The sequence below is a fragment of the Colossoma macropomum genome, unplaced genomic scaffold (genome assembly GCF_904425465.1).
Source record: "Colossoma macropomum unplaced genomic scaffold, Colossoma_macropomum, whole genome shotgun sequence".
NCBI lineage: Eukaryota > Metazoa > Chordata > Actinopteri > Characiformes > Serrasalmidae > Colossoma > Colossoma macropomum.
The window spans coordinates 33777304-33910956 of record NW_023494801.1 but is presented as its reverse complement, the minus strand read 5'-3'; the positions used below and the strand labels follow the sequence as shown (position 1 = coordinate 33910956).

General features: G+C 40.0%; 3 protein-coding genes and 1 long non-coding RNA gene across 7 annotated transcripts in view; all 4 read right to left on the bottom strand.

The window, feature by feature from the left end:
- Window positions 1–6230: 6230 nt before the first annotated feature.
- LOC118821016 lies at window positions 6231–9369 on the bottom strand. Its single transcript, XR_005008303.1, has 3 exons — window positions 9061–9369; window positions 8702–8987; window positions 6231–6956 (listed from the first exon to the last, which is right to left on the bottom strand). It is a non-coding gene; the product is annotated as an uncharacterized LOC118821016 (long non-coding RNA).
- A 7990-nt stretch (window positions 9370–17359) lies between these two features.
- On the bottom strand, window positions 17360–27012 carry LOC118821050 (scavenger receptor cysteine-rich type 1 protein M130-like). The gene is made up of 3 exons (XM_036589457.1): window positions 26906–27012; window positions 18067–18099; window positions 17360–17697 (listed from the first exon to the last, which is right to left on the bottom strand). The coding sequence occupies exons 1-3, from the start codon at window positions 26952–26954 to the stop codon at window positions 17360–17362; spliced, it is 420 nt and encodes a 139-aa protein (XP_036445350.1). The 5' UTR covers window positions 26955–27012.
- A 15829-nt stretch (window positions 27013–42841) lies between these two features.
- On the bottom strand, window positions 42842–86411 carry LOC118821010. The gene is made up of 10 exons (XM_036589419.1): window positions 86310–86411; window positions 73295–73327; window positions 72623–72937; window positions 63337–63663; window positions 62979–63263; window positions 60043–60330; window positions 44807–45130; window positions 44596–44733; window positions 44239–44409; window positions 42842–44120 (listed from the first exon to the last, which is right to left on the bottom strand). Exons 1-10 carry the CDS (start codon window positions 86356–86358, stop codon window positions 43900–43902), a joined length of 2151 nt encoding a protein of 716 aa, XP_036445312.1. The 5' UTR covers window positions 86359–86411; the 3' UTR covers window positions 42842–43899.
- Window positions 86412–104651: 18240 nt separating this feature from the next.
- The window catches only part of rarab (retinoic acid receptor, alpha b), a 196974-nt gene continuing 167972 nt past the window's right edge, over window positions 104652–133653 (bottom strand). For all 4 annotated transcript variants that reach the window (XM_036589170.1, XM_036589172.1, XM_036589171.1 and 1 more), the window contains 7 exons: window positions 129924–130072; window positions 119357–119498; window positions 112090–112250; window positions 110879–111055; window positions 109318–109522; window positions 108501–108659; window positions 104652–108174 (listed from right to left, as the gene is read on the bottom strand). In XM_036589170.1, the coding sequence (XP_036445063.1) occupies window positions 107972–108174; window positions 108501–108659; window positions 109318–109522; window positions 110879–111055; window positions 112090–112250; window positions 119357–119498; window positions 129924–130072 (1196 nt within the window). In that variant the 3' untranslated portion in view covers window positions 104652–107971. The remainder of the gene's footprint in view (window positions 108175–108500; window positions 108660–109317; window positions 109523–110878; window positions 111056–112089; window positions 112251–119356; window positions 119499–129923; window positions 130073–133653) is intronic.

Genomic DNA, 133653 nt, shown 5'->3' with positions numbered 1-133653 from the left:
ATTGTTTTTTGAAAAATATGTGCCCATTTTGAATTTGATGCCAACAAACACGTTCCAAAAAAGTTGGGACGGGGGCCTGTTTACCACTGTGTTTCATCATCTCTTCTTTTAACAAACTCTGTACGAGTTTGGGAACTGAGGAGACACTGCTGTAGTTTTGAAAGTGAAATGTTTTCTCATTCTTGTTTGATATAGAATTTCAGCTGCAAAACAATTCAGGGTCTCATTTGCAGTATTTGTCATTTCATAATGCACCAAATGTTATCAGTGGGTGACAGATCTGCCTGCAGGCAGGTCAGTTTAGTGCCTGGACTCTTTCTTCTTTGCCATTTTAAGTTGAGAAACGTTATTCTTGAATTGTTGCACTATTTGATCAAACTGTCTTTCACAGAGTGGTGAACCCCTCCCCATCATTACTTCTGAAAGACTCAGCCTCTCTGAGATACCTTTTTATACCCAATCATGTTACTGACCTGTTGCCAATTAACCACCAGTTTTTTTTTTTTTAGCATTACACATCTTTACCAGCCATTTGCTGCCCTCGTCCCAACCAAGTATTGTTGGCATCAAATTCAAAACGGTCAAATATTTTTCAAAAAACAATAAAATCTCTCAGTTTGAACATTTGATCTGTTGTCTTTGTACTTTTTTTCAATGAAATATAGGGTTTAAATGATTTGCATATCATTGCACTTTGTTTTTATTTATATTTTGCACAGCATCCCAACTTTTTTGGAAATGAGGTTGTACATACAAAAGGTCTCCTTTTTTTTTTTAAGTAAAAATACTACAAAAATCATTGGCATGTTGTACAAAGACACAGAGACTGCTTCGTTTGAGCAGCTGCAGTAAACAGGGCTACACCACACATACAGCGTTTTATTTTAGATTGAAGTTAAATCAATACTTCCATCCACTTCTTATTCTTGCTATTTGTCATAATGCACAAAAACTAAACTATAGCTGTTGTAACTAGGTGTTTGAGTGCCTTAGTACACTGCAATAACATTTTGATATCACTTCTGCAGTAGTCATATGTTGAGTAGTTAAATGTTGACCCTACTAACAGGATAGAAAGCACAGCACAGCACAGCAAAGTGTTGTCCTGCTCCTAATTCCAGGCTATCAGTTTTAGGATTAAAGATGTCAGTGCAGCAGCAGTGTTAGCATTCTGTGTTGGGACATAAAATGAGTTTACCTGAGCAAGTAACACCAGCATCTTCATTATGACCACAGTTGTGTTTGCCAAATCCATTATGACTGCATGATGTGATGGAGCTTTCACTTCCAGAACATCCAACCTCATCCAGAAGTATTGGGTCACTTCCCTGACCAAAGTGGGCACTGCTGTGGGTGCTCACCACTGTGCCACATCTCATCTGTCTGCACACCACCGCTGCATCATTTGTGTCCCAGTTATCATCACACATTGTTCCCCACTGACCGTCGTGATAGACCTCCACTCTGCCAGAGCAGACACCATCACCATTGACGAGTCTTAAAGCCCTTTGTCACAAAGGGAGATGATTAAAGCACAGCAGTCATTTATTTGGACCTAATTGGACAACACCTTTCTGAAAAAGTGCTCAGTCCTCCACTGTATGCATATTAATTTTGAATCAACTGTTTTTCACTGAAAATGAAACTTACCAGCCAAGGAGTCACCAAGAACAATGAGTGCTGAAGAAAAGAAGAGATTTTTCCTTAAACCAATGATATAATAAATCACAGCTGTTCAGTGAGGCAATAATGACATTTAGTTGCCATAATTGTAGATGTAGAATTATTTGAACTAAGGTTGAATATTTTTTGTTATTTTACAGTTACAATAAATTTCAAACCAATATGAGGAAGACCTATCAGGAAGATCTGTCGGAAGATTCAGAAACTGACCCTGTAAGACTGGGACAAAAAAAATCAAATTAATTATGTAAAGAAATTAAGTTAGAAAAGCAATGATTTGCTAAACCCATGTTAACCACTCATAACTCTTACAGTGGGAGGAAACAAGTACACTTTTGTTTTTGTTATTTAACTTACAGTGTATGTACACTTCAAATGTACACACATATTGGCCCTTACTCAAGTTGCCAATAATGAATCAGCTTCAGTGTGTAAAATAAAGTGCCAGAATAACAGCACCTCACATATCGTTTACATGAAGCACGCTCTAATTCATGCAGATGTTTCAGTAGGGAGCCAAAAAAACAGCAGCATTCAGCATCAGGTGATTTATTGGCTGTGCTCAGTGGCGGAGTTTGTGGTTGAGCAGTAAATGCATTGCTCCCTCTACTGACTTATCTTTATAGAGTTCAAATTATGAAGACTGGAAAGAATAAAAACTGAAATAAACAAAATGCCTTTTTCAAGACTGTAGATTGAGGTAATTGTGTATTGTAAGTATTTTCCGTAAATAACATACTTTACTGTATCATTGCAGTGTGTGGATGCCTCGGCACTAGCTTTGTTTTTATTTTGTAGGTGGAGTCAGTACTATACAACAAAAGCACAGCACAATGTCTTTAAACGGAACATGGAGTAGTTGCAGCATTTGTTTATACCAGTGTACATATAAAATAAGTACTAGATTTAAAAAACAACTGATAGAGAAAAAGCATTAACAACAGTACTTCATTGCTACTGGCAACTTTTGTTAATTTGTTGTTATTGGCAGTTGTAGCTTGAGATGTCTACGTCAAGTTATTTTGGCTGCATGTTTGGGGTTCTTCTTTTGTTGAAATGTCCAGTTTCAGTTTCTTGGCTGATGAGATTAAATTCTCCTCTAATATATTCCAGTACATAATTTATGTTTGCCTACATGACCTGTGATGGCCCAGTACCATTTGCAGAGAAGTAGCTCCTTATAATGATGTTCCCCCCTTCATACTTAACTGTGGATATTCTTGGCATCGAATGTAAAGTTGCAATCCTTAGATGAGAGCCATGATGATGTTTTATCGTATCAGCGCCTGGAGACACCAAAACCAAATTGTAGCTTTCTGGTACTTCTATAGAAGTCAAATGGAAATAGCCATGCATCTTTTTCAACACTTGAGGCTTGTGGTGATTGTCATGGTTTTTACTAATGAGTGTGCACTTCTGTGCAGCATATGGTTCCCACGGGAGGGAATCTGTAGTAATGTGGGTGGACAAAATAATGGAAACCCCAGAACAAATGGTGGTGATGGTGGATGTACGCCGCTTTTAAGCACCATGTTCACGAAAATTCAAGCAAGTGCTATTCGAGTTAATGAAGTTCAAATGACATGCTGTTTTGTCTTTACTGCTTATGTACTTATTTATTGGTTATAATATGATGATGATGATGATTATGATTGTTGTTGTAATACTTCATTAAGCATATTGTCACTGTAGAGACACAAAATGTCATTTTTACTTTGTTGCATAATTTGCAAACTCCATCTGCTTATGAGAAATTAAATCTGATTCTCTCACTATTCTAACTGAACACTGACCCAATTTTATCTCTCCACCAAGTAGCGTAGCACTTCTGTAAATACATAAACAGCACAGTGGAGCCTTTCACAGTTTCACAGTAACGAGCGTGGTTTGGTGTCCTGCAGCTTTGGGTGATGTGATGTTCTGAACCGTTTGCTAAACTGAAAAGAGTGGTTTAGTTTACATGATTCAGATGTGTACATCACCTCCTCACAAATGAAATATGTTACATCAACTTAAGCTAAATGAGTTAATTAAGTACATATATACACAGTAATTATGTGGATGTAACATTTCATTCATGTGGAGCCAAGGTGCACATTTGAACCAAGTTTAGTGACTTTTTAATACAGGTTAATCTAAACCATCACTTCATGGGTTTAACACAAAGTTGTGCCTTTAAATTAAGCATGATTCCTTTGTCAAAATAAGCACAAGTCTAACTGATTCATCGCTAAACTGCCAGTAAACCAGACCAAACTATGCCATTATCAGCCCATTATCAGAAAACCAAACACTGTATAATATATATTTTGCTGTTTAAAAATGTATTAAACTTATTAATTATTAAATTCAATTACAATGCACACTAGTATAGGCTATTTTGTTACTGCTTTTATATAAGCTTAGGGTTGTATAATCCTGTATACATGTACATGAAAGTGACATGCAGAAGTCCATATTCAGCACTGAATTAGTCTCATGGGGCAAAATGTGATCTCGTGAATCCGAGGACAACTTGTACCCCTAACAAAGGTACCCCTCTGAACCCCCCCTCCCCCCCACCCCAAAATCCTATAGACTGTGCTTTTACCATCCAGAGTATAATCGATGACATAAGAGAAACAAGCTAGCTAGCTCCTGATGGGGTGGTGTTTATTTTTACTACATGTAATGTGTTCTCTGCACGCGTGACTCACATCTGCAGGCTTAATTGGAGGTTTCGGCTCCACTTCCACATGCAGATCTGTCCATAAGTAGGAATGCAAGTTTCATCTGACAAGTAAGGAGACCTATAGCTTACAGATAGCAATTCAGATGTGAAACTGGGAACAAAGTATGTATTAAAGTATTAAAGCAGTGTGTAAACTGATTATGAAGTGTCGTTACCTCAGGGGACGACTTGGGAACATCCATACTTGTTTAAGTTGTGAGGTGTTAATTTGAGGTTAAACACTGGTCAGTGTGCTCATGGCAAGGTGACGTGAGTTGTCAGCGTTTGACTGAGGCGTGATAGCGGATGCCAGATGGATGGGAAATTTCATATCTGAAGTTGTGCGCACATTTAACATTCCTCGATCCACGTGTCTCATGTGTACCGGGAGTAAATTATCACCCACAGTGGACAGCACACCGGCTACAATTGTCCGTGTGAACAGACAAGCATGACTGACTAAACAGACTGAAATGGACAAGAAAATAAAAATAAAGATGTTTTGTTGGGCAGTTAAACAGGATACACAAATATAAAAAGAATCGCCCCTTTTAGGGACAAACAGAGGTTATTCAGTTAAACTCAAGATGATGAAAAAGCCTCAAATATGTAAATTACACCTCCCCGATAGCAGAAACTATACGGTATGAGTCGCTAATTTGGCTGACTAGTGGAGTAACTGAATGTGTTGCATGCAACTTTGATTTTGAATTGCTTTATTAACTGTCAAGTTGCACAGAAACCGCTTTGCAAGCAATGTTGCACAAATGTTTCACAGTGTAAGGAGAGCCACAAATTTGGCAAATTTGCACTCAAATGTGACTCAATGCAAGAAAAGAGCCCAAGTATCAGAGTGAAGAAATATTTTAATGAAGCTTCATTATCAGAATCAAATTACATCATAGCGCTTTAATGGAACTTGGCAGTAATAAAAGAAAAAAAAAAATCCAAAAATTTTATGAAAAATATAACACTGGCAGATATACTACTACTACCAATACTACTACTGATAATGATAATCATAATGAGAGATAAAAGATAACACAAACACAACTAACAGCAAATAAATGGAAGCACAAGAGATAAAAAGAGATGATGGGACAGATGAAAGACAGATGGTAATGGGGAGGACAGATGTGTAGGGAAAAAGTCTTTCAGGAGATTTTGAAATAGAAAGCGTGTTAAACTAACTGAAAATTGAACTAAGTAAGAAAAACTTGATTGATTATAGGGGTTAGATGGGGAGACATGATGGAAACCTGTAGATCAGAATCTGAAGATCCGTGAAATGGTCAATAGAGAGGACGAGGAACAGTAAGATGAGAGCTTTGTGGGTGACTCTAAAGAATTGAAGAGCTTGAGAAACAACCTCAGACTATCAGATGTTGGAATGTAAGTGCAAAATGAACTGTAACTGTAAACAAAGTCATATTGTTTGGTGTGAAACGCTCTGTTCTAGAGAACTTAGTAAGAATTGGAGTGGAGTGGAGGTGGAGGTGGAGGTGATAGGAACCAGACGTCCACCTCTAAAAGCTCCCTCACAGAAAGTTATTACAGGAAATGGCTGTGAACACTGTCTGATGACTGAGACACTGTTTTATGATAGTTTTAAAAAGTTTTAGCCTTAAACACGCAGGGTGCTCTGAGGCAAAATAGTCCTCAAAGAAAACTTATTTCAGATTTTTATTTTCCCATCATCAACATGCCATATAAACTCAGAAGACTTGTGTAGGTTCACTGGTGGTTTTGGATAGTAAATAAAATGTCTATATTTGTGTTGTAGTCATGGCGACACCTGGTTCCTATCACCACCACTGTAAAGACATCTGAACCATTTCACACCAAACCACTCTGAATGACTGTTTACATCTCAACCTCTGAATTATGCAGAAATTTAGAAAACAAAAGCGGAATTTCTTTTTAATGCACTGCCTTAGACTTCAAAATGAGAGTTCCTGAAAATATGTTATTATATTGTGTAATTCTTTATAAGCTCTGACATTTTAGTTACAATAACAGAGCAGGTGCATTACAAACATATCATGACATTCTAGTTTGAAAAGAGGAAAAGCAGCGTATTACTCTCTTCTTATTTAATTTTCTCTCTTATAATTTAATCAAAATAAGCAAATTTTATATTTTCAGATTCTGTCAAGATTTTTTTTATCTAAGTGCCAAACTGCATAAATATATTTAAAGAGCTGAAAATCTTTATTTTAAATCTAAACCTTATTTAAATACCCCTCAGTGTTCGATTACAGACAGAAAGTGTTACCTTCAACAAAGACATAAACAAAGCTGCTGTGTGGAGAACTGAAATCACGACTGGACACTCTGGTCTGGTACTGGCAGTAGTAAGACCCCTCATGAATAAAGTCCACTTTTGGTAAACTGAAGGTGACGGAGGTTCCACTCTTGGTCTCTCTAAATGATCCAGAGTTCTGTATCAGAGTGAAGGATCCCCCTGTGAACTGGGTTTCTACAGAGCAGGTGATGTCAACCTCCTCTCCCCATGAAACCTCTTTGGTGGGACTGAGAGAGATGCTTGGTGCGGGTAGAGTTACTGGAAAAGGAATTTAGTTAATCTGAATGAATTCATGTTATCTAAAGAAATTCAGGCATACATGTGAACTGAATACTGATATATAATTTAGTTTTATAAAAAGTGATAAAAAAATTACCCATTAACTACAGCTAAAATATCACTGCAGCTCAAATGACATATGTACCCATCACTGCGTCAGTTGACACATGCCTAGTCACATCCTACAGTGGTGCTGCAGTTTCCTCTACAGCAAGATTTTTTGGTTGAAATACTACAAAAACCCAGTGCTCATGTGTCTTGAGGCTCAGGGATGCACTGCTGTAGCACAGAATACCACATAGCACGACAGATTACATTAAACGCTGGAATGGCCCTGTTATGCACAACATTTTATCTGTATGTATTTATTTTTTTCTTAAAATTTCCTTGTAATTAGTTTTCGATACAGGAATCCAAGTTTTTGCCTTATTGTATTAACTTCTTTACTGCTATGATATTTAAATGTAAATGAAGCATCTGTCAAGACACCACCAGGAAATATCCTAATGACAGGAGTTTACACTTAGTAGAGTTAGGCCTTTGATATGCAGACCCTTAAAAAAATTCTAAGAAGCGAGAATCAAAGTAATAACAGGTAAGGTAAGGGTTACACCAGTCTTTTGAGATTCTGTCTATTGTAGCCCTCTGTTCTACAAACTGGGTGCACATTTTACCCAGTTCCAGTTTCAGCTTCTGCTCAGACAGGAAGCGCAAAGGTAGTAAAGAAGAGGACTTAAATGGGCAGAAACCAGGAGCGGCCCCGGGAATGTTTTTTGGAGGGGTGGTACAGAGATTTTGCAACATATGGGAGGTTGGCTATATATATAATATATAATATATATATATATATATATATGGTTGTTTTGGCAGTTACTCTCGGAGCAGTGACCAGAGAAAAAACTGTTTTTGTGGTGTGACAAAATATAAACACCAGGTTTGTGAGGTGGGGGTGGGGGGCGTAACAGTCACTGACCCTTAATCTAGCTACAATCTGATGTCAGTGCGGTGAAGGTTTGACATTAAGGCTGTTTCCCCACTGAGTTTGTTTGCTGCCTGAACCAGAGTTTGTGTTTTTGTGATACTGTATCCTTTCAATTTGGTTCTGTTCGTTTCACACTGCAGTGGGTAAAGCGTACCACCTTACACACGAGTGTTTGTTAATTGATCAGAAGTTTTGCAGTGATACAAGTGCTCTGTTGCTCTCACGTTTACCAGTGTTTGAGCCACAAAACTCTCACTTTGCATGAAAATATGCGCTTAACGTGTTTCACAGTTAAAGCAGTAATAGCAAAAAAACTTTCCTTGATATTTGTTGATATTTTTTGTCACTTTAAATGTAACCAATCAAGTCACTGATGCAGTATGTTTTGTGATCCATGAGCCAAAATCAAAAAGATTTCTTTTTTTTTTTATTTATTTTATGACTAGGGATTACTAGGGATTCACAGACCAGTTTCAGACTATATCAGAGACTCTTGTTAAGAATAATTCCAGATTTTTGCAAAAGAACTGAATTAGGTTTGTGAGTGTTATGCTAACATCCCCACACCTCTGCTTTTAATGTAAACTGAAATATGTATGTCAAACAGAGGTATTTTACACTTTCATTTTAAATGGCCTGGAACAGATCATTTACGTTAAACTAGGACAGTTTGTAGAAACATGCTGAGATCAGACAACTACAACTGTTATAAAGTGAGCTTGTTATGAACTTACTAACTTACCCACAGTGAGATCTATGGAGCTGCTCCTGGAGGATGTGATGGAGCTGCTTCCCTGGTATGAATAGTCACAGCTGTACTGGCCCTGATGTGAGGAATCCACAGTCAATTCAAATGTTGTCGAAGATTCAGCTGTTTGGGATTTTATTGATTGGCCATTTCTGTACAATTGGAAGTTTGCAGAGATGTAGGTTGGGCTGGGCGAGACACATCTGAACTGAACAGCCTCTCCCAGCAGATACAGCAGAGTGAGATGAGGTCAGGGTGAGTGAGGGACTCGGCAGGTCATCTGTTAAAGAAATATGATCAGTAATGTTGTAAATGCACTTTAACAGTAAACTGCTGTTAAAATCATTACTTACTTGAGCAAACAACTCCAGCATCTTCTTCGTGTCCACAGTTCTCCTTTCCAAATCCACCGTGTGAACACTGAGTTAAGTGGCTCTCAGTTCCACTACATCCAACGTCATCCAGCCATGTTGGTTCACTTCCCTGACCAAAATGGGCACTGCTATGTGCGCTGACCGCTTTGCCACATCCCATCTGCCTGCACACGACCTCAGCATCATTGATGTCCCAGCTATCATCACACACTGTTCCCCACTGGCCGTTGTGCTGGATCTCCACTCTGCCACAACAGCGACTATTTCCATTCACCAACCTGATCTCATCAGGGCCTGATTTATTAAAACATAAATGTCTCTATCAGTCAGTGAAAATTGGTGGTGCCAGTTATTTCAGTAAGTTATCAATGGAAACTATAGCTGTAAATATACTAGAGATGCAAGATATGTAGATTTAGCAGATGATGACATAAAAGCTTACAACACAATATATATCAAAACTATAAGTATTTAATTTGTCCACTCTTTACTTTTGTGCACTTTCTGCCACTTTAACTTTCTATCCTTCTAATCTTAAAACCAGTTACAGCTGTTCCCAACAAAAGCTTCCCAAAGGAGTCGCTGACATCCTGTTCTCCTTCAAATAGATATTAACATTCACGCAAGCAGCCACTCTCCTCACCTCAGCTGCCTCACACAGTTTCTCTGTGCACGATACAGGAGATTTTTCTGAGATCAGATAAAGATGATCAACTTGCATAAGACAGGAGAAAGTTAAAGGAAAGTAAGTTTTAAAAGCACAAATTTCTAAAATTGTTTCCAAAAAATGAAAAGCTCCAGAGAAAAATGAGACTCCTAAAAACCACCTTGAAGACCTCCAAACCTGCCCCATCAGATAAACAGCATTTAAAGCTTTCATCCTTGTGAAAGAGGAAAATATCAAGCTTGAATTTCTGCATAAATTTGACCTGAAACTGCATAAAATTTTCACAGAAGTCAAATTAACTAGTAGATGTAAAGAGAAAAAGATCCAAATTAAACAATCTTGAGTGACAAAAATATTGAACTTTAGGATAGCATATTTGAAGGTGATTAGATCTTATTTAAAGACGGGAGACAAGCGATCCAAACAGGTGGAAGTGTATCATGGCACGAACAAAAGAGATTTCTGAGGACGTCAGAAGAAGAGCTGTTGATGCTCATAAGGCTGGAAAAGGTTACCAAACGATCTTCAGAGTTTGGACTCCAACAATCCACAGTCAGACAGACTGGGTACAAATGGAGGAAATTCAAGACCCTCATCACACTCCCCAGGAGTGGTCCTCCAACAAAGATCACATCAAGAGCAAGGCGGGGAAAAGTCTGCAAGGTCACAAAGGAACCCAGGGTAACTTCTAAGCAACTAAGGGCCTGTCTGACAGTGGCTAATGTTCATGAGTCCACCATCAGGAGACCACTGAACAACAATGGTGTGCAAGGGTTGCAAGGAGAAGCTGCTGCTCTCCAAAAAGAACATTACTGCCCATCTGCAGTTTTCTAAAGATCACATAGACAAGCCAGAAGACTGTTGAAACAATGTTTTGTGGACGGATGAGACCAAAAAAAGATCTTTTTGGTTTAAATAGAGGCGTTATGTTTGGAGAAAGGAAAGCACTGCATTCCAGAATAAAAACCTTATCCCAGCTGTGAAACATGGTGGTGGTAGTATCATGGTTTGGGCCTGTTTTGCTGCATGTGGGCCAGGACGGCTTTCCAACATTGATGAAACAGAGAACTCTTAATAATAGCAACAAATTCTAAAGGAAAATGTCAGGACATCTTTCCATGAGCTTAAACTCAAGAGAACGTGGGTCATGCAGCAAGACAACGACCCTAAGCACACAAATCATTTTACCAAAGAAAAAGAAGAATAAAGTTAATGTTTTGGAATGGCCAAGTCAAAGTCCTGACCTTAATCCTATAGAAATGTTGTGGAAGAACCTGAAGCAGCAGTTGGGAGGAAACCCACCAACATAACAGAGCTGAAGCTGTTTTGTATGGAGAATTGGGCTAAAATTCCACCAAGCTGATGTGCAGGAATAATCAACACCGGAAACGTTTAGTGGCAGTTATGACTGCACAAGGGGGTCACACAGATACTGAAAATTCACATGCTTTTGCCACTCACAGATCTGTAATACTGGATCATTTTCCCCAGTAAATAAATTTTCAAGTCTAATATTTTTGTCTCATTTGTTTAATTTGGTTCTCTTTATCTAGCTGGATCGGGTAAACAGTGTTTATGGAGTTGTAGGTTTTTATTGAAAGTATTGGGCAGTGTTTGCAAAAAATGTATGTATAACAAAAACATTGCTTTTTAATGTGGTGCACAACATATTAAATCATTCTATTTTTCTCTCAGCTTGTTACAGATTTTTTTTTTGGAATATTTGTCCCATCATGTACAAAGATGGCATCCACAAGCTCAGAAGCACTTATGAAAGCATCAACAAACAGGGTATTTATACATCTGCAAGCTCAGTGAGTTCACTGCGTACGTCTATATATTTTAGTTTTGAACAAAAGCTTGTTATCTACATGAACAAATAACATTTACAAATGTCTTAGAACTTCGCCAACTAAGCTATGTTCAGATGTTCATTTTAGTCTCGCTTGATGGATATCTTTGGCCAGTGTCCAGTATTCATCTTTTTGTAGTTTATTGTCAAATTGGAAGGGGAACTGTTCCTTAAGTGTATGAAACTCTGCACTGGCCTCGATCACTGGTAATTGCCTTTGTGGGTTTTTAAGCCAGGAGTTAGATATTTTTTTTCCTAATATATTTTTATTTGGTTTTCAACCATTACGAACAATATCTTTACACTCATATAAACACATGAGGTAGAAAGCTATAAGCATCTTTATAATCACAATGTGCTAAATTCCCTTCGGGATCAATAAAGTATCTATCTATCTATCTATCTATCTAAAAAGAGATTGTATGAGAATACAGTATTTAATTTTTTGTTTGTTTTTTAGGAATGAGAATTTTAATGGCAGTTACAAATAAGCAAGTTAATCGCCTCACTTTCCAGGCCACGCAACACCCTACTTGAAAGCTTTGACTGAGAGTTTATGTGATCAGTCTGTTGCCGTGTGAAATGTCTTGTGCTTTGATATCTTTTTTTTTCAGACTGAGTACGAGTAGGTTTTTTTTACTACTCATTGATGCTGATTCCGATACGATACTGAGTAAACTCATTAGAATTCAGTAGTTGTTAGTGTGAATCAGTGCAATGTACAGTGTCAGCAGGAATCACACCTAAAGTGAATCCGAGGAGTTCACTTGTGATGAGTTTACATCTGAAGTAGAGGTCTGCACGGGACTGTTTTTTGAGTCCCACTCCCGCGAGATTTCATCCCACTCCCGCAGAAAATTGGAATCATTTCTCCCGCTCCCACCCGCAGCCGAAATGATTTGTCCTGCCCCCACCTGCGCAGTCCCGCGCACGTCCAATATCTGACACGGTCTAATCACACACATATTATCCTGTGCTGAAATAACACGGCAGTCATGCTCATCAGGCTCACTGTGAGTAACTTCACCAAACACCATTTATTCCCAGTGAACACAAAGCAGGAATTAAACCACAGAGCAGTTATTTTTGGTATTTTGCTGGGCAGCTGTGGCCGTCAGACTGAAGGCTCCGACGTCTCTCTAACACCTGATTCACACATGCTGTCTCTGCGTGACATGAGTGATGGGCAACACGAGCGCTGCAGTTTGAACACACTGGCCTTTCATACATACAGCGTTTAAGCTGCGGAGCAGCAAGAAATTATTCGGACAGTCCTGTTGACAGATTGATAAATGGTCACTTCAGTCATTCTGCTTAACAAAAATATAATTCGTAAAAGTACACGGTATATATGTTTGTCCTGGACAGTGTTGTGACTTATGATTAGGCAAAGGTTTCAAACCTGTAGACCAACTGGGAAATCTGTCTGCAGCACGGAATGTTTTTGTCATGAATTACATAAAAAAATCACTTTGTGTTTATACGGCCTTTTCTTTAATTTTCATTGATTTTCATGGCTTATTTCAGTGTATTTAGCTGCGTGACATGATGCGTCACATGATCGGTTGCTCAAGAATGACTTTATTCATTTGAACTGTTTTACTGTTATATTGTTTATATATGATTTAGTGATCGTCCTACTTTATTTAGGCTATTCATTATTTTGCGGTATTTCTGTATATGCGTGCTTCCGCCCGCTCCTGTCTGAAGGAATCCGATTTCTGCAACACTGAAAATAAGTCCGACGCTGCACAATGTAGTGTCTGGTCCTCTAGTGTGAAGTCTTTTGTTTGGCTGGTTGAGCTGTAGTTGAATATCCTCTAAAGCTACACATGCACTGTGATTTTAGAAATGTTGTTCCCTGGTGACTCACACTGTATGTTAAACCATCATGTACAGACAAAGCCAATTTATATACTCATACTATATGGAAACGCTTGGTCCAATTGACCTATGTGAAGCCTTGTAGACGCCTCTGTCTACGGACAATTTCAGTAAAGCTGTTTCTTTTGGGGCTGCAACAAACGAAAATCGATTGCTGCAATGAATAATCAATTATTCGATCTAATAAAGAAAATAAAGATGAATACCTTATTTAAAAAATCACTGTTTTAATGAACATTCCTGCTAATTCAAAAGATAAATAAAACAATAATATATTTTTCCTGTCAAAATTTAAAATCAAGGATGTGCGAAGTAGCAGCAATAAAATGTAACAAAACTACATCAGTTTTCCCACAGGTTCTCTGTGCTTCACCAACCATACGGCCATATCTACACATAAACATCACACAAACATGAGTGTTGCTCGCGGCATTCCCTCCATTATGTAATCCAACCTTGCTTTCTAATATTTGTAATAATTTTACTAATATGCAGTATTCTTGAAATAGTGTAATTTTAGACAGTGCCTGTCTTAAACTGCCACTCTGTGTTTGGTACTGAATGCAGTCCAGCAGCGACGTTGAACGTTCCCAAAATGGCGGCGCCGTTGACGTGCCTGGCTGAACCCAACACAGCATCTATGTGTATCCATGAGCAACATCTCCAGCTGTAAACGTGAGTTTCTCCTATGTTTGCCGAATTTAAACGCACCGGTGGCCTCGACGTTAAGACAGTGATGCAGTGTTTAAACCTGTGAACGTTATCTGGAAAGTGAACAGCGTCGCTGTGAATAATAGTTCCAACTCCATTAATGATACAAGATAACAAGCACTTCAAGGTAGATGTTACAGCTCAGCTCCTAACATGAAGTAGGGCGGCTTTTAACATTCACATTAGCTAACTAGCTCACTAGCACAACTATCTTCCCGAGATGAGTCTTCATCCAGTCAGCTGACGTGTTTCCTCTTCAGATGCTGCGACAAGGAGGATGTGCTCCCATGCCAGCTAAGGTCAGCTTTACAAATAGCACAACTGAACTTTTTAGCGCAAAATGCCTTCACACTTGTTGTCGAGGCTGCCACTGCGCTTTGGTTAACTCCAGTAAGCGGCAGTGTCAAAACATTCCTAGTTAGCACAAGAAACCTGCATGATGACGTCACCAACAAATCGACTATTAAACTGGTTGCCAGCTAATTCGGTTGTCGATTTTAGTTGACCAAGTCGATTAATCGTTGAACCCCTGGTTTCTTTCAAAATAACACACTGTGCACCGAGTACTGAGAAGAAATGCTGAGAAACTGAGCTGCAGCAGCTCAGCTAACCACACTGTGCACTGAAATTTACACAGCAGGACAGTGTGGTCTCTCTACAGCAAAGGCAGTTTGAAGAAATCACCGTATTAGATTAATACCTCACTATTCTGTTCAGTCAAACAGAGTAAGGCCAGCATATACAAACTTTAGTAGCAAATGTCGATCTTTTTTCCTGTTTTGCTAGCCTATGTGTGTCCACTGGTATTGGTTGTGTTTGTGTGTATTGCACGTTGTATGCATGGTGGGAATATACCAAGGTGAAATGTTTAAAGTAGGTTTTCTCAACCTTTTCCACCCCAAGGCCCACCTGTTCTCCTATATACAAAGCATATCGGCCTACAGGAAAACTATAATAAGCTTTTTAAATGCAATTTTCTTTTTCTGGTCTTAAGTGTTGACACTGAAAACCTGATAATAAGTGCCTGAAAAAGGCCAGATCAGTTCAATCACAGAAACCAAAATTACAGAAATACCAAAATAACTTTCATTACATTTAGAATTAAGAACATAATTGCAGTGATGTTACAACAACAAGGAAGGTAATAAAAATGTACAAGATGCAGACTGTGATTTGGAGCTGCAGTCCATCACGTTTTCACTAAAATTACTCCACTGGCTTTGCCACAAGAGCAGTTGTTTGCTCTCGGATGTCTCTTTAGTTTTGGGGGTTTTTGTGATTCATTTGAAATAGCCCAGCCACGCTCCACTCACCAGGCTTTTGGATTAGCATCATCACAATAAACAATAATAAACCTTACTTAATATATGCTTCTTTGTCATTGGCTCATCAATTTGAGTTTAATCACTCAGGTTACTGTTGCTCGCCACCAGTGTTCCGAAATGAATGCGGATCTTTTATTATGCTATTATTTTAAGGCTCGTCTGACATTTTTAGCAGCTGCAGCTTGAGCGGCAGGAACGACATGAGAGCAGATGAGAGTCTGTAGAGTCAGACATTAAAACAGGCAAATTATACTGACTATATGGCACCGAAGGTGCTGCTAGAAGAGAAGGAAAGTGAGCTCTTTTAATGAATTCTCTCATTTGATCACAGAACACGCTTCCATCAGTGGTAAACTGAATGGGGTTCGTTTGGAAGAGGACTGAGACCTGTGGTTTTTGCCAATTCAGCTGGTTGTTGCAGACCCCAATACGGGTGGAGTGTTCACACATGTCAAAACGAAGTGAGCTAAAGAAAATAGGTCTGATAGGTCCTCACCAAACAAGGCAGGTGAAAGTATCCTGAGGAACTTCTCTGGTGATCAGCAACACCTTTGTCCAACTATCACAGAGTCAGTTAACACTTCTCTGTAAGCAGACCCTCCTTCACCTCATTTGTTCATTAGCAGTGTATGCTCACTTACGTCACACGCTAACAGCTGGTATCAGATGTTTGTGTCGGTGAATTTTAATATGTACAATTACGAGTAAATGAGCGCAGTATTGGGGCGTCAACTGATACCAGTATCGGCATTGATGCATCCCTAGTGCAGACAAAGTAGACTTTCCTCAACTCGTCCATCCACTCTCACAAACGGAAAGAAATAAGGCTTCTCACGTAGAAGTTGAGGCTGCTAGTATTCATCAGAAGAGCTGTGGGAATGAATAGTGTTATCCTGCTGGCTTCATGGTTTAGAGGTTGGTCTTGTAAGAATGAAGCTCAGTTAAGAATGCAGTTGAAAATAAATCACAGTAGTACCCTGTTGTAGTGAATAACTAGGTCTGTAGGTTCATGACAAGTGAAGACCAGGAAACAAATTCTAAGTTAAAATTATTTTATTGTAAGAAAACAGTAATTCACAAAAGTTGAGCAGTTCATTTCTCGAGAAAAGAAGCTTGCCGAAACAGCTTGGTTTGAACACTAAATATTGCTGAGGCGGGATATTCTGCCCACTTAGGATTGGCTTGATCTAATACTCTTTTTCACTTATTGTCCATTAAAGTTTTATCCCGTCTGTTTTTATTCCCACTATTGGCCACCAGTGCTCATCCATTCTCTTTGTATTACTAAACCCTCATTATTTAAGTCTGCTAATCAGTAATTTTCATGTTTTTGTTAATTGTTAATTTTTTAATCATTTTTCTTTGTTTACTTGTTGTATTTTCATTTTTACTTGCTGTGTTTTCATTGGCTGTTGCAGGAATCTGTTTAGATTGAGTCGTTGACCAGTTTACACTAAATTTTGTTCAGAGTCGAGTTGAAAAAATCAAACGTTTGGTAAACTCCGACTGGTCTGAAATACAATCGGGAGACCAAAAATCTGAGTCTGCGCCCCTCAAACATGACTCAGTTCTCACCCAACTGTCGACTCCGACAGACCCAAAAATCTGCAGACTAGAGCTGCCCAGCTCAGACTCAGCCAGACTGAGAATCAGGGCTAGAATCGGGGTAAAAGTGATGTGTAAGCCCAGCTTTAAATGATCAAAGTAACAATGGAAGGGAAATGCTTTATTTGCTCTATTAAGTTCTTCGTTCTTCTTTCTCTGGCTCTATTTCTGTCATGTTACTGTTGCTGCTCCTGATTTCAGACTTAGATCAGTTTTAAGATCAAGATTACAGTGTTATGACATAAAAATGAGTTTACCTGAGCAAGTCACACCAGCGTCTTCACCATGATTACAGTTGTGTTTGCCAAATCCATTATGACTGCATGCTGTGATGGAGCTTTCACTTCCAGAACAAGCAACATCATCCAGATGTATTGGGCCACTTCCCTGACCAAAGTGGGCACTCTCAGGGGCGCTGACCGCTGTGCCACATCCCATCTCTCTGCACACCACCGCTGCATCATTCATGTCCCAGTTATCATCACACACTGTTCCCCACTGGCCATCGTGATAGATTTCCACTCTACCAGAACAGACGCCGTGTGTATTGACAAGTCTTATATTTGAGCCGTCTGTCACAGTGGGAGAAAAATGCACAGCTTTATGAACAGACATGTTTTTATAGGTTCTAATTTAACATGCAACACATTATCGCAAAAAAAAACAAAAAAGGCTAAACATTGGATTCTGTTTTCCGCTATATTGTAGAGGTGGCACACCGCAACCCATTATGCTCCACATGATGTGGCAGAGCTCTCCAATGAAATGAATAGAATGCAACGCAGCAAATTTATAAGTGAATGCATACTGTTAAAGAACACTGACCAACAGCATCCCTTATATGTTGCTACATGAGAAGTCACATCACATTAAGTAATCAGTCCTCTGCTGTAGGCATATTAATTTCAAATCATCTGTTAATCACTGAAAAGGAAACTTACCAGCCAACATGGTGCCATCAAGAACAATGACTGCTGGAACAAAAAAGAGATTTTTCCTTAAATCAGATCACAATCATAGTTGTTCAGTGAGGCAATAATCTGTCATTTAGTCAGAATTGTAGAGTTATTTCCAAATAAGGTTCAATATTATTTGTTTTTTTACAGCAGGGGTCACCAGTCTTAGCCTGAAAGGGCTGGTGTGGCTACAGGTTTTCATAATAACCAAGCATGAGCTCACATCATATTACTAATCAGGAATGAGACCAACTCATTAAAAAAGTGGAATCAGATATATTTCCTCTTAATTGATATGAAAACCTGCAGCCACACTGACCCCTTGTGGGTAAAATTATTGTGTTCTACAGCATTGACAAGTTTAACACACGTTTGAGGAAGTTCTTAAAAGCTAAAAGTTGCAGAAACCATTTCTGTGTAAGGACTGGGACAAAGAAGTAAATTGTCTTCATTTGGGCTGATTGGATTGAAGATAAAGTGATGAATATTAAGAAAAAAAATTAGCAAAATTTTGTTTAGCGCCGAAGATGAAAGGTTGTTACGTAAAGAAGTTAGAAAAGCAATTATTACTAAACCCATGTTAACAATCAAAAATGTCTCATATAATTTAGTGTCTGTGAATTCTCTGAATTTGCAGTTGTGAGAGCCTGTTGTTACTGAAAGTCATCATTTGTTTTGGTAATTTATTGATTTATGCTCTTAACAGGGGAAACAAGTGTTGATTTATTTAACACACTTCCAGTGCATGTATCCACTCTGAGTGTACGCACACAATGTTTTTAACTTTATCCTTATAAATATGAATATAAGTATTGACACACCACAAAAGAATAACAATGAAAACAAAAGGGTTACATTTTTGAAACACCCAGTGGAAAATTAGCCAATTGGGAATTGTTTTACTCTGTGGTATCTAGGTAGATACAGCTAAGCAGACTCTCTTTATGACTTCAAGAAGCCCTACTGTGTGAGCTTAACCATCAGCATAGTTATGAAGTGACAGAGGATTCAACTAATCATGATTTGATTTTTCATTGGGCAGAACCAGTTTTGTGAGGACAAACATCTCTCATATGTAGGGATCATAAAAAAAGGTTTATGTGAGTCACCATTAGTGTAGCGCTAACAAACTACAAGACTCTTAAAGGGGTGGTAGGAGAAGTTAGCATTATCGTAGATGTGAGTTTTTTCCACAAGTAAGAAGTAATACATAATCAGCTTTTTGCAGAATTGTGGTTTAATTTTGGCCTGCTCCTCTCTGCACTGACTTCAGTTTCACAAGGTTACTCTTAATTTAAAAATCCTCCAATCATCTGATTGTCACTAATTTTCAAGGTGATTCAGGTCGTGTGGTTGCCTAGGCCATGGAAGCTCATTCACTTTCTTTTTAGAAATTAGTTGTAAGTTGGCTGGTGATATTAAATTCTCCTCTACTTTCTCCTGGTACATCGCTTAATTGAGGCTTCCATCGATGATGTGTGATGACCCAGTACTATATCATAACACTCCCACCTTCATGCTTCGCTGTGGATGTTTTTGGGATCATAAACAAAACTTTCCTTTCTCCAAACATGACGTTATGCCAGTTATTGCCAAAGAGTTCTATTTTTGTTTTTTGTCTGAGTAGAGCAAATTGTTCCAAAATAGCAAATTTAAGCAGAGGAGTTTAGTGTGGGTTGTAGGAACAGAGATGATTGCGGCATTCATTGCTTGTGGTAGTGTAACTGTTGTTCCTGCTGCTTTCATTTTGTCCTGCAACTCTTAAAGTGACTGCTGTCTTCTGTCTTACCTTCCTTCGGTAGCTTGATAGAAGTCTTGTGTGGTGCACCTGTCTGGGTGTGATTAGTTTTGGTTCCATGAACTTTCCACTTGTGTATTATCAAACTAACTGTACTGACAGGCATGTGTTAGACCTTTGCTAGGGCTCTGTAGCTTCCATTTAAGTGTTGTGTAAAAATGTTGTCCCTGAGAACTTCAGGAATGTCTTTCAACATGAGTCCTCCTTTTTGCATGAAATTTTCCTAACCAGGTGGACAAGGTGAAACTTGCATGAACATTAGTGTGTAGAACTTGATTTATTTTTATTTTTAACCTTTACAAAAATATAAAGAATAAAATATGTGTATGAATTAAAGTGTTTATAAGTACAAAGTTTAGGTAAGCCCCAATGTGGTAGGCATATTAGCAAGCACTCTGACCCAGTACTGAATCACTTCTGTTCGTCTATATGAGAAAAACATTAGGATAGATATAGAATAACCTTTTGGTCCTGTTTAAACTAGGTAGCTAAATATGTAACTATGTTAGACTTATAAATGGCATTCTTGAGCTGATAAATGTGGCTTGAAATTCCCTCTGGCTGCAGTGTTTATGGATCCTGTTTATATATGGTTTCTTCTTTGCGTTTTAACTTGCATTTGTGGATGCAGTGATGAACTGTGTTCACAGACAGTGGTTTTCAGAAGTGTTTCTGAGTCCATGCAGTGATTTCCACTACAGAATCATGTCTGTTTTTAATGCAGTGCTGCCTGAGGGCCCAAAGATCTTGGCTAACCAATACTGGTTTTGGCCTTGTCCCTTACATACAGAGATTTCTCCAGGTTCTCTGAATCTTTTAATGATATTATGTACTGTAGATGATGAAATCCCCTTGTTTTTTGCTCTTTTACGTTGAGAAGCGTTATTCTTGAATTGTTGCACTAGTTGTAACATTTGTCATGCAGTGTTTCACAGAGTGGTGAACCCCTCCTCATCTTTACTTCTGAAAGACTCCGCCTCTCTGAGATGCTCTTTTTGTACTCAGTCATGTTACTGACCTGTTGCCAGTTAACTTTCAGGGTTTTTTTTTAGCATTACACAACTTTACTAGCCTTTTGTTGCCCCCGTCCCAACTTTTTTGGAACGTGTTGCTGCTATCAAATTCAAAATTGGCATATATTTTTCAAAAAACAATAAAAGTTATCAGTTTCAACGCTCGATATGTTGTCTTTGTGCTATTTTTAATTAAGTATAGGGTTTAAATGATTTGCGTATCATTGCATTCTGTTTTCATTTACATTTTGCACAGCATCCCAACTTTTTTGGAAATGGGGTTGTAGTTCTATATAGAACCTTGAACACTCAAAGAACCTTTTGCATGATTCAAGTGTTTTTTGCATCATGAAACAGTTTTTCAGACTGATGGTGAATGTGTTCTCTGTAGAATTTTATTGATAAGGGTTCTGTATACCACTAAAAGGGTTCTTCTATCGTTACGATGTCAAGCTTGTTACAAAAGAATAACCCATTTTGTAGAATAGAAGAAATAATAATAATAATGGGCTGTTAATGAGCTGATTAGTCAGGTGTGTTGGAACCAGGAAACACTAAAAGTGCAGGACAGTGGGGCCTCCAAGACCAGTTTTTTGAAAGACTTATTTACAGCGTTATGTATGATTGAATAAGCTCACCAGACAAAAGAATTAGTCCCCTGTGACTGAAATATAACTAATAGCGTGTAATACCTCCACAAACACAAATAACAGGGGTGCTCCCCAAATGTCAAGAGGCACGCCGGGTTGCTGGGAGGCTACCACTCTCCAGCTTGGCCCCTTTACCGGCAGTTGAGTCATTGCATATTAAAGCCAGTGGTTGGGCAAGCCAGAGCCATGTAGGGGGGCACAGCCCAACCGCTTTGTTTGTCAGTTGTAAGTAGCAGAACAGTCTGCAGGAAAAACTTAAAGTTGCATTTTGGAGCAAAATTTGTTCTCCTTCAGCTTCTTTTGTCTTTCCTGTTCCCTGCTCACTCCTACTCTTCCATCACTCTTTCTCGGTGAGTGACAGGGGGTCCGGCTTCCTTGATCTCAGCAAAGCTGCCCAGAACTTGTTCACCCCTCTGTCCCAAGCTTATTGTAACACAATAGTAGAAATGCTACTGTCTGAAATGTTTGGAATGTGTTGCAGAAAAAAAAAATCATGAAACATTAAGTAGTGTACTTTTGTACTGTTTTCACTTTAATCAGGTCACACCACAAACTACAATGTAAAAAAAAGTTACCAGGCTGCTTTGAGTGCACTGAACTGAAGTTCAATGAAAAAAAAAGTTAACAAAATATAAGACAGATTTTTATTCTGTTACCGTACTTTTCAAAATTCAGTTTACTCATAATTTACCTAAGACAGCCTTTAAATACTAATTTTTTAAAGTTTAATTTTTTTTTTTTTAAATTTTTTTTTACCAGAACAAAAAACTGAACTTTAACTTTACCCTTCATGAAAATGAGGTGAGGTCTCTCCATCCTGTTTCCTTGAAAGCATGTCCCTACAACTCCTGTAAGCCAATCACAGTTACTGCACTAACAGCCTCTCGGTGCTATATAGAACCCTTTTCTAAAAGATCCTGTATAGAACCACCTACAGCACATTCTCCATCAATCTGAAGAACTCATTCAGCACTCAGTAGCAGTGATGCCAACCAATCAGTATACAGTAGCAATAATGCTAACCAATCAGCACTCAGTATCAGTAATGCCAACCAGTCAGTACGCAGTAGCAGTAATGCCAACCAGTCAGTACACAGTAGCAATAATGCCAACCAGTCAGCACTCAGTATCAGTAATGCCAACCAGTCAGTGCTCAGTAGCAGCAATGCTAACCTATCAGCACTCAGTAGCAGTAATGCTAACGTTCTACTGCTCAAAAAAGTATCTGCTTTAGCTTGGCTGTCTAGTTAATGGTGCTGTGCTGGTAAAAATAGATGAGCAATGTAGTGAAATGAAACATTGCTATGATCACCACAATCCTAGAGGCTCATTCATTTCACAGCAGCACAGTCAGTAAGGTAGAATGGATGCTTTCAAAACTAAACAGTTACATGTTTCTTATTTCTCCCTTGTAACTACTTTCTGTTGAAAAAATGACGCCTTTAACTCCCCTGGTTCTGTGAGTGCCCCCTGAAGGGCTGGGGTCAGAAAAGCATACTCGTGTAATTGATTGTGAAATTACCAGTAATTGGAAAAACGTATGGCAGGATGTTTTCATTTCTCCTGCTTCACTTGGGTTTTGAAAATGTTAAACAAAATGTCTAAATGTAAAACAGGTCTATTTCTGCCTGATGGGCTAAATGCAGTGCAGCAGCTGCATTTATTCGCAAAAAATTTAAATCTGCTGAACTTTTCCGCCGTGCAGTTTGGCACATTTTGCCGCAACCCATCAAGCACTGTGCATGTGGCAGAGCTCTCCAGTGGAATGAATAGAATGCAGCAAGGTATAGTTGAAAGTGGACACATACCCTTAACGAACACTGACCAACTACATGATTCGCTACAAAGAGAGCATGTCTGTAAGTATTGTGATGTACTGTTTTTTCCACATCACCCACCCCTGCTTTATTGCTACATGAGAAGCCTCATTATATTGAGTGATCAGTCCTCCACTGTATGCATATTAATTTCCAATCAGCTGTTTATCACTGAAAAGGAAACTTAAAAGCCACGGTGTCACTAAGAACAATGACTACAGAAAAATGATATTTTTCCTTAAATCAGTGACATAATAAATCATCGCTTTACAGTGAGACAGTAACCTGTCATTTACATGTAACACTTTCTATGAATGTCACGTTTGTAAGCATTTACAAACACAATTATAACATTATAATGCATTGTAAGGCATTATAAACACGGTTATGAATCTTTATAAAACTGAATTACACTTTATAGCCATGTTTATTATACATTATGAATTTTATTATAATGCACTATAAGTAGTGTTAATAATGTGTTATACTGTCAGTGCTAAAGAAGTCAGTCTCAGCTTGGAGATTTTCAGTATTTTATTTCTCACTGCTGGTGCTGTTAGGGCTGCATCTTCAGGGCTTCAGTCCTGAATATTCAGATGCTCCAAACAGGCTGTCCAGCCTAGAATTACTGCTACACTGCGCTTTTCTTACCCAGACTTACTCAGCTGTTTTACTGAAAACAAGCAGGACAAGTTCAAAGAAGTAACAGCAGAAATGAAACTGTTGCTAATATGCTGCTTTAAATGACCAACTAAACACCATAAGAGTGATAATTAAAACCAGAACACACTTTTTTCAGGTTTTTTGCCCAGAAAGTCTGTCCTGCACCAGAAAAACACATCACCAAACATCACAGCTCATTCAGAGGGAAGCTGTGGACGAAGCAAGACCCTAATAAAGCTCAAATAGAGTGGTGTTTTCCCTCTTCTTCTCTTTCCTGCTCCCTCAATATATAAGATGTGTTTAATCAAATGCTTTTTGTCCTAATAGCTTGGTAGTCAGATCATCCTTAACATTCAGCTGCCAGTTTATTAAGTACACCTATCATATCAGTGTAATTTGTAGACTTATACTTACAGACTGTAACATATCTGTGTTATTGTGGGGTGGACCTTTCGCAGTTATATGGTCCTTGAGTTCTGGCTTAGAATGTTTCAATATACCAGTTTTGTGAAGAGCAGCATGTATTTTTACTAAATTCTTATACTGTAAAACTTGCAGACTTCACAAATACGTACATAAATTACATCATTAAGTATCATTAAAATAAATGTAAACAAAATAATTGCAAAAGTGCTGCTTGTAATGGTCAGAAACGGTCTGCAGAATCAGTGCTGTACTTGAATGAAATTGCGCTGAGTTATGCATCCAGATAATATGATTTTAATATGATTTTTTTGTGCTGCCCCAGGTTGCGCAAATAATATCTGGACAACAGCAGACCTTTGGTCAGAAACTGACCAGTGATTAATGGTATAGAGGCTAATAAACTATGCCACAACAGATGGACAGCAGTCTGTAACTCTAAACCTGCAATGTGCACCAATCTGGGAGGTGTTTCTTATATAATGGCCAGTGAGTGTTAGAATAAAGCCTAATACCTAATAAATTGGCAGCTCAGTGTATCGCGTATGCTCTGCTTCACTGTGCAACAACTGAAAGACTCAAAACACACATTTTTTTTTCTAAGAATAAAGTGGAAAGTTACTAACCGGCTATGCCAGCGTCTTAGTTTCCATCATATGTGCACTGCTTGATTAAAAGGGAAATCAAGTCATTAACACTTAAAGGAGAACTTAAAGGAGAACTTAAAGGAGAACTGAGAACATCTGACGCAAAAGTTTAGCTAAGCGTCTTCATTTGTGGGAAGATTGTGTTCTAGACCCAAGACAGTTATTGTGTGCAGGAAATATGTAACATTTTCACTGTTTTAATGCATTTTAAGTCCAAAACTTGTGGCAAACTTAACTAAGTTAAGGTTAAGGTTGAAGTTTTACTGTACAAATACAAAACATACAGTACCAGTTATGCCTGGGCGATATCTAAAAATAATTAGCACAATATTTTCTAGTTAAAAATCATGATTAATTGATAATATTGCCCCTTTCTATTCTATTTTAGTCTATAGGCTTTTTAAAATATTGACTGTTTTAATGAAAATCTTTAATAAATCTTTCATACTGAGTAACCCAACATCTTTTGAGTATTGTCACCTGTCATTATAATTAATGTTACTGTAAACATGCGTGTTCATGAGCTTCTTCTGCTGCAGATTCGTGGCGATTTAGAGCTCCCTGCTGGAGGAACGTCAGACTGCAAGTGATTTACAAAGTGATTTCTACACTGAAAACAAGTGATTTTCTTTTGTTACAGCAGCGTTTTCATAATCCAGTTAACCACCAGGACACTGTGCACAGAAAATACTGCACACCGGCCGAAGGCGAGGATCAGAGGAACTTTCTCTTCAGATTAGAGGTAACTTGGCTGGTCTACGCTAACTTTCAGTCATTTCAGCTCGTTTTTTTACAGCTGCGAGTCACTTTGAAGAGAGCTGAAGTTCCAAAGCGCGTCAGCATTTATTTTATATTCTATTGATGTCAAGTAAATTAAGAGGAATTTGTGTGGTGAAGGGAGGATTTCAGTGCGTAGCAGAGAGAAATAACACAACACTCAACATATACAGCAACCCCCCTCTCTCTCTCTCTCTCTCTCTCTCGCTCTCTCTCTCTCTCTCTCTCTCTCTCTGTGAAACTGACGTGTGAACCCCAGTTTCCCTCCGTTTTTTTCAAGCTGTTTAAGGGTGAATCAGTCCTCTCTAATTCTCAGTCTTTACCAAAATAGTGATTATCGCCTTTTACACATTGTAATTAGGTTACTTGTCCATCATTGACGATATCTGATTACATCACCCTATCGCCCAGGCCTAATATCAGAAGAACAAGATAACATGCTATTAATAATTTATGATTCAATTCAAAATACACTGTAGGCAGACAACCATTCAAACATTTGGAATCACTTGCCATATTAACCATTTTTTATTGGAATAATAACGTCATACAATTTGGATTTAAATATTACCAAAACTATTTAAGATATTTTATTCAACCTTTCAAGATTTCAATGAGCAAGAACTTGTTTTTTGTCAAGTTATCTACCTTAGATTTGATCTCCAGTTTTGAAATATCATTCTGAACACATCTAACAATTAATATTTTTTTTTATTTACAGCTTTATGATGTTCTACTAGTGATCTGAAACTTGTGAAGTTGCACAGGACGAGCAGATTAAAATCATTTTATGCATTTTTCTGCAGTCAAATTAATTTAACTTTAAACTTTTTAGCAGCGAGTCAAAACATTTTAACTGTAGCATGTTTTTTCTGTTTCAGTATAAAACCATATATTGAAGGTACAGCTGTTCCAGTGGCATCTGCCCTCTCAAAACAAGTTCTTTGCTATAAGAATGGATAGAATGCATCTTTATAACTGAAATTACAGACACAGCATTTTGCTCCTGGAAAAAAAGGAAGAAAACTGAATTTACCAAGCATTAAAATGAGATGAGGTCTCAGCATCCTGGGCCTTAGATCCATGTTCAAGTCCTTGTTCAGTTTGATTTGAACTACAGTGTTCACTGCTGCTGTCTTTGAACAGTTTCACTCTGAAATACTGATGACTTTGTTGCCCGAGGCAGCAGAGGCGGAGTTTCTGTTCCTCTTTTACACTTTTTCCTGTGCTGTAAAAGGCGAAGCCCATACAGTTATTACCAGAATTATTAAATAGAACTAAAAAGTGTCTACTTTGACGCTTTGTCTACGTTTACTGGAGTTACACTTTCACTGGATGAAATGAATCTGTATGTATGTTTCAGAGCACTGTTGTTGGCAGTGTTTCCAGACTGATTTTGAGGGCACAGTGAACACCATAGATTACTATGTCAGTTCAATGTGTATCAGAATACATTGCAAGTCTTTTGTTACTGTTTAACAGACTGACAAACACCTACTTTATTATCTCCTTTATTTTTGTAGGTCTGTTTCTTGTACCACCTATTTGACGACTGGCTGCCCTCAAACTTTTATATAATAACACAAGTCTGTGGATGGCAATTTTGCATGTTAGCCAATGGTGCTTGGTCACATTGAGCAACACAAAAAATGACAGAACTTTACGATTTACAAAGAACAGAGGCGATATTTGATACGATACGATACACTTTGTCAGATTTCTCTGAATTTTTTCTTGCATCATAGCAGCTCCATGGGAAATAGGGGGTAGGGGGAGGGAAAGATGACTTTCACAAACAATCAGACAAACACAAACATTACAGTAAACCAAAACAACACACTTTATACCATCACCAGATTCCACTATACACCCTACAACCCAATATCTGTGCGTTACCACCTGAGCACTCATCTAAGCAGTTCACTCATTTGGTTAAGTATCACAGTTGACTGAGGCATGAAGGAGTTTCTAAACCTGTTAAGTCTCGACTTCGGTTCTCTAAAACGTTTATTTGAAGGCAAAATATTATATTCACCATATAGTTCATACAATGGATCAGACAAAATACCACACACTAATCTTTCCTTACTTTCCTACAGGCTGATGAGAATTTACTGCCTGCTGCTCTTTCGTATCAGAATCGGAATCAAGCTTTATTGGCCAGGTATGTTTACACATACAAGGAATGTGGTTTTAGTTACAGGAGCTCACAGTGCACAGAATCAGATTTTACAGTAGTAAATAAAATAAAATAAAACATACATTCCTACCACACACACCTACACACACAGTCATACCTGTAAACCTTACATTGTGCATTGTGGAAAGTGCTGAGTGCAGCAGCAGTTAAAGGATGTATAGTGGCAAAAAAGGGATTAGTGAGGTAACAAGGCTGGAAATAAGGCAGGTAAGTGAAGTAATAAGGATGGTAATAAGGCAGGTAACAAGTCAGGTAAGTGAGGTAATAAGGCAGGTGAGTGAGGTAATAAGGCAGGTAAGTGAGGTAATAAGGCTGGTAATAAGTCATGTAAGTGAGGTGCTGAAAACGCTGGTCTGAGACTGTAGTTACAGAGGATGGAATGTTGAGTGTTACTATATACCATATATACTATAGACCAATATATATATAAGAGGTGCAGTTTGAATATTGTTTGTATGTAATAAGTTAACTGTTCAAGAGAGTGATGGCTTGTGGGAAGAAGCTTCTCTGTAGCCTGGAAGTCCTGGGGCCATATTACAGAAACTTCCTGTTTATCAGAGCGTCACCGCTCCTTGGTTTCAGTTTCCATTTCCCAAATGCTTTAGCTGAGCGCGCTAACGTTATTCCTCCTATTAAACAAGTCAAGTCAAGTCAAAAGGCTTTTATTGTCATTCCATCTATGTACAAGTACACAATGGAGTGAAATTACGTTCCTCAAGGAACAACACGGCGCAACATGGAACGAAAGAGTACAAAGTGCAAACATGCAGACATAGTGTGCAAACAAAAAATTAAACTAGAAACAATACAATAAATATGATAAACAGACAGTAAACAGACAGGACAGTGCAGCGCCGACACAGCACTCATTTCTGGACATGAGGGAGGGTTGTGGAATAAGGTGCAGAGATATTTAACATGCTGTGATCTGTGAGTTACGCAGTCAGATATCATACATAAACACAGCAGTTACTGAGGTAGCACTAGAGTAAACAGTGTAAACACAGTGTTAGCAGCAATGTTCCAGATAATGCAAGTAGAGCATCAAAAGAGGTGTGTGAGTGTAGAGTATGTGTGTGAGGGGGTATTCAGATCAGTCCTTGTGAATTTAAAAACCTGATCGCTTGAGGAACAAACACACGTTCAGCTCCGTCTCCTCATTATTTACCACCATCACTGTTATATTTCATCAGCATTAACACACAAAGGTGATAAGAGGGACGGTGGAGATCGAGTCTGCAGAGTTTGAGAAAAAGCAGAGCTAGAAAAGAAAAACATCTCACAGTGAAAGCAGCGTTTTACAGTAGAAATAAATGGAGCTCATTATGTTGGTTATAGTGAACTTTGCTGCCTGACACAGCATAAAACATTTAAAACAGAAGTTAAGACGCTCTGGGGTTTATCCTAAAGTTAGGACAGTATTTAGTATGTTTGTGTGATGCTGTTTTCTTATCTGGAGTTAATGATAAGATTATGAACTTAAGAACTGTTGTTACGTATTAACTTCTGTCCTAAATTCAGTCCTAACTGAAGTTGTCATGGTGACTAAGCAGATAAAATAAGATTTCAGACTTAAGAAGTTTCTGTAATACAGCCCATGATCTGTATTTGGCCGAAGCGCCGGCCTGAAATAAAAAACAAAACTCTGACTGTCAGTATTCTGGCTGTAGCCTACTACGGAGTCAGGCTTGTCACTGTGAACTTGTTTTCCTGTTTGTCATTGACATTTATTAAGTAAGTTTCGTGTTCTGTCCTGGTCTTCACCATTGTCCCTTCACACTTTTCACACTGTTATGCTTTTGATTACAATAAGGCTGAATCTCATTTCTTATTTTTACCCCTGCCCCTTGTTTTCGAGTGTTACCTTGTCCCTTGAAACTGAGTTACAAGTGGTAGTGGTTGAAATCTTCCCCTGTATATGGGCCAACCTTAAAATAAAGAACAGCATTACGTCATTAAGAGGCTACTAGAGCCGCTCTGTAGGCAAACCTGCCAGTATGTAGCTGTAGTATCCTTTGCGGAAACTGCTGCACAGATGTAGAAAAGACCAGATTGCAGTCCTTAATGCAAACCACAAAACTGCAGTGTTAAAATGGCTCAACTTGTTACTTTCCCTTCAGTTATTTTAGTGCGACACTGCTTGATGGAGAGATAAAGCAGCCAGTGTTAGAGTCTGAATTGTGGCTTAACCGGAATGTGCTTAAGAATTGACAATAAGTAATCGTAATATTTTAAAACGGTATGTTTAATTGTGCATTGTGTATAATTATAATGATAATAATAATGATACAATTTATTAATATATCTAATTTTATTATTGCCCTATTACCAAAAATGTGGGTAAATCTTGGGTCTTAATGCGAAAGTTGGGGTGCTCTTGGTCAAATTGTTTTGCTGATTTTGAAGATAAGTGCACATCCTGTACAGGAACACACTTCTGCACATTTTAATGCACAACAACAATAAAACCCACAATCACAATAAAACATGGCCTGTGCAAACAAAAACGCTCATTTTAAGTGTTGTATTTAATTTTTTTCCCCAATATGTTAAACTCAGCAAATAAATAGAGATTGTGCACATGTTCATTTGTTTCTCTGTAAAGGATGTTAAACTTACTTTCACTTAGAAATTCTTCTAAATAAAAATATTGATCACAATGGAAAAATCAGTGGAAAGGGACCACCTTAGCTGATCATGATAGCTGTGATTATCTTTAGCCCTATTTGAGCTAGGCCTGGGCGATAGGGCGATGTAATCGGATATCTTCGATGATGGACAAGTAACCAAATGGCAATGGGCAGTTAGAGAGAATTAGAGAGGACTAATTTGCCATTAACCAGCTTGAAAAATACATCGTGAAACTGGGGTTCACACTTAAGAAGTGTGTGGGCTCACGCAGCAGTAGTCTTTTTCACAATGTCTGTTAATGCCTTTATTTCTTTCTGCTAATGCTAGCTTTACTGCACAGATTCCCCTGAATTTACTTCATGTGAACAGAATCGAGAATGACTGCTGACGTGCTTTGGAACTTCAGCTCACCTTAAAGTGACTTGCTGCAGTAAAAAACCTAGTTAAATGGCTTCATGTTAGCATAGACAAGTTAACTGTAACCTGGAGACAAAGTTCCTCTGACCCTCTTTACGGCCAGTGTTGTCAGAAAAAGGTAACAAATAATATTTGAAAAAAAAATGTACACAAAGTTTTATTCACTTTTACTCCTAAAACATTGAGTGATAACAAGGCCTTTAAAGCTCTTGTGGAGTAAACTCCCCACCGTGTCTGCTGTGTGTGATTTACAGAGAAAAATCAGCAGTGTTTTCTGTACAGATTAAGTGTCCCGGTTTTTAGTTGTATTATGAAAAACGCTGCTGTAACAATAGAAAACTTTGTTTTTAATGTGGAAAGCATGTTTGCATGGCTTTGGAAATCACTTGCAGTCTGACGTTTCTCCAGCAGGGAGAATCTGCACCCGAAGAAGCTCATGAACGCACGTGTTTGCAGTAACGTTTATAATGATGAGTGAAGTATTTCTCAAAAGATGTTGGGTTTCTCAATGTCATTATTTAGTATGTGAGTTTTTTAAAAGCAATTAATATTTAAAAAAGCATATGATCTTGTAACGAGGCAGAATAACTCAGACGCTCGCGGTTAAAAAAAGAGAGTGAGACTTTAATGTTTGAGTTGTAATCCAAAATCGTGGTCAAAAAACAGGCAAAGGTCAAATCCAGCAAAGGCAAGAAGCACAAAAAGACAAACATAACAAGGCGAACAAAGTCCAAAGGGCAAAGACAAAAAGGGCTAAAGTCAAAAACTGGAAAATCACAGTAGACAGAAGAAAATACCGCTCAGAAGCTCTTGAATAAGAAGCAATACCTCGCATCGAACTAGACTAAAAGCCCGGGCTTCATACTAAACTAATTATATGAGAACAGGTGTAATCAGTTAATACTCAGGTGACAGAGAGCGGTGATTGGAGAAAGATGGAGGGCTGAGAATCATGTGATTCCCCTGGGGGTTCTGGGAAATGGAGTCCCTAGAGACTTCTGAGTCTGAGGGATGCGTGACAGATCTAAAATAGAATAGAAAGTTGGTCAAAGCTGCCATGAACTGTATGTATTGGCAATTTGAATAATGCATGTCCACCACAGGAACTATACACTCACGGGCCTGAGGTTTACTCACAACATTGGTAGTTCCAGTAGTGGTATAATAACAATATCAGTTATGAAGAACAAAAGTACTTAAAAGATAAAAGAAAGAGGATCTGTTAAATACACAGTGTAGGGCTTTGCGTGTTTGTCAGCTGCGTAACACCACACTAACATTCTTAGTCTGCAGTTTCACACAGTCTCTCTTCAAAGCCTGTCATATAAATGTGTTTCCCAAGACCACTAATACGAAACATCACAAGCTCTTCTGTGTGAAAAGTAATGACATCTGAAGAATCCAAACCCTCTTGATTCCAAACCAGGGGACTTGATCTGTTGTCTGGACAAGTGAAGTTTATACGTTGCGCACAGGTTCCAGACACCCAGCCAGCCCGTAAGACAATGGACTGACACAGTTTTATATCTGGACTGATGCCAAGATTAGACCCAGCTTATAGAGGACAAGTAACAAGTGTGACAAACATGACCATATAAGGAGAAACACAAAATAGGCAGCCTAAAATACAACTTCAGCGCACACACACAACACAGCACATTTCACAACAATAACTTCCTTCATTCCACCCTTAGAACATACTGTAAAAGATATGTTCTCGCAAGCTTAATCAATCTATCCTTTCCTCTTCCAGAGGAATATGGCCAGTATTTCCCTCTTTCTTCACGTCCTAAAGACGGGTCTCTTTCCCTTCAGTCCGCATACAGGCAAATTGGGGAAATGAAGTGGTTCCATTGTTATAAGGAACGCCTACGCCGGTGGAGTTTAGTCATTAAGCACCAGAGTAATTTGAGGCAAAAGTAAATAACAATAGCAACTATTACCGGTGCTACAAAGGGAAGTACATAACGGAGCAGTTGCTGTAAGATCCCAGAAAACATACCTCCAAACGTTGCCAATCCAGGTAAAGATCTTATCAAGAGATCCTTCTGGATTTGGAATGAGTCTATGAAGATTTGTTATGTATTTATCAATATTTTCATAGTTATCTGGGACTTAGATACAACAGGAAGTATTGAGAATGTGACATACCCCTCCTTTTTCGAAGGTCAGCAAGTCTAAAACCTTCCTATTCTCCAGCACTACTTCTCGTAACGCACAGATTTCATCATTTACTAAGCGGAGAGCTTCACTAGTCTCATTAGCTAGTTTCTGTGTGGAATAAGCCAAATAATTTATCTTCTGTAAAGCATCTACAACACCTCCAAATGGGAATATTCCCCACCCTACTGTCTGCGCTATACTAGACCAGGGGTCCTTCATAATGTGACCATTCCATGTTTGTATACCTGCTAGGGTAACGCCAAGTTCTCTTTTCATATGATGTAAAGGTCCATGAGATTGTAATGTGGTCCATGGATCGGTATGGACTGTAATAGGAGGCATGACTACAGCCATGTAACAGGAACCGCACCATGAATCAGATGGGAGTGATGGATAAGCCTTGTTTCCACAAACCCAATAGAAACCCAAAGGGAGTGGTTCCCTCATCCAAATACCGCATGGGTTGGTATTTGTGGTGGTAGAATGTTTACACCAAAATGTGCCATTCATAGAGAAGGCAGAGATTGAAACGGAACATGTACTGTTACCAAGATAAGTGTCCTCTGGATAACAAGGTTTGTCAATACATACCCAGCCTGAGGAAGCCCTCACAGGAATGGGATCTGCTAATCCATAATTCCAGCTAGATTTATCCCGATAATCACGCGCTATAGTTAAATTTTGATAAACCATAAAGTTGTAATTAGTACTATCAACTCTAACAGTATACTGCCAGTCAACAATCCGGGAGTTCCAGCATTAGGATTGTAACAGGCAGCTCTATTTGACCTGAGACATCTAACAATAGGCAATGGCAAGTTATCTTCACTTATACCATCTACCATCATTTGTGCTGTTATTCCAACACTTGTTTCTGAGCGGCGGCAACAGCCTCAGATAATGTCTGGCAGTATTGCAGCAGACTATCAGACATAACATGTATGTCTGCCACTTTTAAATCAATATTTCCTGGAAGTGACATAGGACGACCAGTAATAATCTCATGGTGTCAGCTGGGTACTTCTGTTAGTTGAAGTTCTGATGCTGCAAAGTACAGCTGGTAAAGCTTCCACCCATGAAACCCCTTCATGATGTAACTTGGTCAGTCTGGACTTTAAAGTTCTGTTCATCCTTTCAACCTGACCTGATGCTTGAGGTCGATAGGGACAGTGGAGATGCCACTTTATCTCCAACAACCTTGCTACTTCTTGACAAACCTTCCCAGTAAAGTGAGTTCCTTGATCACTCTCAATGACCCTTGGGAGACCCCACCTTGGGATAAAATCTTTCACCAGACATTTAGCGGTATGCAGGGCGGTGCCTTTAGTAGTGGCATATCCCTCAATCCACCTTGAGAACTTGCAAATTATTATCAAACAGTCCTGTTTTCCCTGGCATCTTGGCAAAGTGATGTAATCTACCTGCAATTCTTGAAACAGGCCACTCGGTGGTGTTACAGTTTGGTAGGGGAGGGAGTCAGCAAGTCCTGGATTTGCCTTAAGACAGGTGGTGCAAACTAGACAATGGCTCTCCGCATACTTGCGGAATTTAGGATTCCACCATACTTGGTTGAAGCGATGTACCATCTGAGTTACTCCAGGGTGACCTAGACTATGTATGGTAGCCACCAATAGGGAAGCAGGGCATCAGGAGCCACATATTTACCCCCCTTAACCCAGATACCATCGCGAAGAGATGCACCTCGCTCAACCCAAGTCCAAACTTCCAAACCCGGGGCCTGCTGGTATAAAACAAGCAGATCAGCCAAATTTTTAACAACAGGTTGTTCACAGGTTGACAGGATATATTTGATAGGCAAAAGACAAGCCCTTTTTGCTGCATTATCAGCTAAACAGTTGCCTTGGTGTTCAGAAGATGTGTCAGAAGAATGGGCTTTTATTTTAATAAAAGCAACCTGTTATGGAAGTGTGAGCACTTCCATTAGGTCTGCCACCTGTTGAGCATTTTTCACTAGGGTTCCATGTGCTGTCAAAAAATGTCTCTGCTTCCATAACAAGCCAAAATCATGGCATATGCCATGGACATACTTTGAATCGACAAATACATTTGCTTTAAAATCTTTAGCAAGCACACAGGCACGAGTTAGTGCTACCAGTTCTGCCTGTTGTGCAGAATAATGATCCGGCAATCTGCCGCTAGCTATTTCTTCATACTGTGTTGTGACAGCCCACCCTGTGCATCGTCCCTCATCAAGGATGCGGGAAGAGCCGTCTGTGAATAACACAACATCAGCATTTGGCAAAGGTGTTTCAACATACATGCTTTGCACCACACTAGACACCAGAGTTTCACAGTCATGTCACTGAAACAATCCTGCCATTTAAGAGCAAAGCGGAAACTGAGTATGGACATTTAACAGTAAGAATCTGATACAAAACAATTGGAGCAACAGCAAAAAAAGACAGATAAGTTACCTGGATTGCTCTCAGGCAAGGTGACATTCCTAGTGCTACTGTGTCTATTTTAGCAGTGTAAGAAAACACAAGCCTCTCTCTCTCCATGATTTTGGGTTAAACAGACACAAATCCTAGTGATTCTGAAACATACAGGGTGAATGGTAGTTCCAAGTTCACTAAGCCTAGTGCCTTGCATAGAACAGTTTTAAGGGAATGGAAAGCTCGTAACTGATCATCACTTAGCTGAAACTCAGGCTTCTGATTTTCTGTTTCAGTTAGATTGTATAGTGGTTAAACAGATTTTCGCATAAACCTCAGTTCAAGGCTGTCAATAATTGCACAACCCCAGAAAAGATTGCAGCTCTGCTAACATATCAAGTAATAAAATAGCACACACTGTGGCACAACAGTCAGGTAAAATTGACTTCTGAGCCTGTAAAACCAGCTGTCCTAAATCCTGAACAGAGGATTGATTTAATCTTGGCCTTTTAAAAAGAGGCTTTGTGTCCTACCGAATGTAGGTAATCTAACAAAGCTAGCAAGTCATGTTCATGTTCCTCTGCATTTGAGGAAGCTATCAAAATAATACCTGACAATGTTGCATTATTAATTTCATACTGCTTAGTATTCAGACAAGGAAAACCCAGTCAGGTTGACATGTTCAACCTTTAGTAAGCCACAATCTGCAAGAGATTTGGACCACTTCAGGCGTAAAAAATAAAACTAATACCTTGCCTCATAAGCTGATTGATGACACCTAATGCCACCAAGACAACACAGGACAACCATAAAAACTTGCATAGACCCCAGTACAGGCCAGAGGTCAGCGCTACTTTGGGCTTCTAACCACAGCTTCAGTTGTATCTGAAACTCAACCCTGAGCTTTCCAGGAAGTTAGTCCCAGTCACTGTATCAAACTTATTTTGAAGCATCAAACTTTTCCTTATGTTTATACTTCCACAGGCCTATTTTGCCTTGGAGGTCGCATGCATTAAAACATGTTCTGCGAGTTTGCCAGAATGACAAATTTAGCTTCTCATCTAGGGACCATATTTTATCTGAATGAACAGGCACTTTCTTTTGATAGTATTTGTCCAAACTAGATGAGTCTATATGTTTATATAACTGTTAATCCGCTCTGGTAGCCTTCTCTCCTACCATGGGCTTATGGGAACACTACCGCGGTCTTCCCCTCTGTTCTGTCAACGAGAGGAGGATATCCTACTGGTTTCAGGGTTTGCTTCGAAATGGGCACTCACCTACAGCATAGAGATGAGATGTCCAATCCGGGTCACAGCACCACTTAAGGAATCCAAACCCTCTTGATTCCAAACCAGGGGACTCGATCTGTTGTCTGGATAAGTGAAGTTTATTCGTTGCGTGCACAGGTTCCAGACACCCAGCCAGCCCGTAAGACAGTGGACTGACACAGTTTTATATCTGGACTGATGCCAAGATTAGACCCAGCTTATACAGGACAAGTAACAAGTGTGACAAACATGACCATATAAGGAGAAACACAAAATAGGCAGCCTAAAATACAACTTCAGCACACACACACAACACAGCACATTTCACAACAATAACTTCCTTTACGTCACAGGTGTGAAACAACCACAGAGGTTCAAATGTCATTTGTTTTTTTTTTTTGTTTATAGAGTTAAAATGACAGCAATTGGAAAGAATAAATGTGAAATAAACAAAGTCTTTTTAAGGAGGTAGAATGATGCAGAAAAAATGCAGATGTAAACGTATTATTACAGTGCATGCGAGGCTTCTGTACTAGCTGTGTTTTGTATTGTTTATTTTGTGGGTGGAGTCAGTCGTATGAAACGAAAGCACAGAGTAATGTGTCTTCGAATGGAGCATAGAGTAGCAGCATTTGTTTACACCAGTAAGTACATCCACTTTCATATTGAATTGCCAAATTATTAGTATTACTGTTATTTTATTGTTATAATTGTCATTGGCATCTGTTTTTGTTCTGATTATTGGTATGATACTGAGGATAGTTTGTGTTTGTTAAGTGCAATTTAAGCTCTTTTTGGCTTGTTAAACTATTACGCTCAAACTTACACACACTCCCACCAGGTGTGAAATTGAGAAGATGTGCCAAAGAAAAAATGAATGAATAACAAAACTGTTGGGGAAATTTGCATCCGGCCATTTTATGATCAGATTTGACCGCAGCTTTGATAAACAGGGGTCAGTGTGTCTAGGAGACGTATTATGATCCAATCACGCAAACCTTCGGAAGCATGAAGTGTTTTAACCTAGAACTTCCAAAAAATGTTCATGCAAACCACCGTTAGTTTAGCGCTAACAAACTACTTGAATTTCATAGGGATGCTAACAGAAGCTGTCATTATCTTAGACGTTTTTCCCTCATGTTTGAACCGAGTCTTGACACTGATGGCCCTAATCGAAGGCCGAGCTCTAATAGTCACGGTTCTCCACTGGGCAGCAATAATGATGGATGGATGGACAGATGGGATGGATGGATGCATGGATGGATAGGTAGATAGACAGATAGATGCATGGATGGATGGACGGATGGACGGACAGACGGACAGACAGACGGATGGACTGACGGATAGATGGATAGGTAGATAGATGCATGGATGGATGGATGGATGGAAGAAAAAATAAATTCCAGAGACACATATTGATCACTTTAGGCCTACAATCTGCAGCCTTTGCTCACTTGAACATTAAACCCTAAGGCTGGCTGTACTGACAGGCACATTGTGGTCAGTGTGATGCAACAGCAGTGCTGACGATGTGTAAAGTTGTGTAGGCTCAGTCTTAGATGGCTTCCTGCTTCCTGTGTAGTGCGGAAGTAAGATAGAAAGAAAGATAAAACTAAGGACATAGTTTAAACTCGTACAAAATGCAGCAGCATGTATCCTAACAAAAACAGAGAGATCAGATCACTCCTGTTCTGACAGAGCTGCACTGGCTGCCTGGATCTTTCAGGATAGATTTTAAAGTTCTGCTACTAGTTTTTAAGGCTCTAAATGACCTTGAAGCTCCTGAATGTGTGTCTGTTTATGATCTTAGATCTGCAGATACTGACCTTCTGCAAACTCCTTCAGTAAAATACAGGAAACGTGGAGAGACTCAGTTATTCTGCTTCTAAACTGTGGAGCTCAGTTCACCTTTTATTAGACAGTCAAGCTCAGTTCACACTTTTAATAAAGTCTCTTTAACTTTTAATTTAATTTTAGTTAAAGTTGAATTTAAACTCTCTTTGGTTTGATTTGTCATTTTTATATGATTTTAAATTAGTGGTCATAATTTCTTGTGTTAAGGTTAAGCTTTTTTAGCTGACACTGGCATGAAAAGTAATGTTTAAATAAAGAGTATTATTATTATTATTATTATTATTATTATTAAGTAGTATTAAATTAAGAAGGAGAATGAGATAGCTTAGAGGTTTCTGCATTAACCCTTGTGTGGTGCTGATGTGTTTGAAATATGTCTCTCCAAGCTGATCCTGAGTCAGACAATGTAATGACAGTGCAAGCTGTGAAAGAGGTCAACATGCGCGATGCAAATTGGGCAGGGGATGATGTCTGGATAGTGACACTCTGGTACTTTTGTTCCCTGAAAGTTCCCACAATGCACCATAAAACTCGTGAGCGTTAACTGTTCACTAGGGTCGTGTGATACTGATATAAAATGTGTTGTTCGATAAAGCTGTCTGATCACGATGATATAGGAAGCGTTATTATTAATATAGTGCACCTAGTTTTGGCCGTGTACAGAAATCTAACTAAGCTCTCCTTTACACGAACAGCAAAATCATAAAAGCACTGTTTACTGTTGTGCAAAATAAAAGAAATGAAATACTGACAGCCACCGCGACCCAGAAGGATAAGCGGTTTAGGTGATGTATGTATGTATGTAAATACTGACAGCTGCTCACTTCAGAACTGCAAGCACTTTTTTGTGCACTGCAGGGCTGAGAAACAGTCAGTATTACCTCAACAGCTTTTCTATAAAGGCTACAAAAGGAAATAATTATGTATTTATTTTTTATGTAGGCACACAAGAACTATACAATACATATTTTATTTGTTTGTTTTTGCTTAATTATTAAATATTGTCACTGTTCAACAAAACAAGTATCTCCAAAATGGTAACTTTACAGAAAAGCGCAAAAACCTTCTATACTTTTAATGTAAGTCAGTGTGAAGATATTTTATTCCAAGTAGTTTTAGAGCATCACTGTTTATCCATTCATCATAAAATCTCCACAGGATGTAAAGGACAGTCACTGTTCAAATGATGTAGAAAAATAAAAATCGACAAAAATGGAGATACATGTTTGTCTTTGGACAGTGATGGTTTGTTTGTTGTGACAGTATCATTACTGCCTCACACACTTTACACGTCCTACTGGTTGTGAGCTCAGTGCTAATGTTTGATGTGTTTACAGGCATGTAGTTCAGGGTGTGTTTGAGCTGCTGTGTGTGTTTTGTAACTGGTTGTTTAGCCGAATGGTCAGTCTTTTTTGTTTTTTAGAGAGAGACGTCACAAATCCATTGGCTCTCTCTGCAGTGGATGGTGATGATAGCTTTCCCTACCCCACGGCTTTTCACCCTCTACTTATTTTACTTTACGTTAAGCTTAGTTTCAGCGCATGGAACCTAAAATAAATGCTGACGTGCTTTGGAACTTAAGCTCACTTCAGGGCATTAGAACTGGGTTTTTACCCTACAGCAGCTAGCTCTAACCTGGAACTTATAGAAAAATTAGATAATTATTTTTACACTGTTTTTAGATATCGCCCAGGCCTGGTCTCAAGATTATTACAAAGTGAATACCAATACACTACAACTCACATATTTGGTATCTGTCTATCTGCTAAAATTCAAGTGGAAGACAGTCATGTTATTAGGTAGGATTTTAACAATTAATGAAGCAATCTTTTTTTTTTTGTTTGTTTGTTTGTTATTTGTTTGTTTATTTTTTTCCCAAAACAATAAAATAGACATAACTGAACAGCAGCAAACTACGCAGCACCTTTCAGGGATTCCAAAATACTTTATTTTCAAAAGACAAAGTTTTATGAAATAAACATATAACCATAAAAATGATACAGCCACACATCATTTTATATATATATATATATATATATATATATATAAAACTTTATATGCACTGTTTAATGCAGACAGATTCAGTTCAAGTAACTAGCAAAGAGTGGTGTACATTCAGGTACCCACACTGGGTTAAATATTACTGTTAGCTGTAGCCTAAATATAGACATATGAAGGTTGTAACAGACAAGTAACATTATTTATGTTTTTATTTATTTATTTATTTTTTTATAAAGTGAAACTTTAATTGGATGAGATCTCAGAATATCAATTGGAGGAATCTGTTAGCATTAAAACTAGTCTTATGCAGGGTGCAACATGTATTCCTGAGATCCTTTTGTTGTGGGTTTCTTCCATAAAAGTGACTAATAGCTCCCCCTTGTGGAGAATCTACAGCCTTTAATTTGAATAACAGTCAGGATACTCTATCATTGCCAACTTGGGTTGCACAATATCCTCATTAAAAGCTATGTTTAATGAAATTGTTGGATATCGTTGTGATGATAAAGTAAGATGAAGTGTAAGAAGACATAAATTGTGATTACAATAGTGCAATAAAAAAACAGAAAAAATAACTCTGCTTTACACAAATACAAAAACACATTACCAAAGCCCCATTCGTTGTTGTACAAAGTGCATTAAAAATAATGTTAGAAAGTAATGAAATAGTACTGCTACTAATAATAATAATAATAATAATAATTTTACTTATATAGCACTTCTCATGCCGATGGCAGCTCAAAGTGCTTTACAGACAGGTGATAAAACTAGTAACTAGCAACTAGTAGTTGCTAACATCAAAAGTGCCTGCAACTTTTTGAGAACTGTAAAGCTGGTGAAACAGTCAGCATTACTTGAACAGCTTTTTTTATATAGATCTGCAAAAAGCAAAAGTGTATAATGTGAGGCAGATGCCTATTTGGAATATTTGTAATTGAAAGTGCTCATATCCTACATTTTTACATTTATCCTACATTTATATAATACAGTACACAGTATATACATTATTTGTACATTACACATTGTACATTCATCCTATTTTCTTAACTTTTATTTGAAATTCACATTGATTCTCACTGGTTCTCGAACTGGATAGATGAAGGAAAATGAGCTGATAACAGAAACATGAAACCATGAAATAAAACATTCTAGTTTTTCATTTACCTTTTCAGTTTATTTACAGTTTAATACCGTTATAAGTATTTGCTAGCTGTGCATGTTATTACATTGCAGTGTTTAATGCAGTAAGAAGCTTTTTATAAGTAGCCTTTGTTCAGTTAGTCCTATGTTTTGTTAGTACCAAGCATTAGCATTTAAGCTCTGGTTTAAATGTAGATATTGATGCTTCGAACAGACATTCAAAATAGCTTTCTTCAAGCCTTTCGTAGTCTCACCAGTCAAATATAGTTTAATATCAAACATAATTTATCACTATTGTTGATGCAGTCACCCTCCTATACTGACTTTCTGTGAAACACTATATACATAACAAAAAATAAGTTTACGAAAGTAAAACCTCATGTCTGGATTATAATTTAATTACTTATGATGCTACTTGTTAACTGAGGTTAAGTGTTCTTACTTGGTGTGGCCTACTGTAGTCCTGAATGAGTCCAGCACAGTTTGCTAGTTTCAGTACATCCTAACCTAGCAATGTCGTGACTGACCAGTTGTTACGTTTCAAGTAATGTATAGGAAACTAGCCAAAGCACGATAGGCTTAATCACATTTCAAGTAAGGTAGGTGTCGTTATCTGCTTTTTTTTTTTCCCCCCGATTTTCTCCCCAATTTAGTCGTCTCTAATTCCACCCGCTAGTTAGGACTCCCCCAATCACATGATACTACCAACACTAGGAGGGTGAAGGCTTCCTCCGAGACCTGTGAAGCACCACCGCATCTTTTCGCATTGCCGCTCATGCAACGTCATTGGACAGCTGAACGCGCTCGGAGGAAGGTGCCAAACCGCCGGATCTGTTATGTCAGCTACAGACGCCTGCACTGACTAGCATTGAATTGGGTGATGGGGGGAGACGGGGGGGACACCCTACCCACCCTGAGAGAGCGAGGCCAATTGTGCTCTCTTGGACTCCCTGCTACGGATGGCTGTAGCATCACCAGGGATCGAACTCGCGACCAGGGATCACTAAGTTCATTTTAATGGACAAAATAAACACTTAGCAGGGTTTGAAAACGAACACATACATATTAACACCATCTTTTACATTGAGTCTAAAACTGCTGTAACATTACTCATCAGATCCAGCGTTTAAAAATCAGGCTGACCAGTTGAGATCCATTCTCTCAGTAGCAGCAGAACAGATAACAAGTAATTAAGTATTTTTATTGTAGGCTCAGCAATTATACGGGGCCCCTGGAGGAGGGAGGGTTAAATGCATTGCTCAGGGGCCCAAACAGTGGTAATTTAGACCCATTTATTGAAACCACAGCCCAGTGATCAATCGTCCAGAGCTCTAACCACTAAGCCGCCACTGCCTCCAAATATCATTATGTTGTGTACCTCTGTGGGGGTGTATCCTAGTCTGTTCATGAGTCCAGTGTGTCTGCCTTTTACTTGCATTGCTTAAAAAAAACTTTAGTTTATAATCACTATTACAAGTTTATCATTTCTCTTCTGTTCTCCTCCCACATTCTTAGAGTGTCAGACTTTGTGTTAAAAAACATCCCAAAAAATCGTACTTGGTGAGAATAGGTCTTTGGCACCACACTTGCACACAGTATTGTGTGTTTAAATGTTCACACTAATAGGTTCACTTTAAATGTCTGTTCTGTTTGTCTGATGCTTTGAACTCAAAGAATCATCTTGAAATATTTCTCTGGTAGATGTCACTTTGTGGGCATGCTTTCTGTCACTGTTGGTACAAAGTATACAAGAATATTCAATTTGTGAGGACACAGAAGGTTTGTATATCGCTGCCATTTGTTACAGACAAATAAGGTTGTGTTGTATGAATATTTGAGAAGTATCATGCAAACAACCACTGAATTTTACAGACTGAGACTTGCTTATTTTTGTCCTGATGCAGTTGAGGTGAGTTTGAATTACAGTGACACACGTGAAATTGTTTAGTTTACCATACTAATCCGTGTTTGCATAAATTTGTTCCTCCTCATAGTCGTTGTCCACGGCCATTTTCTCTGCTTCTTCATCTATGTTGATGTAGTCCTCGTCAGACACATCTGAATCCTCTTTCTGGTTTGACCTCTGATCCTTTTTCTGGACAGTGACTTCTGTATTTTCATAATCGTCGTCATCGTCGTCATCATCATCCGTCTCATTCCCACATGTGGTTTTGGCACCTAAGGAATGATTGGCAAAATACTTTTACTGAAAAAATGAAAAAAAAAAGCCTAATTTGCATTTTTGAAATGATTTAATCCCTGAACTATTCTGCACAATTTATAAAAATGTGTTCACCTCCATAATCATTGGCCACTGCCTTATTCTTGACATCAACATCTACGTTAACATAGTCCTCATCAGAATCATCTGAATCTTCTTTCTGGTGAAAAACAGTTTCTGCATTTTCATAATCTTCATCATCCATCTCATTATTTCCTCCGGTAACCCCATATGTGTTTCTGGCACCTACAGAAGGATTGTGTGGGAAAAATTAACTGGTTAGCCAGATTTTATGGCAGTAAATGTCTCTGCACCACCATCTACACTGGATGTTATGCGAATACTAGTCAACAACAAAGAGCTTCAGTTTAGTTTTCAAAAGACATAATGAAAATACTGTAATTAGTTTAGTTCAGAACAGAAAGTGCTCACGAAGTCTATGATCCGTCTTCACAGCCGTCTGATGATCTTTTTGGTTTTTGCTTCTCTTTATGAAGAAAATGATGATTGGCACTAATATGAGTAACAGTCCTGCTGTCACTCCAGAAGCGATGAAGGGAACTGGTGACGCTGCAAAGGAAATCACCATCAAGACTTTCTTGCTTTAAACAGAGAACAAATCAAATAAGACTAGTTACTGTACCTTTCACAGTGACAGCCAAGAGTTCAGTGGTAGGAGAGTTAAAGGTGCGTGAAGACACGTTTACTTCATAAACACAGCTGTAGTTTCCCTGGTCGGCAAAATCTGCCTCAGGAATGAAGAAGGTAGTTGAGTGGTTAACAGCTGACTGAGTTCTGGTGATGTTGGATCCACTGAACTTCAGGTGGAAGGAGCCTCCTGGATATTGTGGTTGAATGGAGCAGATGATGGAGAAGCTGTAGTCCCTGGTCGCCTCTGACCCTTGAAGCCACCAGTGGGACCTTCCATCAGGAGCACTGAAGGAGATATGGGGCTGCAGCAAGTTCACTGGAAAACAAGAAGAACTCACATAGAGAGTTGCAGATGGATGGCCAAGATTTGATGGCCAAGAAAATATGATGCGTCTTATTCACAACTAAGAAAATAAGAGAACTGCTCTGTGGAGAACTGAAATCATGACTGGTCTGGTACTGGCAGTAGTAAGACTTCATGAATGTATTTGGATTGTGTTCTGATAAGATTTTAGCCACATGCATTTAAATGTGGTGGTCACGTGTCTCTGGTTAGGCTGGGCGTATACTACACGAGAAACGCTGATATCACACTGTGAGCTGGAGAAATATTTCATCAAACACTGGCAGCTGGCTTGAAATTGTAAAGAGAGTAACCTAAGGTCTAGATCCAGACATTATAAACCTGATAACGGCTCTTATCTGACTGTGTTTTACATGCAGCTCCTCTGGCTCTGCTTCGCTATTCAAGTGGTGTGCATGTGCATCTCTTTGCTTGTTTCTCTGCTCTCCTAGCTCTCTGATTGGCTGTTGTTTGAATCACTAACTGAGGACATGTCTGACCTCACACTACAGGACATTTGGAGTTGAAATGATCAAACATGTTTGATAAAATCGGAGGGCCTCCAATCACTTCAGAGTTTGATCAGAGGGCTAAAGATTCACTTCACCAGACCATCCACATTGTCAGTGGCCTGGAAAATTGCTTTAGGTTGTGAAAATTTGTCGCAAGGGACAAATTGGGGTTAAAATCGAGCAAAAAATTGTGTAGTGTAGACTTTAGTCAGACTGAAATCCAATTGCTGTGTGGGATGGAATATCTTAATATTTGAGACGAATGAAGTGACCAGGTGTAAATGGGGTCTAAATGACCCAGAGCACTATCATAGTAAAGGATCCACTTGTGAACTGGATTTCTACAGAGCAGGTGATGTTAACCTTCCCTCCCCAGAGCTGAAATCACAACTGGAGACTCTGGTCTGGTACTGGCAGTAGTTTGGTAAACTGAAGGTGACGGAGGTTCCGCTCTTGGTCTCTCTAAATGACCCAGAGTTCTGTATCAGAGTGAAGGATCCACCTGGGAACTGTGTTTCTACAGAGCAGGTGAAGCCAACCTTCTCTTCCCATGTGACCTTTTTGGTGGGACTGAGAGAGATGCTTGGAGTGGGTAGAGTTACCGGAAATTGATAATTGCCTTGAGATTTTCCTGGTTAGTCCAAATTATATCAATTAAATGACCTCTGAAATACCTAGTTTGATTTTTTTTTAAATAAATTTTAGAAAACAAAAGATTACAAAGTCTCATTAAAAACACAGAAGTACTGACTGAACATTAAAGTCTGACAAGCAACCTCCAATTCGCAGCTGGTTGGTTTATTATGGTACCACTTTGAAAACATATAGATTAGGGGTGCCAGTTTTGAAATGATTTGAAACAAGCTTCCAATTTCATTCTTCAAAAGAAGAGATAAGATCAGTTTTTTTAGTTTATTTTTCCCCTTGGCAAATGAAGGGGCAATGCTCAGATTTGAACCAATCTGACGTGTGTGCACACAGTTTGCTACCTTCTTAGTTTTTTGTGGAAGGTAGAGGCACATTAGCTCCTTGGTTTCTTTTTCACAAATCAATCCATTACATTAAGTGTGTTTATTACCTTTTTGGTAATCAAATCACATTCACTCCACCTTGGACGCATTATGATCTGATTACGATCGAATTGCTCAAACCACGTTTGGAGGTGGTCAAAGATGGAGCTTGACCACATTCAACACAAGTGTAAATGGAATGCATTTTCCATATATGCACATAGTTACGTACGCGGAAATGTGTCTGCTGAGAGCTGACTAGCAGGTGAGAGGATAAACAAGAAAACACAAGACATGGAAGGCTGGACTTCTCCCTAAAACAACTGTTATTTATCCCAGATGAGCACAGGAGGAACATTTTTAAATAGCTGCAGTATTAGCCGAGAATTGATGACAAAAAGTCCAAAAAGAATTAGTCTTACCTACAACAGAGAAACGAACAGAACTGCTCTGTGGAGAGCGGAAATCACGACTGGACACTCTGGTCTGGTACTGGCAGTAGTAAGACCCCGCATGAACAAAGTCCACTTTTGGTAAACTGAAGGTGACGGAGGTTCCACTCTTGGCCTCTCTAAACGACCCAGAGTTCTGTATCAGAGTGAAGGATCCACCTGTGAACTGGGTTTCTACAGTGCAGGTGATGTCAACCTTCTCTCCCCATGTGACCTCATTGATAGGGCTGAGAGAGATGCGTGGAGTGGGCAGAGTAACTGGAAAATGATGTTTTTTGGCATCAGTTTTTTAAAGGCTGTTTCAAATTATAAAAATTAAATGACCTCTAAAATGCGTAGTTTGACTTGTCAATGTTATATATTGGCAGTAATAGAAAACAGTAGATCAAGAAACCTCATTGAAAGTATTAAAAAAACACTAAACATTAAAGCCCAAGAAACACCCTCCCAACTCTCAACTGGTTCGTTTAGTATGGCACTAAATTGAAAATATATAGTTTGGGGTGCCAATTTTAAAGTAATTTTGAAACAAGCTTTTGATTCCATTTTTTGAAAGAAGTTTTTAATTTAATTTTTTTCCCTTTGTCAGATACAAGGGCTTTACTCAGATTTGAACCAGAAGAAGTGGAGGTGGGCAGTGCAGTGAGTTTGATACCTTCTGAGTTTTTTTGTAGAAGGTCCTGGCACACTAGCTCTTTGGTTTAATTTTCACAAATCAGTCCATCACATTAAGTCTGTTTACACCTCACATCAAATATTCGTTTTTGGGCCGATTGGCTTATGTTTAGATTTCATTCAATGGCATGTAAAGACAAATGTAAAAACACTCATTTGGACGTGGCACCGGCGTCAAGACCGTAAACAAAGACGGGGTAAGTGCAGAGGTCTGCGTGCTAAGCTAAGGCTAAACCCACACTGGCCAGCGCTACCTAGGATATTCCTCACCAATGTGCGGTCTCTGCTGAACAAGCAGGACGAATTAAAGATCTGAACTCTCGCACAGAAAAGGCTTATGGACTGCATTTTCATGTTTTTTTTTTTAGAAACTTGGCTAAGCAGCGATGTTTCTAATAATGTGTTGGAACTAGAGGGGCGTTATATCATATCAACAGCTCTGTGGACAGAGTGACAACTCACAAAAAAATAAAGACCTTCCCTTATCAGAAGCCCTGGATGAACAGAGAGTTTCGCCTTCTGCTCAAAGCAAGAGATGCTGCCTTTAGGTCTTGAGACCAGGTGGCTTACAGCTCAGCCAGAGCCAGCCTCAGAAGAGGTTTCACAAAGGCTAAACACTGTTACAAACAGCAGATTGAAGAGCACTTCAACTCCTCTAACCCCCGGCATATGTGGCAAGGCATAAAGTCAATTACTCACTTTAAACCAACCGGTACTGTGCCCCCTACCAACTGTGCCTCACTCTCTGATGAGCCCAACCACTTCTATGTTTGTTTCGACAGGGGAAATAAGGTGGTCTTCTCCAAAAACCATTTACCACCTGATGAGCAGCCACTTACGCTCTCCACTGCAGATGTCTGTCACACTTTGAGCAAGGTAAATGCATGAAAGGTAGCTGGCCCTGATGGAGCACCTGGTTGTGTGCTAAGAGCCTGTGCTAAGCAGCTGGCTGGGGTCTTCATGGACATTTTCAATCTGTCACTGGCCCAGGCAGTTGTCCCAACTAGCTTCAAGACCGCCACCATTGTGCCAGTGCCAGAGCATTTAGTGCTTCAGCTCTGAGTGCCGTCCGCCCTGTCGCACTCATGTCCATCATTTCCAAGTGCTTTGAAAGACTAGTTCTTTATCATTTGAAGCCCTGTCTGCCTGTTACACTGGACCCACACTAGTTTGCATACTGCTGCAAAAGGTCAATGGAGGACTCCATTTCTGCGGCTCTCCACACTGTACTGACCCACCTGGACTGTCAAAACTCATATGTCAGAATGTTGTTTATTGACTTCAGTTCAGCATTTAACACAGTGACCCTGAACACCGGCGTGCCACAAGGCTGTGTGCTGAGCCCTCTTCTGTACTCCCTGTTCACCCATGACTGTGTTCCTGTTCATGGCTCTAATTCCATAATCAAGTTCACGGATGATACCGCGGTGATAGGTCTGATCAGAGGTGACGATGAGACGGCATACAGGGATGAGGTGAGGCACCTGGCCGCATGGTGTGATGACAACAACCTGGCACTCAACACCCAGAAATCCAAGGAGATCATATTGGACTTCAGGAGACGTAGGAGCCAGGCACACTCCCCCATCTACATCAGCGAAGCTGTCTTCAAGTTTTTTGGTATACACATCTTGGATGATCTCACCTGGTCCCTAAACTCCTCCATCATGGTCAAAAAGGTGCAACAGCGTCTTTACTTCCTACAGAGTCTCATGAAAGCTCACCCGTGTCCCGGGGTACTGGTGAAGTTTGACCGTTGTACCATAGAGAGTATACTCACAAACTGCATCTTAGTGTGATACGGCAACTGCTCCGCGTCTGACCACAAAGCGCTCCGGCGGGTGGTGAGAACTGCCTAACGCATCACAAGTCCCCAGTTACTCTTCATTGAGAACATTTTCCATAAGTGCTGCTCATCCTAACCATGGACTTTTTACCCTCCTCCCATCTGGCAGGCGTTACAGAAGCCTCCGCTGCTTCACCACTAGGCTCAGGAAGAGCTTATTCCCTGAGGCTGTGACCCTGCTGAACTCCACACTGCCACTTGAACTGCATCTTTCCATTCACTGCACTGTTATTGTACAATCCCAATTCCAAAAAAGTTGGGATGCTGTGTAAAATGTAAATAAATGTAAATAAAAACAGAATGCAATGATTTGCAAATCTCCCATATTTTATGCACAATAGAACGTAGAACACATATCAGATATTGAAAGTGAGACATTTTACCATTTCATGAAAAATATTAATTCATTTAGAACTTGATGGCAGCAACACATCTCAAAAAGTTGGTACAGGGCTATGTCTGCCATTGTGTAGCATCCCCTCTTCTTTTAACAACAGCCTGTAAACAACTGGGAAGTGAGGAGATCAATTTCTGGGGTTTTGGGACAGGAATGTTGTCCCATTTTTGTCTGATGTGGGATTCTAGCTGCTCAACAGTCCTGGGTTTTCTTTGCTGGGTTTTTCATTTCAATGTGCACCAAATGTTTTCTATTGGTGAAAGGTCTGGACTGCATGCAGTCCAGTTCAGCACCTGGACTCTTCTGCGAAGCTGTGCTGTTGTGATGGATGCAGTATGTGGGTTAGCATTGTCTTGCTGAAATATGCAAGACCTTCCCTGAAAGAGACATTGTTGAATGGGAGCATATATTGTTCTAAAACCTCTATATACTGTTCAGCATTGGTAGCGCCTTTCCAGATGTGTAAGCTGCCCACGTCATAGACACTAATGCAACCCCATACCATCAGAGATGCAAGCTTTTGAACTGTGTGCTGATAACAAGCTGTATGGTCCCTCTCCCCTTGAGTTCACAGGACACGGTGTCCGTGGTTTCCAAAAAGAATTTCAAATTGATTAATCTGACCACAGAACCGTTTTCCATTTGCCTCAGTCCATTTTAAATGAGCTTTGGCCCAGAGAAGACGGCGGCATTTCTGGATCATGTTGACATATGATTTCTTCTTTGCATGATACAGCTTTAACTTGCATTTGTTGATTGCACGGTGAACTGTGTTCACAGACAGTGATTTCCAGTCCATGCGGTGATTTCCAGTACAGAATCATGCCTGTTTTTAATGCAGTGCGGCCTGAGGGCCTGAAGATCACGAGCATCCAATATTGACCATCGGCCTTGTCCCTTGCGTACAGGGATTTCTCCTGATCCTCTGAATGTTTAGATGATATTACGTACTGTAGATGGTGGGATATCCAAAGTCTTAGCAATTTTATGTTGAACATTTTTCTGAAATTGTTCCACAATTTTTAGATGCAGTTTTTTTGCAGGTTGGTGAACCTCTGCCCATCTTTGCTTCTGAGAGACACTACCTCTCTAAAATGCTCTTTTTATACCCAGTCATGTGTGTTAGTTGCAAATTGTTCCTCCACCTGTTTTTTATTAGTACCACTTACTTTTCCAGCCTGTTGCCCGTTTTTTGAGATGCGTTGCTGCCATCAAGTTCTAAATAAGTTAATGTTTTCCATGAAATGGTAAAATGTCTCACTTTCAACATCTGATATGTGTTTTATGATCTATTGTGAATGAATAATATGGGTCTATGAGATTTGCAAATCATTGCATTCTGTTTTTATTTACATTTATTTCCATTTTACACAGTGTCCCAACTTTTTTGGAATTGGGGTTGTACTTTATATCCTAGTATTATTGCACTATTCATATTTGCACAGTGTATTACTGTGCTATTCATATTTGCACCAGTAGTTACTGTACAAGTTTACTCTGTATACTTTTACATATGCTACTCTCACAGGACATACTATCTCATTGTACGCTCTCCACTCTGTATATATGTACTATGTTTATACCTATATACCTACTATATCTGTATATGTTTTACTACTGTACCGTCTTTCTTCACTTTGTAAATAATACTGTATTTTGCACTTCTGGTTAGATGCTAACTGAATTTCATTGCCTCTTAATGGTATCTAGCCAAGGTATATCCAGATACAATCAAAACATGAAATTAACCAGAGTTCTGTATTGCAGTAAGTCTTTCTGTCTTTTTCTAATGGCAAGATGTTTCAGTTATAGCCCTATCAATTACAGGTTGAGGCTCCTATGGTTAAGCAAGCAAACTTTGTGACTCCGTGGTTTTCTAACTAATGCTAAAGCTTCAGTTTTGAGGCTTTTAAGGACATTTTAAAAGAGCGTGTTATCTTGTCATAGCTAATCAAATGATTGAGTTTTGATAAGTGTTATTTTTTGGTAATTGAGTGTATGAGAAACAAACAGGAACTGGATTTAAAATTGAAAGAAATTGAATAGCAGTTTTTAAAACCATTTCACCCTGTGCCAGTTGCCCGATCCTTGGGCACCAGTGACAGCCATGAGGGTGGGAAGGTGGTGCTTGAGCCTCACATACCAACGAAGGCCGTGGCTGACAGTGGGAGAAGGACGTCAGCCGCAAGAGAGAGCAAGAGAATGACAACAGTCAGGAGAGGTATGAGGACGGCACCCAATACCTGAACCCTGCCTCCTGGGTGCCTCCTGGATGAGCCGTGGAGGGTGGGCGGTGACAGGGAGGTGGAGCAACTCTCTTTTGTCTCTCAGCTCAGGCGCTTGCGTTGTCTTAATGAGAGCGAGCCGAGGGAGTCTTGCGGCAGAGGAAGAAGCCATCTGGAGGAGCAGATTGAAGAGCAGCAGATGGCGAACCGCCAGGTGCTCAGGAGCATGCTGGCGGAGCAGCACTCCTTAGCATGCCCAGAGGCAGGAGTCTCTATCCCACCCCACCACCCTTCTCCTGCCTTTTTTTCCTCCAGTCACTGCTACGAGAAAAGCCAGTGTTCCCCTCTTTCCTCCTGCCCCTGCTCCAAGAAGGTCCTATCAAAGGCCTGTGCTTCCCTCCCTGTCCCTGCACCTTAACGGCAAGAGGGGATGCCTCTTGAGCTTGAGCAACAAACCTTGTGGCAACAACAGCCACAAGAGAGGGTGGGAGGGCGGTGCCTAAGCCTCACATGTCAACGAAGGCCATGAGTGACAGCAGCAGGGCACTAGCAGCAAGAGCGGGAGAACAACTCCATAAGAGGCATAAGGATAGTACCTGAGTCCCAAACCCTGACTCTTGTTCCGCGAGTGAGGGCGGTGACGGAGAGGCGGAGAAACGAGCTCTCTTTTACTCTTGGCTCAGGTGGTTGCACTGCCTTAATGAGAGCCAGCTAATTCTGGTTAGGCTTTGGCAGCATGGGCACCTTTAAAAAAGACCTGACAAGGAACATAGCAAGAGAGGAGTGGGAGAAGCAGCAGCATGAGGAAAGGACTGGGGAGCTGGGGAGCTTGCATGTGAGAGAATAAGAACTGGAAATTCTAGCTTGGAAGCCACAGAGAGGTGGCCAGTTTTGGTTTTTGTTTGTGTTTTGAGAGTAAAACAAACCTCTCTCCTGCCTCAAGTGTCCTTTCTCCTCCTGAGGTAGCACACAGGCTGTGCTACACACCCCTAATGAGAATCATTTTCTCCTTACATTTGCCATGAAGGTACAAGTTGAGTAATTTACTCATAACACACTGTTTCTAATATCAAAAAGAGAACACAAGCAGGGAGTTACTGCTCATTTCTTGCTGTTCTTTGGAAGTGAGCATGGAAATAGGAGCATAAAGTGTCATTTTGGTTTGAAAACAGTCAGTCAGGAGATTTTTTCCCCCTTCAATATTCTCAACTGTTGACAAATTTGATATTGAATATTGCAAAATAACTGCCAACTGTAGAAGTGACAGGTGCAGTTGTATTGACAAATTTGTTGTATACTATGAATATTTTAGGAATGTCCTAGATTGCTTGTTTACTTTAAATCTAATTCATTTTGTATGTATCTCAAAAAACGTGTTCTGCTAGTGGGTACATTTGAAATACAGGAAAATTTAAAAAGATTCATCCGATTTCGCAATGATTGATTTGTAAATCATTACAGAACAATGCAGTAAATTGTAAATGGTTTAAGTGAGCATAAAGTTTATGATGTAATTTTACGAGTGCTCAGTATGAACCTCCTCCAGCTGTACGGACATCATCAACACCATAGTCAAATTCATCCCATACTCGATTGAGCATGTCAGTGCTCACTGTCCTTACGGCTCTTTTAGTGTGATTTCGGAGATCAGTGTTGTGGAACCATTGACGAACACTCTGAGCTGTTAGAGGTTCACTGCCGATGAAAATCACGCTGCATAGTTATGACGGATTCACTCTTATTGAAGTGGAGAACGCAGAACGCTTTCTGCTCAGGGGTCGCATCTCCTCGCAGAATGAAGGGAGCCATCTTCCACTGACAGTCAGAAACTCTATGACCCCCTCTTTCAGTTGGCATGTGATTGGTTCCTATAGGTGCCTCACGGTTGTAAAAATATGGTGCTTTGAAATCGGATGAATCTTTTTCAGTCGCCCTGTACTTTCAGCAGCAATGAGTGAGAATGGGTGGAATATATCAAAACAGCTGCAATATAAATTCACTGAACAAAAAAAATGTTGCATGCATTGTTTTTTTGTAATACTTGGTTATGTGTCTCCTTGCCTTAATAACAGCATCAATCCTGTCAGGTAAGGTTTACACCAGTGTCTTGAGATTCCAGCCCTCTCTTCTACAAAGTGGGTACACATTTCAGACAGAGTTCCCATATTTCTATTTAAACATTTCTTCTGCTGTTCCAGATTTAGAATTGGGTTTAAAGTCTAGAAACTTTGCTAGTCCTTGAAATTATCCCTGCGTTCCATCATGTCTGCATCACTGAACCAGACGCACACAAATTTGGACCTAAGCACTTCCCAGTTATAATCCTGTTCTGCTCAGACATGAAGCATAAAATTGGTGGAAGAGTGGACTAAAATAGACAGGAACTCTCAAGAGACATGACAGGATTGGTGCTGTTATTAAGGAAAGGGGATGTGTAACCAAGTATTCGAGAAGAAATTATGCATGTGACAAATTTGTTTTTCCAGGGTTCTTTTGTCAAAAATTGACAACAAAAATTCCAACAGAATTTGATCTTACCTACAACAGAGAAACGAACAGAGCTACTTTGTGGAGAACTGAAATCACGACTGGACACTCTGGTCCGGTACTGGCAGTAGTAAGACCCCTCATGAACAAAGTCCACTTTTGGTAAACTGAAGGTGACAAAGGTTCCACTCTTGGTCTCTCTAAATGATCCAGAGCTCTGTATTAGAGTGAAGGATCCACCTGTGAACTGGGTTTCTACAGAGCAGGTGATGTCAACCTTCTCTCCCCATGTGACCTCTTTGATGGGACTGAGAGAGATGCGTGGAGCGGGCAGAGTAACTGGAAAATGATGTTTTATGACATCAGTTTTTTAAAGGTTGTTTCAATTTATAAAAATTAAACGACTTCTGAAATGTGTAGTTTGACTTAATTAAATGTTATATATTGGCAATAATAGACAACAGTAGATCAAGAAACCTCATTGAAAGTATTAGAAAACCAAAAACACTGAATAAACATTAAAGCCCGAGAAACACCCTCCCAACTCTCAACTAGTTCATTTAGTATGGCACTAAATTGAAAATATATAGTTTGGGGTGCCAATTTTAAAGTAATTTTGATACAAGCTTTTGATTCCATTTTTTAAAACAAGAGAGGAGATCACTTTTTTTTTTAATTTTCTGATTGAAAACATTAAAAGCACAAGTGCGGCCTAAACATTAAAGCCTGAGAAGCAACCTCCAATTCACAGCTGGTTGGTTTATTATGGTACCCCATTGAAAACATATAGAGTAGGGGTGCCAGTTTTGAAATGATTGTGAAACAAGCTTCCAATTTTATTCTTCAAAAGAAGAGATGAGATCAGTTTTTTAGTTTATTTTTCAACTTGGCAAACGAAGGGGCATTGCTTAGATTCGAACCCATCTAACATGTGTGCACAGTTTTGTGCCTTCTTAGTTTTTTGTGGAAGGTAGAGGCACATTAGCACCTTGGTTTCTTTTTCGCAGATCAGTCCATTACATTAAATGTGTTTATTACCTTTTTGGTAATCAAGTCATGTTCACTCTATCACATTAAAAGTCAGGTGTAAAAACACTCGGGACGCATTGTGATTTGATTATGATTGGATTGCTCAAACCACATTTGGCAGTGGTCAGAGATGGAGCTTGGCCACATTCAACACAAGTGTAAATAGAGTGAATTTTCCGTGTATGCACACAGTTACGTAAGCGGAAATGTGTCTGCTGAGTGCTGACCAGCAGGTGAGAGAATAAACAAGGAAACGCAAGGTATGCAAGGCTGGACAGTTGTTACAGCTGTTATTTATCCCAGACGAGCGCAGGAGGAACATATCAAAATAGCTGCAATGTTAGCAGAGAATTGATGACAAAAAGTCCAAAAAGAATTAGTCTTACCTACAACAGAGAAACGAACAGAACTGCTCTGTGGAGAGCTGAAATCACGACTGGACACTCTGGTCCGGTACTGGCAGTAGTAAGACCCCTCATGAACAAAGTCCACTTTTGGTAAACTGAAGGTGACGGAGGTTCCACTCTTGGTCTCTCTAAATGATCCAGAGTTCTGTATCAGAGTGAGGGATCCACCTGTGAACTGTGTTTCTACAGAGCAGGTGATGTCAACCTTCTCTCCCCATGTGACCTCTTTGATGGGACTGAGAGAGATGCTTGGAGTGGGCAGAGTAACTGGAAAATAATATTTTTTGGTATCAGTTTTTTTTTTTTAAGGCAGTCCAAATTATAAAAATTAAATGACACCTAAAGTGCGTAGTTTGACTTAATTAAATGTTATCTATTGGTAGTAATAGAAAACAATAGATCAAGAAACCTCGTTGAAAGTATTAGAAAATCAAAAACACTAAACATTAAAGCCCAAAAAACAACTTCCCACCTCTCAACTGGTTCGTTTAGTATGGCACTAAATTGAAAACATATAGCGTAGGAGTGCCAATTTTAAGTTTGAAACAAGCTTTTGATTCCAATCTCCAAAAAAAGATAGGAGATCAGTTTTTTGATTAAAATTTTTCCCCTTGACAGACACAGGGGAAAGATAAGCAAAGCTGGAGGCTAAAGTTCCCCAAACCAAGTGCCTTCTTGCACTCTAAGCAAATGAAAGTGCCAAGTCTGCTGATTCATATCACAACAGATAAAAAGTTAAACATAAGAAAAAACAATGTATGTGTTGATATGCTTTTTACGCAGGAGGGTAAAATTAAATCTCATGCAGTTACACTGAGGACACATTTTAATAAAAATGTAAAATTGTATCTAGGCAGAGTATATCCAGATACAGTGCACACATGAAACGTGTTAATCCAAAGTGCTAACAAGCTTATGATCTAGAGTTTTATGTCTTCTCTAATGGCAAGATGTTTCAATCAATAATGTACTGTTGTTCTCCTCAAACAGGTGAGTAAATGGCACAATGCACTGAAGGAAGTCAGTGTTTTTTCCCTGCATCACCTTTTCTTTGTGGCTAGCATAGTGTCATGTTACTTGAACTTTGCCCTATCAATTATTGTTGAGGCTCCTATGACTAACCAAGCAAACTTTGTAACTTAGTGGTTTTCTAGCTAGCGCTAAAGCTTCAGTTTTGAGGCTCTTGAGGACACTGGCTTTGACAAGAGAACATCCTCCTTTACAATCAAATGATATGTCTTGGTAATTCAGCATATAAGAAACAAAAGGGATATGGATTTAAAATTGAAAGGTAAATCAGAAAGCAATTTTTAAAATTATTTCACCCTGTGCCAGTTGCTCGATCCTCAAGCACCGATAACAGCCACGAGAGAGGCTGGGAAGATGGTGCCTGAGCCTCACATGCCAATGAAGGCTGCAAGTGACAGTGGGAGAAGGACATCAGCCGTGAGAGCAAGCAGGAGAATGATAACAGACGCGAGTGGCATGAGGACGGCGCCTGAGATCTGAAACTCCACCTCCCAGGCACTTGTTATGCAACAAGGCCACTAGTGTGTGCCTCACATTCAATCCTGATGGACGAGCTGTGGAGGGTGGGTGGTGACAGCGAGGTTGACCAACAACCTCTCTTTTCCTCTCAGCTTACTCTCCGCTTAGGCGCTCGCATTGCCTTAATGAGAGTAAGCTGAGGGAGTCTCTGCAACAGAGGAAGAAGCCATCTGGACCCTCATCCATTGCTCTTGGCTGGCTGGCAAGAGTTACAGGATGCTCTTCATTACACAGAATGGCAGTGGAGACAGCTTGAGAAGCAGCAGGTCACGAACTGCCAGGTGCTCAGGAGCCTGCTGGCGGAGCGGCACTCCTTAGCATGCGGAGAGGCAGAAGCCCCTCCATCATTCCCCTCATTCCCTGCCTCTTCTCCCCTTCCTTCCCTTTTTTTTTCTCTAGTCACTGCTCCGAGAAAGACCGGAGTTCCCCCCCTCTGTCCTCCTGCCCTTGCTCCGAGAAGGTCTGGAGCTTCCTTTCCCTGACACCCTCTCCCCTGCTCCAAGAAGGCCTGGAATTTCCCCCATTTCTTTTCCCGTTCCTGCACCTCAACGATGAGGTCCTAAAAAAGGCCCGTACTTCCCTTCCCATCCCTGCACCTTAGCAGGGAGAGGGCATGCCTCCCAAGCTTGAACACAGAGGCTTCACTCTGCCTGCTGCAGGGGCTCCTCTTGCCAAAACCATACCCAGTTCCCTTGTCTATTCTCCTGCCCTCCCTTCCTGTGTTTGGTCTTAAGCCGGGGTGTTAATCATCACCAACATCAGCCACAAGAGAGAGCGGGAAGGCAGTACCTGAGTCTCACATGCCAGTGAAGGCTATGAGTGACAGCAAGAGAAGGACATCAGCGGCGAGAGTGGGAGAACAACTCCACGAGAGGCATGAGGATGGTGCCCGAGTCCCGAACCCCGCCTTATGTTCCGCAGCGAGGCCGCTAGACTGTACCTCACGTTTGATCCAGTGGACGAGCCATGGAGCAGGGGCGGTGACAGAGAGGCAGAGCAACGAGCTCTGATTTACTCTTGGTTCAGGTGCTTGCACTGCCTTAATGGGGGCCAGCTAATTCTGGTTAGGCTTTGGCAGCATGGGCACCTTTAAAAAAGACCTGACAAGGAACATAGCAAGAGAGGAGTGGGAGAAGCAGCAGCATGAGGAAAGGACTGGGGAGCAGGCATGTGAGAGAATAAGAACTGGAAATTCTAGCTTGGAAGCCACAGAGAGGTGGCCAGTTTTATTTTTTGTTTGTCTTTTGAGTGTAAAATGTTTAAAAAAGTTTAAATGCTTGTTTGTAAAAGTTTAAATGCTTGTTGCAAACCTCACTCTGGCCTCTAGTGTCCTTTCTCCTCCTGAGGTAGCACACAGGCTGTGCTATACACCCCTAATGAGGATCATTTTCTCCTTACATTTGCTATAAAGTTACAGGTGGAATAATTTACCCGTAACATACTGTTCTTGGTATCAAAAAGGGAACACAAGCAGGGAGTTACTGCTCATTTCTTGCTGTTCTTTGGAAGTGAGCATGACAACAGGAACATAATGCTTCATTTTTGGTTTGAAAATAGGTAGTCAGGAGATTTTTTTTGTCCTTTGATATTCTCAGCTGTTGACAAGTTTGATATCGAGTTTTGCAAAATAACTGCCAACTGTAGAAGTGACTGGTGCAGTTGTATTGACAAGTTTTTTGTATACTATGAATATTTTAGAAATGTCCTAGATTGCTTGTATATCAAATGTAAATCTAATTCATGTTTATATGTATCTCATATATCATATCAGATATGTTCCACTAGTGGGTACAATTGAAATACTTTCAGCCGAAATTAATGAGAATGGGTGGAACATATAAAAACAGCTGCAATATAAATTCACTGGACAAAAAAAATTGTTGCATGCATTGTTTCCTTTGTAATAGTTGGTAATGCATCTCCTCGCCTTAATAACAGCAGCGATCCTGTAGGGAGTTGGGTTTGAGGTCTGGAGACTTTGTTAGTCCTTGAAATTGTCCCTGTGTTCCATTATGTCTGCGTCATTGAACCAGATACACACAAATTTTGACCTATACACAGTTATCATCCTGTTTTGCTCAGACATGAAGCACAATGTTAGTAGAAGAGTGGGCTAAAATGGACAGACCCTCACAGGAGACTGGTGTAATCCTTACATGACAGGATTGGCGCTGTTATTAAGGAAAGGGGATACATAACCAAGTATTAGAGAAGAAATTATGCATGTGACTTTTTTTTTTTTGTCCATGGAAGTTTTGTCAAAAATTAACCAAAATTCCAAACAGAATTGGTCTTACCTACAACAGAGAAACGAACAGAGCTACTTTGTGGAGAACGGAAATCACGACTGGACACTCTGGTCTGGTACTGGCAGTAGTAAGACCCCTCATGAACAAAGTCCACTTTTGGTAAACTGAAGGTGACGGAGGTTCCACTCTTGGTCTCTCTAAATGATCCAGAGTTCTGTATCAGAGTGAAGGATCCACCTGTGAACTGTGTTTCTACAGAGCAGGTGATGTCAACCTTCTCTCCCCATGTGACCTCTTTGGTGGGACGGAGAGAGATGCTTGGTGCGGGTAGAGTTACTGGAAAAGGAATTCAGTCAATCTGAATGACTTAATGTTATCTAAAGAAATTCAGGCATACATGTGAACTGAATACTGATATATAATTTAGTTTTATATAAAGTGATTGAAAAATTACCCACTAACTACAGCTAAAATATCACTGCAGCTCAAATGACATATGTACCCATCACTGCGACAGTTGACACATGCCTACTCGCATCCTACAGTGGTGCTGCAGTTTCCTCTACAGAGAGATTTTTTGGTTGAAATACTACAAAAACCCAGTGCTCATGTGTCTTGAGGCTCAGGGATGCACTTCTGTAGCACAGAATACCACATAGCACGACAGATTACCATAAACGCTGGAATGGTCATGTAATGCACAACATTTTATCTGTATGTATTTATTTTTTTCTTAAAATTTCCTTGTAATTAGTTTTTCGATACAGGAATCCAAGTTTTTGCCATAACTAATTAACTTCTTTACTGCTATGATATTTAAATGTAAATGAAGCATCTGTCAAGACACCACCAGGAAATATCCTAATGACAGGAGTTTACACTTAGTAGAGTTAGGCCTTTGAAATGCAGACCCTTAAAAAAATTCTAAGAAGCGAGAATCAAAGTAATAACAGGTAAGGTAAGGGTTACACCAGTCTTTTGAGATTCTGTCTATTGTAGCCCTCTGTTCTACAAACTGGGTGCACATTTTACCCAGAGTTCCTGTGTTCCTGTTTCAGCATTTTCAGCTTCTGCTCACACAGGAAGCGCAAAGGTAGTAAAAAAGAGGGGTTAAATTGGCAGAAACCAGGGGCGGCCCCAGGAATGTTTTTTGGAGGGGTGGTACAGAGGTTCTGCAACATATGGGGGGTTGGCTATATACAGGTGCATCTCAATAAATTAGAATATCATCAAAAAGTTAATTTATTTCAGTAATTCAATTCAAAAAGTGAAACTTGTATATTATATAGATTCATTACACACAGTGATCTATTTCAAGCGTTTATTTCTTTTAATGTTGATGATTATGGCCTATAGCCAATGAAAACCCAGAAGTCAGTATCTCAGAAAATGAGAATATTGTGAAAAAGTTCAATATTGTAGACTAATGGTGTCACACTCTAATCAGCTAATCAACACAAAACACCTGCAAAAATTTCCTAAGCCTTTTAATGGTCCCTCGGTCTGGTTCAGTAGGCTACACAATCATGGGGAAGACTGCTGACGTGACAGGTGTCCACAAGGCAGTCATTGTAACCCTCCACAAGGAGGGTAAGCCACAAAAGGTCATTGCTAAAGAGGCTGGCTGTTCACAGAGTGCTGTATCCAAGCATATAAATGGAAAGTTGAGTGGAAGGAAAAAGTGGTAGAAAAAAGTGCACAAGCAACAGGGACAACCGCAGCCTTGAAAGGATTGTCAAGAAAAGGCGATTTAAGAATTTGGGGGATATTCACAGGGAGTGGACCGCTGCTGGAGTCAGTGCTTCAAGAGCCACCACACACAGATGTATCCAGGACATGGGCTGCGACTGTCACATTCCTTGTGTCAAGCCACTTATGACCCAGAGACAACGTCAGAAGCATCTTACCTGGGCCAAGGAGAAAAAGGACTGGACTGTTGCTCAGTGGTCCTGTTTTCAGATAAAAGTAAATTTTGCATTTCACTATCAAAGCAACCTGGGCTTCCATAACACCTCAACAGTGCCACAGACTTTGGGGTTTTCATTGGCTGTAGGCCATAATCATCAACATTAAAAGAAATAAACGCTTGAAATAGATCACTCTGTATGTAATGAATCTATATAATATACAAGTTTCACTTTTTGAATTGAATTACTGAAATAAATTAACTTTTCGATGATATTCTAATTTATTGAGATGCACCTGTATATGGTTGTTTTGGCAGTTACTCTCGGCGCAGTGACCAGAGAGTGGGGGGCAGAACAGTCACTGACCCTTAAGCTACAATCTGATGTCAGTGCGGAGAAGATTTGATATTAAGGCTGTTTCCCCACCGAGTTTGTTTGCTACCTGAACCAGAGTTTGTGTTTTTGTGATTGCATCCTTTCAATTTGGTTCTGTTCATTTCACACTGCAGTGGGTAAAGCGTACCACCTTACACGAGTGTTTGTTAGTTGATCAGTAGTTTTGCAGTGATACAAGTGCTCTGTTGCTCTCACATTTACCAGTGTTTGAACCACAAAACTCTCACTTTGCATGAAAATATACGCTTAACATGTGTATCACAGTTAAAGCCATAATAATAAAAAACTTTCCTTGATATTTGTTGATATTGGTTTGTCACTTTAAATGTAACCAGTCAAGTCACTGATGCAGTATGTTTTGTGATCCATGAGCCAAAATCAAAAAGATTTTTTTTTTAATTTATTTTATTAGTAGGGATTACTAGGGATTCACAGACAAGTTTCAGACTATATCAGAGACTCTTGTTAAGAATAATTCCAAATTTTTACACTAACATACCCACACTTCTGCTTTTAATGTAAACTGAAATATGTATGTCAAACAGACGTATTTTACGCTTTCATTTTTAAATAGCCTGGATCAGATCATTTACGTTAAACTAGGACAGTTTGTAGAAACATGCTGAGATCAGACAACTACTGCTGTTATAAAGTGAGCTTGTTATGAACTTACTAACTTACCCACAGTGAGATCTATGGAGCTGCTCCTGGAGGATGTGATGGAGCTGCTTCCCTGGTATGAATAGTCACAGCTGTACCGGCCCTGATGTGAGGAATCCACAGTCAATTCAAATGTTGTCGAAGATTCAGCTGTTTGGGATTTTATTGATTGCCCGTTTCTGTACAATCGGAAGTTTGCAGAGATGCAGGTTGGGCTGGGCAAGACACATCTGAACTGAACAGCCTCTCCAGCAGATACAGCAGAGTGAGATGAGGTCAGGGTGAGTGAGGGACTCTGCAGGTCATCTGTTAAAGAAATTTGATCAGTAATGTTGTAAATGCACTTTAACAGTAAACTGCTGTTAAAATCATTACTTACTTGAGCAAACAACTCCAGCGTCTTCTTCGTGTCCACAGTTCTCCTTTCCAAATCCACCGTGTGAACACTGAGTTAAGTGGCTTTCAGTTCCACTACATCCAACATCATCCAGCCATGTTGGTTCACTTCCCTGACCAAAATGGGCACTGCTATGTGCGCTGACCGCTTTGCCACATCCCATCTGTCTGCACACCACCTCTGCATCATTGATGTCCCAGTCATCATCACACACTGTTCCCCACTGGCCATTGTGCTGGATTTCCACTCTGCCACAACAGCGACTATTTCCATTCACCAACCTGATCTCATCAGGGCCTGATTTATTATCTAAAACATAAATGTCTCTATCAGTCAGTGAAAATTGGTGGTGCCAGTTATTTCAGTAAGTTATCAATGGAAACTATAGCTGTAAATATACTAGAGATGCAAGATATGTAGATTTAACAGATGATGACATAAAAGCTTACAACACAATATATATCAAAACTATAAGTATTTAATTTGTCCACTCTTTACTTTTGTGCAATTCTGCCACTTTAACTTTCCATCCTTCCAATCTTAAAACCAGTTACAGCTGTTCCCAACAAAAGCTTCCCAAAGGAGTCGCTGACATCCTGTTCTCCTTCAAGTAGAAGTTAACATTCACGCAAGCAGCCACTCTCCTCACCTCAGCTGCCTCACACATTTCTCTCTCATGTGCATCTAAAATAGCTAAAGGAGATTTTTCTGAGATCAGATATAAGATAATCAACTTGCATAAGACAGGAGAAAGTTAAAGGAAAGTAAATTAAAAAAGCATGTTTCTAAAATTGTTTCCAAAAAAATGAAAAGCGCCAGAGAAAAACAAGACTCCTAAAAACCACCTTGAAGACCACCAAACCTGCCCCATCAGATAAACAGCGTTTAAAGCTTTCATCTTTGAGAAAGAGAAGTTGTGAATTTTCTATATTTCTGCATAAATTTGACCTAAAACTTTTTCACACAAGTCCTGATAGTAGATAAAGAGAACCAAATTAGACAAAAATATTAGACTTGATCATTTATTTATTGAGGAAAAAGATCCAATATTACAGATCTGTGAGTGGCAAAAGTATGTGAACCTTTAGGATTAGCAGATAATTTGAAGGTGAAATTAGAGTCAGGTGTTTTAAATCAATGGGATGACAATCAGGTGTGTGACCACTCTGTTTTATTTAAAGAACAGGGATCTGTCACAGTCTGATCTTCACAACATGTTTGTGGAAGTGTACCATGGCATAAATAAAGGAGATTTCTGAGGACCTCAGGAGACGAGCTATTGATGCTCATCAGACTGGAAAAGGTTAGAAAACCTTCTCTGAAGAGTTTGGACTCCAGCAATCCTCAGTCAGACAGCCTGTTTACAAATGGAGGAAATTCAAGACCCTCATCACACTCCCCAGGAGTGGTCGACCAACAAAGATCACACCAAGAGCAAGGCGTGTAATAGTTCGCAAGGTCACAAAGGAACCCAGGGTAACTTCTGAGCAACTAAAGGCCTGTCTCACAGTGGCTAATGCTAATGTTCATGAGTCCATCATCAGGAGAACACTGAACAACAATGGTGTGCATGGCAGGGTTGCAAGGAGAAGCCGCTGTTCTGCAAACGGCACCAAAGATCACATGGACAAGCCATTGGAACAATATGTTTGGAGAAGAGGAAAACATTGCATAAAAACCTTATGCCATCTGTGAAACATGGTGGTGGTAGTATCATGGTTTGGACCTGTTTTACTACATCTGGGCCAGGACGGCTTGCCATCATTGATGGAACAAAGAACTGTGAACTATAATAGCAAATTCTAAAGGAAAATGTCAGGACATCTGTCTGTGATCTGAAACTCAAGAGAACGTGGGTCATGCAGCAAGACAACGACCCTAAGCTCACAAGTCATTCTACCAAAAAACGATTAAAGAAGAATAAAGTTAATGTTTTAAAATGGCCAAGACAAAGTCCTGACCTTAATCCTGTAGAAATGTAGTGCAAAGAACTGAAGCAACAGTTCATGGGAGGAAACCCACCAACATAAGAGTTGAAGCTGTTTTGTATGGAGGGGCTATAACTCCACCAAGCCAGTGTGTAGGACTAATCAACAGGTACCGAAAACGTTTAGCGGCAGTTATTGCTGCACAAGGGGGTCAGACAGATACTGAGAGCAAAGGTTCACATACTTTAGCCACTCACAGATCTGTAATCATTTGGATCATTTTCCTCAATAAAAAAATGACCGAGTCTAATATTTTTGTCTCATTGGTTTAATTTGGTTCTCTTTATCTACCATTAGGACTTGTGTGAAAATTTGATGAAGTTTTAGTTTTTATGCAGAAATATAGAAAATTCTAAAGGGTTCACAAGTTTTCTAGCACCACTGTAGTTCTGCAGATTTCTTTGAGAAACTAAAAGTGAGTCTCCTAAAAAGAATGGAAGCTGTAATAAAGGTAAACAGTGGACACACTAAATACCAAAAAAAATACTGACATTTAGTTGTCAAGGCTGAAATGTAATTTTCTGGAAATTGAATAAATGAAAGGATAGTCTCCAATCTTTGTACAGTAATGCAGTTTAATTTATTTTAAGTAATAGTAAAATCTAGAGCCTAGACCTCTGGTCAGTGTTTCACTCAGCAACAGATTAATCAAATGATTGCTCTCGAGTAGCGCAACTGTTTTGTGATCCCTGGTGATGCTACAGCCATCTGTGGCTGAGAGTCTAAAAGAGAAATATAACCCAACACTGTGGCACCAGCAGTAATGGTGTGACCAGAAAGCATATTATAGTACCCGCAGGACTGGGCTAATTGGTTTCATTGAAGGAATAATCATATTGTCACAGCGTCCCTCTGTCCAGTTTGTACAGTCATGGCACAACTAAGATATAAGTCACTTCTTCCTCAACATACAGCTGAGCCAAATTACATTACCCAAATATTGTGTCAAACCTTCCTCACATTTTTTTTTAGCCCAGCTGGATCGGGTAAACAGTGTTTATGGAGTTGTAGGTCTTTATTGAAAGTATTGGGCAGTGTTTGCAAAAAATGTATGTATAACAAAAACATTGCTTTTTAATGTGGTGCACAACATATTAAATCATTCTGTTTTTCTCTCAGCTTGTTACAGAATTTTTTGGGGAATGTTTGTCCCATCATGTACAAAGATGGCATCCACAAGCTCAGAAGCACTTATGAAAGCATCAACAAACCGGATATTTACACATCTGCAAGCTCAGTGAGTTCACTGCGTACGTCTATATATTTTAGTTTTGAACAAAAGCTTGTTATCTACATGAACAAATAACATTTACAAATGTCTTAGAACTTCGCCAACTAAGCTATGCTCAGATGTTCATTTTAGTCTCACTTGATGGATATCTTTGGCCAGTGTCCAGCATTCGTCTTTTTGCAATTTATTGTCAAATTGGAAGGGGAACTGTTCCTTAAGTGTATGAAACTCTGCACTGGCCTCGATCACTGGTAATTGCCTATGTGGGTTTTTTTGCCGGGAGTTAGATTTTTTTTTTCCTAATATATTTTTATTTGGTTTTCAACCATTACGAACAATATCTTTACACTCATATAAACACATGAGGTAGAAAGCTATAAGCATCTTTATAATCACAATGTGCTAAATTTCCTTTGGGATCAATAAAGTAGCTATCTATCTATCTATCTATCTAAAAAGAGATTGTATGAGAATACAGTATTTAATGTTTTGTTTGTTTTTTAGGAATGACAATTTTAACGGCAGTTACGAATAAGCAAGTTAATCGCCTCACTTTCCAGGCCACGCAACACCCTACTTGAAAGCTTTGACTGAGAGTTTGTGATCAGTCTGTTGCCGTGTGAAATGTCTTGTGCTTTGATATCTTTTTTTTTTCAGACTGAGTACGAGTAGTTTTTTTTTACTACTCACTGATGCTGTTTCCGATACCATACTAAACTCCTTAGAATTCAGTAGTTGTTAGTGTGAGTCAGTGCAATGTACCTTAAAATTTAAATCATGAAAATCTGCATGATTTTTAAATGACATGCAATAGCTAACTATGCTACATTAGTTAGCTTGGACTGAGTAGCGCTGCAGTGAAGCAGAGTGAGTGTTGTTCCACATTAGAAAAGAGCTTCTGTACAGTAAAATACATTTCATAGTTTTGATCCTCATCTGTCTTTCAACAACAGTCTCTGTAGCACAGTGTCAGCAGGAGTCACACCTAAAGCGAATCTGAGGAGTTCACTTGTGATGAGTTTACATCTGAAGTAGAGGTCTGCACGGGACTGTTTTTTGAGTCCCACTCCCGCGAGATTTCATCCCACTCCCGCAGAAAATTGGAATCATTTCTCCCGCTCCCACCCGCAACCGAAATGATTTGTCCTGCCCCCACCTGCGCAGTCCCGCGCACGTCCAATATCTGACACGGTCTAATCACACACATATTATCCTGTGCTGAAATAACACGGCAGTCATGCTCATCAGGCTCACTGTGAGTAACTTCACCAAACACCATTTATTCCCAGTGAACACAAAGCAGGAATTAAACCACAGAGCGATTGTTTTTGGTATTTTGCTGGGCAGCTGTGGCCGTCAGACTGAAGGCTCCGCCGTCTCTCTGACACCTGATTCACACGTGCTGTCTCTGCGTGACATGAGTGATGGGCAACACGAGCGCTGCAGTTTGAACACGCTGGCCTTTCATACATACAGCGTTTAAGCTGCGGAGCAGCAAGAAATTATTCGGACAGTCCTGTTGACAGATTGATAAATGGTCACTTCAGTCATTCTGCTTAACAAAAATATATTCGTAAAAGTACACGGTATATATGTTTGTCCTGGACAGTGTTGTGACTTATGATTAGGCAAAGGTTTCAAACCTGTAGACCAACTGGGAAATCTGTCTGCAGCACGGAATGTTTTTGTCATGAATTACATAAAAAAATCACTTTGTGTTTATACGGCCTTTTCTTTAATTTTCATTGATTTTCATGGCTTATTTCAGTGTATTTAGCTGCGTGACATGATGCGTCACATGATCGGTTGCTCAAGAATGACTTTATTCATTTGAACTGTTTTACTGTTATATTGTTTATATATGATTTAGTGATCGTCCTACTTTATTTAGGCTATTCATTATTTTGCGGTATTTCTGTATATGCGTGCTTCCGCCCGCTCCTGTCTGAAGGAATCCGATTTCTGCAACACTGAAAATAAGTCCGACGCTGCAAAATGTAGTGTCTGGTCCTCTAGTGTGAAGTCTTTTGTTTGGCTGGTTGAGCTGTAGTTGAATATCCTCTAAAGCTACACATGCACTGTGATTTTAGAAATGTTGTTTCCTGGTGACTCACACTGTATGTTAAACCATCATGTACAGACAAAGCCAATTTATATACTCATACTATATGGAAACGCTTGGTCCAATTGACCTATGTGAAGCCTTGTAGACGCCTCTGTCTACGGACAATTTCAGTAAAGCTGTTTCTTTTGGGGCTGCAACAAACGACTGTTTTAATAGTCGAATAATCTGAAAATCGATTGCTGCAATGAATAATCAATTATTCGATCTAATAAAGAAAATAAAGATGAATACCTTATTTAAAAAATCACTGTTTTAATTAACATTCCTGCTAATTCAAAAGACAAATAAAACAATAATATATTTTTCCTGTCAAAATTTAAAATCAAGGATGTGCGAAGTAGCAGCAATAAAATGTAACAAACTACATCAGTTTTCCCACAGGTTCTCTGTGCTTCACCAACCATACGGCCATATCTACACATAAACATCACACAAACATGAGTGTTGCTCGCGGCATTCCCTCCGTTATATAATCCAACCTTGCTTTCTAATATTTGTAATAATTTTACTAATATGCAGTATTCTTGAAATAGTGTAATTTTAGACAGTGCCTGTCTTAAACTGCCACTCTGTGTTGGTACTGAATGCAGTCCAGCAGCGACGTTGAACGTTCCCAAAATGGCGGCGCCGTTGACGTGCCTGGCTGAACCCAACACAGCATCTATGTGTATCCATGAGCAACATCTCCAGCTGTAAACGTGAGTTTCTCCTATGTTTGCCGAATTTAAACGCACCGGTGGCCTCGACGTTAAGACAGTGATGCAGTGTTTAAACCTGTGAACGTTATCTTGAAAGTGAACAGGGTTGCTGTGAATAATAGTTCCAACTCCATTAATGATACAAGATAACAAGCACTTCAAGGTAGATGTTACAGCTCAGCTCCTAACATGAAGTAGGGCGGCTTTTAACATTCACATTAGCTAACTAGCTCACTAGCACAACTATCTTCCCGAGATGAGTCTTCATCCAGTCAGCTGACGTGTTTCCTCTTCAGATGCTGCGACAAGGAGGATGTGCTCCCATGCCAGCTAAGGTCAGCTTTACAAATAGCACAACTGAACTTTTTAGCGCAAAATGCCTTCACACTTGTTGTCGAGGCTGCCACTGCGCTTTGGTTAACTCCAGTAAGCGGCAGTGTCAAAACATTCCTAGTTAGCACAAGAAACCTGCATGATGACGTCACCAACAAATCGACTATTAAACTGGTTGCCAGCTAATTCGGTTGTCGATTTTAGTTGACTAAGTCGATTCATCGTTGAACCCCTGGTTTCTTTCAAAATAACACACTGTGCACCGAGTACTGAGAAGAAATGCTGAGAAACTGAGCTGCAGCAGCTCAGCTAACCACACTGTGCACTGAAATTTACACAGCAGGACAGTGTGGTCTCTCTACAGCAAAGGCAGTTTGAAGAAATCACCGTATTATGATTAATACCTCACTATTCTGTTCAGTCAAACAGAGTAAGGCCAGCATATACAAACTTTAGTAGCAAATGTCAATCTTTTTTCCTGTTTTGCTAGCCTATGTGTGTCCACTGGTATTGGTTGTGTTTGTGTGTATTGCACGTTGTATGCATGGTGGGAATATACCAAGGTGAAATGTTTAAAGTAGGTTTTCTCAACCTTTTCCACCCCAAGGCCCACCTGTTCTCCTATATACAAAGCATATCGGCCTACAGGAAAACTATAATAAGCTTTTTAAATGCAATTTTCTTTTTCTGGTCTTAAGTGTTGACACTGAAAACCTGATAATAAGTGCCTGAAAAAGGCCAGATCAGTTCAATCACAGAAACCAAAATTACAGAAATACCAAAATAACTTTCATTACATTAAAAGAATTAAGAACATAATTGCAGTGATGTTACAACAACAAGGAAGGTAATAAAAATGTACAAGATGCGGACTGTGATTTGGAGCTGCAGTCCATCACGTTTTCACCAAAAATACTCCACTGGCTTTGCCACAAGAGCAGTTGTTTGCTCTCGGATGTCTCTTTAGTTTTGGGGGTTTTTGTGATTCATTTGAAATAGCCCAGCCACACTCCACTCACCGGGCTTTTGGATTAGCATCATCACAATAAACAATAATAAACCTTACTTAATATATGCTTCTTTGTCATTGGCTCATCAATTTGAGTTTAATCACTCAGGTTACTGTTGCTCGCCACCAGTGTTCCGAAATGAATGCGGATCTTTTATTATGCTATTATTTTAAGGCTCGTCTGACGTTTTTAGCAGCTGCAGCTTGAGCGGCAGGAACGACATGAGAGCAGATGAGAGTCTGTAGAGTCAGACATTAAAACAGGCAAATTATACTGACTATATGGCACCGAAGGTGCTGCTAGAAGAGAAGGAAAGTGAGCTCTTTTAATGAATTCTCTCATTTGATCACAGAACACGCTTCCATCAGTGGTAAACTGAACGGGGTTCGTTTGGAAGAGGACTGAGACCTGTGGTTTTTGCCAATTCAGCTGGTTGTTGCAGACCCCAATACGGGTGGAGTGTTCACACATGTCAAAACGAAGTGAGCTAAAGAAAATAGGTCTGATAGGTCCTCACCAAACAAGGCAGGTGAAAGTATCCTGAGGAACTTCTCTGGTGATCAGCAACACCTTTGTCCAACTATCACAGAGTCAGTTAACACTTCTCCGTAAGCAGACCCTCCTTCACCTCATTTGTTCATTAGCAGTGTATGCTCACTTACGTCACACGCTAACAGCTGGTATCAGATGTTTGTGTCGGTGAATTTTAATATGTACAATTACGAGTAAATGAGCGCAGTATTGGGGCGTCAACTGATACCAGTATCGGCATTGATGCATCCCTAGTGCAGACAAAGTAGACTTTCCTCAACTCGTCCATCCACTCTCACAAACGGAAAGAAATAAGGCTTCTCACGTAGAAGTTGAGGCTGCTAGTATTCATCAGAAGAGCTGTGGGAATGAATAGTGTTATCCTGCTGGCTTCATGGTTTAGAGGTTGGTCTTGTAAGAATGAAGCTCAGTTAAGAATGCAGTTGAAAATAAATCACAGTAATACGCTGTTGTAGTGAATAACTAGGTCTGTAGGTTCATGACAAGTGAAGACCAGGAAACAAATTCTAAGTTAAAATTATTTTATTGTAAGAAAACAGTAATTCACAAAAGTTGAGCAGTTCATTTCTCGAGAAAAGAAGCTTGCCGAAACAGCTTGGTTTGAACACTAAATATTGCTGAGGCGGGATATTCTGCCCACTTAGGATTGGCTGGATCTAATACTCTTTTTCCCTTATTGTCCATTAAAGTTTTATCCCTTCTTTTTTTATTCCCACTATTGGCCACCAGTGCTCATCCATTCTCTTTGTATTACTAAACCCTCATTATTTAAGTCTGCTAATCAGTAATTTTCATGTTTTTGTTAATTGTTAATTTTTTAATCATTTTTCTTTGTTTACTTGTTGTATTTTCATTTTTACTTGCTGTGTTTTCATTGGCTGTTGCAGGAATCTGTTTAGATTGAGTCGTTGACCAGTTTACACTAAATTTTGTTCAGAGTCGAGTTGAAAAAATCAAACGTTTGGTAAACTCCGACTGGTCTGAAATACAATCGGGAGACCAAAAATCTGAGTCTGCGCCCCTCAAACATGACTCAGTTCTCACCCAACTGTCGACTCCGACAGACCCAAAAATCTGCAGACTAGAGCTGCCCAGCTCAGACTCAGCCAGACTGAGAATCAGGGCTAGAATCGGGGTAAAAGTGATGTGTAAGCCCAGCTTTAAATGATCAAAGTAACAATGGAAGGGAAATGCTTTATTTGCTCTATTAAGTTCTTCGTTCTTCTTTCTCTGGCTCTATTTCTGTCATGTTACTGTTGCTGCTCCTGATTTCAGACTTAGATCAGTTTTAAGATCAAGATTACAGTGTTATGACATAAAAATGAGTTTACCTGAGCAAGTCACACCAGCGTCTTCACCATGATTACAGTTGTGTTTGCCAAATCCATTATGACTGCATGCTGTGATGGAGCTTTCACTTCCAGAACAAGCAACATCATCCAGATGTATTGGGCCACTTCCCTGACCAAAGTGGGCACTCTCAGGGGCGCTGACCGCTGTGCCACATCCCATCTCTCTGCACACCACCGCCGCATCATTCATGTCCCAGTTATCATCACACACTGTTCCCCACTGACCATCGTGATAGATTTCCACTCTACCAGAACAGACGCCGTGTGTATTGACAAGTCTTATATTTGAGCCGTCTGTCACAGTGGGAGAAAAATGCACAGCTTTATGAACAGACATGTTTTTATAGGTTCTAATTTAACATGCAACACATTATCGCAAAAGGCTAAACATTGGATTCTGTTTTCCGCTATATTGTAGAGGTGGCACACCGCAACCCATTATGCTCCACATGATGTGGCAGAGCTCTCCAATGAAATGAATAGAATGCAACGCAGCAAATTTATAAGTGAATGCATACTGTTAAAGAACACTGACCAACAGCATCCCTTATATGTTGCTACATGAGAAGTCACATCACATTAAGTAATCAGTCCTCTGCTGTAGGCATATTAATTTCAAATCAGCTGTTAATCACTGAAAAGGAAACTTACCAGCCAACATGGTGCCATCAAGAACAATGACGGCTGAAACAAAAAAGAGATTTTTCCTTAAATCAGATCACAATCATAGTTGTTCAGTGAGGCAATAATCTGTCATTTAGTCAGAATTGTAGAGTTATTTCCAAATAAGGTTCAATATTTTTTGTTTTTTTACAGCAGGGGTCACCAGTCTTAGCCTGAAAGGGCTGGTGTGGCTACAAGTTTTCATAATAACCAAGCATGAGCTCACATCATATGACTAATCAGGAATGAGACCAACTCATTAAAAAAGTGGAATCAGATATATTTCCTCTTAATTGATATGAAAACCTGCAGCCACACTGACCCCTTGTGGGTAAAATTATTGTGTTTTACAGCATTGACAAGTTTAACACACGTTTGAGGAAGTTCTTAAAAGCTAAAAGTTGCAGAAACCATTTCTGTGTAAGGACTGGAAGTAAATTGTCTTCATTTGGGCTGATTGGATTGAAGATAAAGTGATGAATATTAAGAAAAAAATTTAGCAAAATTTTGTTTAACGCTGAAGATGAAAGGTTGTTACGTAAAGAAGTTAGAAAAGCAATTATTACTAAACCCATGTTAGCAATTAAAAATGTCTCATATAATTTAGTGTCTGTGAATTCTCTGAATTTGCAGTTGTGAGAGCCTGTTGTTACTGAAAGTCATCATTTGTTTTGGTAATTTATTGATTTATGCTCTTAACAGGGGAAACAAGTGTTGATTTATTAACACACTTCCAGTGCATGTATCCACTCTGAGTGTACGCACACAATGTTTTTAACTTTATCCTTATAAATATGAATATAAGTATTCACACACCACAAAAGAATAACAATGAAAACAAAAGAGTTACATTTTTGAAACGCCCAGTGGAAAATTAGCCAATTGGGAATTGTTTTACTCTGTGGTATCTAGTTAGATACAGCTAAGCAGACTCTCTTTATGACTTCAAGAAGCCCTACTGTGTGAGCTTAACCATCAGCATAGTTATGAAGTGACAGAGGATTCAACTAATCATGATTTGATTTTTCATTGGGCAGAACCAGTTTTGTGAGGACAAACGTCACTCATATGTAGGGATCGTATGTCGAACACAAGGCCTGCGGCAGTCCTATCCAGCCTGCAAAATTATTTAGATTTTCGATTAATATTAGTCTGTTTCACAATGCGTTGCAGTATAATCCCCAGCATGCACTGCAATGTAAAATGCATTTTTTTTAAGTTTTCAAGTATTCATGTAATATTTCAAGGTTTACTGCAAGTACATATGTTCTTCTGTTGATGTTTTGCCGTATTTTGAATAAACAATGGCCAGTTTGGGCATAAAGCAAAATTTATTTATTTAAACCTGAAATACAAACATAGGCGTTCTCTGGCTCATGGGGTTGTTGAGATTTTTAATAACGGCTCTTTTAGTGGTTGAGTTTGAATCCTCTGCTCTAGGCATTCTGGAAGTTCTAGATATGTCACTGACTAGATTCCCTGAATGCAAGCAGCAGCCTAAACAATGACTAGTTAGAAATGAAAACAGCAGCAGCAGCTCTAAACCAGAGCTCTCTGCTGAACGTCACTGTGAAACTATGAACTTTGTGTTAATGTATCTGTCACAAGCTTCAAGTAAAATGTGCAGTGGGTTTTAGAAGCTTAAAATGTGTTATGTAGAACTGCCAAAAAAGGTTTATGTGAGTCACCATTAGTGTAGCACTAACAAACTACAAGACTCTTAAAGGGGTGGTAGGAGAAGTTAGCATTATCGTAGATGTGAGTTTTTTCCACAAGTAAGAAGTAATACATAATCAGCTTTTTGCAGAATTGTGGTTGCCTAGGCCATGGAATCTCATTCACTTTCTTTTTAGAAATTAGTTGTAAGTTGGCTGGAGAGATTAAATTCTCCTCTACTTTCTCCTGGTACATCGCTTAATTGAGGCTTCTATTGATGATGTATGATGACCCAGTACTATATCGTAACACTCCCACCTTCATGCTTCGCTGTGGATGTTTTTGGGATCATAAACAAAACTTTCCTTTCTCCAAACATGACGTTATGCCAGTTATTGCCAAAGAGTTCTATTTTTGTTTCTTTTCTGAGTAGAGCAAATTGTTCCAAAATAGCAAATTTAAGCAGAGGAGTATCATGTGGGCTGTAGGAACAGAGATGATTGCGGCATTCATTGCTTGTGGTAGTGTAACTGTTGTTCCTGCTGCTTTCATTTCGTCCTGCAACTCTTAAAGTGACTGCTGTCTTCTGTCTTACCTTCCTTCAGTAGCCTGATAGAAGTCTTGTGTGGTGCACCTGTCTGGGTGTGATTAGTTTTGGTTCCATGAACTTTCCACTTGTGTATTATCAAACTAACTGTACTGACAGGCATGTTTTAGACCTTTGCTAGGGCTCTGTAGCTTCCATTTAAGTGTTGTGTAAAAATGTTGTCCCTGAGAACTTCAGGAATGTCTTTCAACATGAGTCCTCCTTGTTGCATGAAATTTTCCTAACCAGGTGGACAAGGTGAAACTTGCATGAGAATATTTTTATTTTTACAACATTAGTGTATAAACTGATTTATTTTTAACCTTTACAAAAATGTAAAGAATAAAATATGTATATGAATGAAAGTGTTTATAAGTACAAAGTTTAGGTAAGCCCCAATGTGGTAGGCATATTCCCAGTTTAGTTTAGCAAGCACTCTGACCCAGTACTGAATCACTTATGTTCGTCTAAATGAGAAAAACATTAGGATAGATATAGAATAACCTTTTGGTCCTGTTTAAACTAGCTAGCTAAATATGTAACTGTGTTAGACTTATAAATGGCATTCTTGAGCTGATAAATGTGGCTTGAAATTCCCTCATGTTGAAGTTTGTTCTGGTTATGAATGAAATGTTTTTCCATTTTTACTTCACGTAGGATTTCAGCCATTCAACAGTTTGGGATCTCTTGTTGTATTTCTCGTTTCATAAAGTGCCATGTGCTTTCAGTATGTGAAAGGTCTCGACTGCAGGCAGGTCAGTTTAGCACCCAGACTCTTTAACTACAGACCCGTGCTGTTATAATATGTGCAGAACGTGGTTTGACATTGTCTTGCTGAAATAATCAAGGCCTTCCCTGAAAAAGACGTCATCTGGATGGCAGCAAATGTTGCCAGAGCATGTATACATTGTTCAGCATTAATGGTGCCTTCAGACATGTGCACGTCACCCATGCCATGTACGCTAATGCACCCTTATACCATCATGAATGCTGCATTTGAACTGTGTGTTGATAACAAGCCTGATGGTCTTTAGCCCGGAGGATGCGGTGTCTATGATGGAAAAAAAATCAAATTTAGATTAGTCAGACCACAGGACACTTTTCCGCTTCGCCTCAGTCCATCTCAAATGAGCTCAGGCCCAGAGAAGGCAGCAGTGTTTCTGAATCCTGTTTATGTCTGGTTTCTTCTTTGCGTTTTAGAATTTTAACTTGTATTTGTGGATGCAGTTTCTAAACCCATGCAGTGATTTAAAGTACAGAATCATGTCTGTTTTTTTTAATGCAGTACCGCCTGAGGGCCCAAAGATCTTGGCTAACCAATACTGGTTTTTGGCCTTGTCCCTTACATACAGAGATTTCTCCAGATTCTCTGAATCTTTTAATGATATTATGTACTGTAGATGATGAAATCCCCATGTTTTTTTGCTCTTTTACGTTGAGAAACGTTATTCTTGAATTGTTGCACTATTTGAGTGGTGAACCCCTCCTCATCTTTACTTCTGAAAGACTCCGCCTCTCTGAGATGCTCTTTTTATACTCAGTCATGTTACTGACCTGTTGCCAATTAACTTTTAGGTGTATTATTTTAGCATTACACAACTTTACCAGCCTTTTGTTGCCCCCGTCCCAACTTTTTTGGAATGTGTTGCTGCCATCAAATTCAAAATTGGCATATATTTTTCATAAAACAATAAAAGTTCTCAGTTTCAACACTCGATATGTTGTCTTTGTGCTATTTTTAATTAAATATAGGGTTTAAATGATTTGCACATCATTGCATTCTGATTTCATTTACATTTTGCACAGCATCCCAACTTTTTTGGAAATGGGGCTGTAGTTCTATATAGAACCTTGAACAATCAAAGAACCTTTTGCATGATTCAGGTGTTTTTTGCATCATGAAACAGTTTTTCAGACTGATGGTGAATGTGTTCTATATAGAATTTTATTGATAAGGGTTCTGTATACCACTAAAAGGGTTCTTCTATCGTTACGATGTCAAGCTTGTTACAATAGAAAAACCTATTTTGTAGAAAAGAAGAAATAATAATAATAATGGGCTGTTAATGAGCTGATTAGTTGAATCAGGTGTGGTGGGAGCAGGAAAAACACTAAAAAGTGCAGGACAGTGGGGTCTTTTTATAAGACTGATTTAGAGCCTTATATATGATTGAATAAGCTCACAAGACAAAAAATAGTCCCCTGTGACTGAAATATAACTAATAGCGTGTAATACCTCCACAAACACAAATAACAGGGGTGCTCCCTAAATGTCAAGAGGCACGCTGGATAGCTGGGAGGCTACCACTCTCCAGCTTGGCTCCATTACCGGCAGTTGAGTCGTTGCATATTAAAGCCAGAGGTTGAGCAAGCCAGAGCCATGTAGGGGGGCACAGCCCAACCGCTTTGTTTGTCAGTCGTAAGTAGCAGAACAGTCTGCAGGAAAAACTTAAAGTTGCATTTTGGAGCAAAATTTGTTCTCCTTCAGCTTCTTTTGTCTTTCCTGTTCCCTGCTCACTCCTACTCTTCCATCACTCTTTCTCGGTGAGTGACAGGGGGTCCGGCTTCCTTGATCTCAGCAAAGCTGCCCAGAACTCGTTCACCCCTCTGTCTCAAGCTCAGTTTTGGGTGTGGGCTGTGCAACACAATAGTAAAAATGCTACTGTCTGAAATGTTTGGATTGTGTTGCAGAAAAAAAAAAATCATGAAACATTAAATAGTGTACTTTTGTACTGTTTTCACTTTAATCAGGTCACACCACAAACTACAGTGTAAAAAAAAAGTTACCAGGCTGCTTTGAGTGCACTGAACTGAAGTTCAATGAAAAAAATAAGTTAACAGAATATAAGACAGATTTTTATTCTGTTACCGTACTTTTCAAAATTCAGTTACTCATAATTTACCCAAGACAGCCTTTAAATACTAATTTTTTAAAGTTAAAACCAACTTTTCTATTTTTACCAGAACAAAAAACGTTTAACTTTACCCAGCATGAAAATGAGGTGAAGTCTCTCCATCCTGGTCCTGAGAGCCTTGTTCAGGTCGATTTATGATTGACTACAGTGCGCACTGCCTCTGTCCTCAAACAGCTTTACCTCGAAGAGCGGATGATGTTTTACAGACTCACTAAGTCTACGCCCACAGTTTCACACACTTCTGTGTATTTTCTGCTGAGTGTCCAAGTGTGTCCATTTCTCAATCTTGCAAAAACAGTGCAGGAGACCACAGTAACCACACACTAAACTCACACTCTCAGAGGCTGCAGAGGGTCGAGATTCTGTTTCACTTTCACTTTTCTGTTTACACAACAGCCCCCGACTCTTTCCTGGTTTCCACAATCCACAACTCTCGGGCTGCACCAAACCATGTTTGCTATGGCTTCTGTGCCCCCCCTCTATTCCTGCCATTCCTACCCAGCCCCAAAAGACTGTGGAGGAGAGGAGGTCAGGAAAGGGAAAAGGGGGAACAAAGAGAGAGCGAGGGGCACAGAACAGCTGCTCTACTTCAAACTCATCTAAACCAGGCCTTTGCCTGTTTTCTTGAAAGCACGTCCCTACAACTCCTGTAAGCCAATCACAGTTACTGTAGTAACAGCCTTTTTTTGTTTACTTTTTAGTTGTTTTTTTTTTGTTCTGTTCCTTTTTTAACTTCCAAGTTTTGTATTTATATTTTAGATTAAGTACAAACTACATAAAACTCTGAGATTGTATAAATACAAACAAAATGTCAGCGAGGCCTGGTCTGTGCTGACCATAATTTCTGGGTGTGCATGCTTGAAAAATATGCTTGAAATTTAGTCAGATCAGAATGTTATTGTATGAAAAACTTCCAAAGCTGAAACGGAAAATGTGCAATCTTTCCTTCTAATTACAAAGCATGTGACAAAAAATAATCAGACTACAAGGACGGCTTTATGGTTATTTCTTACTGTATCAAGCTGCTATAGGGTAATGTATAGTTAGATGCCTTCCAGGCACTAGACCTTTTGTAGTTTCTGTAGTTTTGTAGCTCCTCACTGCTGGGCTTTAGTTACATTTAGGGCATCATATGCCTTCAAAGAGGGCCACCCCTAATTCTTCAGTGATATGAAGCTGAAGTCAGATATTCACCACCTTCTTGTTAGAGTTTTCCCGTTCCACCTTAAATGGAGCAGCAGTTACATTCTGGTGCTTCAGGCATCATTAGCATGTTACCGAGACATCAGCGCTATTAGCGATTTTTATGCTTGTTATGAAGAAAAGGACCATAATACACTGAAACGACATTAAACTAAGATAATACAGTGGTTATCATAATTTTAACAGAGAAAATTCTCACATTTGTGGGTTTATTTGGTCTCTTGTTCAGCCATCTTGCCGGTTTTTCTTTTTTCTCATAACACTCTGTTTGGAGTCTCTGAAAAACCTCCGTTTGGAGGGTCATGTGACTCTAACACTTTGCCCTACCCCTCTATCTCAACAAGAATTGGGACACCCTACCCCTAGACGTGAACGCTCAAAACAGAGGGCTAAGGCCTAAGTGGTAGGGACGAGGGGTGAAATGTGATTGAGCTTAAGTTTGATAGAACAGAAAAGATTAACACTTCCAAGACTGATTAAGCCAATTATTTCCTTTTATTTATTATTTTGTATCACTTTATAAGCCCAAAAGTATAAACAGCCATGAAACTCCTTCTGATGTATTAGAACTTTTTTTCTGTTTTAGATTTATTAAAACAATGTGATTTCCTTACCACTACTGTCACTTTAAAAGTTTAAACCGCAGCAGGACCCTCGGTATCTGTCAGGGCCCTTCTGTGAGACCCCCTGCCACTACCAGGTCTGGGCCCCCTGCCTGATTTGCACTGAGCATGTGCACCCCGAGTTCACACTATGCGATTTTAGCCCTGATTTCCACTTGCTGACAGCAGAGATCGTCCAGAAAAGCCCCAGATCAGAGGCAAATCAGCGTTCACTCTGAGCTCACAAACTGGCTCTCAGTCACTATGTGTGATTTGTTTAAGGACGCCGTCTAAGAGACTCGCCAGTGCCTCACAGATGCCTGAAAGATATCAATCAGGCTAAATTCTGAATCTGTCAGGGAGTCCAGATCCTGCAGTGTGAAGTGTTGTGACCCAGGTTTGACTGGCATGAGTGTGGCGATGAGCTACAGCCAATTGGAGTGCAAGACACAGCGTGAAGGGAAGTCCCTGTCTTGCACATGGTATTGTTTCATTCCATGTTCTCACTGCAAAACATAGTTTGGAGGCCAGGCAGACTCGATGGAGACTCCTCCTGGTGAAAGGTCTTGTAATGTGTGACCCTCTGTCGTGTGCAAACCACAGTGACTTCACGATTGCCTATTACAACACCGCAGGTTGTACGGTGTGAACAGTACAGCGATCTGACGACTTTGAAAATCATGTTGTTTGTCTGTGACTTTACTGGCAGGATATGTCACGACTCGATCTGTACCGCATATGTGTAAACATTCTAAGGCAGTTAAAACTTGTAGTTGAGCTCTAACCAAATGGCCATATGCTTCAGTAGTAATTGTCTGTATTTTGCACTTTATCCTACGGTTATCATTGAAAACACAGAGCTTTAAGCAGTCCTGAACTTTTGAATGAGTGGCAGAAAGAGAGAGAGCTATGAATATTTTTATTTATTTTTTATCAGCTTCATTTAATTCTAAAAATATGAGGAATGTATTAATCATTCAGTTAGATAACATTCAGCTAATAACAAAATATTTGTGAGAAGTTCATACTAAAAAGAGAGGCTAAATAAAAAACTTCTCAAAAACATGTGCACAACGATGCCACCAATGCTTATGAGTCTCAACCGAGTCTCAACTGAGTCAGGAGAGTCACTCCAAAGTGAATCTGATCCAATGTGTGCTAATGTTATTAATTATCCGCAGAGGATTTCTAGAAGGAGGAAAGAGGAAGTGTGGAACAAGTTAAAGTGGTTTGGTGCTGCACAACCAAGAATGGGAAGATGTTTGCATGAAATAAATGAAATAAACATGCCTTTTCTTAAAATACAATACCAAGTCAGTTAGCTACACTCTTAAAAAGGTGGTTCTCCAAGGGTTCTTTAGTAAAGAAAAAGGTTCTATATAGAACCATGAACACTCAAAGAATGTGTTGCATGATCAGAGGGTTTTTTGCATTGTGAAAGGGTTCTTCACATTGGTGGATAATGTGTTGTATATGGTTGTACGTGAAACGATAGAAGAACCCTTCTCGGTGCTATATAGAACCCTTTTCTAAAAGATCCTGTATAGAACTACCTACAGCACATTCTCCATCAATCTGAAGAACTCATTCAGCACTCAGTAGCAGTAATGCCAACCAATCAGCACTTAGTAGCAGTAATCCCAATCAGTCAGTATACAGTAGCAATGATGCCAACCTGTCAGCACTCAGTAGCAGTAATGCTAACCAATCAGCACTAAGAAGCAGTAATGTTAACCAATCAGCACTCAGTAGCAGTAATGCTAACCAGTCAGCACTCAGAAGCAGTAATGCTAACCAATCAGCACTCAGTATCAGTAATGCTAACCAATCAGCACTCAGAAGCAGTAATGCTAACCAATCAGCATTCAGTAGCAGTAATGCTAACCTATCAGCACTCAGAAGCAGTAATGTTAACCAATCAGCACTCAGAAGCAGTAATGCTAAACTATCAGCACTCAGTAGCAGTAATGCTAACCTATCAGCACTCAGTAGCAGTAATGCTAACCTATCAGCACTCAGCAGCAGCAATGCTAATGTTCTACTGCTCAAAAAAGTATCTGCTTTAGCTTGGCTGTCTAGTTAATGGTGCTGTGCTAGTAAAAATAGATGAGCAGTGTAGTGAAATGAAACATTGCTATGATCACCACAATCCTAGAGGCTCATTCATTTCACAGCAGTACAGTCAGTAAGGTAGAATGGATGCTTACAAAACTAAACAATTACATGTAGTTTCTTATTTCTTATCCCTGGTTCTGTGAGTGCCCCCTGTAGGGCTGGGGTCAGAAAAGCATACTCGTGTAATTGATTGTAAATTGGAAAAACGTAATTGGAAAAACATATGGCAGGATGGTTTCATTTCATTTTATATTTAAAGTAGATATTTGCACTGGAAGTCAAATAACTTGTTTCCCCTGTTTGAAGCATAAAGTGCTACATTTTTAGTTAAAGCAAAAGTACTGTGATAAACTAAACCTCAATAATACCAGACGTCCCTGTTGGTTGAACTTTCCTTATAAGGAATAGCTATACTGAGTTTGTGGTGCTGACATCACCAAACCTCTGCATGAACACCGAAGAGGGAATATAGAGAAAACAGTTTGGTTCTGACAAAATAAAAACACTGATGCATTTCACTTTCATGCACAAAACAATTAAAACATTAGGACTGTAAAGGCTACACTTCAAAAACTTATCATAGACAACAGAAGGTTTAAGTTTGGAAGCTAAGTTTTGAAAGAAAGTTGAAATGAGTTGAACGTACAACCCAGAAAGTGGAAACGAAAGACACAACCAATAAACTTCTCATCTCTGTTAGAACAAAACCTCACATCTACAAAAAGTAACTAAACATGAGAAAGAAAAAACATTTTATCCTAATGAAATTAATGTAACAAAGTTGTTATTCTACCTCATTTTGGAGCATTTCTGTTTGTTGGTTGTCATGAAATTTCTACACAATGTAAAGAGCAGCTGACTTTCAAATTATGAAGAAAAACAACCAAAATGGAGTTGGTTTTGTTACAATAGCAATGTTATGTACAGTCCAGAGAGCCTAACCACACAAACTGGTACTTCTTGTTGAATCTGCAGTTATAGTCGATATTTCCTGGGTGGCACTGTGTAGTGAGGAAACGGCTGTGAAGAGCTCTCAGACTCAGTTTGCATTATACAGACTTACTCAGCTGTTTTACTGAAAACGATCAGGGCAAGTTCAAAGAAGTAACAGCAGAAATGAAACTGTTGCTAATATGCTGCTTTAAATGACCAACTAAACACCATAAGAGTGATAATTAAAACCAGAACACACTTTTTTCAAGTTTTTTGCCCAGAAAGTCTGTCCTGCACCAGAAAAACACATCACCAAACATCACAGCTCATTCAGAGGGAAGCTGTGGACGAAGCAAGACCCTAATAAAGCTCAAATAGAGTGATGTTTTCCCTCTTCTTCTCTTTCCTGCTCCCTCAATATAATAGATGTGTTTAATCAAATGCTTTTTGTCCTAATAGCTTGGTAGTCAGATCATCCTTAACATTCAGCTGCCAGTTTATTAAGTACACCTATCATATCAGTGTAATTTGTAGACTTACACTTACAGACTGTAATGTATCTGTTGCTGCACAATTTATCAGCCCCTCCCCACCCCATTCATCAGTTTCTGACCACAGGGCAGCTGTTGACCATATATTATTTGTGGGGTGGACCTTTCGCAGTTACATGGTCCTTGATTAAATGGATCTCATGATTTTTTGGCTTAGAATTGAAGTTCTGGCTTAGGATGTTTGAACATACCAGTTTTGTGAAGAGCAGCATGCATTTTTACTAAATTCTAATATTGTAAAACTTGCAGACATTACAAACAAATACGTACTTAAATTAAATCATAAAGTAACGTTTAAATAAATGTAAACAAAATAATTGCAAAAGTTCTGCTTGTAATGGTCAGAAATGGTCTGCAGAATCAGAACAGATGGACAGCAGTCTGTAACTCTAAACATGCAATGTGCACCAATCTGGGAGGTGTTTCTTATATAATGGCCAGTGAGTGTTAGAACAAAGCCTAATACCTAATAAATTGGCAGCTCAGTGTATAGCGTATGCTCTGCTTCACTGTGCAACAACTGAAAGACTCAAAACACATTTTTTTTCTAAGAATAAAGTGGAAAGTTACTAACCGGCTATGCCAGCGTCTTAGTTTCCATCATATGTGCACTGCTTGATTAAAAAGGAAATCAAGTCATTAACACTTAAAGGAGAACTTAAAGGAGAACTTAAAGGAGAACTGAGAACATCTGACGCAAAAGTTTAGCTAAGCGTCTTCATTTGTGGGAAGATTGTGTTCTAGACCCAAGACAGTTATTGTGTGCAGGAAATATGTAACATTTTCACTGTTTTAATGCATTTTAAGTCCAAAACTTGTGGCAAACTTAACTAAGTTAAGGTTAAGGTTGAAGTTTTACTGTACAAATACAAAACATACAGTACCAGTTATGCCTGGGCGATATCTAAAAATAATTAGCACAATATTTTCTAGTTAAAAATCATGATTAATTGATAATATTGCCCCTTTCTTTTCTATTTTAGACTATAGGCTTTTTAAAATATTGACTGTTTTAATGAAAATCTTTAATAAATCTTTCATACTGAGTAACCCAACATCTTTTGAGTATTGTCACCTGTCATTATAATGTTACTGTAAACACGCGTGTTCATGAGCTTCTTCTGCTGCAGATTCATGACGATTTAGAGCTCCCTGCTGGAGGAACGTCAGACTGCAAGTGATTTACAAAGTGATTTCCACACTGAAAACAAGTCATTTTCTTTCTTTGCAGCAGCGTTTTCATAATCCAGCTAACCACCAGGACACTGTGCACAGAAAATACTGCACACCGGCCGAAGGCGAGGATCAGAGGAACTTTCTCCTCAGATTAGAGGTAACTTGGCTGGTCTACGCTAACTTTCAGTCATTTCAGCTCGTTTTTTTACAGCTGCGAGTCACTTTGAAGAGAGCTGAAGTTCCAAAGCGCGTCAGCATTTATTTTATATTCTATTCATGTCAAGTAAATTAAGAGGAATTTGTGTGGTGAAGGGAGGATTTCAGTGCGTAGCAGAGAGAAATAACACAACACTCAACATATACAGCAACCCCTCTCTCTCTCTCTCTCTCTCTCTCTCTCTCTCTCTCTTTGAAACTGACTGCTGGTGCATGAAGTGTGAACCCCAATTTCCCTCCGTTTTTTTCAAGCTGTTTAAGGGTGAATCAGTCCTCTCTAATTCTCAGTCTTTACCAAAATAGTGATTATCGCCTTTTACACATTGTAATTAGGTTACTTGTCCATCATCGACGATGTCTGATTACATCACCCTATCGCCCAGGCCTAATATCAGAAGAACAAGATAACATGCTATTAATAATTTATGATTCAATTCAAAATACACTGTAGGCAGACAACCATTCAAACATTTGGAATCACTTGGCATGTTAACCATTTTTTATTGGAATAATAACTTCATACAATGTGGATTTAAATATTATAAACTATTCACCAAAACTATTTAAGATATTTTATTCAACCTTTCAATATTTCAAGGAGCAAGAACTTCATTTTTGGTCAAGTTATCTACCGTGAGAGTTTTTGAAATATGATGAATTCTGGATGTTAATTATACTATGTCATTCTAAACACATCTAACATTTTTTGTTTTTTATTTACAGCTTTATGATGTTCTACTAGATCTGAAACTTGTGAAGTTGCACAGGATGAGCACATTAAAATCATTTTATGCATTTTTCTGCAGTCAAATTAATTTTATATTATTGAGAACATTGACTTTAAACTTTTGAGCAGCGAGTCAAAACTTTCAACTGTAGCGTATTTTTTCAGTTTCAGTATAGAAACATATTGAAGGTACAGCTGTTCCAGTGGCATCTGCCCTCTCAAAACAAGTTCTTTGCTATAAGAATGGATAGAATGCATCTTTATGACTAAACTACAGACACAGCATTTTGCTCCTGGAAAAAAGGAATAAAAATTTAATTTACCAAGCATTAAAATGAGATGAGGTCTCAGCATCCTGGGCCTTAGATCCATGTTCAAGTCTTTGTTCAGTTTGATTTGAACTACAGTGTTCACTGCTGCTGTCCTTGAACAGTTTCACTCTGAAATGCTGATGACTTTGTTGCCCGAGGCAGCAGAGGCGGAGTTTCTGTTCCTCTTTTACACTTTTTCCTGTGCTGTAAAAGGCGAAGCCCATACAGTTATTACCAGAATTATTAAATAGAACTAAAAAGTGTCTACTTTGACGCTTTGTCTACATTTACTGGAGTTACACTTTGACTGGATGAAATGAATCTGTATGTATGTTTCAGAGCACTGTTGTTGGCAGTGTTTCCAGACTGATTTTGAGGGCACAGTGAACACCATAGATTACTATGTCAGTTCAATGTGTATCAGAATACATTGCAAGTCTTTTGTTACTGTTTAACAGACTGACAAACACCTACTTTATTATCTACTTTATTTTTGTAGGTCTGTTTCTTGTACCACCTATTTGACGACTGCCTGCCCTCAAACTTTTATATAATAACACAAGTCTGTGGATGGCAATTTTGCATGTTAGCCAATGGTGCTTGGTCACATTGAGCAACACAAAAAATGGCAGAACTTTACGATTTACAAAGAACAAGGGAAAGATGACTTTCACAAACAATCAGACAAACACAAACATTACAATAAACCAAAACAACACACTTTACACCATCACCAGATTCCACTATACACCCTACAACCCAATATCTGTGCGTTACCACCTGAGCACTCATCTAAGCGGTTCACTCATTTGGTTAAGTATCACAGTTGACTGAGGCATGAAGGAGTTTCTAAACCTGTTAAGTCTCGACTTCGGTTCTCTAAAACGTCTATTTGAAGGCAAAATATTATATATTCACCATATAGTTCATGTAATGGATCAGACAAAATACCACACACTAATCTTTCCTTACTTTTCTACAGGCTGATGAGAATTTACTGCCTGCTGCTCTTCGTATCAGAATCGGAATCGAGCTTTATTGGCCAGGTATGTTTACACATACAAGGAATGTGGTTTTAGTTACAGGAGCTCACAGTGCACAGTATCAGATTTTTACAGTAGTAAATAAAATAAAATAAAACATACATTCCTACCACACACACCTACACACACAGTCATACCTGTAAACCTTACATTGTGCATTGTGGAAAGTGCTGAGTGCAGCAGCAGTTAAAGGATGTATAGTGGCTAAAAAGGGACTAGTGAGGTAATAAGGCTGGTAATAAGACAGGTAAGTGAGGTAATAAGGCTGGTAATAAGACAGGTAAGTGAGGTAATAAGGCTGGTAATAGGACAGGTAAGTGAGGTAATAAGGCTGGTAATAAGTCAGGTAAGTGAGGTAATAAGGCAGGTAAGTGAGGTAATAAGGCAGGTAAGTGAGGTAATAAGGCTGGTAATAAGACAGGTAAGTGAGGTAATAAGGCTGGTAATAAGGCAGGTAAGTGAGGTAATAAGGCTGGTAATAAGGCAGGTAAGTGAGGTAATAAGGCTGGTAATAAGGCAGGTAAGTAGGTAAGTGGGTAATAAGGCAGGTGAGTGAGGTAATAAGTCAGGTAAGTGAGGTAATAAGGCTGGTAATAAGTCATGTAAGTGAGGTGCTGAAAACGCTGGTCTGAGACTGTAGTTACAGAGGATGGAATGTTGAGTGTTACTATATACCATATATACTATAGACCAATATATATAAGAGGTGCAGTTTGAATATTGTTTGTATGTAATAAGTTAACTGTTCAAGAGAGTGATGGCTTGTGGGAAGAAGCTTCTCTGTAGCCTGGAAGTCCTGGGGCCATATTACAGAAACTTCCTGTCTTTTTGTCTTAGCTTAAGCTCTGACAGGTCAAGATAAGAGCGCCCCCTGCTGTTTATCAGAGCGTCACCGCTCCTTGGTTTCAGTCTCCATTTCCCAAATGCTTTAGCTGAGCGCGCTAACGTTATTCCTCCTATTAAACAAGTCAAGTCAAAAGGCTTTTATTGTCATTCCATCTATGTACAAGTACACAATGGAGTGAAATTACGTTCCTCCAGGAACAACACGGCGCAACATGGAACGAAAGAGTACAAAGTGCAAACATGCAGACATAGTGTGCAAACAAAAAATTAAACTAGAAACAATACAATAAATATGATAAACAGACAGTAGACAGTAAACAGACAGGACAGTGCAGCGTCGACACAGCACTCATTTCTGGACATGAGGGAGGGTTGTGGAATAAGGTGCAGAGATATTTAACATGCTGTGATCTGTGAGTTACGCAGTCAGATATCATACATAAACACAGCAGTTACTGAGGTAGCACTAGAGTAAACAGTGTAAACACAGTGTTAGCAGCAATGTTCCAGATAGTGCAAGTAGAGCATCAAAAGAGGTGTGTGAGTGTAGAGTATGTGTGTGAGGGGGTATTCAGATCAGTCCTTGTGAATTTAAAAACCTGATCGCTTGAGGAACAAACACACGTTCAGCTCCGTCTCCTCATTATTTACCACCATCACTGTTATATTTCATCAGCATTAACACACAAAGGTGATAAGAGGGACGGTGGAGATCGAGTCTGCAGAGTCTGAGATTTTTAAAACGCTGTCTGAAAAAAACCCTCAAAAGTCAAAGCACAGTTTTCAGTGTAGATAAATGTAGCATCATTATGTTGGTTATAGTGAACTTTGCTGCCTGACACAGCATAAAACATTTAAAACAGAAGTTAAGACGCTCTGGGGTTTATCCTAAAGTTAGGACAGTATTTAGGAGGTTTAGTCTAGTTAGCATGTTTGTGTGATACTGTTTTCTTATCTGGAGTTAATGATGAGATTATGAACTTAAGAACTGTTGTTGTGTATTAACTTCTGTCCTAAATTCAGCAGACTAAGCAGATAAAATAAGATTTCAGACTTAAGAAGTTTCTGTAATACGGCCCATGATCTGTATTTGGCCGAAGCACCGGGCTGAAACAAAAAAACAAAACTCTGACTGTAACTGTTTTAGGTAACTGCAGTCATGGACCAGTATCTATGGACCTGTGGAGTATTATACATAATTTTTTTTAGCTTATGAGATGCGAATGTAAAAAAAAAAAAAAAAAAACTGTTTTTGGCTTTAAAATTGACAGTTAATTTTGATGGAAAAGCCACAACTTTATATAGAAATTCAGGACATTACTGGTCAACAGCATTGAAGACTGAAACTGACTTGGAAATCAAAATCTCCAGAGCCAGTTCTTCAGCTTCTCAAGTCATTTTTGAAGCTGGCGAAGATGATCAGTCATCAGTGATTGATGGGGTGACAGTAGACTGTAAACATACATAACAGTCTTTAGGGTTGAGTCCGAGATAGACGAAGTAGAGAACCAGAGAACCACAAAAAACACCCTGACCTACTAGCAATTAGCAATGGTCGTTTTTCTTTGCCATTTCTTTTTCTTGCCATTGGCGACGCTCCTGGGGGCTCGGACCCGGATTTTTCTGTAAAGCTGCTTTGTGACAACACCTGTTACAAAAAGCTACATAAATAAACTTTGACTTGACCTGAGTTGACTATACAGAGACAGTCTGCAAGGTAGTGGGTAGTTAAAAACAGAGCAGCAGGGAGGCCTTTGCAGTTTTCATTATCATGCATTTATAGATATCTGCATTTTACCCCGATTTTCTCCCCAATTTAGTCGTAGCCAATTCCACACGATGCTATCAACGCTAGGAGGGCGAAGACTAACACAGGCTTCCTCCGAGACCTGTGAAGCCAGCCACCACTTCTTTTCGAGCTGCCGCTCACGCAACGTCATTGGACAGCCGAACGCGCTCGGAGGAAAGCGCCAACCGCCAGATCTGTTACGTCAGCTAACAGACGCCTGCGCTGACTAGCATCGCGCTGAGTTAGTGATGGGGGGAGAAGGGCAGCCATCCCACCCACCCAGAGAGAGCGAGGCCAATTGTGCTCTCTCGGACTCCCGGCTACGCATGGTTGTAGCATCACCAGGGATCGAACTCGCGATCTCCTGATGAGGACCAACGCTTAGACGGTTGCGCCACTCGGGAGCCCCCGATATCTGCATTTTAACAAGTAAAGGTTTAAGAACAAAGCCATAAAGTCATCATTTCTTTCAGCCTCTCGGTGGTGAGATCAGTGCAGCTGTAAGTGGTGCAGTATTCTGGCTGTAGCCTACTACGGAGTCAGGCTTGTCACTGTGAACTTGTTTTCCTGTGTCATTGATTAAGTAAGTTTTGTGTTCTGTCCTGTTCTTCACCATTGTCCCTTCACACTTTTCACACTGTTATGCTTTTGATTACAATAAGGCTGAATCTCATTTCTTATTTTTACCTCTGCCCCTTGTTTTTTAGTGTCACCTTGTCCCTTGAAACTGAGTTACAAGGGGTAGTGTTTGAAATCTTCCCCTGTATATGGGCCAACCTTAAAATAAAGAAGAGCATTACGTCATTAAGAGGCTACTAGAGCTGCTCTGTAGGCGACCCTGCCAGTATGTAGCTGTAGTATCCTTCGCGGAAACTGCTGCACAGATGTAGAAAAGACCAGACTGCAGCCCTCAGTGCAAACCACAAAACTGCAGTGTTAAAATGCCTCAACTTGTTACTTCCCCTTCAGTTATTTTAGTGCTGCACTGCTTGATGGAGAGATAAAGCAGCCAGTGTTAGAGTCTGAATTTACTTCATGTGAACAGAATCGAGAATGACTGCTGACGTGCTTTGGAACTTCAGCTCACCTTAGGGTGACTTGCTGCAGTAAAAAACCTAGTTAAATGGCTTCATGTTAGCATAGACAAGTTAACTGTAACCCGGAGACAAAGTTCCTCTGACCCTCTTTACGGCCAGTGTTGTCAGAAAAAGGTAATAAATAATATTTATAAAAAAAAGTACACTGTAAAGTGTCTCATCAGATCTACCTAAAAAATTACTAAATGTGGTAAGAAGTAAATTAATTAGTTTTATTTAACCTAAATAAGTAGTTTGAATGAACGATTCTTTCAATCAATGTAGTTTTTTAAGTTGAATAAAACTAGTTCAATTGCTTTCTACCACATGAAGTCATTTTTTTAAGTAGATCTGATGAGACACTTTTTTTACAGTGTACACAAAGTTTTATTCACTTTTACTGTGAAACATTGAGTGATAACAAGGCCTTTAAAGCTCTTGTGGAGTAAACTCCCCACCGTGTCTGCTGTGTGTGATTTACAGAGAAAAATCAGCAGTGTTTTCTGTACAGATTAAGTGTCCCGGTGGTTAGCTGTATTATCAAAAACGCTTCTGTAACAATAGAAAACTTTGTTTTTAACGTGGAAGGCATGTTGGCATGGTTTTGGAAATCGCACGTGTTTGCAGTAACGTTTATTATAATGACAAGTGAAGTATTTCTCAAAAGATGTTGGGTTACTAAGTGTCATTATTTAGTATGTGAGTTTTTTAAAAGCAATTAATATTTAAAAAAGCATATGATCTACAATAGAATAGAAAGTAGGTCAAAAGTAGGTCAAAGCTGCCATGGACTGTATGTATTTGTTTTGGGGCAGGCGGGGGTGGGGGGCTGCAATATTATCAATAATTTAACTAGAAAATATAATGCTAATTATTTTTAGATATCACTCCTTATTCAAGCTTGATTAGTATTACATGAGGAGGTTCTATAATTTGAATGATTACCAATTTGAATCCAGTGTGAATCTCCTACCAAGTTATAATTCCAGAGTGAATTACCTTCTATAATTCTTCAGACTCAGAGCTCCCTCAGTGATGTGATAACAAAACCAGGTAAAAGTATTTCTTTGTGACCTGAAGACAGAGCTAACAGCTAAAGAGCCTGATTTGACCCGATTCATTAATCCTGAAGTTCATGTCAGGACATCACCTGTGTAAAGATGTTTCAGTCTGGGCTGTTTGGGTTGATTTGGGTAAATTACACAGATATCTTATCCCGAATCAGCCAATCAAATCACACACAGATTACATTACCGGACCTCCTCTGGGAAAACTAATCCAGCTCCAATAGGGCTTCTTTCAAAAGATGTTCCATGTTAGCTTTGCTACATATCAAGATCCTGATAGCTGTGGTCATCTTAGTGTACAGTGTATGTGAGATGGTCTTTGATGGTAATTTGAATCATGCATATCCACCACAGGAACTATACACTCAAAGGCCTGAGGTTTACTCACAACATTGGTAGTTCCAGTAGTGGGATAATATTAACATCAGATATGAAGAACAAAAGTACTTAAAAGTACTTAAAAGATAAAAGAAAGAGGATCTGTTAAATACACAGTGTAGGGCTTTGCGTGTTTGTCAGCTGCGTAACACCACACTAACATTCTTACTCTGCAGTTTCACACAGTCTCTCTTCAAAGCCTGTCATATAAACGTGTTTCCCAAGGCCACTAACATGAAACTTCACAAGCTCTTCTGTGTGAAAAGTAATGACATCACAGGTGTGAAACAACCACAGAGGTTCAAATGTCATTTTTTTTTTTTTGTTTATTAGAGTTAAAATGACATCAATCTAAAGGAATAAATGTGAAATAAACAGAATGTCTTTTTTAAGGAGGTAGAATGACGCAGAAAAAATGCAGATGTAAACGTATTATTACAGTGTATGAGAGGCTTCTATACTAGCTGTGTTTTGTATTGTTTATTTTGTGGTTGGAGTCAGTCGTATGAAACGAAAGCACAGAGTAATGTGTCTTCAAATGGAGCATAGAGTAGCAGCATTTGTTTACACCAAAAGGTACATTCACTTTCATACTGAATTGCCAAATTATTAGTATTACTGTTATTTTATTGTTATAATTGTCATTTTCTGTTTTCGTTGTGATTATTGGTATGATACTGAGGATAGTTTGTGTTTGTTAAGTGCAATTTAAGGTCTTTTTCGGGTTGTTAAACTATTACGCTCAAACTTACACACACTCCCACCAGGTGTGAATTTGAGAAGATGTGCCAAAGAAAAAATGAATAAATAACAAAACTGTTGGGGAAATTTGCATCCGGCCCTTTTATGATCAGATTTGACCGCAGCTTTGATAAATATGGGTCAGTGTGTCTAGGAGACACATGATCCAATCACGCAAACCTTCGGAAGCGTGAAGTGTTTAACCTAGAACTTCCAAAACATTTTCATGCAAACCACCGTTAGCTTAGCGCTAACAACCTACTTGAATGTCATAGGGATGCTAACAGAAGCTGTCATTATCGTAGACGTTTTTCCCTCATGTTTGGACCGAGTCTTGACATCGATGGCCCGAATCGAAGGCCGAGCTTTAATAGTCACGGTTCTCCACTGGGCAGCAATAATGACAGCGTATGGATGGATGGATGGATGGATGGATGGACGGATGGATGGATGGACGGATGCATGAATGGACGGATGCATGGATGGATGGATGGATGGATGGATGGATAGATAGATAGATAGATAGATAGATAGATAGATAGATGCATGGATGGATACACTTACACACATTAGGCAGAAATAAAAATAGGAAAATAAATTCCAGAGACACATATTGATCACTTTAGGCCTACAATCTGCAGCCTTTGCTCACTTGAACATTAAACCCTAAGGCTGGCTGTACTGACAGGCACATTGTGGTCAGTGTGATGGAACAGCAGTGCTGACGATGTGTAAAGTTATATAGGCTCAGTCTTAAACGGCTTCCTGCTTCCTGTGTAGTGCGGAAGTAAGATAGAAAGAAAGATAAAACAAAGTTTAAACTCGTACAAAATGCAGCAGCATGTATCCTAACAAAAACAGAGAGATCAGATCACTCCTGTTCTGACAGAGCTGCACTGGCTGCCTGGATCTTTCAGCATAGATTTTAAGGTTCTGCTACTAGTTTTTAAGGCTCTAAATAAGCCTAAAGAACTGCTTACATCACAGAGTCTGTTTATGAGGTGCAAACTCCTTCAGTAAAATACAGAAAACGTGGAGAGACTCAGTTATTCTGCTTCTAAACTGTGGAGCTCAGTTCACCTTTTATTAGACAGTCAAGCTCAGAGCTCACTTTTAATAAACATTTAAAAATGTGTCTCTTTAACTTTTAATTTAATTTTAGTTAAAGTTTAATTAAAAGTCTCTTTGGTGTTCATTTGATTTGTCATTTTTATATGATTTTAAATTAGTGGTCATAATTTCTTGTATTAAGGTTAAGCTTTTTCTCTTTAAGCTGACACTGGCATGAAAAGTGATGGGTAAATAAATATTATTATTATTATTATTATTATTATTATTATTATTATGTAGTATTAAATTAAGAAGGAGAATGACATTGCTTAGAGGTTTCTGCATTAACCCTTGTGTGGTGCTGATGTGTTTGTTACTCAGTGGTCTGGTGGACCCACCACATTACTGTTTTATTAAATCAATGAAGCCATAAAAATGTAAGTAAAAATACCAGATGTTTAAAATATCCCAAGTGTCCAGCGTAGGGTTCTCCTTTAGCGGCTGTAGCCAGTCAGCAGCCTGTCCATGTCGTCCACCCTCACACACACACACACACACACACACACACACACACACACACACACACACACACACTAACAGCAGGCCATGTAGGAGGAGAACAGAGTGAAGGACACAGCACCTCCACACTTTTACTCCCCGTGGGTTCACCCAACACCACATGTGTAATATAAATGTGTGGGGGGTGAACAGAGTGAAGACACTGAAAATGGGTTATTTTCACATCAATTTTTCTTTTGGTAAACACTGAAAATGGGTTCCAACAGACCTGAACACCACACAAGGGTTAAACACTGCTTTATAGTGATGTGTGTGGCTGGTGTTCATGATTTGCTAATATTAGAGTAAAACTGATGAAATATGTCTCTCCAAGCTGATCCTGAGTCAGATAATGTAACAGTGTACGCATCTGTGAAAGAGGTCAACATGCGCTGTGCAAATTGGGCAGGGGATGATGTCTGGATAGTGACACTCTGGTACTTTTGTTCCCTGAAAGTTCCCACAATGCACCATAAAACTCGTGAGCGTTAACTGTTCACTAGGGTCGTGTGATACTGATATAAAATGTGTTGTTCGATAAAGCTGTCTGATCACGATGATATGGGAAGCGTTGTTATTATTAAAATAGTGCACCTAGTTTTGGCCGTGTACAGAAATCTAACTAAGCTCTCCTTTACACGAACAGCAAAATCATAAAAGCACTGTTTACTGTTGTGCAAAATAACAGAAATGAAATACTGACAGCTGCTCACTTCAGAACTGCAAGCACTTTTTTGTGCACTGAAGGGCTGAGAAACAGTCAGTATTACCTCAACAGCTTTTCTATGAAGGCTACAAAAGGAAATAATTATGTATTTATTTTTTATGTAGGCACACAAGAACTATACAATACATATTTTATTTGTTTGTTTTTGCTTAATTATTAAATATTGTCACTGTTCAACAAAACAAGTATCTCCAAAATGGTAACTTTACAGAAAAGCGCAAAAACCTTCTATACTTTTAATGTAAGTCAGTGTGAAGATATTTTATTCCAAGTAGTTTTAGAGCATCACTGTTTATCCATTTGTCATAAACCTCCACAGGATGTAAAGGACAGTCACTGTTCAAATGATGTAGAAAAATTAAAATCGACAAAAGTGGAGATACATGTTTCTCTTTGGACAGTGATGGTTTGTTTGTTGTGACAGTATCATTACTGCCTCACACACTTTACACGTCCTACTGGTTGTGAGCTCAGTGCTAATGTTTGATGTGTTTACAGGCGTGTAGTTCAGGGTGTGTTTGAGCTGCTGTGTGTGTTTTGTAACTGGTTGTTTAGCCGAATGGTCAAGTCACTCCTTCGTGTGGGAGAGCAGTGTTCAATCCCAGCACAGAGAAGCACTCGTCAGGCTTCTAAAGGTTAGTGCTGGCAATATACATCCAGCACTGTGTGTATGAGGTCATTGGATCTATTTTGCCGCTCCAACTATTTGTTTATCGTGAAAGCTCATGTCAGGATGATGATAAAAAATATATAGAGATTTTTTTTATTGTACAGCACTGTTGTGCATTACAGTGACATTATAAGTAAAGTGATAAAAGAGCTGAATATGAAAAAGGATGTGAGCATAAGAGCTGACAATAACAGCGACCCTCGCGGAGTTAAATCATGTGATGTTGAAGTTCTGAGGAAGGGCTCGGGTGCCACTTTTTTCTCTGCAGTTTTAGCGCTTTTAAAAATAGATCACTCTGCAAAACGCTGTATGCGTTGCATTCACAATGCTCACATACAGAGGAATTCACCACAAGTGTTTCTGTGCACGGCTCCAGTTCTCGTTTTAGTGACCGTGAAGTCGGCTGTCTTAGAAAAATGGAATCAAGCCTTGAAGTCAAAACTGAAATGTTTCCATTCAGACGCAGTTCAGAACTATTTACGTTACTGAGTGTATCATGACGCTGCAATATGTGTTTTTCAATTTTAAAACAGGTACTGTTCCTGTTTTACCTGTTACATTCTTTACTGTTCTTAAAGTTTTACTTAGGAAACTTTTTGACTACTTGTTGTGGACGTTGAAATACAGCATAAAGACATGCTAATGAGGCCACTGTATGTATGTTCTGTTGCGGAAAAGGGTAGAACTGAACACATTTAGCAGATCTTAATCTTTTCTGACTACCAAACTGCACATCTCTGTAAACTTTGTTTCCAGCTCTTACTGTTCGTGAACAATTACACTAAGTGGCGCGAATGCTAATTAACAGCTTATACTTTATAACTTTTACTTTATAAACTTATACTTTATAATTAACAGCTTACCGCATAGGTGGGGTAACTGTAACAGACTCGAGGGTGGGAAGAAACCGTCTCCAAAAAGTCTAGTAAAATGATACGAACACAATTAATAAAGTAGAATTCTGTCTTGAATTCTATTTTAGCCAGATCAGCTTTCAAACCCAAATGCATTAAAATAACATCAAAATAAATCTAATTAGCCAAAGGAGACTGTCAAATGAGGCAGATTTATTTTTGATGGCAAAGTAAGATAAGATTATCATTTATTAGTCCCACAACGGGGAAATTCACAGTGCTACAGAGCAAAAGGACAGCAAGGCACTCAAGAAGAGAACAAAGTAATTAATTTAGTTAATAACTTAACATGGTTTCAGTTTGCTACTTATTACCATATAGACCAGGGCTCTGCAACCTGCGGCTCTTTTACTGCCCTGTTGCGGCTCCACAGCTGAATTAGATTTGTAGGTAAAAATAAAATAATCCTCCTTTACAGTGAAATAAAGCTCTGCTGATCGTTCAACACAGTTTAACAATAAATGGTCTTAAACTCTGGAGTTAATGTAGAACTGCTAATTCACCCTTTAACCCTGAAGATCAGCGCAGACTGCTGGTCACCATAGCAACACAGACAACAATCTCACCCAGCTAGTAGCTAACGAAAAGTCAAAGAGAAAGATTAAAGATGAACATCGATAATTTGGGGATGAACTGACTTATTAGTGTTTATAATCACTCCAGCTGGTTTCCTGATACGTTTAATCTGCAACGAGAAACTGACAAACACTAAGAAGTCGCAGAGCTGAAGTCAGTTTCTCATTCAAATTTTACTGTTCCACCTTAAATGGTGCAGCAGTTCCACTGTGGCACCTCAGGCACCATTTAAGGTGGAACGGGAAAATGAAAAGCTGGTGAATGAAAAGCAACTTCAGCATCGTAAAAAGAAACTGTTCCACTTTTGTGGAAAGGTTTCCTGCTTGAGATGTGAAAAAAGCGGCTATAGCTGAGCTAAAGCTTAAAGCAGAGCAAAGTCAGTCTGTGTTTTCATTTATATTTTTTAGTCTATACTAGAACATCAGAACATACTGAGACAGATTTACAGCCAAGATGGTAAAATGGACATAAAATGTTGTGGCTCCAAAAGTGGTTAGATTTTTGTTGAAAGGACAAAATGGCTCTTCTGAACATTTGAGTTGCAACACCTGTTACAGACAATACATACATATTTATATATATATATATAATACTAAAGATAAAAAATATAAAGTCTATCCTTCACAAAATGTACAATGTAAACATTATAAATAGAAAAGCAAGAAAATCTTTACACGTTAAGTATATTTTACATGTATTGCACAGGGGGCTTCCTAGGACAGAGCTGGGCCTCTTAATGAGTCTGTCAAGTCTCTTCCGGTCTGCAGTGGAAATGCTGCTACCCCAGCAGACCACTCCTCAAAAAAAGGTCCTCAGGAGCGCCCCCTGCACTCCAAACGACCTCAGTCTCCTAAGCAGGTAGAGTCTGCACTGGCCTTTTCTATAAAGTGCTCTAGTGTCATCTGACCAGTCCAGTCTATTGTTGAGGTGAAAACCCAGGTACTTAGAGTCCACTCTCTCAGTGTCCATTTCCTGGATGTTCACTGGTGGAGGGAGGTGACTGCGTCTCCGAAATATACCACCATCTCTTTGGTCTTCCCCACATTGATTAGGAGGTGGTAACTCAGACACCAGACATCTAAAGTATGTTTTGATGAATCTGTGCATAAAACTGTCCAGTGGCCTACAAAACTGTTTTAACTTGGAGTTATATAGGGGGGTATAGAGTTCACTCATTGAGTGTGTATTACATGCACTTAATAATCTGATCATAATCAAATGGTCATGTAAACACCATACTCCGATCTAGAAATCCAATTAAGAAATCTGATAAAGAGGCTGGATTTTAGCTCAGTAATCAGATTTCTTAGTCTGCGGTGGTAGGCGGCTACCACCGCAGACTAAGAAATCTGATTACTGAGCTAAAATCCAGCCTCTTTATCAGACCGGAAATAAGCGAGCAGTGTTGCCACGAGATGCAGCAAAACACCTTTGGAGCGGCGCTGAAACCAAACCCGAAATAAAGTATTTAAATATTCTTCATCTTCTAGATGATGTGTGTTCATATTTTCAGATAAAGTGGCGCAATGTTTTAAAAAAAGCCGCAACATGAAGTTTGAGTTTTACATTTCGTTTATATCTCGTCTTCTTCTGTGAATTTATTGGCTGGTTGTAAAGCAGAAATCTGATTACTGTCTGAATCATGTAGACCCAGAGTTTCCCCATTATCTGATTACTCAAGTGCATGTAAACATGCTGATCGGATTACTGACAAAATCTGATTTTCTGCAGTTATCAGATTATTAAGTGCATGTAAACACACTCATTGTTTGTTTGGGGGTCTTATAACAGTGGTTAAACTAACCCCACCATGTGGAGGCTGCACTTTAGCCTGGCTAGCTCTCACTGTGAGCAAATTCACACACTCACACTCACATCATCTAAACACTTATCCTTCTGGGTCGCGGTGGGGTGCTGGAGCCTATCCCAGCTGTCATTGGGTGGAAGGCAGGATACAGGTCACGGGTCACCAGTCCATCGCAGGGCAGACAGACAGACGTACATACATATACAATCACACACTCACTCACACCTAGGGGCAATTCAGGATGTTCAATTAGCCTGACTGCATGTCTTTGGACTGTGGGAGGAAACCGCTCCACCCACTTCGCCACCGTGCTGCCCTGTGCGAAAATTCTCAACAGAAAACTCTCCTGAATGCTTGTTTAATTTGCTGCACTGAGAAATCAAATCTATTGGAACAGGATGCATTTTGTGCAGGCAATGCTGTAAAACATTTTTCATGGGTTTTTACATAATTTTACAGGTTTTCCATCACCAACATCCTTGTTTCAGACAGAATTAGACTGACAGGTATTTTGACAGGTCATTTCTTATGGATGTAGCTGATCTTTATCTGCAGTACACTGTTAGAAATGAAGGTTCTGTTCAGGTACGTTTCTCGTTCATTAAGGTACAAACAGTGTAAATGTTCCCTCAAAGCTCCAACAGTGGTTTTAAGGTCTGATTGTGAACCTTAAATAAGTTTCTCCAGGTGAAAAGTTTGTATTTGTATCTTTTCATAACCGAATGATTTAAAACAGAACAGTAAAATAAAAGCCTGGAGGCGAGACGGGGTGTGTGGAGTCAGTACAGCTTAGAACATATCATTTCAGTGGATTATGGTTCAGTTATGTTCTCTGACTAAAGGTACTGAGATGGACCTTTGAGGGAACCAGTGACAGTTTACTACGTATATTTCTGAGAGTGTATAGTGACCAAGTGAGACGCAGTAGATCAAGTTGCTCCTGACACACAGTTCTTGTGCTGACGTTGGTTCCATGGGCAGGTTTGGAACTCTGTATTGGGTGATTCAGCAGAGGACAGGCGATTTTCATGTGCTGCTCTGTGAGTTTGTGTGGTCTGTCGCTTTGTGGCTGAGGTGTTGTTGCTCATAGACACTTACATTTCACAACAATGGCCATTACAGTTGACAGAGGCAGATTAAGCAAAACAGAATTCTCACAGTTTGACTTGTGGCAGAGGTGGCATCCTAACAGTGTCACGTACAAAGTCACTGAGCTCATCAGTGCGACCCTCTACTGCCAGTGTTTGTCTATGGAGACTGCAAGGCTGTGTGCTTAATTTTATACACCTGTTGGTAATGAGTGTGGCTGAAACACCTGAACTCAGTCATTAGGAGGAGTGTCCATGTATTTTTGGCCATAATGACTCACTCTTTCCCTTTAATCCAGCTTCCATTCTTTTCAGGAGACTCACTTTCAGTTCCTCAAAGAATCTGCAGACACTCCTCCAAACTTCAGTCTTAGAAGCTGGTTGATAATTTTCTGTAGTAAACACATTCAGTGATGTTGAGGTCTGGACTCTGGGGTGGTCAGTCCATTGTTCAGCTTCTTTGTTTGATGTGTTCGTCTCCTTTTCTCAGTGAGGTTCTTCTTGAACAGCTACACATCCTTTCAGACCCACAGCGCTGAGTCGTCTTCTCACAGTGGAAGGATGGACAGAAACACCTGTGGATGTTTTCAGATCTGAAACGAGTGGAGCTTAAAAGTTTATTTAGGAAACTTTGACCTTGTTTCTTGATGAGGAGCACGGCACTGAAATGTAGCATAAAGACATGCTAATGATGCTAATGTATTTGTGTTCTGTAGGGGAAAGTGGGTACAACATAACACATTTTGTTAAATCATTTTTTAGCAAAAATATTTGATTTTTTTGATACTGCACATAAATTTGTTTCCAGCTCCCATCGTTTGTGAACAATTCAGCTGAAAGTGGAATGAGCTGTAACACTCGCTAAAAATTCTGGTAAAATTAAACAAACACCAGTTAATTAAATAAAATTCTATGTTATTTGAACTAGATGAGCTTTCCAACCTAAAAACACAAAAATATCTGCATCAAAATGAATGAGCAATGAGCCTCATTCACCAACCGTTCTTAGGAAGAAGTTTCTTCTTAAAACCCATTTACGTGGTTTCATGAAGATTCTGACTCACCAGTGTTCTCTTATTTGGGATTCGTTCTTAGGTAAGAACAGAATCTACACACAGTCAAGAGCACAAAGGTGAGACCAGTTCTGCACTTTAAGAACACGTCATGAATCTGACGGAGACTTTTTCTTGGAACCTTCCTCAAGAACACATTTAAGAAAACACGTATGAAGATATTGGTGAATGAGGCCCAAATGTGACACGTTTAGTTTTGACTACAAAGTAGAAAAGCTAACATCAACAACATTTTATTTACGTGGCATCTGTAGTACGTTTTGGATGAATATGTGCATAAAATCATCCAAAAATGAATTTTGTTTGTAATATGGAGAGATATGGCGTTCTCTGATTGTTGACTTCAGGGGTCTTAGTCGTAACAGCATGTTAAACTAACCCCCCCGTGTGGAGGCTGTACTTTAGCCTGGTTAGCTCTCACACTGAGCTGTTTACTCTGCTTCAGAACGGTGCTTATATTACAACAACAAGAGGAGATTAAAATAATATAGGAGTGAAATCTGTGATTTGAACTCACAACTAAGTAATGACAGATTTCAGGGTGAATCTGGAGAAATCTTTGCGTGATTCCTATTAGGATTAACAGATGACGTTGCTATAGGAACACAAGATGATGACCAAGAGCACATATTACTGGAACCTGTTTAAATGCAGAAGTCCATGTTACGTGTGCCCTGTGATTGTGTCCTGCACTCACCTACTGTATTCTGTATTAGTGTCACTGTTCTAAAAGAAATGATCGTGCTCATCACTTGCTTTTGACACTAGTTGAGAAGATTTGTGTGATTTGCAGCAGCAGAATGAACTTTTTTTCCCATCAGAAGAGAGAATGAATCACTGTGAATGAGTTTGACGTTGTTTTGAGGATCTCTGTTTAAGGAAATCGCCCTTATAGTTCTGAGTGAAGAATCAGTTTTCACTTCTCACAAATGAAAATATCTTTCAGTTCAGCTCAGCATCATGCGAGACCCACCAGCTCTGAAACCGATTACCCTGAACTGAAAGTGATAAAAACGCCCTATTCTGCATTCTATTTGTCCCTCTATTCTTTTTTTAGTTATTTGCTGAGTCATTGCTTGTGCTGTCTCCTAACCATGAATATGAATTTAAAACTTCAGTAAGGACTGAATTTAGTTCAGTAGCTATTCCAGAATAACAGCTCCTAACTTCATAAACTCATCATGAACTCCAGATAAGAAAACAGCATCACACAAACATCCTAACTAGACTAAACCTCCTAAATCCTGTCCTAACTTTAGGATGAACCCCAACAGGGTCCTCACTTCTGTTTAAGGTCTGTTTCTATGGTTTTTAGGCAGCTGTGTCAGCAGCATAGTTCACTACCAGCACAATGAGCTCCGTTTATTTCTACTGTAAAACGCTGCTTTCACTGTGAGATGATTTTCTTTTCTAACTCTGCGTTTTAAAGATCTCAGACGCTGCAGACTCGATCTCCACCGCCCCTCTGATCACCTTCGTGTGTTAATGTTGATGATGAAATATTACAGTGATGGTGGTGAATAATGAGGAGACGGAGCTGAACGTGTGTCTGTTTATTAGGAGGAGTAACGTTAGCACGCTTGGCTAAAGCGCTTGGGAAATAGAGACTGAAACTGGGGAGCGGCGACGCTCTGATAAACAGCAGGGGGCGCTCTCACAGCATTCACCACTTACAGTTTATCGCACTTTAGTTCTGTTTGACCTTTTTCACATCTGTAACAGCAGCTAGCTGACTAATTAACTTGATTATATTGTTTATGTTACAGCTTTGTGTGTATGGTCAGTTGCTAGGTAACAGGCATGATAGTTGATTGCCAACTTCAATTAAGTAGGTTAAGATTTCCAAAATTAAGATGCTGTAAGAAAAGACTCCTAAATTGTCAGATTTGCTTCTGTAATACAAATTATTAAAAATTCTTACCTTGACCTGTCAGATCTCCACATAGGCAACAGAAAAATGTTAACGTACGTTTAGTTTGATGCAGTGAGAAGTCAAATCTAGGGGAACAGTAAGCATTTTGTATAGAAAAGTGCTGTTTATCTGATGGGGGCAGTTTTGGTGTCTACCAGGTCTTCCAGGTGGTTGTTAGGAGAACCATTTTCTCTGTAGCTTTTAATAGTTTTTTTGAACTCCAGTTTTGGGAACTTTTTCCCCCCACTTATTTTCTTTTACAAACTTTATGGTATTTTTTCTGCAAATTGTAGTTTCTGTTCTAGTTATTTAAAATATTGGCCAAAAGAAAAAAAACACAAAATGTACCAGAACATTTGCAAACTTTATGCCTCCTCCCATGTGTTAAATTCAGCAAACAAGCAGTAACTGTGCATTAAAATGTGCAGAAGTGTGTCTAAGTAGAGGACGTGTTCACTTACTTACACTTAAGATGCCACATATGGTTTTTTTGAGCGATGCTATAGAGGAACCACAAATATTTTTAGAACCTCAACGTAAGATAAAGATTCTAGGTGTTTTACTAACCCATCTCATTTACAAAAATGGTTCTTTAAAGGACCATCCATTGAAAGTTCCTCAAGGGTAGTGGTCCTCAAACCAGTCCTCAAAGACCCACAGATTGTCCACAGTTTTGCTCCAACTGACCTCAACACCTGGACAGAGCAACAATATGGGCCACCTGGGGGTTCCTCAGTCAGAACTCAGGCAGGACTGCTTTGAGAACCAAAAGTGGTTCTTCTCTGGCAGGCATGTCAAACTAGGGACCTTCTGGGCCAAAGTGCTGCGGAGATCGGCGTTTACCGTCATCCAACACTCTGAAGGCACTGCTAATGAGCTGATAAGCTGAATTAGGCGTGTTTAATGAGGCAGTGTGCTGAAGTCTGCAGGGATTTGGTCTGCAAGGACTGGAGCCTGACGTTCTATGGCGCTCTGCTAAAAACCATTTGTGGGACCTTTATTGTTGTAGAAATCAGTATGGAAGCAGTCAACACGATCATGAACACACACAAAACATGAGTCTTTATTAAAGATTATTCTTATCATCCAGGGAACTGATACAAGAGGAACATTATTTTTGTGCGTTTGACTGTGTAACAAGTGTTAGAGCAGTACAGAACCGTGTCTTGTGCTGGACGTTGTGTGATGATCGGCTGTTCGCCGTGTGTGTGTGTGTGTGTGTGTGTGAGGGGACGACCACACCGAGGTGTGTGAAACACTGTGGCTCACTGGCAGTGAAACATCTGGGCAGTATTTATAGTCCAGTACTCGCTCACATCAGCATTACCTTACACGCAAACGCAAAAACACGAAGAGGTTTCCGAGAAAGCTTACGGGAGGCCAGTGGGATCTCAGAGCGAGTGGATGCCGCTCATCGACACCATCGCTCAACTTCTGTGCAAGTTGTGTGCATAGTTGAAGTGAAATGAGGAAGCGAGACTTTGGCAGCAGTAGGCCGCAATCAAGCATGTCGAAAGGTTGCGGCTCGCGGTGCTGCCTCCAGGATCCCACTGAGCGCAGTCAGTGAGGATAGCAGAGAGGCAGAGGTATCGCAAAAAAGGTACAGTGATGACACGCTGACACTGATCTACAGTGGAAAACTGGATTGGAGCCCCACTTTTGAGTTGACATTCAGTCAAATTGTAATTTATGCCTGTAAGACTGCAATACACTAGCCGACAGCTAGGCATTCGGGTTGATACTTGCTTTTTTCACTGTTTCCATCAAACATTTCTGCATAATTCATTGATTAAAATGTAAACAAAATCATTCGGAGTGAAGAAACCAAGAGAAACTGAGGCAGAGTGGTGGTGATAGGAACCAGACGTCTACCTCTAAAGGCTGCCTCAGAAATGATTATGGATACGATGCATGATGCCAGAGACATCATTTTATGATCATTTCAAGAAATCTTTAGCCTAAAATGGGTTTTTTAAACACTGTCATGGTGAAGATGGACATGCAACAACAAAACCTCAGATCTTTGCATTCTTGTCCTGAATTAAGCTAATGTAATACGAGTTTATTCTAAGTAATTCTGGCCAATTTCTTTCTGTCATTTCTGTCATTCAGCTGTCATTTCAATTTGTTTAAACAAACAAACAAACAAACAAGAAAAAGCGACAAAAAGTGCAGATACAAGCTTCAGTTTGACAGCGACAAAGGCAAAATAGTCCACAAAGAAAAGTTATTTTTCCCTGTTTTACCATCAACAACGTTACATATAAAACCTCAGAAGACGTGTAGGTTCACTGGTTGTTTTAGATCAATGGTCTTCAACGCTCCTCCTTGAAAGCTACAAGTCCTGCAGAGTTTCGTTCCAACCACATTCTGCTGCACCTGCTCCAGTTAATGAACTTCTGTAGACCTTCCTGATTGACTGGATCAGACTGATCAGTGTTAGATTAGGGCAGGGACAGCGTATTATATGTAGGCTGGAACTAGACTCTGCAGGACAGTCGCTCCAGGAGGAGGACTGGAGACCCCTGTTTCATTAAATAAAACCGCCATATTCGCATTGTTGACATCCCTGGTTCCTATCACCACCACTGTAAAGAAATGAGAGTCTCTACAATCAATGATTTCACATCAGATCACTCTGAATGAGTCTGTTCGCATCTAAGCTGTTGAATTAGGCAGATATTTTGGAAAGAAATCAGAGTAACTCCCTATAAGACAAGGTGTTTCTGCAGATGAATAACACCCACAGCACTGTGAATTATTTTCTACTCAAATTTGCCCAAGCAAAGAGGTTGGAGCTCAAGATGCAGATCTACGCTGATGCTCGTCAGCGTTCAAGAATTCTGTAGGTTTCCAGCTTATTCAGCCCATTTAGATCTAACACCACAAATAAACATCGACCGATTTCAATCCAAGTTTCCAGCGTAGGTCGGTGTTGTGCAGAGGCAGTACTGTTGGGGAGCTACAGGTAAAGTGATTGTCTCACGGAGGCAGTGGTGTTGTTGTTGGTGGTGGTGATTGTTCAAAAGGACCGAGGCAGTGGCGTTGTAGGGTTTATGAGGCAGTGGGATAATGGGGGGCAGAGAATGGGGTCTCTCTGCTAACAGGGTGTCCAGTTTGATTGCACCGTAAAATGCATGAAACAGTGACACTTCATGCTGTAGTTGAACTGTAATTTTGAATGAATGGTCATTTTATTCCTTACCTGTCAAATGTAAATGCCTGTTTACGCCAATTTGACTGCTAACGTTGTCATCAGTGCTCGAATATCGTTTTTGTATCTTTGTTTTACTTCAGCTGAAGTGAAACCAGAATTTGCATTGACTGTCCATTAATGCTGATCAATCGGAAATAAGAGGTCAGTCTGTGGTCAGGTTGTGATCAAATATATCTCATGCACATTCAGAACCTTGTGACCTGACCGTAACGAAAACCACTAATAAAGCTAGTTATTTTTGCTGAACAAGATTTGAACACTTCACCCTCCGTATGTGTGTTTGTTTTGTTTGTTTTAAAAACTGGCTTTGTTCAGTGAGTGTGAGTGCACAACATGTGAACGGTGCGATTTGTTTTAACCTTAGTAAAAACATCTCTGAATCATCCACAACAATCTTCCGCAGTGAAGAGAACAGCGGGCAGAACACAACTATACTCTTGGAACAAATAAGAGTAAAGGTAAGATTTTTTTTCCTGCATCATTCCACCTAAGACAAAATTTCAAATTCTCTTTTTTTTCTGTCAATATAGATATTCTTATATTCATATATCTTTCGTAAGAAAAGAGGGGAAAAAAGTTGCAAAGTTCAAAATGTCCCTGAAGACTTCTGGACGATGGCCGTCCTTTTGTCTTTAGTTAGCTATCTCCTCATAGTTCCTTAGATCTACAGCTGAGGGAATCTGGAACGTAATGTCATCGTACAATACACGTGGATGTAGAAACGTTTCCTGTCCCTCCAATGCCGAAGGGTCCGAAAGAGTCAGACGCGTCCGTAGAACCGACACAACCGTGGCTATTTAATGCAATGGGAGCAAGGGAGCGAGGACAGAGTGGAGAGACCGGTTCCACAAAGTGTAGGCCTGATCCTTCCCAAAGAAGAGTGTTGTCAGCCTCTGTCTGCTCCGATTAATTCCATTCTGGTCCTAGATCAGAATCGGCAAAGTTTCGCTAAAGCACCAACTCAATTAAGCCATAATGTGGGTCCTGGATCTGGATGACACTCAGCCTTTATATCCCCCCAGCCAAAGCAAGCCAGGTCACTGTCCATTTTCGCCGGTCTCCAAAGTCCGCCTGACTTGTGACTGGAAGCCTGTTCCTTAGTCCTGGTGCAGCCTGTGTGGAGCCCGTTTTTGGGGCTAGTCTCAGGGCGAATGTGCCGACGGGCTGCTCCGCACTGAGCTGGGCGACAGGCTGGGGCTGCAGCTGCCTGGGGGAGCGCCTCCTCCTGCCCGAGCCCCGCTGCTGCCCTGACCATCCAAACCCTCTGAGTTCTCAAGCATCTCCTGGATGAGTGGAGGCATGGAGCCGGGGATTTCCATCTTCAGGGTGATCACTCGCTCCGCACCTGAGGAACACGAGAGAGAGAGAGAGGTGAGAGAAGTTATATTTTGTCATTATGGCTTCTATTGTTTCATTTAATAAGTGCTCTATAATGTTCATATGATCCACACAGTCATTCTGACAGACTGTAATACACTACAGGAAGTGTAGGGGGCGATATGGCTTCTACTGTTTTAGTTAAAAAGCCTCTATAATGTTCATATGATCCACACAGTCACTCTGACAGACTGTAATACACTACAGGAAGTGTAGGGGGCGATCAATGTAGATCAATGTTAGGTGCATGTCAACTGTTTTATTGTAATCTTTGGTTATTTCTGTATCATTCACCTTTAGCGCTGATGCTCCTCAGGTCTGTGATCTTCATCAGCATTTTGGGGAACATGTGTGGTTTATGTGGCCTCCTCTTCCTCACATAGATTTTCAATGCTTCGAGCAACGGTTCCTGCAGGATGTCCACCTTATCTGACTCCTCCAGATCCTGCCGATCTGCGGACACACAAATGTACACTCAGTTTGCACACTTTCATACAAGTCGAAACAATATGATCAGACAGATTCTAGTTCCTGAATTCCTCTCCAGTGCATTTTCTTTTCTGCTCAACCAATCAGCATTTGCTTGTTTTGCACAATACGTAGTAGAGGTTTTGTAATGTTGGAAAAATGAATGACTGGTGATAAGAACCAGGGGTCACCATGACAACATAAATATAAACATTTTATCTGAAACCACCAGTGAACCTACATGTGTCTGCTGAGTTTGAAGTCATGAAATGGTGATGAAATAGTGGAAAATCTGAAATAATATATTTTCTTCAGGGACTGTTTTGCTTATACTGCCCTTCATGTATCTCTCTGCCAAGAATGCATTTTAAGGATGTGTCAAAACTATTATAAAACAGTGTCTCAGACATCAGGCAGTGAATTCATAACCATTTCATGTAGTAACTTTCTGTGAGGGAGCTTTTAGAGGTGGACGTCTGGTTCCTATCACCACCACTGTGAACAGTTCTGACACTGCAAGTTTCTCTAGAACAGAGCGTTTCACACCAAACCACTCTGAACGACTCTGTTTACATCTTAACCATTTAAATGTCCAGAAATTTTAAGGTCCCCTTTAAGCACTCCTAGATAAAGCCTGTAGTACCTCCACACAGCAGACAGATGGCGCTGAGCAGGCCCGTCTCAGCATCGTCCATCTCCAGCGGGAGCAGCTGGTTGGCGAAGGCAAACACCAGGTCGGTGAGCGGGCCGAAGCCGGCGTTATGCATCTGCGTCCGGTTCAGCGTCAGACCATCCGAAAAGGTCATGGTGTCCTGATCGGGGGTGTAGCGCGTGCAGATCCGCAGAATCTGAGAGGGGAACAATGAGAGAGAGGAGAAAAGAGAGAAAGAACAAAAGAAATGAAATGCACAGTACAGTGAATGTTACATCAGTGATGAAGCACACTGAGGGTCAACGTTTAATGATGTAATTCACCATAACACCCAATGATGAATCATACAATCAATAATATTCGATAACCAAATTTTAAAGGACACATATGAATTTATTTTTACTCACATTTTTAAAATAAGCGTTAGATAAATGTATGAGACACAGCACAAATATCGATCCTAAAGGGCCCATATCCTACATCTGTTTTCCTTTTTTTCCCCACTAAGGTCCATATAAAACGTGTGGTTTATGTACCAAAAGGTCATAATTCAGTTTGTATGACCACTTCAGAACTTCTCTTTTTCCCTTGAAATTAAACAGCTTTTGCTGTTGTACTAAGCATTAAGACTGATATGTGTAAATGTCCTCTGTTATTGTTGGCCGTGCTGTACTGTGTCTTATTCAAATACCGACACTCCTCTGAACACCCCTTATAGCTTCAGTGAGAGTGGGTGGAGTTAAACTGCTGTAGGTTGAATTGGTTTCGTGACACCACAGAAACTGCAAATTCACAATGGGCTGTTTTTGCACTTTCCGTGATACAGAGTTTCATGGACAGAGTGGACAGTACATTTTGAAACAATCTTCATGTACATCAAACTAATTTCAAAACGCAATTTTATATCCGTGTAAACGCCTGTATCTGATTACATTCCCTATCGGAAAGTTTAAGTCCGTTCTGATCATGTTCGTCACGTCATAGTGAAAGTTTATACCGTTCAACATGGCGGAGCAGAAACTGGTCTGCAGAGGAGACGAAGTTTCTGCTCTGATCTTTAAAAGACGGCGGTGGGACGGACGTCCAGCTTATGTGTCTCAGAACACGACGTCTTCCTCTCGGCCTTCTTTAATAAGGACATGTGAAGGACGTTTTCCTGAGTCTGACATCATTTTAAAGTCATAAAAAACACAAGCACTGCTCACTGATGCTCATCTCACTCTGACTGGACTCACATGATGTTGGTTGTCATGGTAACGTCTACACTAAGTGGTTCTCTACGCATGCGCATGTTGGATCTGATTACTTGTATTGTGAATGTAAACATAGATTTTCCTTCAGATTTTTGAGTAGAGTGAGAATAAACACCTCAGTCTTAATCTATAATCGGAATATGTTCAAATGGATTGGAGAAAATCTTTGCATGTAAACACAGCCAGTAAAGGACATTCTTATACTGACCCATCTCTGGTTCATGCATTGATATGAGAATATGTGGGCCCTGAACGTGTGCATTTCTGTGGCTTTTTGAGTGTGTTTGAGCTGCACTCACCAGTATATCGAGGCAGGCGGCCTTCAGCAGAGTGATCTGGTCTGCGATGGTGAGGGTGGTGAAGCCCGGGAGCTGTTTTGCAAACTCCACCGTCTTTATGATGCACTTAGTGGAGAGTTCACTGAACTTGTCCCAGAGGTCAACATCCAGGGAGACCCTGTGGTCTGCACTGTTGTTCTACAGGACAGAAAGAGAAAGACTTGTTTACTTATTATTAAATTTCATATGCAATATTTAATATGCATGTTTGCATAATTGGCCCAAATCAAACAAAATGTAAACACAGTTTGTGGGCCATCATTTAGCTTGGTGTAGAGTCTCTTCAGCCCATCAGAATTACTGGTGTTAAACCTCTCAGGTAAGTCCACCATGAAAAAGCATGAACAGGTACCACTTTTAGCCCAATTTCACCTTCAACTTTCTCTCAATTTTTACAACTGGAAGTGACTTTCCACGTTGGAAGCTTGACCCAAAAGTGATTATCCGGTGATCTGCGAGGGGGAATGTGTCCATCTTTAGCCTTTCAATTAAGCTCTGGAGTGATCAAAGGCCCCCAGCTATTTTCAGCTATGTGTGATTTTTAAGAAAGAAAACATTCACAAGTTCTGTAGTGTGATGTAGTGTCAACCAATCAAGCAATCAAGGCAACAGCCGATGAGCAAAGCTTAAATATATTATATATATATTTATACACAAATATACATATATATATATATATACACACACACACACACAAGAGGTGTTTTTATACAACAGCACCACTAGATGGCATAGTAGACCACTGCTGATGTGGCCCGACACCAAGGTTATCATTTCCACTGTGTTACATTTTTCAGGGTTTACCTCTTCATATTTGACAGAGACCCCAACAGTTCGCTCAAATGTGTTGTTCATCACCGTTTCCATTAGAATGGATGAGAACTGTAAAGTGATGCTGGTGTATTAGTAATGTGACATTTATTTGTCCCAGTTTCTCAACCAATCTCAACCTTTTAGGTGAGTCACCTAAGTAAAAGGCAGTGTGATGATGTTTAGTGGAGGGCACATTTATCACGTACTGTGATGTCATGTAATTTATTATTACAGGCATCCTGTGGCCTGCACGTCCCCTCCATCAGGCCCCTATCTAAAAAAGGACATCCCTGCTGTAGACACTCCTTTTAGAAAGCACACTACTGCTCTAGTGCCCTCTGTTTGCATGACTTACTCACCGTGGTATATTTGCCCAGTTGGCATAGCGATGGAAATGTGTCCTGGTGGGCTTTCCTCACACGTTCAATCATCTGCTCCGTATCGGGACTCATAACGTAGCTTTCGGAACACTCCACCTTCTTTTCCTCCTTCTTCTTCTTGTTCCGGTCGTTCCGAACAGCTGCATGGAGGAGAAGAACTGTTAGCAACATGCACCACCACCCAGTGAGGCTGCTATGGGCATCAGAACTCGTTCTTCAACTGAAAGCCTCAGTTACTGATGGCAGCAGGTGGGTTTTGGTTCTTTAACACCAGTTATAATTAAAAACAACACTAAAGTCAACATTAATGGGAAACAATACATATTCCTTTTGCACTGTGATGTGTTTGTGAGTGAAAGTATCAGTGAGGGTCTCTGAGCTAGCTGAGCGTTTTCTCTCCATAAGTAGTGGTGGTGGGAGAAAGAGGAGGAGGTAAAACATCATATTATTTGGTAATATTTTTCATGATGACATAAAAATCAGATGTTTTAAAGGCAAAAATTACAATGATATTTTACATGACACAATGATTTATGCTTCATATAACCAGGAACATAAACATCAAAGATGCCACAGCACAGGAAACTCCTCCTGCACAATCACAATTTACCACTAGATGGAGCTCTCATCATTGTCTGCCACTCAGAAACAAGGCATGGCTTAGTTTGTCCCATATTACTCACCACAGATCCCATAAAAACACTGAAATCTGTGCCTCTGCCCTCCGGTTCTTTAACATCCACTCAGTTCTGAACATCAGAAGAATATTATAATGATGAAGTTGTAATGAATAAATAACAGTGAATATAAAAGGAGCAGTTTTCTGAAAAAGCTTGTGCTGGAAACGAGTGAAAGTGAGGACAGAGAAGCTGGAGGTGGCTGGAATAAGCTCTCAGTTGGGAGAATCTGCTGCCGAGTAAGCAGGAAAAAATGGACAAAGGAAAGGTTCTCGAGAGGTTTTGCTGCCTCTTAGTGACACAGAAACATGAGAACACATACAAACAATGATTAGTCGAGTCAGCTCTATGGATTATAAAAACTGTCTGTGGATTTCTTTTGTTTTACTGTTGACTCCAGTGGTGCAGGCATAAATATATTTTTGGTAGGTTTGTGAAAAAGTAGGTGGGCCAACTTGTTAGACACACATTTCAAACTCTACTGTCCCACAATGTCCTTAAATCAAGCCACAGCCCATTTCTGACAGTCATTACCCGACAAAGCAGGACGTCACCTGATGAAATGTTTAAAGACTGAGACCAACTGACTAAATAAGTAGAATCAGGTGAGCTCCAGCTTGTTTGGAGTGAAAACCTGCAGCCCTTTGCAGATAAGACTGGACACCCCTGACCTATTCCAACATTTCTACCATTTACTGGTTCAATATAACAGAAAATCAGTCAGAATACTGGATTCACATAAACACAACCAACACTGCATCACCTTTCACTAAAAAACGTGTTCATGTCGCGACAGGAACAACGTCGGCTCAATGAAGGCGACATAACTGGGTACAAATCAGACATTTACAAAAGCCCTACTGGGACAGTTCTGAGTTGACAGGGGGTCCTGGGTAATTTCCTCTTTCTCAGGTGCTCCTTAACGATTTTATTTCTGTTTAGATCATCCATGCCTAAAAATGACAGCCTGAATTACCTCCTGTTCTTCTCTAACTCATCCCAATACGGATCTCTGTGATTTGGGTGTATTTTTTAGGCAGATGTTGCATCATGTTGGAAAAAATGTAAATATATATATTTTATACCTTCGCTACTCACTGTATTTAGTCTTCCAGCATGCATATTAATATTAAACATTTTCCAAACTGAGAAACGATGCACGCTTTGGGTCTCTCAACCATTTACTTGATCTGGGTGGTAGAACTTTGTCTCCTTCCTCTCTACACCAGGAAAGCATCAACAGGAGGAGAAGTCTATCAGAGAATCAAGATTGCACAGGCTGATTAAAGGGGTCATTATAATGGCAGCTATATGTATAAATTACTTTAGGTTCACATACTGTGTAGCTCTATCATTAAAGCATTTCTTAATATGCATGTCGTCATCGCTTCAAGTGTGATCATATGACCATTTGTGATGCACAGATTAATGTTTATAGAAATTACAGCCCAAAACTCCCCCGTAGTAATTTCCTTGCCTCCGGATGAGAGTTTTATCACTGAGGAAACGTGTATTTCTTTTTTTTCCATTCATAAAAAGACCCCTGATGAACTGAACCAATCTGTATAGGGCTAAATATGAGGAAAGACAACACAGCAAACTTTAAACTAAACCAGAACATCCTCTGTTACTGCCAGGGCGGCGAGCCCAACACAGTACGACAGTGATGTAACTTACAAAGACAAGGAAATACTTAAAAAGCTACATCTAATAATTCTGCATCCTTAAAAAGGTTTTTGAGTAAAGACATTTCTATATAGACCCATGAACACTCAAAGAACCATTTTCATGCTTAAAGAGTTCATTGCATGGTGAAATGGTTCTTCAGACCGATGCAAAGTGTGTTGAAAATGGTTCTATATTGCACCAAAAAAGGTTTCTGCTATTGTTACAATGTCAAGCTTAGAACCCTTTTCTATATAGAACCATATACACCATATTCTCCATCAAACTGATGAACCATTTCACCATGCAAGGAACCCTTTAGGAAGCAAATTGGCTCTGAGTGTTCATGGTTCTATATAAAACCACTCTCATTACTAAAGAACCAGCTTTAAGAGTGCAGGCTAAAGCATACTGGCTTAGGTAAACATAAGGCAGTAGACCTTTTTTCAGTGTTGCCTTCTGGCAAAATAAACAAAAATCACAACCAATAGAATTTCTGAGATGTGTGTGTCCACAGCATAAGTCCCACCCACTCATGCCCACTTTACTCTGATTGGCTACACCTCAGAAACCTAGGTTTGATCAGAGATGGTGAATGAGAGCCGCTCGGAGGAACGAGGGCCGTATCGACCACACAGCTTTACATTCAGATTCACATTCCACACTCAGTTTCCATTCTGCAGTGGAATCATTACATCCTTAATAAATGCTGAAGTCTCATACATCATACATGCTTCCAGAATCCCACAATAACAAAAACATCCTCTCCCTCTCTCTCTCTCTCTCTCTCTCTCTCTCACACACACACACACACACACACACACACACACTCAGGGCGAGGGAGGCGTGCTGGTGTGTGTAGGGCAGATGAAGTTGTTAATAACAGTGATGAACAGCCTCTGCATGCAGTCCAGACTGCTCTAATCTAATCCCCTCACATGACACATCACAGCTCCCAGGCTTCAAAGGGCTGAAAAAGGGCTTCCCTCTGCAGCTCCCTCCTTCTCTCCCTTCTCTCTTCCCTCTCTATTTCTCCTTTCTTTCTTTTTACCCCTCTCTCCCCTTTTGTCTTTCCCTCCTTTGTCCATTTCTTAGTCATCCCCTCTCTCTCACCATCTCACTCTATAGATGAGTATTCTTTTTTACCTTCTCTTCCTTTCCCTCTCCTTCCTTCTCTTTTTCTCTACTTTCCTCCACCCCCTCACCCTTTCTCTCTCATGTTCTGCAGCCATTGATATTTCCCATTTTCTTAGTTGTACTTTCTCTAGCGCTTTGCTTTTTCTGGCCCAAAATTATGTTTCACAAAGAGAAGTTAAATGGTTTTAAATCGATTTTTATTTTTCTACATCATTTCGCTTAGAATAAAACCTCTTTACATTAACGCACATTAAAAGGTAAGATGTTTTTGTCCTCTCCTGTAAAGTTACTATTTTGGAGATACTCCTTTTCCTTTAGACAGCAATGAGATAGATATATATATATATATATATATATATATATATATATATATATATATATATATATGCGCACACACACATACACCCATATACATACATTGCTCTTGTATCTCCAAAATGGTAACTTTACAGGAGAAGGAAAAAACCTACTTTACTTTTAATGTAAGTCAATGGAACCAGAATTTTTCCATGTCATTCTGGGTCGTTTCTTTTGGTCCATTCTTCATGAATTTTACACACAATGTAAAGGACAACAGACATTTTAAATTATGTCAAAAACTGACTTGTGCAGTGATGTGTGTTTATGAACAAACACCACCTGCACGTATTCTAAAAATTAAAACCACTTAAATTCTTGGTGAAACGTGTGAGGCCAGAAAAGAGCGAAGTATCAGACTCTGTTACGGAGAACAGCCAACTGTAACCTTGTAAGAGTCCGAACGTTTGTTTTTTTTCGCTGAGCCACACACGCCGACTTTCACCTCCCTTCTGATGTCATTTCTTCTGTTTCCATCATTCCCGGCTTTTTTCCTCTCAGTGTTTTGACTGTATGATTTATTTTCCATTACAATCCATGTTACAAATTCATATCCAGTTACACTGCACACTCCTTCACCGTCCTCTCGCCCTTCCTGCCTGCTTTCATCTACATTCCTCCGCTCTCCCGCTCCCAGCGAGCAGCGCCTGTGGCTTCACGTCTCCACTCCACCAACATATTCATCTCTCCAGAGAGAGCAGGGTGCCAGCATGGGCTCCGAAAACACCATCTAATGGAACCATTAAAGAACTATTAGTGCAGAGAAGTCATCTTTCACAGCGGCACACACACACGGGCCCAGCGACACACACTCCTCCTCCAACACAAATTCATAAGGAGGAACATTCCCGGCCCTGTTTCAGCCTGGAAACGGATGATGAGATAATCCATCTGAAGGAGAGATTTCACACCGCGCTGTCGCGCTCACAGGATTCAGCAGTCGCTACAGGATAAAGCAGCAGAGCATGTGAACTGCATTTAATCAGCTCTGAGATTCTGGCCCAAACCTGAACACAGTGCCATAAACTTACTGCTAGAACCCGACACAGCACCAGGACCTGGACGCACATTCGCTCCAAACTCTCTTTTACTGAATAATTTCGACACCGATAATCATAGTAGATACTAAATTCATATTAGATACTGAATAATTCACAGTAACACCTAAATAATTCATATTAGATACTAAATTTATATTAGATACCGATTAATTCATATTAGATACTGAATAATTTATAGTAGATACCGAATAATTTATAGTAGATACTGAAGAGTTCAGTAGTATCCGAGTTGACGTCAGTGTTCCAACAATTTCTTTCAACTTTTATTACTTCTTTAAATATTCAGCAAATAAGTTTTTACATCTAAACTGGAAAGTGAAAGAGCTCAATTTTCAAATCACTAGAGTTGCAGCTTTAATTGTAGCCTACAAGGTTTAAGCGGGGATTTATTTATTTATTTATTTTAATTTTGAGCTTGTAAACTATAGATGAGTGTAGATTCCTGACCATTCAGAAACCCACATGATCACCCACATGATGTTTACATGACAACACAACCAGAACTAACTGGCTGTCTGGTACACTTGAGACTAAAACCAGAAAAAGTGGACACTCTAGTCGTCTTGAAAAAAAAATAGGACTGTAATTTACACAAAACAATCACAACATCGGTTGGAAAAATCACTGCTACACATTTTCCTCAAATCACTCAGTCCTAATGTGTGTAAGCTGAAAATTATATTTCCACAACAAATTACAGTGTGTGGCACCATTTCCTCCTGAATGTGTTCATGATTAAGAATCTTGCCATTTCCAAACAGAACTTTTGGTTAAATGTTTTAATCTTTAAATTATAGATTGGATAGAGGCTAAAAAGCTAACTGTCCATTTGTTCACACGTGTTAAAATTCAGACTGAACAGAAAAAATAATAAATGCTAAAGGTAAAACACTAAACAGAACCAGTTCATGATCCATCACATGACTGGATGCTGGACAAAGGCCAAAAAAATGGTATCTGCTGTGACTGTGGAGCCGTTTGGATAAGCTTGGGTCAAAGGTAAGAGGTCATGAGTCAGACAGGCCAACAGGAGGGGACAGACGGACCGAATGTACCGGTCAGGGATCACATGTCCTGCTGGCTCTGAGCCAACTTAGGTAGGCTTAATTTGTGAGCCACCCTTATGCTGCCATATATATATATATATATATATATATATATACACACATACATACACACACACACCTCATGTGTATAATATATACAAAAGTATGTATATGTAATAACACTAACAATAATAATAATAATAATGTCCCATATATTTCGCTGCTGTCAGAACAAAACCCTGTATCTCCAAAATGGTAACTTTACAGGAGAAGGAAAAAATACACTTTAGTTTTAATGTAAGTCAATGGAACCAGACGTCTTTCCAAGTCATTTTGGGCCGTTTCTTTTGGTCCAATCATGATGAATTTTGCACGTAATGTAAAGAGCAACAGGTATTTTCAAATTATCTCAAAAACTGAAATACGTCAAAAATGGAGATACAAGGTTTTGTTCTGACAGCAGCGATATATTTAAGTTCCTTTACGTAATACAGATGTTCCAGCTACCTGTTTTTCTCTTTTTATGATGAATGTGGGTCATGTCTGTCCTGAAAACGTCCAAAAACCTCACGTTCTTACTAGTCTGTGCATCTCACTCATGCACTCCGTCCACCAGGTGGAGCTCGTGGCACTAAAGCCAGAATAAACACTCGGCTGCTTTAAAAATTTGACCCAGAATCTGTACAATGTAAAAGATGGCATTCAGGGTCAAGGAAACAGTACAAATGTGCTGTCTGCAGGATCCAGGCACACGCAGTATTAATCCCCAAACTAGCTGACCACGGCCTGCAGCAACACGACAGCATGACCGTTCTTGACCTTCAGCTTCTGACCTATTAATGATCTTTTAAAGGGATTCTCCTGCGTTTCTGAACCTAATGTGTAAATCTGCTGCATCTGGGATTTTAATGTTTCCCTGACTTTAGAAAAAGCAACAGAAACCCTGTCGACTCAAAACATGCTTATAATAGAAGCCAGTAAGCAGTTACTTCAACTGCTCAACACACAGCTTGTGTAATGTAAGCACCGACCAATAGAAAGAGCAGCTGCACAAGCGTCAGGTCACCATGCATGAACCATGAGCTAGAGGGCTCTAAGCCCTTCAGCATTGGGCTGTGAAGCAGTGGAGCCGTGTTCTCTGGAGTGATGGAGCTCCATCCAGTACCTCTGGGATGAGTTGGAGTGTCCAGAACTGACCATCCAACATCAGTACCTGACCTCACTAATGCTCCATCAAATCCTCACAGCAATGTTCCAACATCTAGTGTAAAGCCTTCCCAGAAGAGCAGAGGCTGTTACTTACACTCCTTGGACATGCCCACTTCCAGGCACTTCTGCAGGCGGCAGTACTGGCAACGGTTCCGCGTGACCTTATTGATGATGCAGCTTTTCTCCCGGTGGCATGTGTACACCATGTTCTTCTGGATGCTCCTTCTGAAGAAACCCTACAACAAAAAAAAAGAGAGAGAGGCATATTTATGTCGCGTTTTTGCGTTATAAACATTTTCACAGTCATATCAAAATCTTAAATTTTTTTTTCCGATAATTTAAAATGAAAGCCTATATATCCTTTGCATTATGTCAATATTTCGTGATGAACGGTCCAGCAGAAGTGGTTCAAAATGACATGAAACAAAGTCTGGTTATATCAGCTTCTATTAAAGTCAATAAAGATTCATCATGATCGTAAAACGCACACTAATCACGCTGTCAGCCCCACGTTCTGCTGCACTGATGACGCCCCTGAGCCGTTTAGATTTCATTACTGGATAGCATGAAATAAAAGCCTGGAAAGTCACTGATACATTGGCTCTGATCGTTGGCGCAGTGGTTGCCCAGTTTGGACTCGGCTGTGCCCTACTGGTAATCTCTCACTATGAAAGCCAGTGAGCTCCGAGGGGCTAATCCTGTAAGGGGCTTAAGCAGTATGAGCCTGGGTGGAGGGACAGAGGCGAGAGATGAACGGAGCAGCCGTAAGTTGGAGCAGCGACACTAACTCCCGTTTACTTTAATTACAGCAGGGCAGTAGAGCTGGGGTCTCAGAGACACACCGGAGACCCTTCACATCTCTCCTGTACATGTAATGTAAAGCTATAATAAAACAATGCAACACAACCCCAAATATGCAGCATAAAGCTGTACAAAAACAATGCAACACAACCCCAAATATGCAGCATAAAGCTGTACAAAAACAATGCGACACAACCCCAAATATGCAGCGTTAAAGCTGTACAAAAACAATGCGACACAACCCCAAATATGCAGCATAAAGCTGTACAAAAACAATGCGACACAACCCCAAATATGCAGCATAAAGCTGTACAAAAACAATGCGACACAACCCCAAATATGCAGCATAAAGCTGTACAAAAACAATGCGACACAACCCCAAATATGCAGCATAAAGCTGTACAAAAACAATGCGACACAACCCCAAATATGCAGCATAAAGCTGTACAAAAACAATGCGACACAACCCCAAATATGCAGCGTTAAAGCTGTAACAAAAACAATGCGACACAACCCCACTGCAGATTTTCATTTTCAAATGCAGTGAATATCACCTCAAATATTCAAGCATTTCATATGTATAAAAATAATACAATTTATTTAACAGTTTATTCAATGGGGATTAATGCATAATGTACAAAAAGTCATCCATTTTTAAAATAGCTTAACCAAAACTAAAATATAACAGAAAACAGAGCATATAAAGTTGTCTTTCGTGGAAGAAACCTGAAGCTGACCATTTCACAATGTACTGTGTTCAAAGGTTTAAGCAGCTGATGCCAAGGCAACATGTACCCTGTCAAATGTTATCGCCTCCGCTGCCGTAAAATCATCTCACCATCACAGGCAGCGCAAACTGTTCCTCTAAACTGTTCCTGCTTTAAACCACACATTTAGCTCTGAATTTAGATCTGAATGACATGATCTGAAAACGCAGAGCGCGTGGGTCGTTTATAAAGGCCGCTCTGGCAGGCAGAAATGCTGAGGTGCCCAAAAAGGCCCTAATTTCAGACCAAGACGTGGAGCACAGATATTTAAGCTAGTTAACCTAAAGGTACAATGAAACTGGGTTCATTAAGTCACATAAACAGCAACCGTTAGAGATTCTGATTCACGTGTCTTCAGCTTTTTTGAAACATCATCAATTTTAATCGGTGTTTGTTGACACAACAACAAAAAGAGCCACGCAGGAGGGCAACAAACGTACACCAGCACAGAGCACTGTTAGACCAAGACGCAGTAACGCTACACCCGCACCCCGACCTCAAAACAGCAGAACTAACGTGATAAAGATGGTGAAAGGTGGCTTTTGTCACAGAGCAGATGAGCAAATCTGAGATCCGCCGTCATCTGAACTCAGCAGTTTGCGTATGAAAGGTTACAGTAAGTCGGCGCAGGGTAAACGAGTGCGGTGTCCTCTTTGAAGACGTCATGCAGGAGATCTGACCAGTTTGTCAACTCCTGCTACTGCATATGAACCCGTGGGGGTTACGCTAATTGGTTTGGCTAATGTGCCTTTGGCTTACTCATGTGAACTGATTAACCCTTCAGAGCAGAGATCACACACATGAGCCTGCTTAGACACACTATACAGGTCAGACGAACCAACCAATGACAACGGAAACACTACGGTCAGGCAGGCTGGACTGCGGTCACCTGCGTTTAGACTATTTCTAAATGTATGACTCTCATATATCCTGCTTTGTCTATCAGGCCTAACCAACACATTGCTTGTTAACTGTTATCGTAATATTGGACTCTGCAACACTGATATCACAGAAAGCCACAATATGCAAATGAGCCCTAAAACCAATCACAGTGTGTTTACTGTGCCCTGTGATCATCCTGACCAATCACAGTTTCAGATGAGTTGCTGTGGGTGCATTAATGAAATCAGAGTATTTCTGTAGTCAGTTTTTTTTTTACAAAATATTACAGACTGTTCTTTAAAACATTTGATACTTTTTAAAAAATAAAAACACTCTTCAAAATAACTTACAGCCACATCGCCGTGTCTCTGATATACAGGCTCAGCAACATCAACGCTACTTTAATAAAGGTAGCATTAATTTGTTATTTAATGTAGGCAATGTTAGTTTAAACACAAGTAACATTAGTTTAATGTGGGTAACCCCAGTTTAACTTGGCCAATGTTACATTAAGGCAAGTTAATTTAATTTAACGTAGGTACCGTTACTTAAACGCAGGTCACATTAAGGTAGGTACCGTTAGTGTAACCTGAGTAAAGTCAGTTTAATGTAGATAACGTTAGTTTAATATCAGTAACATTAACAAGTATCATTGATTTAACCAGGTATCGGTAGTTTAACGCAGTAATCCGTAGTTTATTACAGGTATCATTGATTTAACCAGGTATCGTTAGTTTAACACAATTATTGGTAGTTTAATGCAGGTATCATTGATTTAACCAGGTATCATTAGTTTAACACAGTTATTGGTAGTTTAATGCAGGTATCATTGATTTAACCAGGTATCGTTAATTTAACGCAGTTATTGGTAGTTTAATGCAGGTATCATTGATTTAACCAGGTATCAGTAGTTTAACACAGTTATTGGTAGTTTAATGCAGGTATCATTGATTTAACCAGGTATCGTTAGTTTAACACAGTTATTGGTAGTTTAATGCAGGTATCATTGATTTAACCAGGTATCGTTAGTTTAACGCAGTTATTGGTAGTTTAATGCAGGTATCATTGATTTAACCAGGTATCGTTAATTTAACGCAGTTATTGGTAGTTTAATGCGGGTATCATTGATTTAACCAGGTATCGTTAATTGAATGCAGTTATTGGTAGTTTATTACAGGTATCGTTAATTGAATGCAGTTATTGGTAGTTTATGCAGGTATCGATAGTTTAACGCAGTTATCAGTAGTTTTAATGCAGGTATCCTCAATTTTACCAGGTATCTTTAGTTTAACGCAGGTATCGTTAGTTTAATGTAGCACCAGTTTATGCAGGCATCGTTGGTTTAACGCAGGCATCGGTAGTTTACCGCATGAAATCATTAATTTAACACAGGTATTGTTAATTTAACACAGGTAACAGTTTGACGCAGGTATAGTTAGTTTAACGCAGGAAACGTGACCCGTTAGTTTTATGTAGGTGACATTAGTTTAACGCAAAGCACCGTTAGTTCAACAAGTAATGTTAGTAAAACATACGCAACGTTGGTTTTACACACAGCTGTGCTGCTACAGTGACCCTACAATTTTTCAATGCGTGACGTATGAACTAAAAAACACAAGCAGTGTGTTTTGAACACATAGTGAAGTGTATCAGAATTGTTAGATGTAGCAATATTTTCACAATATCTGTCCATATTGTGCAGCTTTACTGTCTCTGACTGTATTTCTGACCTTCATGAAGGGCCAAAGCAGCCCCACATTAAGAATCACATTCAGGCAGCAAACAACATCCAGGCTTTTACAGTAATGCCCTCCACAGCTCGGCCGCTCAGCCGTCATCCCTCCTGCGAGAGGGCGAGTGAGATAAAGGACGACACTCTCACACATCGTGGCCACGATGAAAAAGTAATGCGGGAGAAAGTGAGACTGTGAGAGTCTCTCTGATGCAGCGTCCACTCTCTCACGTCCATCACACCGTCCCCCGTTCAGTGGGCATGTTTTATGGATGCTGGCCTGGTCCTCTGTAGGGCAGCGCTGGACGTCAGAGGAGCGGTCTGAGGAACATGTGCTCATCCTGAACCCAATAAACAGTGAAAGGACAGATTTCTTACACACTCTCAGAGTGACAGTCGGGTGAATAACCAAATTTCTCCTCTTAAATAAAATGCAGGCAATGTTTGGTGCCTGAAGTTTTGCACTGGAGCTCTGAGGCTAATTTAGCTAAAACGGATTGTTATGTGATGAGCAATTAACATTAAACGGCACAACTAAATCATCATGCGCTCACCTAAAACTATTATCCAGCCACAGTTTAGTCCCTTATTTATGATGTTATGCAGTAGCGCACCATCGTATCTCTTAGAGCATCAGTTCGACAGAATTTACGCTTTTATATTGTTTTACATTTCCATTCATCAGTGTTCTCTCACCACAGTACCCAGCATGCATTACGCAAATACATCAGACAGCCACCGGGAATTCCTGTGGTGTCAACCATCCTGACCGCTAGCCTAGCTACTGATTTATAAGCTAATAAACACAACCACGCTAGCATTAGAGTAACTGCTGCCTCGGTCGTCAAACAAAACCCATGAAAAAAAACGATTTCTCTCTTTATTCAGGCAAAACTGGACACCAGAGATGAGTGTTTATCCTTTCAGCCAGAAAATAAATAAATAAATAAAACAATAAATCAGCCAAACTAGCCTTGTTTGCATGTAGCCTAACAATCCGTTAATAATCCGACTAATAGCTCAATCGGAATAGATGTCGTCCATGTAAACACCTCAGTCAGAATAGTCTAGTCTGATTGAGGCCATTCAGAACACAGTTTGTATTTGACTGAACACGTGCACAATTCTCTGGACACAAACAACAACAAAAAACGGCATCATGTGGAAAACCAAGCCGTTGGAGCAGTTTTTTTGCATCCTTGAATTCGTGTTTGTTAACTTACGAAGTGTAAAATGACTGATTAATTAAAGCGTCCGTCCATGTATCCTATATCGTCCACATATCGTGTTTTATTTCGAAGTATTTGTGTGTATGTAGTTCATCGTACTACATTAGAACGTCCTCATTTCCGTGAAGAAATGAAAAAGCAACAAACTCAACGCAATTTCCTCTCACCAGTTCCCTCACGAGTTTGGCGCCGCTCTGGTGACGTCACCACGCAGCCTCGTCGGGACTGTTCCAACTGTGTGACCAATAGGCTACTAATGAGGACTCTTCATAGGACAGTCCTACTGAGGACCTGCACTACCTTGGCTGCAGCCCAGGCTCTGGAACGCAGCTTCTGTGTCAGAAACCACATAATCAAGTCTATTAGAGGTGTTGAACAACAAGTGAGCCATGCTAGCTGCTAACTGCACAGGTTTTCGTTGACTTGGTAGCTACATTAGCCTCGTAGCTCCGGTGCAAAACTACTGAAGTGAACTTCAGACACCAAACAGGCCTCGACTGACTGGCTGCAGCTTGGCCTTTTAAGAGAATCAAAGAAAGCGAGGAGGTTTTATCAGCTGTCCTTTCTGCTACAGTTCACAGAAACCTGATTCAGTGATAAACCCATGGCAAAATTCACACCTGCACAGAATCAAAAAGCCCTCTCTCTTCAACCCCCTCCTCCCCCCCTCCGCCCCCCGAGCTGCAGGAGTGAACTCGGCATCGTGGCGAGGTGTGAAGAATGCTCTGGCAGCCGAGGAGCTGCGGAGGAGAAAAGGTCTTCAGACGGTCCAGAGCACTTTTACACACACTGGACCTGCACTGCACGGACAAAACACCAGGACAGTTATTATATCACTACACACTGTGACTGTGATTTACCTCACAGTGCATTAAAACACACAGTCAGTCAGGAAAGTGACCGGCCTAAAGACTGACCTGCTGTGGTTTCATTAAAATAATCTACATTCATTGTTTTACATGTTGATTCACAGACACTCATCTGGAGCTGTGATTGGTCAGGATTCTCTCAGCACACACTGGGATTGGCTAGAGGATCAATAACATATTAGCAGCTCCAGAGAAGAGGAGAGAAAAGAAGAGCAGAGGAGAGAAGAGAGGGGGAGAGAAGAAATGGAAGGAAGAGAAAAAAAAGAGAATAGAATAAAAAGGAAGAAGAGAGATAAAAGAAAAGGGGACGAGATTAGACGAGAGGGAGACCGGAGAAAAGACGAGAAGAGAGAAGAAAATGTTAGTGGAGAAAAGAATGGAAGAGAAAAAGGGAAGAGAAGCAAAGAGGAGAGAAGAGAAAGGAAGAGAGAGGAAAAGAGAAAAAAGAGCCAAAATGAAGAGAAGGCAGAGAAAAACAGAAGGGGAGAGATAGAATGAAGAGAAGAAAAAAAAGAGAAGATAAGAGAGGACAAAGGAAGAGAGGGGAAAAAAACAAAAAGAAGAGAAATGAAAATGAAGGGAAGAGAAGAAGTGAGAAAAGAGGGGAAGTGATGAAAGAGAAAAAAGGAAAAGAAGAAGTGACCAAAAGAGAGAAAAAAAGAAGATAAATGAAAGGAAGAGAAGCAAAAGAGAAGAGGAGAGCAGAAAGAGAAAGAAAAAGGAGAAAGAGAAAGGAAGAGAGGAGAAGTGAAAGGAAAGGAACAGAAGGAGAAATGGAAGAGGAGAGAGTAGGAGAAGGGGAGAGAGAGGAGGAGAAGAAGAGAGGGGGGAGAAGGAGAGAGAGAGGATGAGAAGGAGAGAGAGGATGAGGAGAGATAGAAGGAGAGAGGATGAGAAGGAGAGAGAGAGGATGAGAAGGTGAGAGAGGATGAGAAGGAGAGAGAGAGGATGAGGAGAGATAGAAGGAGAGAGGAGGAGAAGGAGAGAGAGAGGGTGAGAAGGAGAGAGAGGAGGAGAAGAGATAGAAGGAGAGAGAGGATGAGAAGAGAGAGGATGAGGAGAGATAGAAGGAGAGAGAGAAAGAGTAGGAGAGAGAGAAGAAGAGAAGAGATAGTAGGAGAGAGAGGTCAGGGGTCAGAGGCTCTCCTTCATCCTCAGGTCGTTAAGCCTCTTTAGTGCGTCCTCTAATCTCTCTGAGCAGCGCCGGACCTCAGACTCACCAACTGAGGAAAGACTCTCAGATCTGACCTCTAGATTAGACCCATTAGATGACAGTCTGATTTGTTTATCCTGGTGCAGCTCAGGATTTCAGAAATTACTGTTAATAATAATAATAATAATAAATCACTGAATACCCAAATAACTGAACACACATGCGTTTATTAATGAATCCATTCAAATGACTGTAAGAGTGATACAGTCTCTAACCTGCTCCGCTCAGAGGGCTGAGCTGTGTGCTGAGCTGTGTGGACAGTAAACAGACTCAAACTGAACTCAGTGGGATATTAATGTACAGTTAAATGTACAGTTTGTATGTAAACAGTGTTCAAGAAAGGAAGATAAAAGAGACAGAAGAGGGATACAGAGAAGAGAGAGAGAGAGCGAGAGAGAGAGAGAGAGAGAGTGTTGAGGATGGAGATGTGAGTGTAGACGTGTCCTTCGCTGTGTTCTAAGCGAGTGACGGAACAGAACGAGAGAAGAGAAGAAGAGGAGGGGCATTAAAATTTAATGAAGTCGTGTTTGTTTCCTGCCGAGTGAGCGTGTTGTGCAACGTGTGCTCGCGAACACACACACACACACGCACTCGCACACACGCACTCGCACACACGCACTCGCACACACGCACTCGCACACACGCACACACAAAGGCCTCCCACGCTCCCTAACTCATTCGTTGGTGGGGGGTTGGGGGGTGGTTGTAGTGCACTGTTAGTGCAGCGCTAACCTCCAGCTCCTGGTTCCCCCGGGACCCCCCGTCACTGCACCACACAACACACTGAGCTTCAATTATTAAAGAGCTGGTTACCTGTGAGGCTGTTAGAGGTCCCAGTTACCTGTGTGTGTGTGTGTATACACACACATACAGGTAACCGGGACCTCTGTAAGACCATATATATATATATGGGGGTACCACGGTCTGAAAGAAATCAGAGTAAGAGTTTACATGCACTGAGAAATCTGATTACTGAGCTAAAATCCAGCCTCTTTATCAGATTTCTAGATCAGAGCATGAGAGGTGTTTACATGACCAGTCGAATAATCAGATAACTGCAGAAATCTGACTATGGTTGGAGTTTTGAGTGCATGTAAACGCACTCAATGTTATCGCTTTTCTAAGTGAACACAAGTTCATCCTCTACAGATGCACTTCTGCACATTTTAATGCACGATTACTGTTTATTTACTGAAAATATTAAGGAAAAAATAAAACTAAATGTGGCCTGTTCAAAGGTTACAGTAGATTTAATATGGCGTGTTTTATTGGGGGGGAAAAAAAGCTTTCATCACTGAGCTTCACTGTGAACACACCTATGTTTGCTCAAGCAGAGTCGTTTCATTCATAGGTCAAGTCAGATCAAGTCAGAAATCTTGGCATAACAATTGATTCAGACCTGAATTTGAGCAGACGCGTAAAAATAACAACGAAAGCTGCTTTTTACCATCAAGAATACATCAAAAACTTCATGTCAAAACAAGACCTAAAAAGATTGATTCATGCGTTTATCTCCAGCAGGCTGGACTACTGCAATGGTCTCTTTAGCGGCCTCCCCAAAACCACAATCGGCTAAAGCTTTCTCAAAACGCAGCTGCTCGAACGCTTACGAGAACTTAGAGGTCCCAGCACGTCTCTCCAGGCCTCCAGCCACTGCACTGACTACCAATTAAGTACAGAATTGACTTTAAGGTGCTTATAATTATATTTAAACCACTGAACGGCCTTAAACTAAAATACACTGCTGATCTGCTGCAAATATACTAACCCAACAGGCCTCTCTGATCACTCAGGACCGGTCAGTTAGTGGTACCCAGAATCAGAACCCAACAAGATGAGGCAGCATTCAGTCATTACGCTGCTGGAACGAACTCCCAGACGAGGTCAGAAACGCTCCGAATGCAGCCTACATTGTTTGGTACAGACCTTTGAACTTTCCGGTTTGGTCCAAAAAGGTGTGAAAGATACCTCGTAATCTGGACCAAAGGACCAAAACTTGGTGGTCTCAGTCTGGATCAAACTGAACCATGATTCGGTTTGTTTGCAGTGTTTTTTTTGGATGGTTTTGACTTTCAGACCACAAAGTTGCATTTTGCATTCCCTCACAATAACGTTGCATTTCGCATTCCCTCACAATAACGTTGCACTTCGCATTCCCTCACAATAATGTTGCATTTCGCATTCCCTCACAATAAAGTTGCACTTCGCATTCCCTCACAATAACGTTGCATTTCGCATTCCCTCACAATAACGTTGCATTTCGCATTCCCTCACAATAACGCTGCACTTCGCATTCCCTCACAATAATGTTGCATTTCGCATTCCCTCACAATAACGTTGCATTTTGCATTCCCTCACAATAACGTTGCACTTCGCATTCCCTCACAATAACGTTGCACTTCGCATTCCCTCACAATAACGTTGCACTTCGCATTCCCTCACAATAACGTTGCACTTCGCATTCCCTCACAATAACGTTGCACTTCGCATTCCCTCACAATAACGTTGCACTTCGCATTCCCTCACAATAATGTTGCACTTCGCATTCCCTCACAATAACGTTGCATTTCGCATTCCCTCACAATAACGTTGCACTTCGCATTCCCTCACAATAACGTTGCACTTCGCATTCCCTCACAATAACGTTGCACTTCGCATTCCCTCACAATAACGTTGCACTTCGCATTCCCTCACAATAACGTTGCATTTTGCATTCCCTCACAATAACGTTGCACTTCGCATTCCCTCACAATAACGTTGCATGTTACATTCCCTGAAAACTTTGTGAGGGAATTATTTTCAGGGACTGCAAAATGCAACATTATTGTGAGGGAATGCGAAATGCAACGTTATTGTGAGGGAATGCGAAAGTAATGTTGCATTTTGCATTCCCTGAAAATTATTTTGCATTCCCTCACAATAATGTAGCATTTTGCGTTCACTCATAATTCTGCACTGGATGTCGCATGGGAACACTGTCATTGCATTTTTTTTTATGTTGTAATGCCACTTTAGGGGCTCAGTATAAAATGCCTTCAAGTATCGTGATGGGATAATTTTGCCATTTTGCCCACCTTTAACGGAGGCAGGAGGTCTTTTTAAACGTGTGTTTGTAGTGTTTGGCCCTCACAGCGTACTTTAACCCAGAGTGCTGAGTCAGGGTCATACCTTGCAGCCCTCACACGCGCTGACTCCATAGTGGTACCCCGACGATTTATCCTGGCAGACGAAACAGGGCTTATAGACCCGCGGCGGAGGGGGCGGCGAGGGGGGGCTGGGCACGATCTCCTCCGAACTGGTGCTCTGAGTGTCCACAGCTGAAAGAAGAGAGAGAGAGAAAGAGAGAGTTAACATGACTAATCTTACATCAAGTCCCACCGAAGTCCCAGACGAGTCATCATTAATGCCTAAAACACTTTTCAAAAACCGTCTCATCTAAATCTGCACTCAATCACGACACGTTTCCACACCCACGACCAAAGCTGTGGAAACAAGTTTACACATCCTTATCAGACCATCAGGTGTGCACAAACATCCTGCACTCAGATGTGAACGCGCTTCAGTCAACACCTTTAATGATGAAATATTGTAAAAATGATGATATTATATAGAAGCAAAAAAGAATTGCAGACTTTAAGCAGTGAGTGTTAAATTCTACTGCATCTCTCTGTGCTGAGCCTCCAGAACCAACAACGGGACCCATCAGACCAACACGCATGTCACACTGACACATTATCGCCATCCCAGTGCGGACGCAGCACTAGGAGTGGACAATATGGCAATACCTTGCTTTTCTGAGCATTTCGTGGATATAATCAGCACTACAAGAGCACTGAGTCATTACAGAGACAGCATAACGAGGCCTGTATAACTGGATTCAGTACAGCAATATGTGAAACACTTCAAAATCACTGCATTCAGTTTTCATAGTAATTTTTAAACACGGCTATTCTGTTTTTTTTTTGTCTATTCCAGCTCAGCTGAAACTCAGAAAACAAATAAATATTACGGCACATATCGTGTATCATGAAAAAAAGTCTGAGTGATTCAAAAAGATTCGTCCGATTTCAAAGTGATTTATTTCCCTTGTAAATCATTACAGATCAGTGCAGTAAACTGTAAATGGTTTAAATGAACATAAAGTTTATTATGTAATTGTACAAGGTCTCAGTATGAACCTCCTCCAGCTGTACAGACAACATCAACACCATAGTCAAACTCATCCCATACTGGATTGAGCATGTCGGGTGTCGCTGCACTCACGGCTCTTTCAGTGAGATTTCGGAGATCATCCAGTGTTGTGGAACCAACGACGAACGCTCTGAGCTGTTGGAGCTTCACTGCCCATGAAAATCACACTGCACAGTTATGACGGATTCACTCTTATTGAAGTGGAGAATGCAGAACGCTTTCTGCTCAGGGGTCTCATCTCCTCTCAGACTGAAGGGAGCCATCTTCCACTGAGAGTCAGACACTCTATCACCCCCTATTTCAATTGGATTGTGATTGGTTCCTATAGGCGCCTCACGGTTGTAAAAATATGTTTATAGTGTATAACAGCAAAGTAGCAACTGCAGCTGTGAATCGTACTGGATCTCTGTGGGCTCAGACTGTGCTGAGCCTCCTCTCTCTACACATCTCTCTCTCCCTCTACTCACACATCTCTCCATTCTCTCCCTCTACTCACACACTCTCTCCATTCTCTCCCTCTACTCACACACTCTCTCCATTCTCTCCCTCTACTCACACACTCTCCATACTCTCCCTCTACTCACACTCTCTCCATTCTCTCCCTCTACTCACACATTCTCTCCATTCTCTCCCTCTACTCACACATTCTCTCCATTCTCTCCCTCTACTCACACTCTCTCCATTCTCTCCCTCTACTCACACATTCTCTCCATTCTCTCCCTCTACTCACACTCTCTCCATACTCTCCCTCTACTCACACATTCTCTCCATTCTCTCCCTCTACTCACACATTCTCTCCATTCTCTCCCTCTACTCACACTCTCTCCATTCTCTCCCTCTACTCACACTCTCTCCATTCTCTCCCTCTACTCACACACTCTCTCCATTCTCTCCCTCTACTCACACACTCTCTCCATTCTCTCCCTCTACTCACACACTCTCTCCATTCTCTCCCTCTACTCACACTCTCTCCATTCTCTCCCTCTACTCACACTCTCTCTCCATTCTCTCCCTCTACTCACACATTCTCTCCATTCTCTCCCTCTACTCACACACTCTCTCCATTCTCTCCCTCTACTCACACTCTCTCTCCATTCTCTCCCTCTACTCACACATTCTCTCCATTCTCTCCCTCTCCTCACACTCTCTCCATTCTCTCTCTCTCCTCACTCTCTCTCCATTCTCTCCCTCTACTCACACTCTCTCCATTCTCTCCCTCTACTCACACACTCTCTCCATTCTCTCCCTCTACTCACACTCTCTCCATTCTCTCCCTCTACTCACACTCTCTCTCCATTCTCTCCCTCTCCTCACACTCTCTCCATTCTCTCTCTCTCCTCACTCTCTCTCCATTCTCTCCCTCTACTCACACTCTCTCCATTCTCTCCCTCTACTCACACACTCTCTCCATTCTCTCCCTCTACTCACACTCTCTCTCCATTCTCTCCCTCTCCTCACACTCTCTCCATTCTCTCTCTCTCCTCACTCTCTCCATTCTCTCTCTCCTCACACACTCTCTCCATACTCTCCCTCTACTCACACTCTCTCCATTCTCTCTCTCTCTTTCTCTCTGTGGTTCCACTCAGACTGCCTGTCACAGCTTTATTAATTAACGCTGGCAGAGCGCCCAGACAGAGAAAGAGAGAGTTAGGTAGGTGACAGTAATACCAGTGAGTGCACACATTCCTCTCTCTCATCTGTTCAGTCATTCTTTCGCTCACTCACTCACTCACACACATCCTGACATGGAATGCTGAATTTTGCCCTTTAGTGCCCTTACTTGATCACTCAGCAGAGAGAGAGAGAGAGAGAGAGAGAGAGAGAGAGAGAGAGAGAGAGAGAGAGAGAGAGAGAGAGAGAGACCTACTGTTATCTGTAAAATGGACAAAGATCGTTACAGTTTCATTCATCTTTAGTGAACCTACACGAGTCTTCTGAGTTTATATGGAAAGTTGATGATGGTAAATTAGTGAAATCTGAAATAATAAAAGGTTTCTTTGGGGACTATTTTGCCTCACAGCACCCTGCATGTATCCCTCCACCATGAATGGATTTCAAAATAGGCCAAAACTATCATAAAACAGTGTCTCAGTCATCAGGCAGTGAATTCATAACCGTCTCATGTAGTAACTTTCTGTGAGGGAGCTTTTAGAGGTGGACGTCTGGTTCCTATCACCACCACTGTGAACAGTTCTGTTCTGTTTCTCTAGAACAGAGCGTTTCACACCAAACCACTCTGAATGACTCTGTTTACATCTCAACCTTTTAATTAAACAGAAATTTTTATACCAACAATATTGTGATTTTTTTTTTTTATCAACTACCAATAATAAGTGATGATATTATGCCTGTCAGTGTGTTTGGTTAACCCTTTCCTGCCCTCTCCTCCAGGAAGCCCTGTATTATTTACAGTCATCATCCAATTCCTGCTTTTTCTCATCAGTCATTCATTGTGTTAAAGGGAAATTCAACCAGTTTTTATAATTCTATTCAGTAGAGGTGGGAATCGCCAACTGGGTCCAGTTGGGAACCGGTTCCGGACGCGTCAGATTCGTATGACTGAAGTTATGAGTCACTAATATTGAAATCGAGTGTTTTTCTGACATTCATGTATTTCATAAACTTACATGCCATGATGTTAAACTCTGCGTCTACGCTGCTCCTTCTCTCTTGCCACGTCATCTTATCTCACTCCTCCTCTTTCCAT

What these genes read in the sequence shown, in the direction of transcription:
- LOC118821050 (XM_036589457.1), bottom strand. Translation starts at nt 26,954, where the DNA reads ATGGATCTAAGGCCCAGGATGCTGAGACCTCATCTCATTTTAATGCTT. An exon ending in TCATCTCATTTTAATGCTTG is followed by an intron (nt 18,100 to 26,905) that starts GTAAATTCAGTT and finishes TTTTTGTTCCAG; the next exon opens with CAGTCATTGTTCTTGATGGC. An exon ending in TGATGGCACCATGTTGGCTG is followed by an intron (nt 17,698 to 18,066) that starts GTAAGTTTCCTT and finishes CCACTGTGACAG; the next exon opens with ACGGCTCAAATATAAGACTT.
- LOC118821010 (XM_036589419.1), bottom strand. Translation starts at nt 86,358, where the DNA reads ATGGATCTAAGGCCCAGGATGCTGAGACCTCATCTCATTTTAATGCTT. An exon ending in TGATGGCACCATGTTGGCTG is followed by an intron (nt 72,938 to 73,294) that starts GTAAGTTTCCTT and finishes CCACTGTGACAG; the next exon opens with ACGGCTCAAATATAAGACTT. An exon ending in CTTGGCTGTCACTGTGAAAG is followed by an intron (nt 44,734 to 44,806) that starts GTACAGTAACTA and finishes TTTCCTTTGCAG; the next exon opens with CGTCACCAGTTCCCTTCATC.